Raw genomic sequence first — 106,139 nt, forward strand, 5'->3', positions numbered from 1 at the left:
TTGAACTAAAATTATAATTTTTTTTTGAGAAAGAACTAAAATTATAAGTTGATGAATAAAAAAAGTTGTGTTTAGTTCACACAGGTATGTTACACACAAGTATTTTATAAATTGAAATTGTAACTATTTTATAAATTAAAATTGTAACTTTAATTCACAATTTCAGTTTATAAAACATACGGTGTACCCAAAAAAAAAAAAAAAAAAAAATACTACTACCTTAAAAAGATTTAAATCATCCATCCGACATTTTATTTTAATATTGTGGGGCCCGGCCCAAAAATGATGGGCTATTCCAAGCTCAGACTCGTCCGAGGAGCGTCTTATCCAAAGAAAAGCCTCATATGAAGCACTATTCAACCCCAATAGCGCCAAGGAAACCTGTCCGAGGAGTAACTCCTCCTCGGACATCACGAAGCTCAGACGAGGAACTTGCCCCAGCCATTTCAGCTCGTCTTCCCAACATATAAAACGAATTAAATTCAAAATATCTCACGGAAGGCTACCACCACATTAATTGCGCCCCAACCACCCTCTTGGCCGCATTAATGAGGAAAAGACTCCTGAACAGTACCGCCTTGGCCTCTGCAACTCACAAAGGGTCTGATGAGGGTGTCTGATGGGACAGGTGCTCAAGTGGATGCTTGGATGATTAACAAGTGTAAGGCTAAGATGAAAAGAAGAAGAATATATAATGTAGTGAAGTCCCTCAAAGAAGGGGACGGCAGAACTGTATCAGGAACAAAAAAAGAAATAAAATCAGACTTGAGAAAGATCCATTCTGGTGTTTTCTATTTTCTTTTTGCAAACCATACTGCCCATGCATAAGACCGAACAAGTTCACTGAGGCCAAGTTCTTTGACCCATCCTCTACAAATAATTATTGTGGGTTGCGCTTTGGGCCAGGGCCTAATCAACACAAGTTGGGCCAGGAAAATCGTGCAACCACAATTGCCGCCGTCTGTGGGAAGAGCTAGGGCATCAGCTAGTGTAACAGTCGAGCATGGAAGAACTAGATCCACACCAGGAGGATCCTCACCAAGCTAACTCCCAACGAACACGACCTGCCGAGTCCTAGAGGCAAAATAACCCAACCAACCCAGGCGGCAGGGGGAATCGTGAGGGGAGTGTGCATACCACCCGGACGAGCCAGAGTCACACTCAGATAGGAAGTCACGTGTCTCAGAGGCGAAATAGTCACCAGGTCATGCAGCGAGAGATAGATGACCTAAAAAGGAAGTTAAGACGTGCGCAGCGAAGACAATCTCCCTCTGACTCAGGCGAGTCTTCTAGTCCGGATGACGTGAGTTACAGACAAAGGTCAAGGACCCCCCCCAAGCGAAACCTTTTCTTACGAAAAGGAACCACGCCTTGTACGGAAGTATGAGCGCCCGTCCAGCAAAGGTTCGGGGAGCGACGCCATGAAGAAGGCGTTGGATCAGGTCTCAAGATCACCCTTCACGAATAGAATCGAAGGGGCTAAGATGCCAAGACGCTTCAACCAACCGGCGTTCGCCATTTATCACGGCAAAGCAGACCCGGTGGAGCACGTGAGTCAGTTTAATCAAAAAATGGCAATTTACTCGCAAGACGAGGCCCTGATGTGCAAAATCTTCCCCTCTAGCTTGGGATCGATGGCAATGAGATGGTTCAACAACCTGAAGACAAACTCCGTAGGCTCCTACAAGCAGCTCACTCGAGCTTTTTGCTCCCGTTTCATTACAAACACCAGAGTCCCTCGACCTCTCAGTTCGCTACTGTCCTTATCCATGCACGAAGGAGAAACCCTGAAAGCGTACTCGGATAGGTATTGGGAGGTGTACAACGATTTAGATGACAACCATGATAACGTTGCTATCAGCACGTTCACAAGCGGCCTCCCCACCGGGCATGGCTTAAGGAAATCCCTCACCGGGAAACCGGTTACTGACGTCCAACAGCTGATGGATAGGATCGACAAGTACAAAAGAGTGGAGGAGGATCAGCTGCAAGGGAAGGGAAAGGAGAAGGTCATCCCCTTTAAAGCAAATAATTTCAGAATGGAACGTCACAATCCTGGTCAGCCGAGGAGAGATTTTCCGCGACAGGCTGGGCAGAGCAACCCGCAAACAGTGAATGCCGTATTCAGAGAGCCGGTACAACAAGTGCTGGAGAAAGTAAGGGATGAACCCTATTTCAGATAGCCGGGAAAGATGGCTGGAAACCCTGCCAATCGTAATCAGAACTTGTATTGCCAATATCATCAGGACCATGGGCATACTACTGAGGACTGCAGGAATTTGTGGAATCACCTGGATCAATTGGTCCGAGAAGGAAAGCTACGTCACCTGCTGCACCCATCGAGCGGCCATCCCGGCCAAGCGACACAAGAACCTCGAAGGGATGTGTCTTTAAGACCCCCCACCGGGACGATACATGTCATCCTCGCTGCACCAGGAAGAACTGGGCCACCCATCCCCAGGGTATTAGCCGTGGACCGCCTTCCCTCCGAGGGCAGACAAAGGGAGCCCAAAAGGATAAAAAAGGGAAGCTCTTTGATACTGGGATTCTCGGATGAGAATAAGAGAGGAACAATTCAACCTCACGATGACGCCTTGGTGGTCACCTTGCTGATTGGGGGTTTCGATGTGAAAAGGGTATTAGTAGACTCTGGGAGCGCGGTGGAGATAATGTACCCCGACCTATACAAGGGGCTGAATTTGAAGTCGGAAGACTTGACAGCTTATGACTCCCCTCTCCTCAGCTTCGAGGGGAAGCTTGTAACGCCAAAGGGGCAAATCCGACTGCCCGTACAGACTGGGGCGGAAGTGGTGGAGGTGAATTTCATCGTGGTCGACGCTTATTCACCCTACACCGCGATAGTTGCAAGGCCATGGATCCACAGCCTAGAGGCCGTGACCTCCACACTTCACCAGAAAGTGAAATACCCATCCAGAGGACGAGTGGAAGAGATCCGAGGAGATCAGGCCGTGGCCAGGAAGTGTGTGGTGGCCGCCATTTTACATCGACCCTTGGTCGAGACCTCGGCTCCAAAGAGCTTATAACAACCAGCCTCCTCGGCAAAGCAAGACGAGGGGCTGGCCGAGGAGATAAGGTGTGAAGGTTTAGATAGGGTTGCTGTCAGCAATGACCCGAAGAAGTTCTTTCAGGTCGGCTCTGAATTGCCCTCTCAGGAAAAGGAGGAACTGGTCAGATTTCTCAGAGAAAATGTCGACGTGTTCGCTTGGGACGCCTACGATGCCCCTGGAGTTGATCCCAGCCTCATCTGCCACCACCTGAACGTCAACCCCTCTTTCACTCCGAGGAAGCAACCACCCCGATGCCCTTCAAAGGAACACGCTAGTGCCGTAAGAGACGAGGTGGCCAAGTTGAAAAGAGCAGGGGCTATCAAAGAGGTCTTCTATCCTGAGTGGTTGGCGAACACAGTGGTGGTAAGGAAGAAGATGGGGAAGTGGAGGGTCTGCGTGGACTTCAAGGACCTGAACAAGGCGTGCCCCAAGGACCCGTTCCCTCTACCCAAAATCGATCGATTGGTGGATGCAACCGTGGGACACCCTCGAATGAGCTTCCTGGACGCCTTCCAGGGCTATCATCAGATACCCCTTGCGCTAGAGGACCAAGAGAAAACGGCTTTCATGACGCCCATCGGAAATTATCATTATAAGGTGATGCCATTCGGGCTAAAGAACGCGGGCTCAACCTACCAAAGGATGATGACTCGGATGTTCGAGCCACAACTGGGCAAGATCATTGAGGTGTATATAGACGATATGGTTGTGAAGAGTAAAAGGGTGTCCGAGCACGTGCAAGACCTTGGAACAGTCTTCGCTATCTTAAGGGAGCACCGGTTGCGGCTGAATGCCTCCAAATGTTCATTTGGGGTCGGGTCTGGGAAATTCCTAGGGTACATGGTCACCCATAGAGGAATAGAAGTAAGTCCTGACCAAATCAAAGCCATTAACAGTCTACAGACTCCTCGGAACCCGAAGGAGGTGCAGAAGCTCACTGGCATGATTGCGGCATTAAGCCGGTTCATATCACGATCGGCGGATCGATGTCGGCCTTTTTACCTCCTGATAAACAAGTGGAAAGAGTTTAAATGGTCGGAGGATTGCGTTCAGGCTTTCCAGCAGCTTAAGGACTACATGTCCCGACCACCCATCATGTCCAGTCCGGAGGCAGACGAGGTGCTGTTTGCCTACATCGCCGTAGCTCCCCACGCCGTAAGCCTGGTATTAATACGGGATGATAATGGGGTGCAGCGACTGGTGTACTATGTGAGCAAATCACTACATGAGGCCGAGGTGCGATACCTACCTTTGGAAAAGGCAATTTTGGCGATAGTGCATGCAACCCGGAAGCTTCCTCATTACTTCCAAGCGCATACGGTCATCGTTCTGACTCAGCTACCCCTTCGAGCCGTGCTTCGAAGCGCTGACTACACTGGAAGGATCGCCATGTGGAGTGCTCTTTTGGGGGCTTTTGATATTAAATATATGCCCCGACCCTCCGTCAAAGGACAGGTCCTCGCAGACTTGGTAGCGGAGTTTGCTGAGCCCTCTATAGAAACGATGACCGAGAAGAAAGAACGGGGTGGAAAACTGGTTGGCGCAGTTTCGGCCGGGGAGATTATGCATTGGAAGGTCTACGTGGATGGCGCGGCCAACCAGAGAGGATCAGGAGTTGGGATAGTTTTAATATCGCCGGACGGCGCCGTCATTGAAAAATCATTAAGACTCGGATTCTCGGCTACGAACAATGAAGCCGAATACGAAGCCTTGCTTCAAGGAATGGCAATGGTTCAAAGGTTGGGTGGAAGAGTAATAGAAGCCTTCTCGGACTCCAGATTAGTGGTCGGACAAGTGATGGGAGAGCTGGAAGTTCGAGATACTAGGATGCAAGAGTGTCTGGGACAAGTCAAATGGCTATAAGAGAGCTTTGAATCCTTCAGTCTAACGCACATCTCCAGGAGCGTAAACACTCATGCAGACTCGCTGGCCACTCTTGCCACGTCCTCGGCACGTAATTTGCCACGAGTGATCCTAGTCGAAGATCTAGTCAAGGCCAGTCCCATCAGTGGAAACCCGACCCAAGTCCATCAGATAAGACAGAGCCCTAGTTGGATGGACCCCCTAAGGAATTTCCTCCAAGATGAGATCCTACCGGAAGAAAAACTAGAAGCCGAGAAGATACGTAGAAATGCTCCTCGTTTTTGGCTATCAGAGGACCGCAAACTCTATCGGCGCTCCTACTCTGGACCGTACCTGCTCTGCGTACATCCAGAAGAGTCCGAATCTCTTCTTGAAGAGTTGCATGAGGGAGTATGTGGAAGTCACACCGGAGGAAGATCGCTGGCGCACAGGGCACTCACCCAAGGATACTGGTGGCCGAACATGCAGAGACAGGCCCAGGAGTACGCTAAGAAGTGCGATTAGTGCCAAAGATTCGCCCCAAATATCCACCAACCCGGAGGGGTTCTCAACCCATTCTCCAGTCCATGGCCGTTCGCGCAATGGGGTCTTGATATTGTCGGACCTTTCCCCAAGGCTGCGGGGAACAAGCGATACATAATAGTCGGAACCGATTACTTCACTAAATGGGTGGAGGCTGAACCTTTGGCCAACATCAGGGACATGGACGCCCAGAAATTCATCTGGAAGAACATTATCACCCGCTTCGGAACTCCAAGAACACTCATTTCCGACAATGGTCTTCAGTTTGACAGCAAAAATTTTAGGGAGTATTGCCGTGAGTTTGGGATCATTAATCGATATTCCACCCCCGCATACCCCCAAGGAAATGGGCAAGTCGAGTCATAGTGAACGGATTGAAGAAAAGATTGGATGAGTCAAAGGGGAGATGGGTAGAAGAACTACCGCACGTCTTATGGACCTATCGGACAACGCCACGGCGTTCAACCGGTGAAACCCCCTTCTCAATGACTTACGGGGCTGAAGCTGTGCTTCCGATCGAGAACAATTTCCCCACGTTGAGGTCTAGCTCGTTTACCCCAAGCGATAACGATGAGTTGCTAGGAAGAAGTCTGGACCTAGCCGAGGAAAGAAGGGAAAAGGCCACGATTCACATGGCCTATTATCACCAGAAGTTAAGACAAGGGTATGATGCTAACGTCAAATTGCGGCCTCTAGGTCCAGGTGATCTCGTGATGAGGAAGATTCTCGGCAGCGCAAAGAACCCCTCTTGGGGCAAGTTGGGGCCCAATTGGGAGGGACCATACCGTGTCACATTCGTGGCCGGAATAGGCGCCTACTACCTAGAAGATTTGGATGAAAAAGCTGCACCTCGACCATGGAATGTAAATAACCTCAGGAGGTATTATTATTAATAAGAATGGCTTAGCATACGTTTTCTTTTATGACTATTTGCCGCTTGCCAGTCTACATTACAATTATTTATAAGTTTTAAACAGAACCCAAGTCCTGCATGGCTCCTCGGACCACAGACTTGGGGGAAATTAATACTTAAGCCGATTGTTTATAAGTTTTAAACAGAACCTAAGTCCTGCATGGCTCCTCGGACTACAGACTTGGGGGAAATTATTATTTAAGCCAACTATTTATAAGTTTTAAACAAAACCAAAGTCCTACATGGATCCTCGGACCACAGACTTTTGGGGAAGTTATTACTCATGACAGCTCATAGTTTTAAACAGAACCTAAGTCCTGCATGGCTCCTCGGACCACAGACTTTAGGGGAAATTATTACTCATGACAATTCATAGTTTTAAGCAGAACCTAAGTCCTGCCTGGCTCCTCGGACCACAGACTTTTGGGGAGATTATTACTTGTGATAGATTGGGAGATTATTACTTAAAGGAAATCACTTTTAATACATGCGCACAGTCTAGCACCATCGCGACCCTCAAATGCGCAACCCAAAAACCCATTTTCATTTTGACCGTTTGCCTGTATCTACCTCGTTGCAAATGTTTAAAAAAAGAGCGCTATTGACATACATTCATAGTAAGCAAGACGAACATTTTATATTAATATTCCGAGTACATTAAAAAGAGAGGTCCTTACAAAAGAATGAAAAAACAAGACAACTCTCATTAAAAAAAAAAAAAAAGCCTAAAAGGCTAAGCCTTAGCGGGAGAATCTTCTTTCTGCTCGGGCTGAAGAGGAGGAACCTCAATGGTAGAGTCTGTGGCAGGATCCTTAGCCACATCAAACACAAGGACGACATCAGGCACCGCCAGGTCTTGCTCCGAAGCGACTTGGGCTTCATCAGGGTTAGCTCGGATCTCCGGAGGATAGAAGATGCTCTCGGGCAGTCTTAGGGCCGAATCCGCAGGAACTCCTGCAGCGTCGAGAGCATGAGCTCATGAAATGTCGCAGTACTCTCTGCATACCTCAGGAATCTCCTCAGACAGCCTGGCCTCCGTCTCTTCGGCCCCAAGCTGGCGAGCAACATTCTTCTCAGCCTCTGTGGCCTCTCGGATCAGCTGGGCCTCCTCCTTTACCAGCCTCAGCTCATCCTCTACCTTTTGCAGGGCAGTCCTGAGATCCCGCACTACCTGCCTCTCGGTGGTGAGGTCAAGCTGCGTCGTGTACAGCTCTTTGCGCTGGTCCTCCGCCTGGGTCTCAGCACTCTTTAAACCAGCCTCTGCACTTTTGTGCCGGTTCTCCGACACCTTAAAGTCGTCCGTGAGTTTAAGGTGCTCGTGCTTGAGAGACCCCAAGGCTTTCTCCATCTCTGCCCGAGCCTGGGTCTCAGCCTCAACCCGACTTCGGCTATCGCGGCAAAACTCATCAGCCACGAACACCTGTTAGGTAATCTGCGAACGAAACAAGAGTGTTACAGAAATCTAACAAGATAGGAAAATCAATAGAACAGTAAAAGGATTACTTACCAACGCGAGATCCCTTTTTAGGGATAGGAAGAGCTCGGACTGAGTGCATCGCCTATAGGCCTCCATGTCCCGAGGAAGGAGTAAGGGTTGCTCTAAGGCATCCGCCACGTACCCTGCCCGGCCTCGGTTATACTCTCGGACCGAAGCATTGTAGGAGATGACAACCCTATCCAGCTCCAGCTTGGGGTTCCATACACGAGGGGAGGCGCGAACATCAGCAAGGTTCTCCTCATCCCGGTTCTCCGAGGAGTTACCCCTTCTGCTCCTTGGCGCCCGCGTGGTCTTTTGCTGCTTGGTCGGCTGGGCAACCATCTCACCCTCCTCAGGAGTGTCAACCGGCCTCTTCTTCTTCAGGTCCGGATTAACCTTAAGGCCAGGGTCCGAGACGCCCTGGGGGACCACAGGGGGAAGGGTTTTGACCTTTGATGGACTTGGTCCCTTCGATGGCTGAACCTTTGATGACTGACCTTTCCCCTGAGAGGACATCAGCTCCTTTAGAGACTTTCCCTTTCCTGCCATGGGCTCTACCTCTTCGTCTGAAGTATCGTCCGAGCAGATAACGATTGAGGGAACACCAACCGCGGAATGTTGGTCCTGCTCTGCTTCGGGATTAGAAAGCTCCACCAAGGGGTTTTGCTGAATTTCCTCCTCGAAGTAAAACTTGTCTATTTCTTCCTCAAGGGAGAGACGAGAGGATTCAGCTCCTTCTTCAACCAAAACAGCAGCACCAGGCTCGTTTACCGGAGGTAGCTGCTCTGCCAAGTAAGGATTTCTGACACCTGGCAACACCACTGGTGGCAAATCGTGGTCAGCTAGGAATCCGTCCTGGGACACGTCAATTCTAGCCAGCCTCGGACTGCCAGCCCTTATAGCGTGACCGATTGCCTGGAAAGCGCTGCTCAGAGGTTGATAGCCCAAAACCAGATGGGCCGCACGCAACTGTCCGTCCTCGGTAGTGTAAATCTCCGACCTGAGAAGATAGTTTAGCGCTGGCACGTTCACAAGGCTTAGCCGAGGAGCAACGTGAATTTTGTCTGCAAATAAATCAAGAAAAGTGAGGTTAGATCATGAAATTTTCCAATTACAAAGAAAGCAAGAAAAGTAACCCCTCAACACTAAATCCTTTCCCAAAAAGGACCAATCCTAAAAGCGCCGCACCTGGGTTTCCTGCCCGAGTTGGACAATGAATACCGTCGAACCACTCCCCAGAAGCAATAAGGAAGTCATTCTTCACGGTCTTATTGGAAACTGGAAGACAAGAGATCAACCTAACGTCCTCGTTCCGGGATTTAAGATAATACCCGTCATCCCCGAGGCGGTGACACTCGTACAGATAAGCCACATCGTGCCAAGTAAGGCCTAGATTCATCCGCTCATCTAAGACATCTACACAGCCTAGTATCTTGAACATATTTGGGGCACACTGATACGGCGTCAACCTATGGTTGAACAGGTATTCCCTTGTGATCCTACGCATGGGAAGTGTCATCCCTCCCTCTATGAAAGCAATCATGGGGATAACGACTTCTCCCTCAACTCTATCGGTCAATATTCCTTCAAGAGGACAGTGCCGCAGCCCAACCCTCGGGGGAATGTGGTATTTCGCCCTAAAGGCTTCCATAGCGGCAGGAGTTTTTACTAATTTTTCGAATCTACCCATCTGAACTGAACTGGGGAAATGAAAGTAAAGACTGAAAAGAAAAGTAGAGTCCGAGGAGGGAATCGAAACGGAGAGAAAAGCGAAATGTACTGGTACCTTCACAAAACGCTCAAGGGGACGCCTGGAAATCTCTCTTGGACGAAACGCTTCACAAAAGCGGCTACGGTGGTGTAACGGACGCAAGTGTTCGTGTATCTCTGGGATTCGATGGAGTTCTCTGGAGTCTTTTGAGGTTTGTGAAATGCAGATGAAAGAAGGAACTGAACCCCTCTGACGTCTTATATAGCCAGGAGGAGAGAGAAAAAATCACCCCTACCTAAAAATACGGGAAGAAGCGATGGCCGTTCGATCCACGCCAAGCCGTTGGATGAAGGGAACATAACGCCTCCAGAAGTTAATGGCCACGCCTCGTAAATTGTAGCGCGTCAAAAGTAACGGCCCGCACGCGCGCCCCACTATCTCCTTATTTCCCTCCACTCACAAACATCAAAACCCCGCTTTTCCCCTCGAAGGGAGGTAAAAACCGGAGTTTTGAGGGGCTATTGTGGGGCCCGGCCCAAAAATGATGGGCTATTCCAAGCTCAGGCCCGTCCGAGGAGCGTCTTGTCCAAAGAAAAGCCTCATATGAAGCACTATTCAACCCCAATAGCGCTAAGGAAACCTGTCCGAGGAGTAACTCCTCCTCGGACATCACGAAACTCAGACGAGGAACTTGCCCCAGCCATTTCAGCTCGTCTTCCCAACATATAAAACGAATTAAATTCAAAATATCTCACGGAAGGCTACCACCACATTAATTGCGCCCCAACCACCCTCTTGGCCGCATTAATGAGGAAAAGACTCCTGAACAGTACCGCCTTGGCCTCTGCAACTCACAAAGGGTCTGATGAGGGTGTCTGATGGGACAGGTGCTCAAGTGGATGCTTGGTTGATTAACAGGTGTAAGGCTAAGATGAAAAGAAGAAGAATATATAATGTAGTGAAGTCCCTCAAAGAAGGGGACTGCAAAACTGTATCAGGAACAGAAAAAGAAATAAAATCAGACTTGAGAAAGATCCATTCTGGTGTTTTCTATTTTCTTTTTGCAAACCATACTGCCCATGCATAAGACCGAACAAGTTCACTGAGGCCAAGTTCACTGAGGCCAAGTTCTTTGACCCATCCTCTACAAATAATTATTGTGGGTTGCGCTTTGGGCCAGGGCCTAATCAACACAAGTTGGGCCAGGAAAATCATGCAACCACAAATATAATATTTAATTTTCAGTTATTTTTTTTACTATTTTAATATATGGTAAGAGGGAAAGAGAAAAGACAAAACAAATGAATAAAATATTTATATACGGTTTTTTTATGGGATATTTATTATTTACACTGTTATTATAATTTTTTAAATAAAATGATAGCAGTGATTTTTGGGATTGAATATCCAAAATTTACATAAAATTGAGCTTTATGCATTGACGGCAAAGAATTCTATTGACTTAAAAAAACCTATCACTGTTTATAAAAAAAAAAAAAAAAAAAAAAAAAAACAGTAACCTGTCACTGTCAGCATCGCACGTTTTGAAAACAAAACAGCATAAAGACTATAAAGAGCTTGTTCTTTTGGCTACTGCCCGTCTGATGAGTTGTTCCGGCGGCGCCGGCTTATTTTCCGCCGATTCGTCCATCTCCGACGATCTTACCAGAAAACGGCTGAAAAAATGGCCGGAGCCGACGAACAGAACTCACTTGAACGTGGTTCGATTCGTGAACGGTAACATACCGGAAAATCTCGGATGGCAAGGTTGCGTAAACCCGGGGTCTTGGGTCGGGTAGTGAGATCCGACGTGGAATAAAGAACACCGTTCTTGGAAATAATATTATTGCGAGAGAGTGGAGAGAAACGAAAACGAACATCTAGCTACGCTGGATAGATGGTTTCGGCATGCGGGTTAGTTACCGTCCTTGAGGAGAGGACGGGAACCGGAGGCCAGTTCGGTCCGATAAAAAGGCCTAAAACCGGTTAAAAATCGGTTAAAACCGGTATAAATCGGTCAAAACCGGTAAAAATCTGAAATCAAAGGCAAATCTGGTTTTGCTTCCGGTTTGCCTTCGGCCCTGTTTTTAAAACCGTGCTGGGATGCCCCGCATTTTCATTCCAAAAACGCGCGTGAAAACTCGCTTTCATTCCCATTCAAATGGAAAGAAAACGCTAATATGATAACGCTAATATGATGGCCATGCGGCGAGTTTGGGTCGGTAGACCTGAACTACGTACCCCTAGGACTGATATTGGGTCGGTTCGGGTTTACTGTGACCCGAAACCCGATCCAATATAAATCGGGTATTGTTATCTAAAACCCGACCCGACCCGAAAAAGAGCGAACCCACGATTCTCCGCCACCTCGTCCGCCTTGCTGCACCAAAAAATCTTTTTTAGACTGCGGAGAGCACCTCCTCCGCCTTGCTGCACCAAAAAAACCTTTTTAGACTGTGGAGAGCACCTCTACCTCCGGCGCATCCTCCGCCTTGCTGCACCAAAAAAACCTTTTTAGACTGTGGAGAGCACCTCTACCTCCGGCGCAGCCATCGTCCTCCACCGCCGGCGCCTCCTCCGCCTTGCTGCACCAAAAAAACCTTTTTAGACTGTGGAGAGCACCTCCACCGCCGGCGCCTCGTCCGCAAGTGAGCTACTTAAATCTCATCTCCCTTTGTACAGTGTACCACATAACATGTAACTCTCACCGGCCGTGTCATCTTAATCATGATCAGATCAGACAGCTTGCGTATCAAGTATCGAGCCCGCCATGGTTAGTATATATAGTAAAGAAGAAAACGAAGACAGTAGACTAACCTGTCATGATTTCTAAGAGCAGCATCACTTTCGGAAATGATAATTGTCTCCGAGTCCGATTCAGATGTTGGGAGTCGGGGCCGCGAGTGCGCCATCCTTGGTGTGTTACGTGGTTTGCTTTTTTTTTTTTTCTTATCTTTTTTCTTTTTTTTTTGCCCTGAATTACGTGATTTGCTTCTTAGCACTATGCACACTACATAAAGGAATAGCCGAATGCTAAAAATGCTAGTGTTTGCTTCTTCACAAAAAAAAAAAAAAATGCTAATGTCACAGGAAGTGGCACAGTTTATTTGCTAATGCGAGGAGTTGTGTCATGTGTGTGGCGTAAAGGTGATAGTTTGTACTTTGTATCGGGAACAATGCGGTGACCCTAGCATTTTTCATAGGATATCTTGTTTATCAAATTTTCCTGATCATGCCACGTTGGAATCAAAAAGAAAAAATTGCAAAACAATATATTAACTAGTGGAAATGACAATACTAGCTCAAGCAGTTTTTCTCACACATGGTTCTACCCCATAAAACCTTGTAATATATTTGAGGTTTTCGGTGTTGATACATAATTATATATTAGGAATTCTGTTTTCATTGCAGGGTGATGTAACGACAGGCCAGCAGTGCTTATATAATATGTGAACTTCCTCAAAATTGCCCAGAGTCAGAGTTTTCAAGTCTCACTCTTCATTTGCTTGCATATAGCATCTTCTAAAATGAGTTGTACTGGAGCTAATCCAGAATTTGTAACAAGATAAAGAGGTGTGGCCGTTCTTGTCAAATAATAGGTATCTTTGTCTCAATAAAGAATATAAATCTGTATCCCTTTTTCAATCTCGCAACTATTTCATTTGTACAGCAATACATGTTTCAATTTTAGCTTCACATACATTTTTCAATTAATTTGAATAATTAAATAATCCAGTGAGTCAATGCTCTTATAGCGTATAATGATGTGATAATTCACTTTTGTTGGACAAGAAGGTCTACATGTTCATGGAAATGAGTTTCTGTTTGTATATCAGTTTTATCTGCTATCAGCAAAATTACTCTTGTATTACCAGCGATATTATGGTCATACTTCATACAAAACTTCATTTCATCTTCTACAGTTTGAATGTGTGCTCAGAATCTGATCATCCATTTCAAAAGGAAAATTAATTTGAGAAATAAAAGAAATTGAATAAGCTGTTGATTTGAAGATACATATACAGTACAACCCAACATGTCAACAATAGAAGGTTAATCATAGGACCTTTGATAAAACTTGATTAGAGGATGCATTCCCGAAATGATAGTAGATGGAACAATTGAGATATATGGTTCTGTTCCAAATTTGTAAGTTGTCTAGATGCCTGTGGATTATTAGATACTAGAGAGCTGGTTGAAGATTTTTAAGCCCCTTGTGATGTTAGAGGGATTGAGAACTCATAAGAATTACTTTTCTTTAGCTTAGCTTTGTAAATCAATGTGTTGGGTTATAGGGACTGAGACCCATCAAGAATTAGTTTTCTTTAGCTGAGCTTTGGAGTCATTGTTTTGGACACAAAGTTACCGTGTAGTTATAGAGTTTTGTTAGGACATTTCTTGGTTATGGCCTTTAAAATGATTTTGAAACTTGTTACAGTGACTGACATAAGTTGCCACTACAACTTAAATTACTGCCTCAGAGAACTCTTTTGGTAACTACAAACTTAAATTCGATATGAAATATTCAATTCAAGTCAGTATTGATCACCTTAACAAGCTGAAGTCGTCTCTATATCAGCTAAGAAAACAAATATGTTGGAACCTGTTCAAGGCGACAAATATCGCCAATACAAATCCAACATGGCCTCAGTAAAAGTTATTGGCAACCATACTTATTAGTCCATTAATTACACAAAGTTTATATCAATTCAAATTGTGTCACATGGACAAATTGTGATTTGCCTCTATATCTATTGACAAAACAAAGCCTTTAAAAAGAAATGTTGTCTTATTAAGCGAAGCTAAAGTGATGTGCCAAAAAACATGTATAGATTAAGCTGCAATACATATTGCATAGCCATGTTCATATTGAATACTTGCTATTATTCTTATAAACATTGAAAGATAAAAGATAAAAAAACATCCTGAAAAGGGTATGTATTGTACAAAGCCTAGCTTTTTCAAGTTTCTTTCCTGCCATTGAGTCACACATATTATCATCAAAAGGACCTAAATTTTTTTGATCAAGTGCCATCCAAAGTCAATCTTTCTTCCCCTCTCCTTTCACCAACTTACCTACAAATTCATTAATGTTATTATCTGAGCTTCCACCTAAACTAACAGCTCTTATTACAAGCTTTCTCCAATTAGTTGCCTTCTTTATAATCTCTTCACTTCTTTCTCCTGCTGTAACTCCTTTTATACACATCTCTAGCTCATCCCTTGTCACGATCCCCTCCTTGTTCTTCTTAGCCTTTACTCCCACCTGCCACAACTCCTCCACAAACTTAGCATTAGTAGGCTGATCACTCCATTGTGGCATTGCTACCATTGGCACCCCTAGGCTCAAGGCCTCCAATGTTGAGTTCCAGCCACAATGTGTCACAAAGCAAGCCACAGCCTGATGTGCCAGCACCTGTAGTTGATTGCACCATGGTACAACCAACCCTCTTTCTTGTGCTGAATTAATAAATTCGATTGGAAACTTGTTTATGGAATCTTTTGCAACCAACAGAAAATGCATATTGCTTGCTATCAAACCACATGCAATTTCTTCAGCCTGTTTAACTGTTATGTCTGCCATGCTTCCAAATGATACATATATCACTGACTTTGGTGGTTTCATCTCTAGCCAGCTCAAGCACTGGTCACTACTAAGCTCCCAGAGACTGGCACCATAAGCTATGTCTCCACTGATCTGCTGATCTAGTTAGGCTGATGGCACCATTGGACCAACCATCACCAAGGGCCAGAGTCCTGACATGGCCTTCACTAGCTTTTCAACAATCAATGAACAAAATGAGAAAGATATACAATTATACAAATACAGGTCTTACTACTTGGCATATAAAACTATAATGTAGAATTTGATAGATTTGGCTCCTAATCTTTGATTCTCATAAAAAAATAAAAAAAAATAAAAAAAAATAAAAAAAAAAAAAAGAAAAAGAAGAAGAAGAACAAGACTCCTAATCTTTTTTTTGATAGGAGAGATTCCTAATTGTTGACCATTTCTAATTTCAATAAAGGCATAAATAAAACACATGATTTCCAAATTTAAAAAGTATAGTTATATATTTCATACTTATCCATTGTCCAAGATTATCCTGAGCATATATGGAGAAGCAGTAAATAAAAATCTATAGTTATATATTTCATATTTATTCATTGTCCAAGATTATCCTGAATATATTGAGAAGCTCTAAATTATTTGGAAATTCCTTGGTCTTCTGATCTCATCTCATCAAAAATTAAAAAATAGGAATTCACCTATTCCATCATCTACTTTTTTTCCCTCTTAACATCATTTGATTTCTCAATTCCCATGATTATCTTTCGGTTTCAATTTATTTCTGGCAGATTATTTAGTAATGCTATGACCCTGATTTATTTAACCATGTTCATATAAATCAATGTTTCCAAAATATGTTTCTTCCTGGCATCTATTCTTAACAATATAAAGTAATAGAACTACCTATGCGGGATAATAATAATAAAATAAAATAAAAAAAAATCATATTTAGTTAGTTAAAAGAAAGTTATCTCACTTTCCAACTCTTCAGAACTGTTACAGAATACCCAATCATTTTTATCCAAACAGCTAAATTTTTCCATGATCACTGCCAAATAAGCAGAATTACTTGAAGGCTGCGCGAGAAAACTAGGCAAGTCAGCAGGGCCAAGTGAAGGTAGTCCAGGCAACAACACAGGCTCAGTTGCTTGCTTCTCTGGCAAAGTCAGGCGACCATGATCGATATGCCAGTACATGGAGCACACAGAAGCTGAGTTTGTCAAGAATACTGCTGCATAAATGCCAAATTGCCTGGCCACATCAAGAGCCCATGGAAGCAAAGAGTCATACACAACACAGTTTACTGGTAAGGCTGAGTCTTTGAACTTTGATATGAGATCTGATAAAGTTCTTGAACCAACTGATTTGAATGACTCTAAGTAGGCTTCTGTACTAGGAGCTTGTTTATATCCACCTTCATCATAGCCATCTGAGATGGGCTCAACACCAACAGTGGTCGCATGAATGGACTTGACAGTGTAGGGGGTTGTGGCTAGAGTGGCCTTGAGACCTTTGGAAGCTAAACGTTTGGCAAACTGGAGGAGTGGGTTTATGTGGCCTTGGGCAGGATAAGTGAGCACAATAACATGACCTTTTTGGTTGCTCATTTTTTCTTGCTTTCAGGGATTGATCTTGATTTGATGAATAGAAGACATACTTATAGGCCTTACTTGAGGTGCCTTGAACTTATTTACCATGGAAAATTTTGGCTGAATATTAGAAAAGTTGTTCACCCTTTTACTTTAGTGGCCAAATTTGGTGAATAATTTTTTAAATTCTACAGATTAGGTATTGAATTTTTTGTATCAGCAAATATAAAAAGGTATTGAATTTTTCAAGTTATTGGTTTTAAAATAAAATGGATTTGGACCCACCACTCCATAGGTTTACATGATATATGTTTTTTTTAATAAATAATTTAATACTTATAATAGTGGAAGAAACGGAATTCAAATTGTAGTTCTCCTATTAATAAAGGAGAATATGCTACATAAATGAGCTTAAGGCTTTTACATTTTTGCATAATATATGTTATGTTTGTCAATTTAATCCAATCATAGAAACCAAGCATAAGATTTGGCCAGTGCTAATTTTTAGTTTCAATAAAGTCCACTAGATAATCTAACCAAGTTTGATTAATAGTATATATATTAGAATTATGGTACAATAATTAAATTCACAATTTTGTAATCTTTTGGAACAATAATAACTTAACATGATATCAAAGTAACAAATACTAACTTCAATAATTTATCAGTATATTAAAAAATTAACAGGTATTCTGATAACATTTGTTAATAAATTATTTCAAGAAAGTTTTAGTATCACTTTTATAAAAAATATTTATTAAAAAAACAGTAAAAAAAATTAACTACTTTTTTTCATAAAATTAAAAAAAAAAAAAATTATACCAATACTATAAAGCATCAAATTAACTTTTCCCTATTATACTTCCTCTGTGGAAAGATACATTGAATTATTGCAATCCCATGTGTCATAGAAATTCAAACTGTCGTGTTCCAAAAGTAAGTCTTGTACGAATAATTATTCTAGATGCTGACTAATGAAATTATGTATGGGGAAATTACACTTTACCACCCTAAACTATACCCCATGTTACACTTACCACCCTAAACTATGCAGATGCACATTTACCACCCTAAACTATTACCTATTGCACACTTTGCACCCACCGTTAACTTACCTGTTAACTTTGATGGAATTTAGGCTCATGTGCAAGTCATGTGAGAGCTGCAATTAGCAAAAGACCAAATTGCCACCTATTAACTGGTATCTTATAAACCTATATGGTCCTCACCGTTACTCATCTTCTTCCCCACACTCCAGTCTCTCTGTCTCTCGCTTCGCTCCCCTAGTCCAAGTCTCTTGCTTTCATCAACTACAGAGATGAACTTCTCATCATCCAAAAAAGGTAAGAATATTTACAAATAAAAAAAATGAATGAACACCTCAAGGATAAAGTCATTTAATACTACTTTCTTCACTGTACAATAACCATATCTCCTTCTAAGTTCCAACGACTCCAAATGCAAAGATTAATAAAAAACAAAAAGCCTAACTTCCATTTAATTTGTTGCAAACATCCACTTTCTCTAAATTTTAGCTCTCCTTTTTGAACTTTTTGTCTTCTGTGTCCAAGAAAAAATGAAAAACTTGAATAATTTTCCAGAGAACAAGGAAAATACCAAAGAATTCAAGACTGGGTTTTCTTGAGCATATTCTAAAAGCATTTTCTTTTCCTTTCCCTTTTAATTCTTAAAAACACAAATGCCTCTCCACACCATGAATTACTATTTTCTTCCTTAAACAGTCTAATTAAACCCAGTTTTTCATTGAAAGCGTTTCTGGGTATTTTCCCATAGAGGCAAATAGAGCTTTAACAAGCACTTATAACACCCAAGTACATAAATTAATTAAAACCCAGATAAATATCAATTTTGATTTTAAAAATCTAAGCCAATTAATTGTAAAAATTCAAGCTTTCAAACTCAGGAGCGATAAAAGCAAACACAAAAATTAAACTAGACGACATACAGGAGAAAGAAGAGGACAAGAAGAAAGACACTGAATGGAAGACTGGAATCTCTGTAGTTGATGAAAGCAATGGTGGGAGGAAAAAGAAGCTAGACACTGAATGGAAGTGACAAACTGTGTTTGAGAGGAGCTGAGAATATCACGTGAGGGACTTTTAATTGGATGTTTTAAGAGACTTGGGCAATTCTGTCTTTTAATTGGATGCAATGTACTCAAAAGTCATGTGACTTGCACATGAGCCTAATTTCCATCAAAGTTAACAGGTAAGTTAACGGTGGGTGCAAAGTGTGCAAGAGATAATAGTTTAGGGTGGTAAGTGTGCATCTGCATAGTTTAGGGTGGTAAGTGTAACATGAGGTATAGTTTAGGGTGGTAAAGTGTAATTTCCCCATTTTATTAAGAGCCTTATAACTGCTCAATTGCAGGAATTTTTCACATTTGCTTCACGTGTCGGTTTTGTGCCAAACTACAGCCCAAAGACCCCCAACCCTATTTCCATTTAAATCCCACATCAACCCTAATCAAAAGAAAAAAAACCATTGAAATGAGACTCAAAGAAAAAGGGGCACTGGAACCAAAAGAAAACCATGTTAATCTTATTTGTCTTCCAATCCTCTCTAAATTGATATACTATTGAGACGAGACTTTAGCCACCCAAAAACACTAGATAACCCGTTCGTGTTTATTGAAGTGTTATATTGAAATCACAAAGATGACAACAAATTTGCAAGTGGCCTTGAAGTAACTAAGAGATCAATTTGGCAATCGGCATCACGACTTGTGGCAACAAATCATTGTGAAGACAGAGGCTTGGTGAAGCATTTGTAGCAATAGCTGGAAGCTTAGGTATAAGTCAAGTTACATGTATTGGAGATCTTCTAAATTTTGATCATATCGCAATCTTTTTTCATACTGAATTCGACAAAAATTGGGCTAGACCCAAGAGTATTTGGAGAATTCCTTATCTCCTGTGTGGTTGTTCTTCTTGTGATTTATTTAGCAGTTTATCCATAATTTCATATTACTGAATCCGGTTAATTAATTACTTGGACCTGACTTGCAATTTAGTAATGTAATTTTATTTTGAACTAATGTATTATTTTTATTAAATGAATAAGAGGGTTTTTCATTAATTTTTTTTCTTCTTCTAGTTTTACTAATTGTGCAAGTTGCTCATAAGAACCGATTGGCAGTTGTAGAAGAGGACCATTCTCTTTATTGGCCTCTGCTAGGTGCTAAGAAAAGCAGGCTAGTGCTCTATGGCTAGTTTGTTAATAATCTTTTTACAATGTTTTTCCAATAAATTTTAAGTAGCAAATTGTTACGGGTTGTTATTGGTAGACAAAAAAATAATTTCAGTAGTATGTTCAAATTAAAACTAATAACAATTTATTACTTATGATTTGTTGTGAAAATGTTGTAAACGTACCATTTTTTTTTAATTGGTTTGCTTCTCACATAATCAGAGAAGCATTTACTGCTGTGTAAAGCTCTTGTACTCTTTTTGTTGGATTCACTTCCATATCTATTGCTCACAAAGTTTTGGCCGATGTAGATGGGGATTGGGGAATGATCCTGTTCCAATTGTGGGGGCTTTCTTTCAATAAAATCTACTTTACTAAGAAAATAGAAAAAAGAAATAACGTCATCCTCTAAAAGCAGCTTAACCTTATCATAAGATATTGGGAATCAACACTGATAAGTTTGATACATAATGGGAAAATTACACTTTACCACCCTAAACTATACCTCATTTTACACTTACCACCCTAAACTATGCAGATGCACACTTACCACCCTAAACTATTATCTCTTGCACACTTTGCACCCACCGTTAACTTACCTGTTAACTTTGATGGAAATTAGGCTCATGTGCAAGTCACATGACTTTTGAGTACATTGCATCCAATTAAAAGACAGAATTGCCCAAGTCTCTTAAAACATCCAATTAAAAGTCCCTCACGTGATATTCTCAGCTCCTTTCAAACACAGTTTGTCACTTCCATTCAGTGTCTAGCTTCTTTTTCCTCCCACCATTGCTTTCATCAACTACAGAGATTCCAGTCTTCCATTCAGTGTCTTTCTTCTTGTCCTCTTCTTTCTCCTGTATGTCGTCTAGTTTAATTTTTGTGTTTGCTTTTATCGCTTCTGAGTTTGAAAGCTTGAATTTTTACAATTAATTGGCTTAGATTTTTAAAATCAAAATTGATATTTATCTGGGTTTTAATTAATTTATGTACTTGGGTGTTATAAGTGCTTGTTAAAGCTCTGTTTGCCTCTATGGGAAAATACCCAGAAACGCTTTCAATGAAAAACTGGGTTTAATTAGACTGTTTAAGGAAGAAAATAGTAATTCATGGTGTGGAGAGGCATTTGTGTTTGTAAGAATTAAAAGGGAAAGGAAAAGAAAATGCTTTTAGAATATGCTCAAGAAAACCCAGTCTTGAATTCTTTGGTATTTTCCTTGTTCTCTGGAAAATTATTCAGGTTTTTCATTTTTTCTTGGACACAGAAGACAAAAAGTTCAAAAAGGAGAGCTAAAATTTAGAGAAAGTGGATGTTTGCAACAAATTAAATGGAAGTTAGGCTTTTTGTTTTTTATTAATCTTTGCATTTGGAGTCGTTGGAACTTAGAAGGAGATATGGTTATTGTACAGTGAAGAAAGTAGTATTAAATGACTTTATCCTTGAGGTGTTCATTCATTTTTTTTTATTTGTAAATATTCTTACCTTTTTTGGATGATGAGAAGTTCATCTCTGTAGTTGATGAAAGCAAGAGACTTGGACTAGGGGAGCGAAGCGAGAGACAGAGAGACTGGAGTGTGGGGAAGAAGATGAGTAACGGTGAGGACCATATAGGTTTATAAGATACCAGTTAATAGGTGGCAATTTGGTCTTTTGCTAATTGCAGCTCTCACATGACTTGCACATGAGCCTAAATTCCATCAAAGTTAACAGGTAAGTTAACGGTGGGTGCAAAGTGTGCAATAGGTAATAGTTTAGGGTGGTAAATGTGCATCTGCATAGTTTAGGGTGGTAAGTGTAACATGGGGTATAGTTTAGGGTGGTAAAGTGTAATTTCCCCTAATAAAAGAGACAAAAGTTATGTCACTAAATTACATGACACTCAGCATTATTATGAATTATGAATTAAGACATATAAATAACTTTTATTGAACAAACGATCTCATACAGAACTATAACCCAACATGAAAGCTACAGGATGTTAATGCACCCTGGTATTACTGCTTTACATATCTGAGCAAAAACTAATACCAGAAAGGCAGAAACTTGCTCTGATACTTACAAAAAAACATCTACATATATACAACTTGATTTACAGGAAGATAGTTCTATGATCTTTCACCAGAAGGCAAAGTACTTAACTACCATTGTATTTATGTCTACCAAGACCTCCAACTTATCTCACCAAAACAGCACGCAAAATCTTAGCGGCAGCACTCACCAACACTATATTTGCAAATGTCATCAAGCCATTTGTTTTCTCTTCACCTTTTTTTTTTCATAACCCACTCTTGTATCTTGGAATTTCTCGAACTAGGTTTCTTAAAGCCACACGTATTGAGAACCATTTTAGCACACTGAATAGCTTTGTCCATCTTGTCTGAGCTTACCCAATGGCATGTGCAGACATGAAATTGTCAACAGCACTCTGAAGATCAGTATCAAAAAAGTTCAGATGATCGTTATCAAATGAATGGTTCATGGACTCTGGGAAACTCAAAGCCTGTTCATATCTGAGACCCATACTGTCAATACCGTGCAGAGCAAAATCTTCCAAACCACTACTGCCCCCAACAGAATAGATGGATCTGGAGAAGAGGAACTTTGCTGTGCATAATTGAAACCAGCAATCTTGTGAGAAGCCAAAAACTTGCACCCGTTAGAACTCTCCGTCCTAGGCGAGCTTGAAGTGTAAAGAACATTGGTTAAGTGTGAAGAGCTGCCCACAATGGAGGCTTCATCATCAAAAGAAACGACTTCCCCCCAGTGTTCGAATGCAGAAATCACCAAGTTGTGGGCATCAGCCTAATGGAAAAGGTTGATCATAAGAAGTCAGACATAACTAAGGGAGAAAAAAAAAATAAAAGAAAGCAGATTTGAGGCAATAAGAGGAGTGCCTTCTCAGTTTCAGACAGCTTATCAATGGGAACATACTGGCATTCCAAAAGTAGTCCCATTACTTGTCCCACGACATTAAAGACCACACCAGTTTTTTGTTGAGAACTTGGAGGGCTATACAAGAACATCCTCTTCTCAAATACACGTGTCCGAGCATGCTCCATAGTGACTTCCCACATCTTAGCTGACATACCTATGCCGAGTATCTGCACATCCAAAGCAATTACTGTCATTACTCCATTCAAAGAGAGCTGAATTAAACCATATTTTTCTAGACTTGGAACACTTCATTTTGTTCACAGAAGATCACATAGGAGTTCAATGTATGGGCATATATGGGACATAAATTTTAGTAGTATGTGCAGATTGTGCTCAGAACACTGATTTGGACCCTAAGTTATAAGAAACAGAACATAACCCCAGCTCCAGACTACAATACTAAGGAAATAGACAAACAGATTCTGGTGTCTGACATGTTCAAGAGGGATTTATCAGTCTCAACAGAAATTGAATTGAGATATTTCTATAGCTAACCACCATGCCACAATCTCAAAGGAACCTGAAGATCAAACTAGAGCCATGTCAATACATGTTTAACAGAGACACACTGTGCCCGATTCAAGAACACAATCTAACATCAAAATGTCTGTATCCCACTGGTGCACCAGCAAAATTTTCCCTTGTGAATGCTTCCATCCAAAGAGAAAAACATTCAAGGGTATTGTCCTCAATAATGAGCAGACATCCTGATTAATCTAAACATAACGGCTGTTAAATCACTAGACTCTTCTCATTTTCAGATTGTTAACAAATGCTGACAAGTGTATGAATAAAAATACATCACTCTTTACATAGTACAAAAATTCAGAATTCTAGAGAAAAACTAGTAGGGAGTACTAAAAAGTAAAAGTAATTGAGGTAAGTGCAGTTTTATTTACATTTCGGAGCCTTGCAGGGTCTATGAAGAGTAATCCTTCAGAGTATTGATGCTTTCCCGATTCAAACGCTTATGGAAAGCTCCGTCTTTTCCAATCTTTTCTAATCTCCATACTTCATCAAGCAAAGGAGGAGGGTGATGCTTCTTGTACACTGCAAAAAGAATCAGTAATTAGAATGGTGTTTCATTTGATTTATTTCCCATTAGTTACTTTAGAAACCTAACATATGTAGCCTGGTAGGTACTTTTGTCAACTCAGTCCAAATGTATAGGCTTCAAGCTATGCAGAAAGTCATGACAGACAAGATAACAAGTTGTTCACATAATAAGAACACATTACATAGAAGCGTTGAACAAGCCAAATAGACTATATCCATAACAATATTGGGTAGCTATTTGATACAGGTACTCCATAGTAGTAACTAGGAGTGAGCACAAAAGTAAGAGATGGAAAAACAAAGATGAAAGGTTTGTAAAACTTGATGGTCAAGAGATACCACTGAGTAAATTTTTTTTTTTTTTTTTTGATATCTTCAATCAATAATTCACAAGGATAGAGATATTGAAGAGGATATGAAATATAGGATGAAATTAGGGTGTATGAAGTGGAGAAATGCATCAAGAATATTCTATGGTCATAAAATACATTAAAGGGAAAGTTTTACAATACTGCTATAAGACTAGCTATGCTTTTTAGTACTAAATGTTGGACTATTAAGAAACATGTTCATAAAATGAGCTGAAATGAAATTTACTAAGATGATTGACTGAAAATACAAGGAAAGATAGGATATGGAATGAAGACATTTTTTAAATAGAGGGATGGCTTCTAGTGATGAAAAAATGTGGGACAGTCACTTGACATGGTATGGCGATGTGCAAAGGATCCATTCATGCATCAGTGAAGAAAAGTGATTTGATTCAAATCGATAGAATGAAAAGAGGTAAAGAAAGGCCTAAAATTACACTGGTGGAAATAGTCAAAATGAATATATTAGTTAAGGAGGTGACAAAAAATATGATTTTGGATAGGATAGAGTGGTGGAGAAAAATACATGTGGTAGACCCTGGTTAGTCTAATGAAGACACACAGCCAACCCCAAAGTTTTGGGGCTAAAGCTTTGTTGTTTCTGTTTTTGTTGTAATCATGATAATCATATATAAAACCAAACACTAAAGAAACAAGCATTAGAATTTTAAACTTCGATCTTAAAAAATCAAATCAAAGGATATTAAAAATAAGTGCTCACATTCTCCGCGATGATCCCTGTCAATAAAGGATTTTGTCTTTGCTTCTCTTATGCTAGTTCCATCGATTTTATTTACAACTCTTGCCCCTAGCATGAACCTACGGCTTCTTGTCCAACTAGAATTATCTGTAAAGGAAATCTCACTCACAAAACCAGTGCCCTCTTTAAGATTTAAAAATGCATCACCTGTAAGTAGGGGCTTCTTTCCTTCCCTCTCTCTCACAATGTTGTTTTTAAACTCTTCAACTATCCAATTGTCATTCTCATCACCATCAAAATCACCCTCAAGAACAACAATTTCCACCTTGGTCGAGGACTCTGGCCCAGATATTACAGTATGCCTAGTAATAGCATCAATCAAAGCTACTTGTATGTTTGAACAATCTTCTCCTTCGAGCTCCAATAAATATGGGAAGAGAAAGGTTGTTTACAAACTTTAGCTGTAGGCTTCTTGACACAGAAGTATGTACCTCTTTCCCACAATTCCTGAACAGAAATGCACAAGATGCATCATCTATGTAATCTTATTACACAGGACAGTTAATATGATAACCTTATGAAAAATAATCTTTTCTGCAGCACCATGCCTTCGGGTACGTCCGGGATCTCCTGGTTGGTGCTTACTTGGACGGTGAACTGACGCTTCAAGCTGGCTTCGGAAGACTCAGCGAGGTCGAGCTGGTCGAACACTCTAAAGTCTTCCTCTAGATCAATTATCACCAGCTCCAGTAGGCTCCTATTGCACCTTGTACAAAGGTATAACTTCCTCTTCAGCCTAGATAATCTCGGCAACCTGCTGAGCAGTTAGAACAATGTCCTGAGTTTCCTTCGAAGGTGGACCAACAAGAAATCCAGGGACGGCTACATCAATCTTTGCCAACCTACGATCCTTGCTTTGATTTGATAACGTGCTTAGGAGATTGAAAGCTGGAGGAGATCGGAGTGTATCTGAGGATAATGTGGTCGGCACAAAGCTGGCCGTCCGTGTGGAGGAAGATCTCGAACTACAATATTCTGTTAAGATCCTCGCGATTCACCAAATTGAGATTGAGAGCAGTAAATTATTTATTTGCGGCAAAGTAAAGAACAGGGGGGAAGTCAAAGGTTAGCAAATGATTATGAAGAGAACAAAAGGAAAATAGAAAGAAGAATGCATGTTCATGTAGATTAAAATATATATATATATATATATATAATAAAACGAAGAAAATGATATTCTATGAGTTAAGGGTAAAAAGGGTTTGCTCAGGCCTATTAATATCCCACCTGGCTCCCCATCTCGTGTAGGGCAATATAAACCATCATGCCATTCACCCAAAACGATTAGAAAGCCCTTGCACATGCCCTTGTTGGATTTGGGAAGACAGGAGAACAGTCAGACCGAGGGTACCATAGTCTTAAAATAGTACCCCTGCTATTTTGACAGTTGCACACTCAGTTGACGTTATGATGGGTCAATTTAACTCCCATCTTACGGATTAACATATCTACGTTACCTAATATTCTAAATACGTTTGGGGAGCATTGGGTTGGGCAAGTCTATAATAAATAAAAAACTCCCTCGTCACTTTGCCCATGGGAATTTGCATCCCACCTTCTATGAAGGCAATCATGGGGATAACCACGGCACTGGAGGGCCTCTTAGTGTGCCATTCCCCTAGGTGACAATGTTCTATCTCTACCTTGGCAAGAATATTATATTTAACTTGGAAAGCCTCCCTCCCCTCAGGCATATCAACTAAGCTAGCAAATCTACCCATCCTTATAAAAAAAAAAGAGAGAAGATAAAAATAAAAAAAGAAAGAAAAAATAAAAAGAAGGGACTCTAAATTATGTGAAAGCTAAAACACTTATAGAAATGGGGAGTAGGGCACCTCGGATTGCTTCTCTGATGGTAAAGAAGGATTAGTAAAATGAGAAAAATAGTCCCTCATCCCCTTTATATAGGGGTGAAAAACAAGCGGTAAAATTCCCGCTCGAAATCACAGAAAAATTCACAGCCCTTGGATCTTCATCGTGCTGTCAAACGTGGGGGACACAACGCCGTACTTTGCATTTACTGCAGCGTTGCGAATGCTGAAGCATCAGGAACATGTGCAGAGCAAATGAAAAGATGCTCTCACGTGGGAACACTCCTAGAGCGTGTGAAACCATCAAGGTCCTATCAAAACCCTATTCTCCATGGTAGACGTAGGAACGGAATTTTGAGGGGCTATTGTGGGAGGGGAGGATCTAAACAGGACATAGAGCCCACGGGTCTAGTCCAAGGATGGAAAAGGGTCCATTCGCACACCAGTCCAAGCCAGACACGTGGATAAAATTCCGAGGAGAGAAAACGTAGAGACCCATCGTCCGAGGAGCCCGAAAAGCGAGTACTCCTCAGGAATTCTTCAGCTAGCTACTTGCACCAAAGGACAAGATATCGAGGAAGACAATAAAGACGTGTAAGTAAAGAAGAGAGGAAATATTTGGGTAAAATAGTTATCACCTCCGCATTCAATACACTGTACCAACTTAGCTGGTCACATTAATGAAGGAATAACTCCTGAACAGTAATCCCACAACTCATAGCACACTTTACCACCTCCAGTAGAGTCCTGATGGGACAAGCATCCAAATTAATACCTTCAAATTTACAGGTGGAGGGCTCAGATGCAATGGGAGGGACTATATAAGGAAAAAAAATCCCTCCAAGAAAGGGGGCAAATCATTAAGAAAGGATTAGAAGTGATAGAATATCATCTGGTATCAAACACTTAAGCACTTCTTTTATGAACATTGCCTCCTCGGCAAGACCCGAGGAAGTGTTTTATCCATATTTGGTACTTCTTTTTATCACTTTATAAGCCTTAACTCCACTTACTTCAAATTTGGATCATAGCAAAGCATTAAAGTTGACCTTGCAAGCCTATCCTTTAACAAATTAGTTGCACTTGGCTTGAAATATCTAACTCCATTTGGGCTCTTACAATATATATATATATATATAGTCAAATCCCACTATTGTCTCCAGCAGATAAGCAATTGGGATTGATATGCAATTGAGCAATTGTTATTTTGAGCTCCATAAATGATGTCCATAATTCAAAATGAAACTTAATTAGATGAAAATTGGACTAAATTGGATATGTCACACACGAAGACATGACTCAAAATGAAACTTAACTTTTCAAATGACAAATTTGCATTAGGAAAATTTCAAAAAGAAAAAAAAAATTCAATGACTCTTCAACTAAAAAAAGGAATCACAAGCATCATTGTCCTATCAAGTGGTAGTGTACAAACATCAGTTAGAAGGATCCATTACCGCATCTTGACAGACATAATCAATCTGGCTAATGTGGCACCATGACCGTATATACAAGTTTTTTGGTCTAAGCTTGGGCAACTATTTTGCCTATTTATATATTTTCCTATGGCTACAGTGGTTGGGTCAGATTTGGTGACCTAATAATCTGGCTTATGTCTTGTTGTATTTCCCTAACAGATGAATTTTTGACGACACCACAGAAAAAATAAATAAATAAAAATCTTGCTTTCTACATCCTTTAAACTAGGGGTGTCAATTCGAGTTAGTGTGTCGGGTTCGTATCATGTCGAAATAGGGGTATTCGACTAAATGGCTCAACCCTAACCTGACCCATTTAATAATCGTGTCAGGATCCTTCAACCCTAACCCGACCTATTAATAAGGCGGGTTGACCTGACCTAACCCATTTAACACGCTTAATAAACGAGTCGTGTTGGGTTGACACGAATGTAACATAACCTATTTCAACCTGCATAATATTAAATATAACATCCATCTAGATATAATTTTTTTTACATCCCAAAAAGCAGTGCATACACTTCAAGTCTTCAACCCACATTCAAAATAATATAGTTCAACAAAAATATAACATTCATCTAGAAATAAGTTATTTACACTCTAAAAGAAATGCATACACTTCAACCCAAATACAAAATAACAAAGTTTAACAAAAATAAAAATAACATAGTTCAACAAAAATATAATATTCTTGGAACTCGCCAAATGCTAAATATCAATATTGAAAGAATTTGAGCAAATAGTAGACTAATTCTGACTATGACCATTATTATTATCCATAGATTCTTTGTTGATGTCCAAATTCATAACATCTTCCACAAGCTCATCCAATTTCATTTGTGTAAGTTCTATGCCAAAAAAAAAAAAAAAAAAAAAAAGGTATTAGTAGTTCTAGAGTCTATAAAGTTTCAATTTCTAATTATATCCCTTGTAAATTTTTGCAATTACTTACTTTTCTTTTTAAATTAAAAATATATGTTAGATATAAAAGGTATTTAACAAATCTAAAATAAAATAAATATTTATTTGTTATACGAGTTAAACAGGTTGTGTTAAGTGGGTCATTTCGGGTTGACACAAATAAATTAGCGTGTCAAACGTGTCTATTGTGGGTTACGCGGATTGACCCGTTTCTTATCGTGTCGCTTTCGGATCGACCTGTTTATGACCCAAACCCATTAAGGCCCAACCCTAACCCGAAAAAATCCGTGTCGGGTTCGTGTCGTGTTCGCGGGTTGAGTTGAACATTGACAACCCTACATTGAGTTAAACTATAGAAATCTTGTTTTTGAAGTTTGAAAAATTACATTGCAAATTTTATTATCTGAGCAGTTGGATGTGAGATCTTTAGTAAAGTATAAAAACATATGCTGAATATAATATAATTAACCTTACTTTGAATAAGGTGTAAACAGATTCAAACTTCCACAAACAGAAAATTACAGAAGTGAAAATTTTGCTTGCTTAAATCTAGTACTACAACAGGCCACCTAATTTTGTATTGTTGCTGGTTCTCCATCTGTTTCAATAAGGATTCTTCATTTTTTTTTTTTTTTTTTTTAAAAGGCCACTTAAACAATTTCTACACCCAAATTATCTGTCTTCTCGTTCCCTAGAAGAGAATGCTTGAAATGCTTCTGATTGGAATATCTGACAGTCATATCGGATGAACTAATTGATAAATTTGTTCGTACAAACACAGTACCCCTACGATCAGGATTGAACATAAAATAACCATTGATAGCCAAAAGGGAGAAATGATTATGGAGGCAAGTAGCTCAATAGCAATGATTCCAAAAACTAGACGGATGAACCTGAATTTGGAAAGGTACTTGGCATCTTGAGGTTTTAGTTTTGTCAACACATATGCAATGCCGTAGACGATTATAGCCGCAATGAAAGTCAAGATGATAGCAAAATGTTTTTCAAGTGGAGAGATGCTCAAGGGTTGAAGGTGTAAACCAATTAAGGCAACCAGAAGCATGACGAGGAAGGCAAGAACAGTATGAAATGCTTCATAGAAACCGAGAGCTTCAGCATCATCACTAGAACATACAAAAACAAGAAATCCATCAGCTTTAATATTACTTTTTCTTCCAAACATAAGAAAATCAAAATCCCACAAAATCCACTTAAAAAAAAAAAAAAACCCTCAGCTTTTTATTAGGTTTCTCTTTCAAACCTACAAAAATGAGTGCAATACAACTTGAAGAGATGAACAAGCCACTAACAATAGTATTTCATTCACCCTTACTACAAGAAATAATATCTGAAAATTTGTCTTATCAAGAATTCTAAAAATTCACTCTTTATATGTGCGTGACTGCAATGCTGAGTTTGTAATAATTAAAGTCATTCAATAAGCTACAGGTCTAATATAAGACTTATTGTTCCTCATTCATGCAGAAGTATTGATGTTGAAATGCAAACAACTACAACAAGCAAGCCTTAGTCCCAAAACTTTCGAACTGGCTTGGGATCCTCAATAGACTAATGAAAGTTGGCCACATATTTCTTTCATTCTAACATATCCAAAATCATACTCTTTGGTCAATTCTATCTCAGAGTCATCTTGGGAGTTTAATGTAGCCAATGAAGGACTAAGTTCAAGCATAGTATTCATTACAGTTTTGCCTTTGAATACAAAATTGACCATAACATGCAAATTAAAACCCATATTGAAACCAGTTTCACCTAAGGACACATATAACTAAACCTTCAAAAACAAATTATTTTTACTTTAATTGAATTTCACACACAGATCCTTAGAAGAATTTTGAAGTAGTAACAAATTAAGCAATAATTAAGAAACTCAACTCACATAAAACAAATCCCAAATGAAAATGGACAGCCCAAAAAATCAATTATACAGCCATGAAACAGAGAATTAACAATAAACTTCCCCTCCAAATTCAACCAATAATTTTAACAATTACATATCAATAAATATAATAGACCTAAAATGCTTTATCTGACTCATCTAAATTATCCCAAATTATGCATATCCAGAAGCTAGCCTCTAGGTGATATACAAGAACATATTTATACAAGAACCCAAATCTGTTCACTAGGGTGATATAAAAGCTTTCAAAATTGAAACCTTCAATAAATTAACAACCAAATTGAAGTTGAAACCAGTAGAAAACAAAAGGCAGATAACAATCAAATTTGAAAAATTGAAAAACGAAGGAGAAACCAAACCTCAGTATGTAAGCAAGTGCTTTAGAAATAAGTTCCACCACTTTCGTTGCAGCCGCTTTAAAGCTGAAACTTTTAGAAAACAAAAGTGACAACTATTAAACAAAAGAAATCCATCAGCTTTAATATTACTTTTTCTTCCAAACATAAGAAAATCAAAATCCCACAAAATCCACTTTAAAAAAAAAAAAACCCTCAGCTTTTTATTAGGTTTCTCTTTCAAACCTACCAAAATGAGTGCAATACAACTTGAAGAAATGAACAATCCACTAACAATAGTATTTCATTCACCCTCACTACAAGAAATAATATCTGAAAATTTGTCTTATCAAGAATTCTAAAAATTCACTCTTTATATGTGCATGACTGAAATGCTGAGTTTGTAATAATTAAAGTCATTCAATAAGCTACAGGTCTGATATAAGACTTATTGTTCCTCATTCATGCAGAAGTATTGATGTTGAAATGCAAACAACTACAACAAGCAAGCCTTAGTCCCAAAACTTTTGAACTGCCTTGGGATCCTCAATAGACTAATGAAAGTTGGCCACATATTTCTGCCATTCTATCATATCCAAAATCATACTCTTTGGTCAATTCTATCTCAGAGTCATCTTGGGAGTTTAATGTAGCCAATGAAGGACTAAGTTCAAGCATGGTATTCATTACAGTTTTGCCTTTGAATACAAAATTGACCATAACATGCGAATTAAAACCCATACTGAAAACATTTTAACCTAAGGACACATATAACTAAACCTTCAAAAACAAATTATTTTTACTTTAATTGAATTTCACACACAGATCCTTAGAAGAATTTTGTAGTAACAAAGTAAGCAATAATTAAGAAACTCAACTCACATAAAACAAATCCCAAATGAAAATGGACAGCCCAAAAAACAAAAACAAAAAATCAATTATACAGCCATGAAACAGAGAATTAACAATAAACTTCCTCTCCAAATTCAGCCAATAATTTTAGCAATTACATATCAATAAATATAATAGACCTAATATGCTTTATCTGACTCATCTAAATTATAGCCTCCAGGTGATATACAAGAACATATTTATACAAGAACCAAAATCTGTTCACTAGGTGATATACAAGCTTTCAAAATTGAAACCTTCAATAAATTAACAACCGAATTGAAGTTAAAACTAGTAGAAAACAAAAGGCAGATAACAATCAAATTTGAAAATTTGAAAAACGAAGGAGAACCCAAACCTTAGTATGTAAGCAAGTGCTTTGGAAATAAGTTCCACCGCTTTCTTCGCAGCCGCTTTAAAGCTGAAACTTGCAGAAAACAAAAGTAACAACCATTAAACAAAAGAAAAAAGGTCCAAGTAACAATCAAATTTGTACAATTGCATATCAATAAATATAATAGACCTAATATGCTTTATCTGACTCATCTAAATTTGTAAATTGGATAACAAAAATAAAGAAAATCAGTATTAATGCGAGCTATTTATGCCCAAACACAGAGGTTTGGGTTAGGGTTAGGATCCAAGTCGAACCAGATCTGAAATCCACGTATCTTAACAGGCCATTATGACACCCTAGACCTTTAACGACAAAGTTCCATTGAAGCTCACTATGCTTCTGTCCGCCGCCGACCGATGCGTATGCCATACCCATCAATATTATTATTATTATTATTATTTGGTTGGAGTTTCTGAGAAAAACGATGGAGGAGGATGAGAGGAAAACCTTGAGATTTTGGGTTTGGTCTGAGCAAAAATCAAAAGAAATGAAGATGGCCGGAACAAGGGCTGCAGAGAGAGGATGGCCGGAGCTTGGGTTTGTGGAGGTGTGGTGAGTGTGGGGTTGTGGGTTTGTGGAGGATGGCCGGTGGTTGGTTGTGCGTTTGGGATTATGGAGGTGGGGTTGTGGGTTTGGGATTGTGGAGGTGAGGCTGTGCAGTGGGTTGGCTTGGTTTGCTTCAGACGAAAGAGAAGATCAGAGAGAAGAGATGAAAAGGAAGAAATTAAGAAATGAATAAATAAACTAAAAAAAAAATGAAAGGAAAAGAGAGAAATGAATAAAAAAATAAAGGTAATGCTAACGAGTGTCCTAAGGACACTTATTAATAATTTATTTTAGAAAAGTTTTGATACTATTTTTATGATAAATGAAAAAATTGTAAAAATATTAGTTATTTTTTTTTTATTTTTCATAAAAATTTTCTTTAAATAAATTATTAACCGGTACCCTAAGGACACCAATTACCATTTCTAAAAAATGAATACTATCTAGCTAATCTGAAAAATGGATGTTTTGCAGTTAGGTGAAACGAAAAGTTTGTTGTTAAAAGATAGGTAAAATAGTTTTTTAAGTTATTAAATATTAAAAATTTGAGTAGTATTTTGTACCTAATATTTTTTAAAAAAACTACCTGTTATCTCTCTCCAATTCCAACTCTGTGAGTCTTCCGGCCATTGTCGGATGTTTTCGAAACTAGAGAAAGATTGAAACTAACTTCAAGGTATGAGAGAGAAGACTTTAAGGTATGTTGTTTGTTTGAGAGAGAAGACTTGGTATGTTGTTTAAGAAACTAGAGAAAGATTTATATACACTGCGAATAGGGACTTTGATAGGGACTTTGGACCTGCGAACGAAGAAACGCGATGCACTGCGAATAGGGACTTTGGTTTTGAGCGAACGAAGAAACGCGATGCACTGCGAATAGGGACTTTGATAGGGACTTTGGTTTTGATTTACCTGACTTTGATAGGGACTTTGGTTCTTTGATAGGGACTTTGGTTTTGATTTACCTGACTTTGATAGGGACTTTGGTTCTTTGATAGGGACTTTGGTTTTGATTTACCTGCGATGCACTGCGAATAGGGACTTTGATAGGGACTTTGGTTTTGATTTCACTTTGATTATGCACTGCGATGCACATGGATTTTGGGACGGGACGTTGAATAGAGGGGTTACGTGGATTTGTAATTTTCTAATGTAAACGTTGTTACGTATGGTTATTACGTGGATTTTATTTATTTTTGATAATAAATAAATTTCATGTACAGATTAAAGGGAGATTATCTCTTATAAGCACATTTTTATATGTTTTTCTAAAGGATGTGGGACTATAAGATTGCTTTTCTCTTTGGTCCTTCACAAAATATTTTACTAATAATTGTAGCAATTGCTTGATCTAAAATGAATTGTTGAATTGTTTGATTTTATTATTTATATATATATATATATATATATAGCTCTTCTATAGTTAGAAGATATGATGCTATTGTCATTTTTTTAAGGCCTTGTTGATTGAAATTTCATCCAAAACCCTTGATCGAATTAATTATGTTGCAGCAATTATCAAGGTAGTCAATACCGTATAGGTACCGGCCGATATGTACCGTACTGGTATGTATACCTGTATCGAAACATTAACATTTCATACTAGTTTAAATACCGACTATACCGGCCAATTTCGGGCAATACCAACCAATTCCAGTCGTACCGGCCGGTATAGAAAAAAGTTTTTCTTTTTTAAGTTTTATAATTTTTGAATTTTTGTTAGAGCAGAATGGTAACTTATTTGCATTAATTTATTAGTATTATTTGTTTTCTTAGTATGCAATGGTAACTTTTAAGCTTTCTATTTTTTATATTGTGTTTTTTTTTTCTTTTTCTTTTAATTGATACTAAAGTCTAAAACCATAAATAATTAGTTCTAAATTGAGAAAATATTTTATGGTAAACTTTTATATTTATTATAATATATATACACACACATACATATATATATATATATATATATTTATAAATATAAAAAATAGCGATAAACCCGAAACAGTTCACCAGTATTAACCGGTATCCAAAATATATCGTACCGCTTGCCAAACTAGTATAGCCTCTGGTACGGTATTGACTCTCTTGATAGTTATACACCTTATTTGATCCAATCTGTGGGGCCTAGAAATTGGAACAACAGAACCAAACTCTTGAAAATGTTGATGTTTTTAACATAATTTAGTGTCGTACTTATTTTTGGTATCATGGTTGTTGCAACATCTTGTAAAATCATTAACTTGTCTTCTTATTTGCATTCTAATTGAAACTACAATTGTTTATAATTTGAATAAGAATGATATTCCCTTTGTCCATGTACCATTAATGAACCATTTCAAACATCATAAAAAATTAAAATAGTCCATTGTTTTGGAGTTTTAATTTTTAGAGTTCATAATGCAATTCATTCTTTCATACATTTGACCCATATGTAGATAGTTTTCCATTTGTAATTCTTAAGGCTACTACATGACTATTTTCACGAGATAATCTCATTTCAGTAAAATTATTTTTACCTATCAAAAAAATTTGTTTAGAGTTCATTTGGTTTTGTTTCCATCCTAACTTTCCAACATTTCTCTCTTATACAAGTGATAAATAAGAGTAATTTCAGGATAACAACAGATGATGAAATTGAGGTTACTCTTTCTACGACGTTGAGGAATTTAAGGTGTGAAACTATTTTAATGTGGTTATGTTCGGATTAGTGCCCTTAAATTCTATTGTATGATGCTATGTATGATATTATATATGACATTATGTATAACATAATATTGTGATTAATAAAGTTGTTTTATTATTATCTGAAATAATGGTAACATGAATATTCGGACATTGTAATATAGTCCATGAGATGTATAGTATGTGATTTATGTGAAAAATCACAGAAGATATAAATCACAAGTTCTTTGTAAACTCATAATTTTAGTTTGTAGTCGGTGATGAAATTGGGCGTTTCATCTACGAAGACTATAACATATCAACTAAGATGATTTGTCTTGATCATGGAAGTAGAAACTTCTAGTTGATACATTGATATGTTTTAAGAGTTAAGATATATTGAACTAGACCGCTGTGAGATTTATTATTCTCCTAACGACTATCAAATTAATAATAAATCTCACGACTTATATTTATATGAACTCTTAATCCTGAGAGAATAATGGACCTGATCATGAAATGTAGGTTACTTTAATATATCAGGAGTGAGATCCAAAGTCACAGTCAAAACCTTAGTATGTTGGGCAGTCATATTTAGTGTTGATGGAACATATATTCTCAAGATGGAATTCATAATCTTTTAACGGAGATATAAAATATTCACTTGAGATAAGTTTAATGGGTTCAGTTATTTAGAGTATTAAGTCTAACCACTTTAGTAAGGAGCATGGACGGAGCCATGGTTGGATGCCCCCCCCCCAAATTTTTTTTTTAAAAAAATATTATTATATATATGGGTACTAATTTTAGCAATTTTTTTTTAGAAAATTACACTTTTGATCCCTTGAGAGTATTGTTATAGTCACACATTTTTCTATAACATTTTTACAAATAGTTAAGGTAGCAAATTCTTATTAGTTTGCATTTGGGCTCACCACTTATATTATCAACAATTTGTAAAAAAGTTTGTAGTTCAAACATTTTCCACATTTTAAAAACCATTAAAAAATGTTTATAAGCCTAAAATCTAAAAAGCAAATATACAAGCCCAAAAAAATTAGTACAACAACAAAAATTTTCAATAGTAAACTAAAAAAATAAAAAAAAATTAAGCCTAGTCAACCAATTTTACTTAAAACAAACAATTTGACCCTTTAAAAAATTTTAAACAATTAGCAGCTAAGTGACTAAGTAGCAACAAAGTTGAAGGCCGAAATCACTGCACATAACCAACAACAAAGCTGCCCCCTCTAACTCTAAGTTCTGGCTCCATCCCTAGTAAGGAGTTACTAAAGCATATATTTATGAAATTCAATTTCATAAATATATGATGAATAACTTAAAGGGTTAGGGTACTCAAGGATTAAGATGTAGTAATTTTCAAAGCGGCAATCTATATTCATGACTTTGTATTACTACGAATATTTTATGAAGGGTTGCATATACAATAAAGTCTTGGGATATAGTTTATTAATAAGACCTAAAGTACAATTATATTTATATAATGATATTAAATATAATTAATGATAACTTTGGACTTGTCAAGAGTTGACAGAAAAGCCAAGGCCCATTAGAACTAGTGTCTTATTTGTTCCATTTTAGTCCCACTCCAAGCCACATACTAAAGCACAATTGGAAGGGCTCAAAACGATAGTTTAATTAGATAATCAGTTATAAGAAGAGAAATATATAAAATTTAAGTAAGAACATGAAATAGTTTGTATGTGAGTGTTGGACACTCTCTAATTCTCCCTTGAACATATTCATATAAACTGATTGAGAGACCACACTTCTTGGGCACAAGTGGAATTGGAGTGAAGATTAAAAGTGTTCTCAAGAACTTCTAATCTTTGGTTTTGAATTTCACCGTACCAAAGGACACTCTCTTGTTCTTATATTCTGAAATTTACATAGTGCATGTTATCAATTGTGAATGAAGTAGATCCGTTAATTTTCTGCAGTTCCGCTGCGTATGTTTTGTATGAGATATAAACATGTATTTTTTTCCATCAGGTTATCCAAGCACCAATTACAAAACTTCATTTTAAAACATCATGCACAAAATAGTCAAGTATCTATAAATATGTTTATTTTGTGAGTTATTAAGGGTATTTTCATTTTTTTTTTCAATTTTATATTTTTTTGATTGAATGTAGATTAATAAAAAGATTTTGAAATTTTGTCATGGGAGTTGTCAAGTGCCTGTTTGAAAATTTTTTATTCTAATATGTTTTTACAATTTCGTTATTCTCTTTTTTTTTTTTAACAGTATCTATTGTTAAATGTCACACAACAATAGTTCCAGAGGAGTGTACTACAAACAAGTTTTGTTTGGAGATGATGGATTAAATGCTAACACTTGTTTGGTCATAAAATATTTTATGGATAAACTACATATTTGATCCTTATCCTATACACTATATTTCAATTTGATTTCGAATATTTCAATTGTGTCAATTTGGCCTCTGACTTTTTGTGAACGCAGTGGCTTCCTCCTTAGGAAAGGGTGTACGCCTCAGCCAAGTGGATTAGAGCAGAGAAAATATTAGAGTTGCCATCAAGATTAGGTCTAGGAACCATTTAATAGCGCCCTCATATGGAAGGACTGATCTTACTACCAAAGTATGGATTTGGAGTTTAGGTATAATTTTGGAAAGATGTTAGGCACCCAAAATTGCTTAACTCTTGAGTCGGTTTCCATTCATTGTTTCTTACATCTTAATCTCATTGAAGGCATGTTCAATATTGCATACTAGACTTACACACTAGCAAACATCTAAGCATACAATATGACATCAATCACCCTAAAACCCTAATCATACATCCATCATGGCATATCACCTCAAACCTAACATACATCTATCATGTATATCATCTCATATCATCCAAGGCAGCAAGCATGGCATAAATTACAAGGGTAGAAACACATCATGGTAGGATCAAACAAACATAATATTGCATCTCATTATTAAGGGAAAGATAGACAAGCAAACATCATCCATATTCATCATCCAAAGCAAAATTATATCCCAAACAATGCTTGTTCATGTGAATGCATGCCTTACCTTTACTTCCCTTATCGCATCTCAGTGCCTATTCATCAATGGATGGACATATAAATGCATGTTTACGGTATTAAAGCAAGAAATAATAATAATAATAAAAAGATTAAAAAAAAAAAAAAAGAAACCCTAATCTAGAATGTTAAAGGCAAACAAGTAATTAAACAAAGAAAGAGCAACTCAAGAACATAAAAACAAGACTAAACAAAGGCATATGATGTAAAAGAAACAAAGAAACAGAAGCAGAAAACTTAGATTATGGTTTTTGGGTAAGAGTATGTGTGCGCATGCATAGGCCTGCGTACGCATGCCAGTTTTATGCATATGCATACTACAAGTCTACATGCGCATACAGAATCATGCATACATAAACAAGCTTGATGAACCCAAAACCAAAAAACAAGAACATAGAACATGACAAAAACTTAAAATAACAAATCTAACAACCTAACATGCTTGTAAACATACAAACTACTAAACCCTAGGCTAAACAAACATATCTAAGCATAAATAAAGCTAGGAAACAAGATTAAAAACAAGATTAAAGCAGAAATGAAAGAAAAAAAGTTTAGAACTCAATACCTCAAAACAAAAGCTCCTAGGCTTGATTTTGACCATTTTCCTCAATCAAATCTATTCACAATCAAACAAGGAAGTGATTAGTAATCTTAAAACTCAAAGATCAAGGCAAGAAAGGCCTCAATCTAAAAATATTGACTTGAGGATGTTTTTTGAAAAACTCCTTCTTTGATTCACTATTTCTAGTGAATCTTATTTTTTCCCTTTGGATTTTACGTGTCTTTTTGAAATATACCATATAAAGCTCTATATAGTTAAAAAATGGGGGGCTTGGAAAAGCTTCCAGACGATATGGGATTCATTCCAAATCTCAGTCTTTAATGCAAAAAAAAAAATTCCTTTCATAGTTTCTAGAACCCTAGCTACGTACGAAGGCCGAGGGTTTTCTTGGCCTTTATTTTCCAAAAATAGATTTATTTGCTCATAAAATAATATTTTCCACTTTAACATTTCTTACGTCAATTTAGAATCTGATTAGTCCCTAAACCAACCTTGGTCTTGGATCTTAGAATTTCAGCATCATTTAGGAACGAGGGCCCGAGTCGTAAGGGGTACAAAATGCGATATCTACACCTTTCAGTACCATTTCAATTTAGCCCTTGTTGTTATCTTTTCGGTGAAAATTAATGATGAGTCTAATGACCAAAATAAAGAATTAGCTTATGTTAATGTGACAATAAAGTTAAATTTTATTTTGGCCATTTGCTATGTCAACAATTTTCATCTAAGATATAACGACATGGACTAAATTGACACAACATTGAAAGGTTATGGACCTAATTGATATAATTGAAAGGTTAGAGACTAAATTGAAATATGGTGTAAAAGTTAAGGACCAAATATGTAGTTTACCCATATTTTAATTGTGGTGTAGAGAATCATCTTCTTGTATTTTGAATTGTTTCAAGTTTTATTTCATATGAATGTATTTTGAATTAGAAAATTTCAAAAAGAATTGTGATACACTTTATTTCAGATTTTCTAATCTTATGATCTTCTTTTTGTATACTAAATTGTGACAGGTCTTATTTCATATTGATGTTTTTGAATTAGAAATTTTCAAAAAGAACTGTGACAATTTATATCTTGATATATATATATATATATATATATATGGGTTGGGTTCAAGTTACACCTGGAGTAACTTTAAACAATGTTACACCATCCAATAACTTGTTATTGAATTAATATTTTGAAAATTCAATCGTTGAATTATATGTTCTATATGTTCTTAACATGCATGCCAATTTTCATATTAATCGGATGTTATTTACCATTTGATCCATAAACTCATCTTTTATGTATTATTTGAAACTACAAAAACTTGAATTTTAACAATTGATTAATGACATGGCAATTAATCTTTGATTATCTTGAAATTTTGCAAGCATGAAGAATATACAAAGATAATGTAATCTAACGGTGGATTTGTCAATATTTGCATCCAATTAAAAAATATTGAGTGGTGTAACATTGCTTAAAGTTATACCATGCGTAACTTGAACCTAACTCATATATATATATATATATATATATATATATAATAGGTGAAGGTGGGAGAAAATCTAATTAGATTTCAATTAGATTTTCAATTTTGCACCATGTGTCTTTTTTTTTTTTTTAGAGTCAAGTGAGTTACTGTACAATTAAAAGTTTTCTTGATTTTGCTACCAAATTGTGAAGACCAAAGAGACTACAATTTTTATACCGATGAAAGGGGTGGACTCCTCTCCCGTTTATTATTCTTCAGTTCTCTCCCATTTTAATTGGATTCTCAATTTTGCATCATGTATTCCATCTAAAATTTTAAAAATTTTGTGCCAAAATAAATAATACATTAACGCCTAATAAAAAAATCAAGAAGACCACAAAAATAACCTAAACAAGAATATTTCACCTGGACACTTCTATGTAGACTCTCAAGCTCCTCTCTCTCTCTCTTAAATGTTTCTCTAAATATAATCTCAACCCCTAACCACTTGCTACCATCGGCAAACAACTCTTAACAACACACCAGAAACCCCCCATTTCACAACAAACAGATTTATAAGTAAGCTTGCAGCCCCTTTTCTATTCATATTCATTAACTTATGAAACATTGTCAATTCCTTTTCTCACTTTTTTTTTTTTTTTTTTTTTTTTTTTTTTTTTTTTTTTTTCAGTTAACAACTCTTTTGCTTCATAACTAACCATTGAATTTAACAATATCAATATTCAAATGTATAAATGAAACATAAATCTCATATGAGAATTAAAATAAGCAACCATACAAATTTGAAAAATATGGCCTTTGGAAACAATACTTCATTATAATGCTATTTGGAGATTTTATTTATTATTAATTTTGTTGTTGTCGTATGCCTTTTTTGTTTCGAGTTGCATTTCAGCAATAAACAAAGCCAGTAATCCAATTATTTGTGGTAAGAATATAAGGGAATGATTGGACAAGACTAGTAGTTCTTTTTCTTCCAAGTCCAATGTACATGACTTATTTTTTAGAGATACTAAGTTGAAAGTGGTATTACTGGAAATTTTTCATATTGCATGAGATAAGATCTATAATGAAAAAAAAAAAAAACAATGACCAAACTTTAATACAAGTCTTTTATATAGTTAGGTAGATGAGATTTATCGATTACAAATTTAAAATATATTTAGTTTCTCAATAGGTAACTATAGAGAGATAGTATTTACTTAGATTCAATATGAGGGATGACACTCAAAACGGGTAAATATTCATCAATAGCTGAGTGTTGTTACTTATCTTTGAAAAGATCATATCCAAAAACAAAAAAATAGCAAAATTATAAATTCAACCCATTATCAGAGAAATTTGTTTAGTTTACGAGCTTTTATAATAGTTTTTTTTTTTTTTTTTTTTCATAGTTTGTAATACTCTTCAAAGTATATACTTAGTTATGTGTGACTTTTAATAAAGCTAATCATTGCTAGAAACAATGGTATCATATAGCAGAAAATATAGTAGAACAAATGAAAGATCTCAATGAAAGCTATTTATTTGTTTTAATTCGTGAGCGAATTTTGGTTTGGAAGATTCACATATGAATGAATCTGGAAATATTTCATATGAGAATCATATAGCATAATATAATAGTGGGCGAATGCCATGGTTGAGAGAGAAGATACTTTAAAGTTTGATTTGTGAGCTAGAGGATAATAGTGGGTGCATGTCATGTGATAATTGTATCTTTGACCTTAAGTTTCGCAAATCAAATGTACATAACTTAACCTTGACTCTTGAAGCATTGTCATTGTCCATAGTTCAAGCCAAGCTCTAAGTTTTACTTTTTTTTAAGACAAAACTTTTTCTCTTGAATGTTGTCATTCATGGTCATTTTATGTTATGTTGAACTTGATATCAGAATCATGTATGAAGCATAGCTCCTACATGCACCCATGGAATGTGGCTTATAGTGTAGCTTATTCACCTTCTTAAAAAAAGTGAATACTATGGTCCATATTCAAGTGGAAGCCAAAGCTTTTTTGTGGGCAATGGAATTAGCAGGTCAAAAGTAGCTTTAGAATGTGGTAATTGAGGGTAATTCCAAAAATTGAGTTGAGGTAGTGACTAATAGATCCAAATTAGTGCACTAGAGAACTGTTAATTTTATTGTTGAAGTCAAATTGCTATATGCAAGATTTGACTGGCTGGAGTTTCATTGGGTGTATAGGAAAGCTAACAAAGCTACACATCTTAGCAAGATGGTCTTTGTCAAACTCTTTTCCAAGTTATTTGGGTGAAGGGATTGGTCCCTTAGAAATGTTGTCTTGGCATGACTAGTTCTATTTTTACGTTTATCGTTCTAAATGTTAATTTTAATTTGTTTTTTAATTCATAATCAATAAGGAAACAATTTATATATATATATATATATATAATTGTGATTTTTTTTTTGGAGAATACTAAATATTTTTAACACACACACGGGGAGAGAGGAGAAAGTCTTAAAGAAACTTACAGTAGTGTATATTCAAAAGGGCCTAACTCTTGAATATACAATACAGGCTTTAAACCTCTTTAACTCACACTTATTTTTCAATGTGGGATTTACCCACTGTTTTTTCTTTTGAGAATACTAAATATTTTTAACATACACACACGGAGAGAGGGAAGAAGGTCTTAAAGAAACTTATAGTGGTGTATATTCAAAAGGGCCTAACTCTTGAATATACAGCACAGACTTTAAATCTCTTTAACTCACACTCATTTTCCAATGTAGGATTTACCCATTGTTTTTTCTTTTGAGAATACTAAATATTTTTAACACACATACACACGGGGAGAGGAAAGAAGGTTTTAAAGAAACTTATAGTGGTGTATATTCAAAAGGGCCTAACCCTTAAATATACAGCATAGACTTTAAACCTCTTTAACTCACACTCATTTTCCAATGTGGGATTTACTCAGCGTTTTTTCTTTTAAGAATATTAAATATTTTTTTAAATGTATCGAACATATGTACGGGGTTACACACTAGTCAATATATCATATACTATATATAATAGCATAAGTTGAGAGAAAGTTGATTCCTACAATCAATGAGGTGCTGCCATATAAGAAAAGTGACTCTCTAAAATTCAGTCACGTTTAAGTTAAAAAGCGACACATTATATTGTTTCACAGCCTCAACACCTTTTGATAGTGTTTGTGTATATATTTTAAAAAAAACTGTTAAAGTAAAATAAATAATAAATAAAAAAATGTTGCAACTAAGAAGAAACCTAGCAATACTGCGATACAAAGAAAGGGAAGGAGAAAAAAAAAGTTTGCAACACAGTGGAGATTTGTTTGGCTTGCCATTGCCATCGCCATCACCTGCCAGACTTAGGCCTCGTTTGAGAGAAGAGAATGGAATGGAATGGAAATGAATAAAAAGAATAAATTTAGAATATTTTTCTCTTCCCTTGTTTGGGAGTTTTAATGGAGGAAATAGAAAACTCATTCCCTTATTTGGGAGTTTAAGTGGGAGGGACCGGAATGAGTAGGAGGGAACACTCATTCCTCTCTATTCTCTTAAAACCTCAAATTTTCATTCTTCTGAAATTAGGAGGAATGGGAGGGAATGAAATTAGATTTAATGATTTTTTTACTAAAACTTCCAAAATACCCCTATATATTCAATCATTTATTTTAAAATAGGGATCTAATAGTAATATTGTCATAAAATGATTCAATTCCATTCCCTCCATGTTGTTTCTAAATAAGATTACTTACATTCCATTCATTTTCATTCTTTTCCATTCCTTTATTTTAAAACATCCAATCAAGATTACTTACTCCGCTTGGGAGAAGGGAATAGAATGGAATGAAAATGAATAAAAAGAATAATTTTAGAATATTCTTTCATTCTCTTGTTTGAGAGTTTTAATGAAGGGAATGGAAAGTACATTCCCTTGTTTGGGAGTGGAAGTGAGAGGGAATGAAATGGGTAGGAGGGAACACTTATTCATCTCTATTTCCTTAAGACCTCAAATTTTCATTCCCCCCAAAATTGGGAGGAATAAGAAGGAATGAAATTAGATTTAATGATTTTTTACTAAAACTCCCAAAATACCCCTATATATTCAACTCTTTATTTTAAAATAGAGGTCTAACAGTAATATTGTCATAAAATGATTCAATTCCATTCTCTCCATGTTGCTCCTAAACATGATTACTTACATTCCATTCATTTTCATTCATTTCCATTTCTTTATTTTAAAACATCCAATCAAGGTTACTTAATTCCATTCCACTCCATTCTTTTCCATTCCTTTCCCCTACTTAGATCTATTCCATTCCTTTCCATTCCCTTATGACCATCTCATTCCATTATGAACTTCCAAGCGGAGCCTTAGGTTTCTGAGAAGAGAAAGGAGTTACAGGTTTTAATTTTAGTTTTTAGAGGAGAATTGGGTTTTGTTTTGCGCTAAATGGTGTTTTGACGGGTGCCGGTTGCGGTTGTGTAAGCACCGTTTGGGAGTTTATAATGGAATGGAATGGAATAATCATAAGAAAATGGAAAGAAAAAGAATGGAATGGAATGTATTTAAGTAAGGGAAAAGAATGGAATGTAATGGAATTAAAAATCAAAACCATCTCCTTCCCCCAAAATCAAAATCCAAAAATTAGATGAGAAAGAAGTAAGCGATCAGAGGTGCCATCCTCACGCAATCTCCGATTCTCTCACACAATGGCCACTGATTCATCAGACCAACTTAACCTCAACCCTACTACTACTATAGAAGAAAACCCTAAACAAACCCTGGACGATGACACTACTACTATTGTTGTCACGCCCACCAGATTGCCTTGAAGAAGAAGAAGAGGAAGAACCAACTGGTAAGGCTTCCGATCAGCCTTCTATAACCACCGTCAATTCCAATGCGAAGTACGGCAAGGATTCAAAGAGCACTGTAGCAGCTGCCTGTAGCAGGGGATGTTGTTGATGTAGATCCGGCTTCCAATATTCAAAAGAAGATCCACCGTGCCGAGCGCTCCGACATTTCTTTGCAACTGACCAAGGAGGAGAAGTGTAATTCACGAAAAGAGAGGTCTTTTTTCTATTTGTGTTTTCTTTTTAATTATTGAATTGGTGTTTAGTTTCTGTTTGTTTGCGAAGAAATTACTTGATGTGAATTATTATTTGAGTTGCAATATAGGTGAAGTAGGGTTTGTTCGTGGTTGATAGGTGTTTGATGTTGGGTCTCAGTTAGTAAATCCTACCAGCGAGTGTGAGAGAGAGACAAATTTGCCAAGTTACCATCCTTCCTAGAATCTTCTCCATGTTGTTTTTCTCTCCAACAAAAGATTCAATGTTTGCTTTCTACTTTGCCTAGATTTGATCCTTTAAACTTTAGCAAAGGGATTGCTAAATAGCAGTTTGTGTGTATAACAGTGACATTCTGGATGATTCTCTATAGAGACAACATCTTTTATAACTATTGATATACCCTGTTGTGAATTGTTGTGAAAGATCGAAGTTGTAAAGATTAAAGAATTTAGCTTTAGTCATATCTAACTCTATGATCATTGTTACATAAAATTTCTTTGATTTAAGTCATGGGTTACAATCAAATACAAAATATGTGTCTACTTTCCTGATTTCTTTAAAGTTGCTGCTATAGAGGGAAAAGTCCAAGGGATTGCTTTTTCAACTTTAACTAATGTTTCTTCAATTTTGGTATGGATTATTTTGAAGTTTTTTTCTTCAATTCTGTCAATGTTCAAATGTAGTGTGGTTAATTTAGGTGAATTTTTTGGTTGTATTCATGCTGTAAAACATTCTTTTCATTCCCATTCCCATTTAGAATATGTGCTCCACGTGTCTGACAAAAAATCTCACTCAAAATTGAAACTTACTACTTAAAATTGAAACCTACCAAATAACACCATTTGAAATCCCAGACCTATTACTTGACTCCTCTTATAAGTATTATGCGAACCTTTAGGCATTCAAATTTCAGATGCTCCCTGTCTTCTTAAAACCAAAAACCACTATGTCAAACCATAACCCCACCTTCAGCCTAGCCTCCACCTATATACTGTCGGAACCACTGCAGTGCAGGTATTTTTAGACATGAAAAATTTGTGTTAAATATGATTTAAGTTTGTTATTTTGGGTTGCGTGTTAGGTTTTGGGTTATTGGATTGATGGTCTTTAATTTAGGCATTTGGGTTATTGGTTTTGATTAAGGTTGAATGATGAGAAAAATGAAAAGAAGCCAAGAATGGGTTTTTTTAGTATTGGTTTCCTTTGAATTGTATGTGTTGGATAATTTTGTGATTTTGAAATTTATGCTGATATTGGGGGTATTCCTGTGTCTACTTTGTATTCTAGATTTGATTGAATTTTAGTTTAGATGAGTCTTTGGTTTTGGAATAGTTCTTGCTTATCACATAATCAAGCTTTGTCACTTCAAGCATCATGGAAGGTTAATCAATAGTAGATGCATTAAGCTCAATTTTAACATCATGTATACCCTCTGATTTGTTGCTCTCTGAGTTGATCTTTCTCATAAACCAGTGGGAAGTCTTACTTCTCAGTAGTAAACAACATATCTGATTCTTCATCAGGTTAACTATTAGATTTGAAGTTTGAACTGTGTGTAGCACAAAAAGAGTAATTATTTTACATCAATTTGGTTTGTATTACGTGATGGATACAATCAGGCTGAGACAGACAGGTTTTGTTGTTGATAGCTTAGGTGACATGGGGGAGGCATTGCTTACTTGAGTGGCAGTGCTTCTGCTCTGTCCTTGTGTAGATACTATTTCATGTGATGGAGATCAATAATGATTATTCTAATGAAGCCACAAATGTCATTGCAGAAACTTTTATTAATTTTGAGCGAACATACTCAGCAAATATCTTCTTAACTAAATCAAAATCATTAGGAAACAAGCATGACGGGACATATTCCTGGATTGGCATATGGAGCTCATACATAACCCATTTTGGTCCTTAATTGTATCTTATTGTGAAGGAAAATCACTCACTTTGGACTTGCATTGTCCATGCTTTGACTTTGAATTCATGAACTAGAAAAAGGAGAATTGTATGAGGCTAAGATGCTGCTCACTTGAGTCACTTTTTTTCTTTGCATAAAATATAGATTAAAGCTTCTCAGATTGTGGAAGAATCTATTACAGAGAGATAATTAGAGTCAAAGCAATTATGATGTTGCTGCAATTCTTATAATTCTTTCGAATAAGAGTATGAAATTGAAACTTTGAAATATTTTTTGCCTGTTTGTTGTTGGTGCTTCTAACTACTGGAAAAATTAATTTATTGTTGTTTTGGTTATCATCAGTTGTCTCATGAAAGAAAAACTTAATGAATTTGAATTTGTTTAGTGGAAACTGAGCTCTGTGTTTGAATTCTTTTTTTTTTTTTGATAGGATGTTTGAATTCTTTATGATTAATATGTTAGAAATTGAGATTAGTATTGATGTTGAGATAGGTTTATATAGTAGAAAGGAGATTAATTGAATCATAATGGTCTTTGAGACTATCAATTTAAAAGTTTAAGGGATATTGATAGTAGGTCTGATTTTTTAATGATTAGAGTTTTGAACATTATGGTCTCTTCTATTAATGTTTCTTGAATGTTGGCTGAAAATTGGATTCTTATTGTTAGATTGCTTGAAATTCATACAGACTATCAGATTGATCGTTACTCATTCTCTCTCAATCGCACACTATAGTCCACCCCCTCAATCTTTGCCTTTTATCAATGCCACCACCAAGATTTGCTACTTTCCTCTAATTTTTTTTTTCTTTCTAGCCTACTTATGTATAAAATATATGATAGTTGGCCATCACAAAACCTTCTTGAAGGATGTCTAAAAAGGGTTTCACTATTCAGTCTATGAATCTCTGTCAAAACTATTGAAAAAGATGAAAAATTTCAATCAAATATTATTGGCCTTCTCTTTACATATTGTTGCAACATAGGACCGAGTGCACATGCTGCTGATACAATCAACTACCAAGGAATGATTTACAATTTATTGGTGAATTTGTCAAATATCTGTGAAATTTTCACAATCACTAAATCAGTTCTGCTTCTGACCATTATGTATAACATTTTATCCTTCAAAAACATGGATGGATTTTTTTCAATATTATTGTCACTAAGGTTCATATCTCTTTCATTTTCTCATTTAGTTTTCGTTCCCTTATTTGAAATAGTGATGGGTTTGTGTCAATTAATGATCTTTGCAACTTCAATGCTTTAGTTTAATTTTTATTGACGTAATATAATATTTGTGTGTGGGATTTGGTACTGCAGTGGTAAAAGGGTGGTCGGTGACTCAAATTATTGGTGTCATAATATTGAAACTACCAAAAATAGGGGACACTTGAGTCACTGAGATATTAGCGTGTGTTTTGAATTGGATTAATTGATGGACTATCCATTTTATTCCTATTCATAAAATTTTAATGGAATTGTTTTGGATAACTAGAATGCTAAGTAGAGTGGAGGATTGCATCACAAATCTATTTTATTTCATGTGAGTTTCAGAGCATTTTAGAACAATAAAACATCATAATATCATAACAATAATCATTAATTGCGGCATTAGCAACAAAAAAGAAGTTTCAATTGGATTTGTCATGTGGTTTCAGATTCAATTGTTCTTCTTCCATGTTGATGATACCGAAAACAATACCACCAATGAGTCACACGCTCCTCGTTTGATCGCAAATGGCACCTGCACAACGAAAAGGAGTAACCTAACAGAGAGCACCGGTGTGGTACCGGCCAAATACCCTCCGAAGGTCAAGTTAGAACTATTCTCACTGCTCTAGAGTGATAGAGAGGGTAAAATTATGCGTACCTCGGGTAACGAGAGTGCTAAGGTTTTTATAGTAGCAAGGGTCATCCCTCTTTTCCTTGGAGTAGAAGTCTTTTCCTTATAGGAGTCCTTTTAGGCGTATTTTCCGGGATCCTTTCCTTATAGGAGTCCCTTTGAATATTCTCTTGCATGGGAAACAAGTCAACTCTTGACTTATGACGTGGGAAGCAAGTCGACTTTACGATTGGTCCGTCGGCCTCAATGCATCTCCTTCAGCTTTTTGGGCGTCACTTGGTGAAACCGTCAGTCTTGGAGGATATCAAATACAACCGTCAGCTATTGCTCCGTCTATTTATTTATTGAAGACAGCATAACACCGTCAGTCTGAGGCTCTCTCCTTTTTATCCTCATCAGTTGCCCCCTACTCTATATGCTTGACGTTTAGAACCGTCAGCATGTGGAGTTATTTCTAAAGAAGAATTACGAATGATTCCTCGGGCCGCGAGCTATTTAATGCAAGGTCACGTGGCGCGCGGTAGTTGGTCTCGTTTCTGGCACAGGCGTCGCCTCGCGTTTCGTGCGTTTTCCCCCTATATAAATATCACGCCTCACAGCCTTATTTCGCTATTTCAACCTCGAAGATCTTTCAAGAGAGAAACCGTCGCTCTTACAAACGATTCGTCCCGTCAACTTTTACCAGTACCGTCATCCTTCAAGTTGTTTCACTTATTCAAGATCCATTTCACCTGTAAGTTCCTCTTCCCTTCTCTTTGTTTCTCTTTTTATTTTTACTTTTGCCCAAAGAATTTTTTATTAAGAACGTCAGTCTAGGGACTTAGGGTGTATCCGTCACTTATAGGTAGTCAGATGTCAAGTGACGCGTCGAGTGATCAGTCGTCAGTCCGCGATGGAGCGGGCTACGACGAAGTTTTTGGCTCAGGTCAAGAGTCCGACGGCTTTTCTGAGTCGTCAGGAAAAGAAACGTCAGCCCAATCCCTTAGTATTGACGTAGAAGACCGTGTCGAGGGAGTTAGGGAAAAAATGTTAAGTGAGGTTGAGGTCCAAGGGATCGATGAGGAAGTTGTTGATGACGGTAACTGGGAGGAAGGTGACGAGGAGATCGATAGCGACGGAGGTAGAGGTGGTAGTGACGGTAGTGAGGATGAGGGTGACGAAGAATCCAGTGAGGGAACTTCGGGGAGTTCTGGAGGTAATCGTCCCTTCATCCTTCCAGAGGAGTGGGCCGTCAATAAATTTCTCCCAAAGATGAGCAACAGAGTTTTTTCTGAGTTGCGTATTCGTTTCCAAATCCCGGATCACATTCCTCTCCGTCTCCCTAAAAAGAATGAGAAGTGTTATACAGGGAGGACGGCTGATGTGGGGATGTACGATGCCATGTTCGCAGCTGGCCTTAGACTTCCACTGACGGCTTTACACCGTCGGCTGGCGGATTTCTTAGGATTGTCCGTCAGCCAGATATCTCCGAATGCCTGGAGGATCTTTATTGGTGCTGAAGTCCTCTGGGGTCGCCTGAATGGGGGGAACCGTCAACTTTCGCTTGACGAGTTCTTTTACTGTTACAGACCTCAACATAAAGTATCCGCCAAGGGGACATATCATTTTGCACCCCGTGAAAAGAGCTTAAGATTAGTGTTTGATATGCCGGATTCGAATAGGAACTGGAAGAACAGATTTTTCTTTGTTAAGGGGACGGACTGGGTGTGCCGCCCGGATGAATGGGACACGTTGCCTGGGGGTTATTTTGATAACACATGGGCTTATATTAGGGAGTCAGGTTGCCCCCGTCTCTTTCTTTTTACCGTCGCTTTTCATTTTCACCGTCTCTTTTAACACCGTCTGTTTCCTTTTGTTTCAGCCGTCACTCGACCGGAGGTGTCTGACGAACAAAGGGATTTCATCCGCCGGATACTCACCATCTCACTTGAGCAACGTAGGTGTAGGGATTTGATAACCCTAGACACTCTACATTTGTATTGTGGTGGTCCTGAGCCGACGGTCGAAGCACGGAAGTTGGAAGAATTTTCAAGAAAACGTAAGTAAATGCGTTATTTAATCCGTCTGCTACTACTCATCCGTCAGATTACTTATCCGTTAGCTTTCTTTGTGCAGAGATGGAGGCTGCGAAGCAAAGGGTGAGGGCCGCTGCCGCCCGTAAGAAGGAAGAAGATAAAGCTAAGGGAAAGGATGGAGCGTCAACTCCTCATTCCTCCTTGAAGGGCTCAATCAAGAGGAAATCTGACGGAAAGGATGATCCTCCTTCTAAGAAGGTGGCCGTCACTCCTACGGACGTGCCCTCCCAGAAGTCATCCCCCAAGCCTAGTCACGGTGCTGGGAAAGGAGTGATGACTTCCTCTGGTCCCGACATTGAGGGGCCCCGTTGCTTGCTGACTCACAAGGATTATGCTGTCGAGAGTCTGGAATCTCTTATCAAACAGACGGATCTGGATCCTTGTGCTCAGCTTGGGACGGATGACCTGGGGGCGTCAGCCTTCTTTGATATTGCACGGGTACGCTTCCTTACTTTGATTAATCTGATTTTTACCTTGCTCAATAGCTGACGGTTGTGTTTCCTTCAGGCCTTGGTTCGTGTTAAAGCACTTCAAGACCGATGCATGGCCAAAGAAGGCGTCGTCTCTCGGGTGAGGAGGCACAATTCCACCCTGATGGATCAGCAGGCGCAATACAAGGAGGCCGTCCGTCTCTTAAACACAGATCTGAAGGACGTGAAGGAGAAGTTAGGAGAAGCAGAGGGTGAGCAGAAGAAACTTGAGGAGGAGGTTTCATCTTTGCGTACGCAAGTGGTGACGGCTGGGACTGACGCAGTTGAAAAATTTAAGACAACTCAGTCCTTCATCGACTCCTGTGCTGATTACTATGGCGCAGGTTTCGATGATTGTCTGAAGCAAGTGTCGTTAGCTCATCCGGAGCTGGATCTGTCTGGAATCACCATGGATACTTCCGTTCCGATGACTCTTGCCGCTGATAGAGATGACGAACCCCTCAGCTTGGATTCTTTGCTTAATGATGCTGGGGTTGTTTTGGCCCAGCCTGCTGTCGCTACCCCTGCTGGACCTTCAGATCAGATTGTGAAGGATAAACCTGACGGGGTCTCCAAGGACGCTCCTGCCGCTTAATCCTTTATTAATTGTAATTTTTGAACAATGTCTTCAAGTGCCCGTATGTTTGTTGGGCTTTTTGCTTGTAATTCTATCTACCCCCTGTTGTCCGTTACTTTGAACATATACACTGACTTTTATTGTTTGACTAATTTTAATGAGATCACCTATTATTTTTATATTTAGCCTTTTTTGATTAGCTCGTCATCTTTACAGGCTTGTTGGTTGGAGAAACTTATTTGTAAGTAGTCTCATTTTTTGGTAAGACCGTCAATAATTTGACCGTCTACCATATAAATTTTTCATCCATTGGACCGTCAGTTTATTGGACCGTCAGCTTTTAGCTTTAGCCTTTTCGGTTCGTTATTTTGATGGCCATTAGCCTCGATGTCTTTTGACATCTCCGTTGGTCCGTCGGTTTTGAAGGCTCGATCCATATGATAACTCTATCTATTGGACCGTCAGCTTTTAGCTTTAGCCTTCTCGGACCGTTATCTTTGTGGCCATTAGCCTCGATGTCTTTTGACATCTCCGTTGGTCCGTCGGTTTTGAAGGCTCGATCCATATGATAACTCTATCTATTGGACCGTCAGCTTTTAGCTTTAGCCTTTTCGGACCGTTATCTTTATGGCCATTAGCCTCGATGTCTTTTGACATCTCCGTTGGTCCGTCGGTTTTGAAGGCTCGATCCATATGATAACTCTATCTATTGGACCGTCAGCTTTTAGCTTTAGCCTTCTCGAACCATTGTTTTCTTTGGCTTTTTTAGCCTTGATGCCTTGACATCTTTCATTAGTCCGTCAGATTTTTCCTTTGTCCGTGAGTTATGGACTTAGTCGTTTTTGGGTCGTAAACTTAGTGGACCGTCGGAGGAAAAATATACTTCAGCGATTTCTGAATAAAACTCCTCTTATTGCCATGCATTTAAATAAAAGTAATTAAAACCAAATCCTGCCCCTTGGGCTAAAAAAAAGTATTGTTGCGAAAAAACTAAAGTAAACGATAAATCTGAGGAGTTAAACTATAATTTGCTGAAAAATAAAAGAAGTTGGTCTTCATGCTGCTGCTTCTATTGGTAGTACTTCCGTAGGTGCTCGGTGTTCCATGGATGTGGTAGTTTCTGTCCCTCCAATGTTTCAAGGTGGTAAGTACCTTTTCTCTGCCACGACGAGACTCGGTAAGGACCTTCCCAATTGGGGCCGAGTTTCCCTTGGGTAGGGTCCCTAGCGGGGCCCATGACCTTCCTAAGAACAAGGTCTCCGACTTGGAAGTCTCTGTGTCGGACCCGAGAGTTGTAGTATTTGGCCATGCGATCCTGGTACCTAGCGAGCCTTTGTTCTGCTGCTGCCCTGATCTCATCCACTAGGTCGAGCTGTAGTCGCATAGCTTCATCGTTTTTGTCCTCATCATGGTTATGTACCCTATAGCTTGCGAGTCCGACTTCTGCCGGGATGACTGCTTCGGCTCCGTACGCCAGGCGGAACGGTGTCTCTCCTGTGGGTGTTCTTGTCGTCGTCCTGTATGCCCATAGTATACTCGGCAATTCTTCAGGCCATATACCCTTCGCCCCCTCGAGCCGAGTCTTGATGATCTTGAGCAAGGATCGGTTTGTGACTTCGACCTGTCCATTAGCTTGAGGGTGGGCGGGGGAGGAGTAGTGATTCTTTATTCCTAACTGGGAGCAAAAATCCCGGAAATGGTCATTGTCGAACTGCCTCCCGTTGTCCGAGACAAGGACCCTAGGAATGCCAAACCTGCATATGATGCATCTCCAGACGAAGCTCCTTACGTTCTTCTCTGTGATTGTGGCCAAAGCTTCAGCTTCCACCCATTTCGTGAAATAGTCGATACCTACTACCAGGAATTTCAGCTGTCGTACGGCTGTAGGGAATGGTCCCATAATGTCTAATCCCCACTGTGCGAACGGCCACAGGGCCGTTATTGGGGTCAGCTCTTCGGTCGGTTATCTAATAATGTTGCCGAACCTTTGGCATTTGTCACAGGCCCTAACGTAGGTTTCGGCGTCCTTCTGCATGGTGGGCCAATAGTAACCTGCTCGCACAAGCTTGTGTACCAATGATCTGGATCCTGAGTGGTTTCCGCAGATTCCTTCATGCACTTCTCTCATAATGTAGTCCGCCTCTTCCGTACCCAAGCATCTTAGATATGGTCGGGAGAAACCTCTCTTATACAGGACGCCTTTTATCAGGACGAACCTCGCCGCCTGGACTTTAAGTTTCCTTGCGGCTTCCTTCTCGTCTGGCAAGATGCCGTCTTTTAGGTACGAGACTAACGGCGCTGTCCAGCTGCTGTCGGAGCATATTTCCTGCATGTCACTGATATCTGTCAGCGGGGAAAGCTGTACAAAGGAGAGTACATTACCAGGGACGACCATTCGTTCTGCTGAGGCGGCCTTCGCGAGACGGTCTGCTCGCTCGTTTTCCCCTCTGGGAATCTGGATGATTTTCGCTTCTAGGTCGCCCACTCTTGCCCTTACTTCATCAAGGTACTTCTTCATCTTTTCGCTCTTGCACTCGTAGTCTCCATTTATCCGGTTGGTGACGACCTGTGAATCGCAGTAGACGACTACCCTTGCAGCTCCTGCTGCTTTGGCGAGGTCGAGTCCTGCTATCAGAGCCTCATATTCTGATTCATTGTTGGTGGCGGGAAAGTTTAGACGGACCATACATTCAATGGTGTCTCCTTCAGGCGATAGCAATACAATGCCGGCCCCTGCGGCTTGCCTGTTGGATGATCCGTCCGTATGTATGCTCCATTGAGGGGACTCTGCTGCTCCCTGGTCCTCGTCGTGGGTGAATTCAGCTATAAAGTCGGCAACAGCCTGTCCCTTGATGGCGGTCCGCGGACGATACTGAATGTCAAATTCGCTCAGCTCGATTGCCCATAATGCCAGTCGTCCAGCGGCCTCGGGGCTGCTCATTGCTCGCCGTAAAGGCTTGTCAGTCAGGACGTTTACCGTATGAGCTTGGAAGTACGGTTTGAGCTTACGGGCTGCCGTGACCAATGCAAAGGCAAGTTTTTCCATCGGCGGGTATCTTTCCTCGGCACCGCGAAGCGCTCGGCTTGCGTAGTATACGGGTTTTTGCACTCTTTCTTCTTCTCTCATCAAGGCTGCGCTAACAGCTGCGGGGGAGACGGCCAGATAGAGAAAAAGCTCTTCTCCCGGCTGCGACGGGCTCAACAATGGTGGAGAGGAGAGGTAAATCTTCAATTCTTCGAACGCTTGCTGGCATTCGTTGGTCCATTCAAAGGATTTTTTCAATGTTCGGAAGAAGGGCAAACACTTGTCCGTTGCTCTCGACACGAACCTGTTAAGTGCCGCTATTTTTCCATTTAGGCTCTGTACCTCCTTTACACTTCTTGGCGGTGTCATTTCCATAATGGCTCGGATCTTATCCGGGTTCGCCTCGATTCCCCTTTGAGACACCATGAATCCCAAGAATTTTCCTGCCGTTACTCCAAAGGCGCACTTCCCTGGGTTGAGCTTCATATTGTAGGAGCGGAGTGTATCAAACGTTTCTTTGAGATCTTCTAGATGCTCTTCCTCCCTCCGGCTCTTGACTAGCATGTCGTCCACGTAGACCTGGACATTCCTCCCAATCTGTTGCGCGAACATTTTGTTCATAAGCCTTTGGTACGTTGCGCCTGCGTTCTTCAGGCCGAAGGGCATGACCTTGTAACAGAATAGGCCTTGGCTGGTTACGAACGACGTTTTCTCCTGGTCAGCTTCGTGCATTCGGATTTGGTTGTATCCCGAGAAAGCGTCCATGAAGCTCAGCAACTGGTGTCGGGCCGTGGAGTCTACTAGGACATCGACCCTCAGTAGGGGGTAGCTATCCTTGGGGCAGGCTTTGTTAAGGTCGGTGAAGTCCACACACATCCACCATTTCCCGCTCGCTTTCTTCACCATTACTACATTTGCTAACCAGTCGGGATAGTACACTTCCCTGATGAAGCTTGCCTCCCGTAGCTTTCTGACTTCTTCTGCTATGGCCCGGTCTCGCTCCGGGGCAAACACCCTCTTTTTCTGTCTGACGGGTGAAAAGGCGGGAGACACATTCAGCTTATGCACCATGATTGAAGGATCTATTCCTGGCATATCTTCATGACCCCATGCGAATACGTCTCTATTGCGTCTGAGGAAGGTTATGAGCTCTTGACGGATTGTGGGGTTAGCGAGCGTCCCAATTTTGGCCGTTCGGCCAGGATCGGAACTGTCAAAGGATATTTCTTCTAGCTTCTCGACCGGCTCCGTTATCGTCCGGTGCTCTTCTATACTTAAAGTCTGAACTTGGTCCTCCATTTCCACCATGGCTATGTAACATTCGCGCGCGGCCATCTGGCTCCCGCGCAGCTCCCCTACTCCGTAGTCAGTTGGGAACTTAATCATCAGGTGGTAGGTGGAGGTTACTACCTTCCATGAGTTGAGCGTGGGTCGCCCGAGGATAGCGTTGTAGGCTGATGAACAATCAACAACCAAGAATGTCACGTCCCTGGCTATCTGTTGGGGGTAATCACCCACAATTACGGATAAGGTGACCGCGCCTAGTGGGAATACTCGGCTCCCGCCGAAGCCGACAAGCGGGGCATTTGTTGGGATCAGTCGCCCCCTGTCGATCCTCATCTGCTGGAACGCGGGGTAGTATAAGATATCTGCTGAGCTGCCATTATCGACGAGCACCCGGTGCATATTGTAATCCCCTATACGCAAGCTGACGACTAGTGCGTCGTCATGTGGATGGTGAAGGCGTCGTGCGTCTTCTTCCGAGAATCCGATTACGGGACCTTCTCTTTTTGTTATCTTCGGCACGGCTCCTGTGAGTTGAACACTTTGTATCATCCGAAGATAGGTCTTGCGGGCCTTCTTGGATGACCCGACGGCGGTCATTCCCCCTATGATCATCCTTATATCCCCAATTGGGGGCCTCGGTCGCTCATTATCCCGTCGGGGGTGTTGGTCTTGCGCGGGGGGATCCGCTCTATCCTTGCTGACGAATCTTTGCAGCTTTCCTTGTCTGATAAGGGTTTCAATCTGCTGCTTGAGGTCATAGCAATCAGCTGTGTCGTGACCGTGGTCGCGGTGGAACCGGCAGTACTTATCTCGGGAGCGTTTGTTGGGGTCACTCTTCAGCTTTCCTGGGAATGTCAGCGACTCCTCGTCCTTGATCTGCATAAGGACTTGATCTATCGGGGCTGTTAGCGGGGTGAAGCTTGTGAACCTTCCTCCCAGGGGCTTAAGGCGTCTTTCGTCTCTTCGGTCTGCGGTTCTTGCCTTCTTTCGGCTTTGGTCCTGCCGGTTGTCTTCCTGCCGCTCTCTCTTCTTAGGCCTCTCTTCTCGAGCTAATAGTGCATCTTCAGCATTCATATACTTTGTGGCGCGATAAAGTACTTCTGACATGGTTTTTGGGTCGTTTTTGTATAGGGAAAACAAAAACTTGCCCTTCTTCAAGCCATTTGTAAATGCCGCTACAAGTATCTTGTCGTCAGCTTCGTCGATCGAGAGCGCCTCTTTGTTGAAGCGGGAGATGTAGGCTCTTAACGTTTCGTCTTCTCGCTGCTTCATACTCATCAAGCAAGCCGTAGACCTCTTGTAGCGATGGCCCCCAATGAAGTGTGCGGTAAACTGAGCGCTGAGTTCTTTGAAGGTGCTGACGGAGTTTGGCGCCAGTCGACTGAACCAAATTCTTGCTGCGCCCTTCAGCGTTGTAGGGAAGGCCCTACACATGATGGCGTCCGCTACCCCTTGCAAGTGCATTAGGGTTTTGAAGGTCTCCAGGTGGTCCAGTGGGTCCTTGACCCCGTCATAACTGTCTATTTGTGGCATGCGGAATTTACTTGGTAAAGGGTAGGAGTTGACGGTGGCGGTGAACGGTGAGTCAGTTCGGTTGACAAGGTCGTCAAGGTCGCTTGATACTCGTCCCTTGAGAGCATTCATCATAACCTCCATTTGTTCCTTCATGGCTTGCATCTCCGCGAGGACAAGTGGCGGAGTGGTTTCCGCGAGGGAGGGAATGCTCGTGTTCTGTCGTTCTGGTTTGCTCGGGGCGTTGCTGGCCTGGGGTCCTTCCTGGTTTCTCCTATCGGCGCTGGTTCCTTCTTGATCTGCTCCTTGGTTGTTGGGAGCTGCATCTTTCTGTCTCAGCTGCTCTTCTAGGTCGTGGTTTTGTTTTGTGAGGCGCTCCACGGCGGCGGCGAGCGTCCTCACCTGTCTTTCAAGCGCAGTTGTCGGGGTTTCTTCTTGTTGAACGTCGTTGGTGGTCGCCATTGCGCGAGTGAGTACCATGTAACTCTTTGTCTTGGAAGCGAGAACGTGCTAAAGCGTTTCCCACAGACGGCGCCAACTGATGATACCGAAAACAATACCACCAATGAGTCACACGCTCCTCGTTTGATCGCAAATGGCACCTGCACAACGAAAAGGAGTAACCTAACAGAGAGCACCGGTGTGGTACCGGCCAAATACCCTCCGAAGGTCAAGTTAGAACTATTCTCACTGCTCTAGAGTGCTAGAGAGGGTAAAATTATGCGTACCTCGGGTAACGAGAGTGCTAAGGTTTTTATAGTAGCAAGGGTCATCCCTCTTTTCCTTGGAGTAGAAGTCTTTTCCTTATAGGAGTCCTTTTGGGCGTATTTTCCGGGATCCTTTCCTTATAGGAGTCCCTTTGAATATTCTCTTGCGTGGGAAACAAGTCAACTCTTGACTTATGACGTGGGAAGCAAGTCGACTTTACGATTGGTCCGTCGGCCTCAATGCATCTCCTTCAGCTTTTTGGGCGTCACTTGGTGAAACCGTCAGTCTTGGAGGCCATCAAATACAACCGTCAGCTATTGCTCCGTCTATTTATTTATTGAAGACAGCATAACACCGTCAGTCTGAGGCTCTCTCCTTTTTATCCTCATCACATGTGTTCACAAAAAATTAACTAAAGGTATCTGTGGTTGAATTGTTAACTAACAGCTCCTACCCATGTATAAGAATTTTGTTATGAAGCCTATTTGAATGCAAAATATCTAATAAAATGTCTGATAGGAAGTGCAGTACATGTTTCTAATGCATCTTCTAGCCAGTTGAAGTGTCACTCAGGATGAATCTTCTAAATCTAGCCACGTGATATATAGCTTATGCGCAATTGTTTAATTCATTATATGTGAATAGTTTGTCTCTATTCAATTTAATAGAAAATTGTTATCCAAAATTTTAATCAAAGTTAAAGGTTTGTATTAATTTGTCATCAACAGAATGTCCTCTCCTCTGTTCTTGATTTCATAAATGCCATAGTTAAAAGCATATGAAACTTGATATATGCGTTTTGTAATTTCAGAGAGGCAAGTGGTGTTGTGGACCTCTTTAAGTATGATACAATCAATTTCTTTGACTTTGGCCCCAATGCTCTGAAGGTGAAATTTTCATAACTATGTGGGGTTACTTCAATTTGTTTGTGATTGTAAACAAATTTTTTGTTGAAGATTCATGGAGTTAATATTTTTAGCCACTGTAACACATACGGGTTCAAATAAAAAATCATGTCAAAATCCTAGACTAGATTTTGATTTATATAATATCTGTTTCAATCTCTCTCTCTCAAGAAAACCTTGACACTATTTTTTGTTTGTTTTTTGTTGTTTTTTATTTATTATTTTTTAAATCTTTCATATTGAGGGCAAGTTGTACATTTAGGTGATTATACTGAGGTGTGAAAATTTCCATATTGAAGTTGATGAGGATATAGAGATAAATGTAAAAAGACGAAGATGTGTTATAATGAAATCACTCTGTCAACATTTTTTCCAAGAATTTTTGAAGTTGATAAGGACATAGAGATAATTGATAAAATTCTGTAGTGTTTTTATTTTTCCCTTTTTATCAATATTGTTCAAATGTTTTTGTGCGTATGCACGGGTTACATGCTAGTCTATATCTATATATATATATATATATATATATATATCTAATCTAATCTAATCTAATACTATATATAAGAGCAGAAGTCTCTAAGAAGGTGCTGCCACGTTTGGAAAAATGACCCCTTAAAATGCTGCCACGTTTACAATTTTTTCTTTAAAAAACCGTACATTGCGTCCTGCAAGTTACACCTGTTCAACCCGAAACAATCATAATAAAAGCCACTAATTGGCCCACATGTTACACCTGTTCAACCAAAACAAACATAATAAAAGCCATCCATTTCTCACACCAATAGGGTTTTAAAGTTACAGAGACGGTTTGCTAAAAGAGGAAAAACACAAAAGAAGTAAAGAACAGAGAGACAGATTTCATAAACTGCAGAAGAACAGAGATTGAAAGAGAGATTGAAAGCGCCTTCAGTCGAGATAATGAACCTGTTAAAACAAATGTAGAACAGAGATCGACAAAGAGATAAATTTCAGGGCAGCCACCACTGTCATGCAATCGGAACCGTTACCGGTAAGGTTTTCTTTATTCTTTTTAAAGAGATAACTATGATTTATATTTGAGTGTTTCGATTTAGGCATTTGGGTTAGATTTGGTTTTGTTCAAGGTTATAGGATTAAATTTGGTTTATGGGTAGGGTATATGTGTTGCTTTGGATTTATTTAACTCTCTCTTGGATTCAATTGTAGATTTCATTTGTAAATGATTGATTTCAATTTCAAATCTATGTAATAAAAAATTAAAGGGTTTTTCTTTAACTTTTCTTTTTCTGGGTTTGTAGGTGGATAGGCAAATCCTTGGAAGCCATCCAAGGATTTCAGATTTTGATGTTGTTTGTTTGGTTCTTTCCTTCTTGCCCTAACTCACTTTTTCTCTCTTGCTTTCCATCTCTGTTTCTTTCCCTAGAAAGTTGTGATTATATATGCTTTGTTATTTGTTATTTTTCTTTAAAGAGTATATAACTCAAGGGATTATTCAGTTTGCGTAATTAGAAACACTATGGTTTTTGATTGGTTGTTGAGAAAATGGAGGATTAAGTGAGGGAATGATGAGGGAAATTGGAATTTGTTTGTTGTTCATTTGGGGACTGATTGAATGAGCAAAGTTTGAGTTTTTGGTTTTGTTAGAAACTAAACAGTAAAAAAAAATGTGTGAAAGGTTATTAATTTGATGCTTCATTTGTTGCTGGAATTGTACTAGAAAAAAAAATAAATGTGAACAATATTGAGGCTTTTACTATTGTTCTTATTTAAAATTTTATGCTTGGTATTTGATGCGACCTTTTTTTTTTTTTTATATATATATTATTATAATTCAAATACTTATCTTAGGAATGTTTTCATCAAAAAAAAAAGAAGAAAAAGAATGCTAATCTTAGCAATTAAAGAAAGTTTACTTTTTTTTCACACATATATAAAAATTATAATCTTCACTGTTGCCTATGACATTCACATCAAATGGTATTTCCTTACCCACCTATCATCCGCTTCTTTCATCTATATCTCCAGTCATGCTTCACTGCTCCTCTAATTTTCTCTTTTTTTTTTTTTTTTTTTGGCAAATCAAGCATAGATTGTTTCATTAGCTTTCAACCCAGTAATTCAATATGCAAGGTAATTGATGAGGATAGTTTCTTTGTTTCATGGACTTAGAAACTCGGATATTTTTCTCTCATCTATATCTCCTCTACTCCTCTCTCAAACTCTAAAACACACAAAGGCTGAAACTAATCATGTATCAGAGGGCTTTAATTTCTTCTTTCCTTTTTTTTTTTCCAATATTCAGACAAGGTATTTGATTAGGATAATTCAAGCGTGAGAGAAAATTCCAACGATAGGCAGATGAGAAAGAAGGAAGCAATCAAAAGTAGAGAGAAATATGTTCAGTCCATACACTCCGTGAAAGAGAATTACCTCCACAGCTGCTTCGCTCATACTGGAGAGATATAACTCTGTAAATTTTCTGTGCCGTCGTCTTTGTCTTTGGATTCGTGATTGTCGTCTTTAGCGAACCCTAAGAAGCCCACTATTTTCCCCAACAACCCCACCGGGAATTTGAGAAGAAAAAAGGCGCTAATTGTTTGGTAGTTTTTGTCCAGTATTGTATGGTTGTGAGAGAAAAATAAAAGATGATATAAATAATTAAATAAGAAAGATCTTTGAAGAGAGAAAGAGAGAGAAGTGGTGGGAAGAAATGGAAAGTATATAGTGGGTGGCCATGGTCTTTTTCGAGGTTTCTTATTGCTGGCTTAGCTCACTCAACAGCTTTTCTTTTTGTCTGCCTTTTTGTTTGCTTGCACCCAAAATTTTGGTGCAGCTTTTGGGTAATACTGTAGCTAAGGGTCTCATCATTCTTCGGGTTTTCAACTTTTTTTTAATGGAGATCAAATTGACACTCTACTCTTGAAGTATTTCCCTCTAATATTTCCAATAAACTCTACTTCCTCAGTTATTACTTCAACTCTCTATTAATTCTGTTCAAGTGTCCTACGTATTATATACTATTCATCCACTCACAAGACTTCTCATCTCCTTATCAAAACACAAAATGGTTAACAATTCTCCCTTTATATACTTTCCCATTAAATCACATTCATCATTTTGGCCCTCCTTTAACTCGGGCTCTTCCTATCCTTATCAAAACCTTCAAAGCCTGCCCCATTGGAATTAAAACCCATTCATTTGTTATTTATTTATTTATTTATATATAAATTTCCAATTCTCTCTCCACCCCTGCAGAAGTCACCAAAGTACAAGCAGAGTTGAAAAGTCCCTTTGAGGTGGGTTTTGCCTTTCTGTTTTCCCCTCCATCTTCATTGGTTTGTTTGGTACAAATTGCATTTCCGCCCATTATGCAGAAGATTAAATGTTTGATTTTAACGTTATAAAAAAACTTTAATTGCTCACTTCTAGACAAAGGAAAGTGTTGCGGTCATACAGAGGATGCAAGTGTAAAGCGTTTGTAGGTGGCTTTTTGTGTAATGGGTCTTTCAAAAATATATTATTATTGTTTTACAAGGCTCACGGCATGATATATTATTGTTTAATTCCTGATTCATTTGGAATATTAAAAAATTTGATAAAAATAACATAGATAGATAAAATAGGAAAGCAACTAGACCATGTTGATTTATTTTATAAAATGTCAATGTTTTGCATATTTCTTTTGTGTCTCTCTTTATATTCAATTATATAAACATTTTAAATGTTCTAAAAAACTCTTTAAATTGATTAGAATGGAGAAGGTTAATACATGAAGCTCAAGAAGTGTTGCCAAGATAATAGGGACGATCTTTAGTTTTAGCAGATCAGTCAATATGGTATTACTCTTGGGGTATGACTCAGAAAAATGGTATATGCATATAACTCTTTTTTTTTTTTTTTTTTTTTTTGGGTAGGAATTTTGATGTGAAGTAAGGAATAAGTTTTTCATGGCCATACTTGGATGTTTTCCGATGACTCTTTGTAATGTACACATTTTGATTACTTAAAATTATTCTTATAGATGTTGAATTGGATCTGTAGTTAACTTTTTTGTTTAGGCTTGGTGCATCACAAAGAGGTCCCCTCTTCTTAACAATGTCCAACTCTCTATTCACAATCAATGTAACCATTTTCCTTTTATGTAGTAAAAGACGTGTTTGTCTTTAGCTTGCTAAGTTGCTAGGTTCTTTTTCTATGATCACAGGTTTAAATGTTGTGCTTTGGGTGAAAGCCGAATACCTTGAAGAGGTAGGCGGTTCCAAAGCTACTAAATGAATCTTCAGAGAACAATAGTAAGGTTGCTTTGGAAGAACCATGATTTTCTTAAAATCAATCAATGTCCATGTAACTAAATTTCAATAAGCAATGAGTAAAATGTATAAATTTTTTTGCTCATGGGTGTTTCATATTTTTCCCTCTGACTTCTTTGTGAGATGGGAATTTGGCATATAGTTACAAATTTTCCAGGAAAATCAGCCCACTAAGAGTTGTCATTTCCATATTGCACATGTATGATATTCCAATTATGTGATTTTTTAGAAATTAAGATGATAATCCAATCAGTACCTCAGCATAATGAAGTGATTCTTCATTATTCCATGGTATCACAAAAACAAACGTTGGTGTCAAACCAGATTTAGCATATAAGCATTGAGCATATGCATGATCTAGATATTTAGATAATTTACATAACTTTTTTACAAAAGCATAGATTGTATGATAAATTGCAAACTAAATCAGGTTCAAATGTACACATCTAAATGTTACTTTGACCATGGTGTCATTTCTCTTTCCTAGAACAATTCAGGTTAAAAAAATGGACATTTATAAACAATTTTGTCTTGAACAAGTTTGCATTTTATAAAAGTAAACTGTTTATAAATGGAGTTTATAAAAGCAAATTGTTTATTATGCAGGTTAACAATTATTAACTGCTTAGCATACAAAATATATATTACATTATACCAATTATAAATAATGCTAGAGATACAAATTATTTTATAAATTTTTTTACAAATTGCTAATATGGTGAGTGATTATTGGTAAATGAAAAAGTGATATTAATGATGGGTCTAGATAAAAATCAATAAAAGATTGGCCACATCAACATTTTGTAAAAATGTTGTAAAATAGTTTGTGGATGTAGCATTACTCATAAATTATACTCCATTAGAAAAATAATTATATAATTTTGAGTTTAAGACAAATACTTACAAGTTCCATGTACTTATTTCTTCTTTCACTTATCAATAAATAATAAATAAATAAAAACGTCAAAATTGCGCGGGTTTACAGCTAGTATATATAAAAGCAGAGACCTTATGCAAGAGAGCATAAGATTCTACCATGTGGTACACTTTATGAAGAGAATTGAAATACTCTTAAAAGACATTAGAGATAAAGAACAAATTTTAAAATATGGACTCTTTATTTTCTTTGGTTCAATATTTCAAGACTACTTTTTGTTACATTTTTTATTCAATGTTTTGAGACTACTATTTGTTTCATTTGGTTTATTGTTTTAAACCTTTTCCTTTTTCTCACACACAAAAAAATATTTGCATTTCCATTCAACCTTTTAATTTCTACTCCTTTATATACATATGCCCACAACCCTTCATGCCACTCCATCTCAAATATGCACTTAGGCTTCGTTTAGGAGTTCATAGGGGAATAAAAAATAATGGAATGTATTTAAGTAAGAGAAATGAATGGAAAAAAGTGATATAGAATGGGATTAAGTAATCTTAATTGGATGTTTTAAAATAAAAGAATGAAAATGAACGAAATGTAAATAATCTTGTAATAATTAATTATCAAAACGTTTGACTTTTTGTTGATCACTCCCTGTTACGTCACGTAACCACGTTTACATTTAAAAAAAATGAAAAATTTTGACTTTCCATTTAGTTTTTAAGAATTACCTATAAATTACACTACAAATGCCTAATCAGGCAATCACATTCAATTTATTAAAAAGAAAAAGAAAAAAGAAACAGAGAAAACCCATTAACCGTGAAACGCAGAAAGAGAGGAATTAATCTGACGATGGCTGACTCCTTACCGGGAAGCTTTACTCTTTGCTTTTCGGCTTGTGTTTCACCAATTGGCCTACTTCCTCCCAATGTATAGCGTCCTGCTACCATTGCTTTGGAACCGCTACTGTATAGTTCGACGTCAGGAACCAAAAAAAGGTCTCCTCGGCCCATAAACAACGCCTCCGATGGGGTACGGTAAATTAGATCTATTATACGCTTTCAAATTTTACAATCACATTTGGGTTTGGATCCAGATTTAAATTCAGAAATTAGGGCTTAGAAAACAGGATTCTGATATCACTATTTTTATTAAATATTTTCATTAATAGTTTTTTTTTTTTTTTGAATTCGTCTCGTTTAGATTTAAATCATTCAATTTCTCTGTAGAGATGAAGTGAAATTGTGGGATTTTGAATATTTGCTCAAAGATTTTCTGTTTTTTGTTTTGTTTGCCCAACTCTATACTTTATGACTCAATGAAAGACACTGTTTCACCGTATAGCAATTATGTGCTGTGATTGATATATGTGATATATTCATTGAAGTTTCGGATACTGTGGCTTGGCATATATATAATTTTATATGGGTACGAACTTGATTCGTAAAAGCTATGGTTACAATTGCACCACCGTCAATGAAATTTCTAGGTTTATTGAGATATGATATGACTGCTTTGTTTTATCATATAATAGTTGAAGCACTATAATCTTTGTTATGATTCTGATATATCTATGGAATTATGTGCTTGACATCATTCATATGCTTTTATATCCTTAGGTTAAATGAATATATATAGATTCATGTGCGGATATATAAACTATTGTTTCCTAACTATTGGTTTTTCGATATTAGTTCATGATCATATGGGTTAGATTTTGTTTGAACTAAGGTCTTTGGGTTAGAATTGATTTTGTTTAGGATTATTGTTTTTTGGTAAAAGAGATTGAAACAGTGTTGCCTCGCAGCAAACTGTTCATCTTCTACTATGCAGAAATCTCCCTCTGAAGATACTTGCAGCCAATCACAGGTTCTTTATGAATACAATTTCTTTGTTTTCAGTAAACTAAAATATTTGAATGGCTGAAATAGATAGGAATAGGTCCAGTGACTAAGGGTGGAGCAGCATCCGTTGATCAACTCCAGTCTCTGGAAGGGAATTCATGAGAGGCAAGCATTAAGAAGGGATTCAATCAGAGGTTATTCTGAAAGGAATTTTTTATCCGGTTCGGACTGGGTATTAATTCAAGGTTTAAGTAGTTTTTAATAAATACTGCATAAATGGCAAGTGTAGCAATTTAAAAATGAATATTTGATGTGAGATTCAATTTTGATGTATATTTGTGTTGTTAGTGAATTGCTCTCTTGCTGCATTTAATATTAGCGTCTTTCTATGATTTCACTTCTACTTGAGTTGATTGTCAAAATTCATTGGTTGCAATGGCATAAGTTTGTAGTAGCTTATTGTTGTGTGACATATGAAGCTTTTTTTTTAAATGATGATCTATGATTACTTAGTACCTAACTTTAGGGTGAAAATTTCTTAAGATTTTTAAATTGTAATTGTGAAATATAAACTGCACTTTGAAAGTGGTCATTATGCGTGTTTACTTTTGGTTTTATGGTTAAAATTTTAAATTGTAATTGTAAAATGTAAACTACACTTTGAAAGGGGTCATTATGTGTGTTTAATTTTGGTTTTATGGTTATGTAATGGACTGTGTATTGAGATTTACTTTTGTTATTGTTTGCTCTGTTATGGTTTGTACTGAGATTTAATTTTGTTGATTTTGGTTCTATAAATCAAACTCAGAAGACTTTGGTTTTGTGCCTCTTGATTTGCAAGCATTGTTGGAGTTTTGATCTCATGTTGGGTTAAAGTTATATGATAAACTTATTGGATACTCGGTGTTCCTAAAAAGTTCAAGGATATATTAAAAAAGAACACTATAATTGGGATAAACAAAGTAAATTTGCCCATGGGTGGAACCGAAGTTACCCTTTTGGCACATGGTTAAATCCTCTTGGGCTATTAGATTTTTTACCAATTACATTCAAATTTCAATATGAATAATCTTAGGCATCTACATCCCATTGTGGATTTCCATAGCATGCATGTAAGTGATTCTGCTGCTAACTTTAAGCCTTAATATTTTGGACTTCAATGGAACCAGTAGATGGAATGTGATATAAATTTTCATTTTTTTTATGTTTTGAGGTGTAAGGAGTACTTTTAGAAACATGATCATGTGCTTTAATTTATTGTCTATATGAAGAGGTACTTTATCCAATTCAATTTCTTAATGCTTTGGAAATTTTAACTTACACCCAATTACTTTTGAGATATTTAAGTAATCTTAATGTTCATAATTACTTTTCAATTTTTTTTTTCTTTTTTAATGGGGATCAAATTGGCACTCTACTCCCATAAAATTGGATCAAGACCCCTTCTGGATGCATCTATTTTGCCATAAGAAAATGTTTCTACCATCCCCTATTTCATAACAAAGAAACTTCCAAACCATGCCTCTAATCTTAAGCAATTTTTGGGGTTTTATGAATGTTATTTGCATTTTAGGCTTTAGCAAATGAGAATAGTAACTCTTTGCAGAGAGGGTGATGCTATTTTTAAAATTGATTATCAGTGGCTATATGTTATTTGTATTAATGTCTGTTCTGTGAAAGTCCTTTATTGTTGTTTAGATTATTTTTTGTTTCTTTTCGTGCCAACATGGTCTATGCTGTGACCGATGGAATTGAGAGTATTTAGTTGAATTCAAGGCGACAACCCTCCTAAAAGCTATTAGACAAGAAGAGATTAGTTTTTTATGGAGTAATATTTGCTGCCTCTTATTGCTTAAGCCATAGCTTAAATACAACTATGACAAATTTATTTAAAATTGAATACAATTTCAAATTGTATTTTTGGGTGCAGCACATCACACTTAGAAATCCTAATTTACTTAGGTTTAGAAACCCTTAATTTTTTGGTAATTTGTTGGCTTATAAATTCTATCCAGTTCTTATGTGTTTCTATACAATTTTGTAGGCTCTATTTAGTACTATTAGTGGAAGCAATTGGACTTGCTCGTGGAGGAGCTTACAGGTATTGATATAAATTATTATTATTTAAAAAATTTCATCAATTATTAATACACAATGAATCACTGAATGCTATCAAAAGAGAATTGGATGTCAAATTGTAGAATAAATTTCATGGGTCTGGTTGTGCTGAGGGTGTGGGGTTAAGTTTGAAATATAACAACAAATAGAACCCAACTATAATTAACTGACATTAGGGTGATTAGTATTTGTTTGTCTTCATTGGGATAAGTATTTGTTTCTCTTTCAAAAATTGAGACTGCTAAGTTTTTAATAATGAAAGCACTGATTAGCTTAATGCCTAAGATAATAATCAATATATAGCGTATGTTGTCTCATTTTAGTGATTTTAAGCATTCTTTGTTAGAAAGGTTGTTTTAGATGGAGGCAAATAAACCCGAGTTTGAAAGAATTCAAACTGGAAGTCTTTTCCGGATTTGTTATTGGCTTCACACAAGAGTTTGATAGAATTTCTAAATAGTGTTCATATGGCATGATTTGTTTTCCCACATAAATTAGTTCCTAAATCCATACTAGAGCTTTCTATCTCTAGTTCCCTAAACTTTTAAATTCTAAGTTTGGAAAGATTCTTCCCCTTGCTAATTTTTTCAGGTTATTTTCTCAAGTCTTCTGGTATTGAAATTTATAATATAATTAAGCCTTTTAATCTCATCTCTTGAGACTATGTACCAAGATATGCTTTTTAGACCGTTATAAGCCATCATGAATTTATTTATCTTTTGAGACTGTATAAGCAATCATGAATATTATTTCTTTTCAACTATGCTTTGGTAATCCAAAGAAGTAAATAAGTTCATTACGTGAGACCTGAATAACTTTTTTCCTTCAAGCAATGGTGTGACTTTAAATTTTAAGATATTTCATACTTAATTCCATCTGCCTTGATACTATAAATAAATTACCACTTATCTAAAAATCGTAAATTGTTAGAAACTAATAAATTTAATCATCCAATCACAATTCTTAATTGCTCTTTCTAAAATCCTATTGCAAGGAAAGGGGAGAATATTGTCCAAAGAATGACAGAAAACCAGCAGTTTATTCACGTGATTTCAAATCAATATCTAATCTAATGCTATATATGTAAAAGCAGAAGCTAAGAGAAAGTAAGGCCCTACAATTAAGGATGTTGGGACATGTAGGACAAAACCCCACTTAAAAATCTACCACATTTCCAAAAAAGAATGCAAAAAAAAAAGGTGAAAGATTGTGACTTCAAAATACTAAGCGTTTCAATTTCATTCGCTGAATTCGATTGCATTTTTCTGATTTTTTCAATCCTTATATGATGGTTGCTGTTGAAAGGTAGAGATAGAGTTATTTTCTGTTTTTTGCTCCCATGCCTTGCTATTTGCTTTGTTGTATTTGTTCTTGCTGTTGGTTGTGTAGGGTGAATGTGAAAAGGAGCTGCCATTGTTGGGTTTCTTGGTTCAATAAGAAAAAGGAGGAAGCTTTATATGTTTTTGGTCATGCTTTCTTTGGGTTTCTTTGAGAGGTTGGTCTGACTGCTGTGGAGAGTTGTTGCTATGCACTTTGCTATTGCATTAATTTCTAGATAGCTTCTAAACTCTATAGACTTGGTCCTTCAATGTGCATGGCAGAAAGTAGAAAATAAAATTCAGTAGTAGGGTGGTAGCTATGGATCTTAGTACAAATTTTATAATTTCGTCATTGAAAGTGTCAAAGTTTATCATTTTAGTACAAATTTTGTAGTTTGTTATTGGAAGAGGAGGAAGAAGAAAAAAATGTAATCTAAATGATTCTGTAATGTTTTCCATTAAAAAAATGTAATCTGAATGATTCTGTAATGTTTTCCATTTACTCAATATTACATTAGTTGCTTATAAACACAAAATTTGGTTGTTTTTAATCTAGACCTCTGAATTTTATGAGTTTTAATAAGAATTATTTGCTGGAAATTAATATTTTAAGCATCAATAACTAAATATAGAGAAGAAACAAAAGAAAGTAAGAACGAAGTGGGGAAATGTTATCGGGTCATCTCTGCTTCTCTCTTTTCTTTTCTTTGCCTTGCTTTTTGTCCATATACCCTTTTTTACTTTTGCTCCCATGTCTTGCTGCTTGCTTTGTTGTATATGTTCTTGCTGTTGGTTGTTTTGTTGGTTGTCGAGGGTGAATGGGAAAAGGAGCTGCCTTTGTTGGGTTTCTTAATTCAATAAGAAAAAGGAGAAAGCTTTATATGTTTTTGGTCATGCTTTCTTTGGGTTTTTTTTGAGAGGTTGGTCTGACTGCTGTGGGGAGTTGTTAGTGGTCTCGGCTCTCGCAAGTTTGTGGGAAAGGAGAGAACTTTTTTTATTTTGGGCTAGGAAATGGTTCTGTTTATGGAGTTTTGGAGGGAGGGAACAGTGGTACTTTTTGTATTTGTTATTTTACTTTTTTTCTTTTCTATCTCATTTGTCTATATTGAATTGTGCTTAAGAACAACCAATGCTATTGCCCATTGTAACTAGATAGATAAATCACTTTGTTGTATATTGCAGAATATGACCAGCAAGATAGAGTTACAAAAAATTGCCCCATTTTGTAAAATATGTTACTATCTAATTTTATAAAGAACATTTTTCTACCATTGAGTTGGCTTATTAGACTTGGAATATATTTAGTTTGTTTTAAATCTAACCTCCATATGTAAAGGGGTTATGATGTTTCCTTTCTTAGAGGTATGTAGTATGGGTATGTACACTTTACATGAAACTATAATATGTGTATACACAAATTTTACTATTAATAGAAAATTTTCTACTGCGATTGTTTAAATATGAGTTAAGAAAACAAGTTTGAGTAAAAAGTGAAGAAGAGGGTTAATTTTTTTTTAATAATTTGATAATTCAAGAAGAGGGTGTTTGAACCTAACCAATATAGTTATAATGTTATATAGATTTTGTAAATATTCTTTGTGCTTTTCCAAGCATCGCACGGATTAGTGACTAATTTATATATATATATATATATATATAAAGCTAAGAGAAAGTCCAATTAGATTTCAAATTGAAATTCAATTAGAATCTAATTTTGTGCCACGTGTTCCATTTAATCTAAGTTTTTAAATTTTTGTGTGAAGTGAGTTAATTCAATGTAAAAATTAGATTTTAATTAGAGTTTAATTTTTCTACATGTGTCCCATCTAATATAAATTTTTTAATTTTTATGTTAAATGAGTTAATTTAGTGTAAAAAATGAGGAGTCCAATATAAGTAAACTATAAAAAACATAATTTTTTAATGATTTTATATTTATGAGCATTTTTTTTTTTTGTAAAACTAAAAGCAATTCAAGTTTATAAGTCATATATATATATATGTGTGTGTGTGTGTGTGTGTGTGTGTGTGTAAAACTGAGAAAAAATCCAATTAGATTTAAAATTGAAATTCAATTAGAGTTTAATTTTACGTCATATGCCCTAGCTAATCAAAAATTTTAAAATTTTGTGCCAGGTTAGTTAATTCAGTATAAAAATTGGATTTCAATTAGAGTTTGATTTTACGGCATGTGTCCCATCTAATCGAAATTTTTTAATTTTTGTGCCAAATGAATTAATTTAGTATAGAAAACGAGAATTCTAATATAAATAAATCATAAAAAAGTAATCATGTATTTAACACTATATATAAAATTAGAAGAAGAGAGAGTTTGAATGATTTTATATTTATGAGCCTTTTTTTTGTATAACTAAAAACAATTCAAATAATAATAATAATAATTGTAGAAGGTACTGTTCACTTTGGGTGAAAGACCCTCATGGATTTGTCCCACATTGGGGAACTACGCCTCCCACCTTTGACTTATAAGCGTTGCGCCTAAGTGAAGGTGTACCATCGTGTGCGTGATCACCCCTCTATAATAATAATAATAATAATAATAATTGTAGGGATGACAAGCCTAGAAATGTATATTGGGCCATGGATCCTGTTCGAAGACATTTAGTAGTTTGAGGATAGATAAATGGTAGCGTGGAAGTGCAAATTAGTGAACAGTGATGAAGTATAAGAGAAATATATATTCAAGAACTACTTTCCTTGGACTTTGCCGAGGAAGAATTTCTTTGTATAAACTTGTTTTTCTTTGCTTTCTTACCATCTCTAATCCATTGTGAGCGTTGTTCAATACATTGAAGCCTAGTTTTCGGTCCACTCTATACAAATTTTTTGTATTGGGCTATTTGGGCCTTAATTCTTTTACCTTTTAGGCTTAGGATCCAAAACCTACCCTTACAATAATAATAGTAATAATAGGTGAAACTGAGAGAAACTCAAATTAAAATTCCAAATTAGAGTTCCAATTTTGCGCTATGTATCTTAAATTATTTATTGTTAAAGAGTTTTATTTCTTAATTTTAGAATCAAATGTAGGACCACATCATAAATATTCATCCAAATGAGTTATTAAGTACAAAAACCAAAGAATCTAGAATAAATGAATCATATAAAAAAAAAAGTGTTTCACAATAATAAATAAATAAATAAACATGGACAATTTACATTTTATACCTAATAATATCCTTACAAAATTTTTTAAAGAGTTAACAAAATATAAAAATGACTATCAATGGTATTTAAATTATATATATAGGAATTATATTATGCATATGTATATCTTTAAGTGTATCCATGCATATGCATGGGGTCAAAACTTAGAAAAAATCCAATTAGAATCCAAATTGGATTTCAAATGAAATCTAATTTTATTCCAAGTGTCCAATTGAAGGTGAACCACAATAATGACACTGCTTCAATTTCAATACAATATTTATTACTCAATTGTTTTTGAGATTTATAAAAACAAAATTTATTTCTTAATAAAAAAAATTTATGGTTTGTCTAGCCCACTACTAACATGTCACTTTTATTTTTATTTTTTTAACTAACATAACTTTTTTACTTACTGATAATCATTCATCACATCAACTCATCAAAAATTTGTAATAAAAATAAATAAATAAATAAATAATAATAAAACTTTAGCATTTTCCATAGTCAAATTGTTAATAAATAGTTAAATACCACATGATAATATATATATATATATATATATATTTTTTTTTTTTTTTTTGAGAAACAAACACACACACACAAAAGGGAGAGGGAGGGGTTCTAACACAAAAACACACCACAACTTCACTCAAAAGCCATGGTAACTTTTAAGGGAGGGTGGGGCAAATTATACTACACACAACACATTCTCTTAAGTAATGGTAAGCTTTTCTTTAATACATTCACACCAAGGGGTTGGTTTAGTGGTTCAGACCTCATGATATCCATGAGATCTTGGGTTTGAAACATCTTGGAGCCACTCCAACACAATGTTCAGGAACAAAATTTAAAAAAAAAAAAAAAAAAAAAAGACTACACAGATTAAATTTATTAAATGAATTTTGGCTAACCACTTCTCTCCGAGGACTAACAAATTTTTTGAATTTTGGCTAAACACTTGTCTCTAAGGACTAATAAATGTTTTAAATTTTCTGATTAAGACCGTTTCCCTCAATATGTTGTTCTCTTGTTTAATCAAAGATGTAGAGATATTGTCCACTTTGACCTATGCCTCTCACAATTTTGTTCTTCCTCCCACAATAGTGGAGAAAAAGGCCTTTACACGTTAAAAAAAGATCACTCTAGAGATGTTTCCCCAGGCAATGTAGGACTCTAGGATTACTTCTCCTTTTAGTCCTTCACACAATGCTTTATTAATAATGGTCTCAATTGCTAGATCTTGAATGGATTGTTGAATTGTTTAATTGTGCGCAATTCCTAATCTAAATTAGGGAAAGGAAAGGAAAGTAAAATGTTTAATATGTATTTCTTCTACAGTTTGAGGATAAAATGCTATTGTAGTTTGTCTAAGGCCTCGTTGATTGAAATTTCATCCATTTATAGAACCCTTGATTGGATTAATTATGTTGCAGCAATTATACACTTTATTTGATCCAATCAATGGGGCCTAGAAATTGGAGCAACATAACCTATCTCCAAGAAAAAAAAATTGATGTTTTCAAATAGAATTTTGTGTCATTCTTATTTCTAGTATCATGGTTGCTACAACTTCTTGTAAAATCCTTAAGGTGTCTTCTTATTTGCACTCTGTTTGAAACTACTATTGTTTATAATTTGAATAAGAATGATATTCCCTTTATCTATGTACTATTAATGAATCTTTTCAAACATCATAAAAAATTAAAATAGTCTATTTGTTTGGAGTTTTAATTTCTGAGAACATTTAGATTTGGTTAAACTCCCCAACTACAAATTCTAGGTTTGGGGAAGAAGAACAATGAATGGTGTTGAGCAAAAAATATTTGGTAAAGTAAATGATGAGGTCAACATTTTGTTTGGTTAGTAATTGCAGATTTTGGGTTTGGGGGAAGAACATTGTGTTAAAATAAAATGAAATTGTCTTTCGTTAAAGAAATTGTATGAAAAATAAAAGAAAAAACATCGTTAAACAAATTGTATGAAAAATAAAAGAAAAAACATAGAAAGGAAAAAAATTGGTAAAGAAAATATAAAAATTAAATTAACGAAGGTTTTGTGTGTGTGTGTGTGTGTGTGTGCGCGCGTGCTGATGTGGTCACTAAATTCAGATACATCAGCATTTTATTTAATATTAGATGTGCCAACAATGCAAATCGTTCGCCACGTGAGTATTTTTTGTTAGTGAACTAACAATAGGAACCAAATTAATTGCAAATTGAAAATAACACGGACTAAATTGATTACTACCAAAATGTTGAGATCAAATTGACCATGACCCTAAAATGTAAGGACCAAAATGATATTTTAGCCTATTATTTATTATTAGGGGAAATTGTAATAAACCTACCTGTGGTTTGGTCCGAAATTACTTTGCTTACATCTGGTTTGAAAAATGTCAATTTACCTACCCGAGGTAAGTTCTGTTTGTCTCCTATTACTGACCTCTGTTAAAAATATGGACAAATTTGTATTTTTGATACCCTTTTATATCTCTATCTTCCAAAAAAACAAAAAAAAAAAAATTCAAGAAAAAAAAAATCTAAGAACATTCATATCAAAAATGCTAAAAAAATATAACTTTTAACAACTCAAAAAACTACTTTATTATATCTGCCATGCTTCTAAATTATACATATATCACATACTTTGGTGGCTTCGTCTCTAGCCAGCTCAAGCACTGGTTACTACTAAGCTCCCAGAGACTGGTGCCATAAGCTATATGTCTCCACTGATCTGCTGATCTAGGTAGGCTGATGACACCATTGGACCAACCATCACCAAGGGCCAGAGTCCTGACATGGCTTTCACTAGCTTTTCAACAATCAATGAACAAAATGAGAAAGATATACAATTATACAAATACAGGTCTTACTACTCGGCATATAAAACTATAATGTGGAATTTGATAGATTAGGCTCCTACTCTTTGATTCTAAAAAAAAAAAAAAAAAAAAACTCCTAATCTCTCTCTTTTTTTCCCTTTCTTTTTAAGAGAGACTGTTTCTTCCTGGCATCTATTCTTAACAATAGAACTACCTACGCCAAAAAAAAAAAACACACACACACACACACACCTATCATAGTTAGTTAAAAGAAAGTTACCTCACTTTTCAACTCTTCAGAACTGTTACAGAATACCCAGTCATTATTATCCAAACAGCTAAATTTTTCCATGATCACTGCCAAATAAGCAGAATTACTTGAAGGCTGCGCAAGAAAACTGGGTAAGTCAGCAGGGCCAAGTGAAGGTAGTCCAGGACAGGCTCAGTTGCTTGCTTCTCTGGCAAAGTCAGGCGACCATGATCGATATGCCAGTACATGGAGCACACAGAGGCTGAGTTTGTCAAGAATACTGCTGCATAAATGCCACATTGCCTAGCCACATCAAGAACCCATGGAAGCAAAGAGTCATACACAACACAGTTTACTGATGAGGCTGAGTCTTTGAACTTAGATATGAGCTCTGATAAAGTTCTTGAACCAACTGATTTAAAGGACTCTAAGTAGGCTTCTGTACTAGGAGCTTGCTTATATCCACCTTCATCATAGCCATCTGAGATGGGCTCGACACCAACAGTGGTTGCATGAATGGACTTGACAGTGTAATGGGTTGTGGCTAGAGTGGCCTTGAGCCCTTTGGAGGCTAAACGTTTGGCAAACTGGAGAAGTGGGTTTATGTGGCCTTGGGCAGGATAAGTGAGCACAACAACATGACCTTTTTGGTTGCTCATTTTTTCTTGCTTTCAGGGATTGACCTTGATTTGATGAATAGAAGACATACTTATAGGCCTTACTTGAGTTGCCTTGAACTTATTTACCATGGGAAATTTTGGTTGAATATTAGAAAAGTTGTTCACCCTTTTTACTTTAGTGGCCAAATTTGGTGAATAATTTTTTAAATACTGCAGATTAGGTATTGATTTTTTTATATCAGCAAATATAAAAACGTATTGAAATTGTCAAGTTATTGGTTATAAAATAAATTGGATTTGGACCCAACACTCCATAGGTTTACATGATATATGTTTTTTTTAATAAATAATTTAATACTTATAATGGTGGAAGAAACAGAATTCAAATTGTAGTTCTCTTATTAATAAAGGAGAATATGCTATATAAATGACCTTAAGGCTTTTAGATTTTTGCATAATATATGTTATGCTTATGTTAGTCAATTTAATCCAATCATAGAAACCAAGCATACCCGATTTAAAACACAATCATTATTCTCGTAAGTATACTATTTACTCAAAAAAATAGGGATGTTTATCCCACATTGGTTGTGTATGTCTAGTGTTCGTTGTTTATAATCTCAATCTACAACTACAAAGGTTAGGCCCTTTTGTAGTTGTACTCTAGTTATATAATATATTATAAACCCGGTTTAAAACACTTGCTAATTTTTAGTTTCAATAAAGTCCACTAGATAATCTAACCAAGTTGGATTAATAGTATATATTAGAATTATGGTTCAATAGTTAAATTCACAATTTTTTAATCTTTTGGAACAATAATAACTTATCAGGATATCAAAGTAACATATACTAACTTCAATAATTTATAAGTATATTAAAAAATTAACAGGTACTCTTAGAAAATTTATTAATAAATCATTTTAAGAAAGTTTTAGTATCACTTTCATGAAAAATATTTATAAAAAAAAAAACTGTAACAAAAAAAAAAATCAACTACTTTTTTTTTTTTATATAAAAATTTTTAAAAATATATTTTTTAAACCAATACTATAAGCATCAAATTAACTTTTCCCTATTATACTTCCCCTGTGGAAAGATACATTGAATTATTGCAATCCCATATGTCATAGAAATTCAAACTGTCGTGTTACAAAAGTAAGTCTTGTACGAATATTTTTTAATTATTCTAGATGCTGACTGATGAAATTATGTATCAAACTTATCAAGATGTTGATTCCCATTTCCCAATATCTTCTGATAAGGTTAAGGTGCTTTTAGGTGATGACGTTATTTCATTTTTCTATTGTCTTAGTAAAGAAGATTTTATTGAAAGAAAGCCCCACAATTGCAACAGGATCACTCCCCAATCCCCATCTACATCAGCCAAAACTTTGTGAGCAATAGATATGGAAATGAATCCAACAAAAAGAGTAGAAGATCTTTACACAGCAGTAAATGCTTCTCTGATAATGTGAGCAGCAAACTAATTAGAAAAAAGAAGTGGTACCATCTACAACATTTTTACAACAAATCATAAGTAATAAATAGTTATTAGTTTTAATTTAAACATACCACTGAAATTATCTTTTTATTCGCCAATAACAACTCTTAATAATCTGCTACTTAAAATTTATTGTGAAAATATTGTAAAAATATTATTAACAAACTAGCTAAAGAGCACTGACCTGCTTTTCTTAGCACCCGGTAGAGGCCAATAAAGAGAATGGTCCTCTTCTACAACTACCAATCGGTTCTTATAAGCAACTTGCACAATTAATAAAACTAAAAGTCAAAAGTCTTGTAATTGAATTGATACTTCCCCATGTACAAAGTGCTTGGGGGTTTAGGGGGAAAATAGTTCGAGCTGTAAGATTAGCAGCATGTTGTAATTATCTCTCAAAAAAAGTAAAACTAGAAGAAGAAAAAAAAAATTATTGAAAAACCCTCTTATTCATTTAATAAAAATAATACATTAGTTCAAAATGAAATTACATTACTAAATTGCAAGTCAGGTCCAAGTAATTAATTAACCAGATTGAGTAATATGGAATTATGGATAAACTGCAAAATAAATCACAAGAAGAACAACCACACAAGAGATAAGGAATTGTCCAAATACTCTTGGTTCTAGCCCAATTTTTGTCAAATTCAGTATGAAAATAGATTGCGATATGATCAAAATTTAGAAGATCTCCAATACATGTAACTTGACTTATACCTAAGCTCCTAGCTATTGCTACAAATGCTTCACCAAGCCTCTGTCTTCACAATGATTTGTTGCCGCAACTCATGACGCCAATTGCCAATGATTTGGTAATATTATTCTAGTAACGTTGTTTGTATTTTTTGGAAATACGTGTAGGTGAAAAAGCGTGTGAAAATACGTGTAATGTTGTTTAAATACTAAAAAACTGTTGTTTAAAATACACTACCAAACAGCCCCTAGTTACTTCAAGACCACTTGAAAATTTGTAGTCTTTGTGGTTTCAATATAACACTCCAATAAACACGAATGGGTTATCTAGTGTTTTTGGGTGGCTAAAGTCTGATCTCAATAGTTTATCAATTTAGAGAGGATTGGAAGACAAATAAGATTAACATGGTTTTCTTTTGGTTTTGGTGCCCCTTTTTCTTCAAGTCTCATTACAATGGTTTTTTTTTTTCTTTTGATTAGGGTTGATGTGGGATTTAAATGGAAATAGGGTTTGGGGTCTTTGGGCTGTAATTTGGCACAAAACTTACTCGTGAAGCAAATCTGAAAATTTCCTGTAATTGAGTAGTTATAACTTATAAGGCTCTTAATAAAAGAGACAAGGGTTATGTCACTAAATTACAAGATACTTGGCATTATGATAATCCAAGCAGGAATTTCTGTGAAAGCAACAGGAAGAATTGCTCAGATACCCGTAAGTGAGGCTTATTTAGGTCCTTTTATAAATGCCATAGCGAAACCCATTGATGGTCGAGCTTCTAAATCTAGGTTAGGCAATCCACATTGATGTAATGAAAGATAGGAACCCACAACAATGATAGATCAACCCGAATAATCCACCCATTTGCCAAGCAGAGTCGAATTATGAATTAAGACATAAAAATAACTTTTATTGAACAAACAGTCTCATACAGAACTATAACCCAACATGAAAGCTTCAGGATGTTAGCACCCTGGTATTACTGCTTTACATATTTGAGCAAAAACCAATACCAGAAAGGCAGAAACTTGCCCTGATACTGTCAAAAAAAATCTACATATTTACAACTTGATGTAAGCAGGAAGATAGTTCTATGATCTTTCACCAGAAGGCGAAGTACTTAACTACTGTTGTATTTACGTCTACCAAGACCTCCAACTTGTCTCACCAAAACAGCACGCAAAATCTAACCGGCAGCACTCACTAACACTAATTTGCAAATGTTATCAAACCATTTGTTTTCTCTTCACCCATTTTTTTTTTTTTTCATAACCCACTCTTGTATCTTGGAATTTCTCGACCTCGTTTTCTTACAGCCACACATATTGAAAACCATTTTAGCACACTGAATAGCTTTGTCCATCTTGTCTGAGCTTTACCAATGGCAGCACGTGCAGAAATGAAAGTGTCAACAGCACTCTGAAGATCTGATTGCGATTCTAAATTGACACTCTGAGTTAGAAGATCAGTATCGAAAAAGTTCAGATGATCGTCATCAAATGAATGGTTCATGGACTCTGGGAAACTCAAAGCCTGTTCATATCTGAGACCCATACTGTCAATACCGTGCAGGGCAAAATCTTCCAAACCACTACTGCCCCCAACAGAATAGATGGATGAAATGATATCTGGAGAAGAGGCACTTTGCTGTGCATAATCGAAACCAGCAATCTTGTGAGAAGCCAAAAACTTGCACCCGTTAGAACTCTCCGTCCTAGGTGAGCTTGAAGTGTAAAGAATGTTGGTTAAGTGTGAAGAGCTGCCCACAATAGAGGCTTCATCATCAAAAGAAACAACTTCCCCCCAGTGTTCGAATGCAGAAATCACCAAGTTGTGGGCATCAGCCTAATGGAAAAGGTTGATCATAAGAAGTCAGACATGACTAAGGGAGAAAAAAAAAAATGAAAAGAAAGCAGATTTGAGGTAATAAGAGGAGTGCCTTCTCAGTTTCAGACAGCTTATCAATAGGAACATACTGGCATTCCAAAAGTAGTCCCATCACTTGTCCCACGACATTAAAGACCACACCAGTTTTTTGTTGAGAACTTGGAGGGCTATACAAGAACATCCTCTTCTCAAATACACATGTCCGAGCATGCTCCACAGTGACTTCCCACATCTTAGCTGACATACCTGTGCCGAGTATCTGCACATCCAAAGCAATTACTGTTATTACTCCATTCAAAGAAAGCTGAATTAAACCATATTTTTCTAGACTTGGAACACTTCATTTTGTTCACAGAAGATCACATAGGAGTTCAATGTAAGGGCATATATGGGACATAAATTTTAGTAGTATGTGCAGATTGTGCTCAGAACACTGATTTGGACCCTAAATTATAAGAAACAGAACATAACCCTAGCTCTGGACTACAATACTAAGGAAATAGACAAACAGATTCTGGTGTCTGACATGGTCAAGAGGGATTTATCAGTCTCAACAGAAGTTGAATTGAGATATTTCTATAGCTAACCACCATACCACAATCTCAAAGGAACCTGAAGATCTAACTAGAGCCATGTCAATACATGTTTAACAGAGACACGCTGTGCCCGATTCAAGAACACAATCTAACATCAAAATGTCTGTATCCCACTGGTGCAGCAGCAAAATTTTCCCTTGTGAATGCTTCTATCCAAAGAGAAAAACACCCAAGGGTATTGTCCTCAATAATTAGCAGACATCCTGATTAATCTAAACATAACGGCTGTTAAATCACTAGAATCTTCTCATTTTCAGATTTTTAACAAATGCTGACAAGTGTATGAATACAACAATACATCACTCTTTAAAGAGTAGTACTTCAAATTCAGAATTCTAGAGAAAAATTATTAGGGAGTACTAAAAAGTAAAAGTAATTGAGGTAAGTGCAGTTTTATTTACATTTCGGAGCCTTGTAGGGTCTATGAAGAGTAGGATCAAAAAATCCTTCACAGTATTGATGCTTTCCCGACTCAAGCGCTTATGGAAAGCTCCATCTTTGCCAATCTTTTCTAATCTCCATACTTCATCATGCAAAGAAGGAGGGTGATGCTTCTTGTACACTGCAAAAAGAATCAGTAATTAGAATGGCGTTTCATTTGATTTATTTCCCATTAGTTACGTTAGAAACCTAACATATGTAGCCTGGTAGGTACTTTTGTCAACTCAGTCCAAATGTATAGGTTTCAAGCTATGCAGAAAGTCATGACAGACAAGATAACAAATTGTTCGCATAATAAGAACACATTGCATAGAAGTGTTGAACAAGCCAAATAGACTATATCCATAACAATATTGGGTAGCTATTTGATACAAGTACTCCATAGTAGTAACAAGGAGTGAGCACAAAGTAAGAGACGGAAAAACAAAGATGAAGGGTTTGTAAAACTTGATGGTCAAGAGATACCACTGAGTAAATTTTTTTTTTTTTTGATATCTTCAATCAATAATTCACAAGGATAGAAATATTGAAGAGGATATGAAATATAGGATGAGATTAGGGTGTATGAAGTGGAAAAATGCATCAAGAATATTCTATGATCATAAAATACATTAAAGGGAAAGTTTTACAATACTGCTATAAGACTAGCTATGCTTTTTAGCACTAAATGTTGGGCTATTAAGAAACATCTTCATAAAATGAGCTGAAATGAAATTTACTAAGATGGATGACTGAAAATACAAGGAAAGATAGTATGTGGAATGAAGAAATTTTTTAAATATAGGGATGCCTCCTATTGATGAAAAAAATGAGGGAGAGTCACTTGACATAGCATGGTCATGTGCAAAGGATCCATTCATGCATCAGTGAAGAAAAGTGATTTGATTCAAGTTGATAGAATGAAAAGAGGTAAAGAAAGGCCTAAAATTACATTGGTGGAAATAGTTAAAATGAATATATTAGTTAAGGAGGTGACAAAAAATACGATTTTGAATAGGATAGAATGGTGGAGAAAAATACATGTGGTAGACCCTGGTTAGTCTAACAAAGACACACAGCCAACCCCAAAGTTTTGGGGCTAAAACTTTGTTGTTGCTATTTTGGTTGTAATCATGATAACCATATATAAAACCAAACACTTAAGAAACAAGCATTAGAATTTTAAACTTCAATCTTAAAAAATCAAATCAAAGGATATTAAAAATAAGTGCTCACATTCTCCACGATGATCCCTGACAATAAAGGATTCTGTCTTTGCTTCTCTAATGCTAGTTCCATCAATTTTATCCACAACTCTTGCCCCTAGCCTGAACCTACGGCTTCTTGTCCAGCTAGAATTATCTGTAAAGGAAATCTCACTCACAAAACCAGTGCCCTCTTTAAGATTTACAAATGCATCTCCTGTAAGCAGGGGCTTCTTTCCTTCCCTCTCTCTCACAATGTTGTTTTTAAACTCTTCGACTGTCCAATTGTCATTCTCATCACCATCAAAATCACCCTCAAGAACAACAATTTCCACCTTGGCCGAGGACTCTGGCCCAGATATTACAGTTTGCCCAGTAATAGCATCAATCAAAGCTACTTGTATGTTTGAACAATCTTCTCCTTCAATTCGAGCTCCAGTAAATACTGGAAGAGAAAGGTTGTTTACAAACTTTAGCTGTAGGCTTCTTGACACAGAAGTATGTACCTCTTTCCCACAATTCCTGAACAGAAATGCACAAGATGCATCATCTATGTAATCTTATTCCACAGGACAGTTAAAATGAAAAACTTATGAAAAATAATCTTAATGACCACAGTATCATTTCTTACTGTTTCATGCTGTTCAAATGCTTTTTTAAGGCCAATTCAACTTCCTCTTTGACCTGTAAATATATAACATTAATCCATATCAAGCAATTATACAACAATCAATTAGAACTGTGACATATATTTACAGAATAAAAACAACTGCAAGATGGAACTAACAGCTGCTAAAAGTGACAAATTAGTGTTTTAATTCACAGACACTAATTTCCAGTCACATCTATAGCCCATAACTTAGGAAGGATATACCATTGGCAAATTGCAACTATTTCAAAACCACTACAGGTATAAAGAAGAATATAAACACAATTCTGCAGCAGTTAGTTACAATCTCTTTAACACATACAACCCCATATTTCCTTAGGGCCACTATTGGTCGAGTCAGTAAATAACATTCCCATGCTAAAAATATCCTCAACCTTTCGCAAAAATGAACTCCAGGAATTGACTCGTTAGAATTTAGAAGTCCAATCACTGAGGAAAATAGACTCTCTGCGCAGTTTACTTTGACATGTTCAGATATCCTAAGTAGTTAACGAAGTTTCAAGTTAGGTGCATTTGGATTAATGGGTTAATAGTATTATCATAAGCTTCACCAGTCTTTAGGGGGAAAATCCACTTTTAAATTTGTTAGTACATGAAGTTCATGCCTACTCTTATAAGAGAATATATATGTTAGAATCCCAAAAATTTATGCAATACATTGATCCTAGAGCCTCTAGCAAAGTAAGTTTGAGTTATGCACATATATGGTGTTTTATGATGTACTATATGCCCATCACCAGAAAGTGGCAACTTTGACAAGGAGGACGTGGACCAATGTGCAACAGTGACATGGTTAAAATCCTTACTCAAGGAGGGCGTAGTCATCATGCAGTGGAAGGATACTAGGTGTCAGGCCATAGTACATGCCACAATAGAGTGGACTGGATGCTTGTTATCTGCAGCTTGCAAGGCTATGGTAGTACATTAGAATCCCAAAAATTTATGCACTCACTGGTCCTAGATCTTCTACCAAATTAATTGTGAGTTACACACTTATAACGTCCTACAATATATCGTAAGTCCATCACTAAAAAGTGCCAACTTTGACTAGGAGAACATGTACCAATGAGCAACCATTATATGGTTTCAATCTTTACTCACAAAGTCAGCCATCATGCAGTGGAAGGATACCAGGTGTCAGGCCATAGTACGTTGCATAATAGAGCGGGCTGGTATGAACGTTATCTGCAGCTTGCAAGGCCATGGTAATATCTGACATCTCCAATTCTTAAAAAAAGTCTATATTGATGACATATATCAATATTAAATTATTGATGTGTTTATCAAGTTCATAAATACAAAAAAAAAAAAAAAAAAAAAAAAAAACTCACTAATATGTGAGTATTATATTTCAACGAATTAGCAATAGACAGAACAAATAATTATTTATAATAAATAATCTTTAAGTCTAACATATAAATGTCAAACTGATTATCACAAGTAAGTTTATCCAATAATATAAACTTACCACTCTACGAATCAAGGGCTCTAGAATTGGCTCCAGCAAATGATGGACTGATTGCATTTTCATAACCTCTGACACCACACTGAACATAGTTAACAAAATCATTAGAAATCAATATTTTTTGTCGGTGATGTCATCCAACATGGTCCAATATACATCATTAAATTCACAATGTTACAAGAAAAGTTTCTTTATATCAAAAGTACACCCACATATTCATCCATAGTATGCATAAACTTCTCCCTCATTTCTCTGTTACTGCTCGTCAAAAAATGGTCCAAGAACCCATTGTCTACCTATAAACAACAATTCTAAAATCATTTTTTCATGACATTGAGCCAAGTGCACTCACGTTTACAAGGAAAAGCACAGTCCTCAACTCTAAGAATGTTACTTCTGTGGGTATTGCATTGATCTTTGATAGGGTAGTATATCCATATAAGGAATAGATTCATGGAGATATAGAACAGCATATAAGTTATCATGCTTGCACATCCACCATTTGAGTCTCCAACAATTACTCCAATAATTACATAACCAACTTGACCTATGAATGAATACATACACAAGCATATGTTTCATGTTTATTTGAGTAATAGCAGTAAGAAATATACTTTTTTTTATTAGTGTTTATTAAGATAATAGAGAGCTTCATGCACCCAACAATAAACACAAAGTAGCCTAGAAGATGATCAACACAAGAATATACATTCAATGTGAATGAAACTATGCCTAAACTTGAGCCTTAACATATGTAATCACATCAAATATAGCATCAATCAAGGGGCTACCTAACGCTCCCCCGCAAATTCAACTGTCTAGGGAGGACAAGTTTGTAGTCCAAAGTTCATATCGATTGCTTGTGAAGCCCCTTAGTAAAGAGATCTGCAGTCTGATTAGTGAAAGGAACAAACTATATACAATGGCTAACTGATAGGACAAACTCACGAATGAAGTGATGATCAAAATTATTGTACTTAGTGCAAGCATGGAAGACCAAGTTGGAAGCTAAGCTCAAATAATGTGATAATTACCCCTAAAACCAAAAGCTTAAATTTGTTAGGTAATAATGAGTTTAATCATTGAACCATTGTTCTAACACTTTCCCTCTTGTGTGGGTACATAGTCCTTAATAAATTGAGCCCAACACATGGGGTTTTTAACTTTTTAAAATCAGAGGAATGGTGACATAGTTCGAACTTAAGACTGCATGCTTTGATACCATGTAAAAATGTGAATTTTGTGTGTATTTCATTGATCTTTGATTGGGTATAAATACACAATACATTGATCTTTTTTTCCTTTTTGTTGATAATTCGGTAGTTACAACTGGGGGAGAGGAGATTTGAACTCAGGACGTCTCCATTGAAAACACGAGAAGGTGCTAGTTGGGCTACAAGACTCTTGACTGCATATAGTGATTTATATAAGGAATATGCCTTCAATGTAAATAAAAATATGCCTAAACTTAAGCCTAAATATATGTAACAGTATCAAGGAAAAAATATTGTTTATATCTTTAAAGTTTTTATGATGTTCGTTTTTCGAACCTAAACTATTGAAATGTGACAATTGTCCTTCCATCAATCCTTGTTAACTTTTATCTTACGTATCTAGCTACTAAGTAGGTGGCACTATTTTTAGCATTAGAGAGAGTTCATCATGTCTGACATGGACAATTGCAATTTCTTTTTTTTTCTTTTTAAAGGACACACATGAGGTAAACAAGTGACATGAAGCTATTGCTATAAGGAGGGGGGAGGGGGGGCATTTCTCAAAATTTCAAACTTCAAAGACCCAAAAAATATCTTTTTAAAGTTCAAGGACAAAGTATAACGTTTCAATAATTTAGGGATGAGAAACTTTTTAAATTTTAGGGACAAAAAAATATTTATAGCCTAGAATCAATGAACCCTTAATACAGCATCAACCAAGGGGCTGGTTAACATCAACAATTTGCAATAAGCATACCCAAAAAGGCTATTCTTCAATCAGACACCATTTTCTAACATCTCTTTTCCTAAAGTTTACAACACCCATTTCCCTCTCTAGAAAATAAAAAACAACATCAATTCTCCAACTCACATACTAATAGAGGATTGGAACCATGACCTCATAGCCACCCTTTGTTTTAGAGAGATGGAAATTTCATTTGGTCCATAGACCACTGGCATCAATTGTGCACAATATCAAGCCACCAGCAATCAAATTCCACAAGGACCACACACATTTGAGGAAATTTCCACTCAAAAAAGTAAACACAATTCAGCTATTAATCTTCTTCTCCCTTGAACCTAAAAAAATCTCAACCAAATTTCACACGGGCAAAGCACAATCACCAACAATTTTCACTAAACAACCAAAACTCAGTTCAGTTAGCTCAATATAGTCCACAATAATACATAACATTCATCAACAATTTTCACTAAATAACCAAAACCCAGTTCAGTTTGCTCAAAATATCCCACAACAATACATAACATTTAACAACAATTTCCACCAAACAAGCAGTACCCACTTACTTTCTCAACTCAATAATTCACTCAGCATCAACAAAATCCCCACTAAAACATAACATTTGCAACAACAAACATAAATAAATAAACAAAATAAATTAAATGGTTCAAAAAGTCAGTCAGTGAGTCAGTCATACTTCCTGAAAGTAGGCATCCTCCTACGCTTATCCTCAGGACTAGTCCCTTCTGGACGAGCCTTCACATCCTCCTGCTGTCTCTTCTGCGACATCATCGAATTCCAGCAACACCCCAACAACACAACACTACTACTATTTGCTGTGTAATATTATTGGAACCAAACATGAACAACAACTATAACTAACAACAACAACAGCAATAACCAAACATGCGGCGCAATAATAAATATGAGAGCAATGAAAAATAGCAATATATATAGAGATAGAGAGATAGAGATATAAGTCAGAAAACACAAGAATAATAAATGACAATAAAGAAGTAAAGTCCAAAATCTTTATAGTACTTTTCTGTCATCTTTCTATCCAATTGTCTGAAATTTGGCTCTGTCTGCGATGCTTCTCGGCTCTGAGGTTCTCTACTTGCATCTTTCTTTTTTGCCACTTCGTTCAAAACCCCACAAAAAAACGCAAATAGTGTGAAGCTTTTTTTGCTTTTGGTATTAGGCAGAACAGAAGAACAGAGATAAAAACTCTCTCTTTCTCTCTCATCAGAGAGAAGAGAAGATGATGTGTTTTTGTGGGGTCCATAGAAAGCGCGTTATGAACTATGTAGAAATTGAAACTGTGGGGTCCACTTTCAAAAAACGCGGAGTTCGTTGAGTACAGACGTAGTTATCTATCTTCCATTTGCCGTGTAAACATGACTAAATGCTTTAGTCATCAAAAAAAAAAAAAAAAAACATTGTATAGTCAATTGAAGAGTCTAAGGTAAGTTTCACATTGGATTCCCGTTAGGTATTAGGTACGGTTTGTAATGGGAAGTTAGTACTTCTATAGAGTTTTTAGTAACTCCGTTTGTGTTAAATTTTTGAGGGGAATATATACACCTAACTTGCCTAAAACGATAATGACCAAACCCCCGTATAAGGTCTTGACTCTTTTGAGTGTAACACCAACTTTTGTCCAAGGATGGAACAAGATTTTACCTTGGGGGGACCAAAACATGAATAAGCCACTTCGAAATAACCTCACTAAACAAAAAGGCTTTTTCGAGGAGGAACTTTCTTATTAGAAGATTCCTCGTTGATATTTAATCACTCTCAATCAAACAAGGGTGCGCCGGTGGATACAATGATTCAATTGTTGAATTGAAACTTATCAAGGCTCCGACATGGTTTTACCTATTACCGTTACTATATATTTAAAATTAAACATAATTTTATCATAGAAATATAAATAATTAGTCAAATTACTTTTTTTTTTATAAATAGTATATAACACATGTGTACATATGAAAACATTAAAAATTAAACGCAATTTTTATCATAAAAATATAAATAATTAGTCAAATTTTTTTTAAGTAAACGTAATCAGTCACATATTAAAATTCTTAAGTAAATTTAATATTATTTATGATAATTTTTTATAATTTTTAATAAAATAAAATGTGAGGTGATCTTTGTTACGTGATTGGTTTTTTTTTTTTTTAATAGTTCATTAATATTAGATTTTTAGTATTTTACACTCATTAATTTACTTGGCACAAAAACTAAAAAACTTAAGTGGATATATGGCAGAAACTTAAGTGGATAATTATGGTGTAGTCTTCACCTAAATTTAGACACATGACGTAGAATTGGATTTTAATTTCAAATTCTAATTGAACTTTTTCTAAGCTTTGCCTATTAATATATACTTAAAAGATACACATTAAGATGCATAGTATAATTTTTATATATATAATTTAAGTATTATTGATAGTCATTCTTATATATATTTTTTAACTCTTTAAAAAGTCTTGTAAGAATTTTATTAGGTAGAAAATGTAAATTGTCAATTTTTTAAACGTTTTTATGTTCATTAATTCTCGACTCTTTGGTTTTTATACACAATAACTTACTTGAATAGATATTTATGATATGATCTCACATTTGATTCCAAAATTAAGAAATAAATCCCTCTTTAAAAATAAATAATTTAGGACACATGACGCAAAATTAGACTTCAATTGTAGAATCTAATTGAATTTTCTCTAAACTTTACCTATTAATATATATATATATATGACTTATAAATTTGAATTGTTTTAAGTTATACAAAAAAAAAAGGCTCATAAATATAAAATCATTCAAACTCTCTCTTCCTCTAATTTTATATTGTGTTAAATATATGATTATGTTTTTTTTTATGATTTACTTATATTGGACTCCTCGTTTTTTACACTAAACTAATTCATTTGACACAAAAATTTAAAAACTTAGATTAAATGGGACACATATCGCAAAATTAAACTCTAATTGAAATCCAAATTTTACATTGAATTAACTCACTTGACATAAAAATTTAGAAACTTAAATTAGATGGGACACGTGGCGCAAAATTAGATTCTAATTGAATTTCCACTTGAAATCTAATTGGATTTTCTCTCAGTATTACCTATTATTATTATTATATAGATGTGGCGTGAAGTCGATAAGTCCACATCGAAAACCTCATTTTTTTACTTATCAAAATATTTTTTTTTATTGAATTGAGAATTTAGTGCAACATAGAAAATACTTCATCAATAATGATATAGAACTACAAAGTCATCTTGTTAATGGTGAAAAAAGAAAAAATAGACACCTTAACAACTCTTTAAGTGAATCTAGACAACATGACGGCACTTAAATCCAAAATTTCTCCACTTTAATTATGGAACGTAAACAAATAGTCAAAATACATAAATCATCTTCTTTTTTTAAGGGATTTGTTTTAGTTTTATTAGCAATATTGGGTTTTTTTTTTTTTTTTTAAGGGGGACCACCAATCACAAATATGGTCCTTACTTTAAGTTTTGTGTTTTTCTAGACCAACTTTCAAATTTAGGGCTGGTTTTCAAATTTCGAAGGGGGCCATTCGTAAATATTTTTGAAAATAAATTTTATTTTTCATAAAAGAGATATTGACTATTTTAAATATTTTTTAAATTCTAGGGGGCTCCCCAGCTTAGTAGTGGTTTTGTCTTCGCTTTCATTTTATATTTCATGTATTAATCAGTAATTAGATCAAACTTAAACCCCTTTTATAATATTGTTTTATATAAAAATGCAACTCTAAATACAGACTTGTGTCATCACACGAGTGACTACCATTTATTTTAATGGATGTTTGACAGTATAATATACATATTACAAATTGTTAAGTGTTAAGTGTTACATTTAAAACAACTTAGTGATTTAGAAAGAAAACATAGTGGGATTTCGTGTACTTTCCCGTTAATGTGAATAACATTCAAATAGATATTACAATAATATTAACTAATATATATTTAAATATAAATAATTTATATAAATATAAATAAAAATAGATGAACTTAATGAATTTCTACATTTTGGGTATGTCAAATGCATATTAGAAAGTTTTGAGGGGTTTTTTACATTTTAAGCTAATATTATTTGGTCGAGTAAATTATGACTATTTGAACATTTAAAATGTATTCAAATATTTTTTTTTTTTTTAAATGATTTGTGGTTCCAAAATAAAATAGATGACAACTTAGGGTTTGTTTGGTCGGAAGATTTTTGTTTTTGTTTTCAAAACAGTATGAAAACAATTTTCAAAAAATTAAAATTAAAACTAGTTTTCAGATAATTATATGTGTTTAGCTCTCACTTTTAAAAACAATTTTCAAAATACTAAAAAAAAAAATTGTTTGTGATACCATTTTGAGATTTAAAAAAAAAAAAAATTCAAAAAGTAATTTGTAGGTAGATTTTTTTTATTTTTTATTTTTTTATAATGATAAGGGAATAAAGCTCATGTACCTTTTTTTTTTCTTCCTCATAATGATAAGTTTCGAATTTGAAGTGTGAGATTTTTTTTTTTGATAAAGATAAACTCCTTAATTTAAAAGATAAAAAAATTTCGACAAATCTATAAGGTCTACTGTTTTTAATTTATTTACAATTATACCATTAAAAACATTTTTAGTATCTTGAAAATATCCTCTCAGCTATTTTCAAAATCATGTATTGAATAATAAAAATAGGATACAATTTTTTGAAAATTGCATTTAAAGAACATCAGTCAAACAATATATTCACATGTGAGACCCACCATTTTATGGTTTGCAAATCAAAAAACTATATTCAAATACTCTTACCAAACAAACCCTTAGTTTACTAAGAGTTTTGTAATTTAATTGCTTAAATTTAACATGCATGCATGCATACATACATACATACATATATATATATATATATATATAACAAAATTGATTTTAGAAAGAGGTGGTTGGGGCCTTGGGGGAAGGGGGGAATAAGCTGGAAAAAGGATGAAAAGATGACTATAAAAAGGATTGTGAAAATATAAAATAGGGTAAATGATAAATTACATCTCTAAAATTTAGGATTGTTTGGATTTTACGTCCTAAAATTTCTAAACTTTGATTTTATACCCTAAAATTTGATTCTATTAGCAATTCATTCCTCATAGTTAATTTCTGTTGTTAAGTGATAAATATGCACGCTGTTTTATTTTTATTCAAATCAGCGTTGTTTCAATGAAAAATAAAACCTTCCCTAGCATTTTCCAAACAGTACCGTTTTGCCCAAGTTAAAACACAAATAAATATTAATATAATGAGTTTTGTGATCACTCATGAAAACGAATGTTCAGGAATCAAGGGTCATCTGCAATAATAACTTTTGCCATCTTAGTATCTTACAATGAAAAGCAAAACAATTTTCTTGTATTGGTTTTCCTGAAGTGAAAAATATCATAAGAAAACAAGTAAATCACGATCTCTGGAATCAGCAGCTGGTTGAGTTGATTGAGATCTGTGCTTGCTCTTGTGATGACGATCTAATGGAGAAGTAGACCGCCCATGTCTTTTATTTTTTATTTTTTTTTATTGCTATTATCTCTACGACTCTACCTGACCTCTCTTTTCTATCGCCCTTAGTTTCCCTATCAAAACCCCTTTTATTGGAATGACTGGAAAGTTTTTAGATTTCAGTTTTATTTTTTATTTTTTTTGTCTTACCTTTTATTAAATAATAAATAAGCAATAAAATAATCTAATATCCATGTCAGTTTAAAACATGTTGGTGTGGGTTTCAAAAAAAATAAAAATAAAAAACATGTTGGTGTGGACTGTGTGGTACCTTTTAAATTGCCCATAGAATCAATATCTTATACCAATTCAACGACAACTAAGACAATTTATTTCTGTTGTGCGATTATTATCACGTTGAACTAATTCTCGTCGTTGCGTATTAAAAATGATTTCATTTCAATCACAATATGTTGACCATATATCGACCTCATCGATTATGTAACATCAATTTAAACGACTTAAATTTTTTAACAAGTGACAAATGACTAATAAAAACTAAATACTTTTTGCGTGTGAAAAGTATCAAAGTGAGTTCATCCTATCGTAAAATGATATGAATATACATAATTTCCTTTCATTACACATTGAACATCGTAAATAAATAATTTTATAAAGGCTCGCGCTTAAATTGTTTTAGGTTAGGATATAATAGAGGAATAAAGTTTCTCTCTAAACTTGTTTAGACTTTGGAGAGAAATTCTTTAACCTTCTTATATTGGGATGTAAAATTTGAAAATCTAACCGTTGAATTTCATGTTCCTTATGTTTTTAACATGTATATCAAATTTCATACAAATCGGATGTTATTTATTATTTGATCAATAAACTTATTTTTCACATACAATTTTAGATCACAAAAATTTAAAATTTTAACATTTGTTTGATGATATAGCAATTGATTTTTTTATTTTTATGAAATTTTTGCAAACATGAATGATATAATACAAACATGCAAACCAATGATTAGATTTTAAAAATTTACCCTCAATATAAAGATATATGAGGAATTTAAAGAATTTTTCTCCAAACTAGTTTGAGGAGAAACTTTGTTCTAATAGAAGTGTATGAAGGTTTATTATTTGTTCATTTAATTCAATTTTGAAAACAAATCAAGTTTAAGTTATTCCATCGAGCTAGAGTGCATGTTCATGTTTAATGGTTTTTCTTTTTCCTTTCTTGAATAAGTATTCCAATACAATATCATATGTCAATATTATTGTATTTTTCCTCTCCCATGGCAATAGGTCTCACAAATTAAATTTGTAATAAGACTTCATGTGAAAGAAGAAAGTACAGCATTATTGTTCTCCTGAAATATTGTATAATTATTCATTAACTCATCATTCAAAGTAAATACCAAAAGTGAGATTCACATGTCTCTTAATGTATCTACTCACCAAAAGTAAGATTCACATGTCTCTTGATATATCTACACAATTCAAAGTAAACGCCAAAAGTAAGATTAACATGTCTCTTGATGTATCTACCCAAGTGATTAATAACTATTATAATTGATTTTTTTTTTTAATTAAACTATAATGTGCTGGTTATAAAATTTTGATTCAACAAGTTTGTTTTATTGGATATTATATATAACTTTTACTATGAAATGGTCTATCCATCATAGCTCATATATTATTCATTTTCATTTATTTACAAACTCAAGCAATCCAATCCACACAATTTGATGTATCACAGCAGTCGTGCATATTTTGGGTTCATTTGAACTTTATGAACATCTACAAGGATTTTTAATTGTGACTAAGCTAGTCTTGGGGTATAATACATATATATGTGATTAGCATTTTTTATTGAGTCATAACAGTAGGTGGACTTGATTGTTGTTGAGTGTTTGATTTGTTCTTTTTTCTTTTTTATTTTATTTCTAATTATTTCAGATTTTATTTTGTATTTAAAATAATTTTAGAAGTTTTTCATTAAAAAAATTAAATGAAATTTTATTCATTTTTCTTTATTAAAAAATATTTTATCAATAGGTAACAAAGTAATTGGATGGAATGATCAATGTTGACAACAAACATAAACTTTTAAGGACTAAATTGACAAAAACATAACTAAAGGGACCAAAATGACAATTTACAAAGAGACAGCCCACAACAAGAAAATTTATTCGAGGGCCTAGCCAAGAAAACCAATATGCCATGAAGATAGTTGTGATTCAAAATAAATTTTACATCCTCTAGTCCTATGTAGACGTTATATTGTATTCAAGCTCTCTACTCTTGCCAGTAACATGTTGTACCAGCCGCTTCTCTTCAATAGTTTCAGGTTCCACAAGTTGAGACTCCAACCGCCAATTCAATCTCTTAGATCCTTCAAAGCGACCTGAAGGTTTGAGATTGGCTTAGTGGTTTTCAGCACCATTAATCCAATACACACAAGGAAATCAAGAATGTTTGGTTGGGTTCTCCTCTCAACGGTATGTCAATTTGAAAAGGGTAAATGTATGAATGCGACCGTGATTTTCTCTCTAAAGAGAATTTGAAAGTTTCAGCCTTCTTTATGATTTTTAGGGTTAAATTTCGTAATAAATATATATATGTCACATTTGAGACTTGATGGGTTATAGGAAATTAGGAACAACAAAGACGACTGGAATTTTTGTCTCTAGTGAAAACTTGCTCAAGTCAATTTCATGCCACGTTCAAGCGAATGTTTATGTGTAACACTTTTTAAATCTGTTGAACTCATCATCTAACAACTCGCCTAACATTGAGATTCTTGCTCGAGCAAAAATCCTACGTTATCATATTGTACACTTTCATTTTTATTTGATCGACACAATGCAATTACAAATGAATTAAATTTCAAATTTATGGAAATAACACAATTACAAATAAAATTTTGACACCGAATTTAGCCAACACTAAATATTCTAACAATAACGATTGGCCAAAATTTAACCTCTTTGTTTTGTTTTTGTTTTTTTTTTTTCCTCCGCTCTTTCTAAGCGAGTGGCCCAAATTTAACTTGAAAGAGAAATTACTTGAACAGACCGCTCAAGTTTATACCAGAATCAAACTTTTACAATTAAGTTTCGGAAAGTAATTTGCTAATGTGTTTTCACTGTTTTGTAGTTCAAATTGTGTTCCTTTCAAGGTTAGTTTACGTAACAAAAGCTAATTTGTTTTTTTTATAGAGTAGAGATTGTGTTTTGAGTTGACTCTTTTGAGAAATATATTACTACAGAAGACTTAATTTGAAAACCAATTGTTTTTGGAACTTTAAGCAAAAAATAAAGGAGAAAACATCACAGATTCTTTGGTCTGTTCGAGGAAAATTTAAGAATGATCGACTAATGAGAAGCAAATAATTTAAATAGTATTATAGTACTAGTATTAGGTTACTTTAATGCTTATTATTAAGGTAAATTCAACGGTAGTTGAAGACGTGAATCTTTATTCATATTATACAGATTCCTTAATTGAATTTCATATAAAATTGCCTATAGACATTTTTATTTATTGTTGTTTTGGTTAGAAAAAATTAGTCCATTAGATTATTTCCTTCAGGTTGACCTAACACATGTTATAAACATATTTTTTGAAAGAGTGATTTTAAATATACTACGGATTTTATGTTTTGAAAATTGATGTTTAAAAAAAATGATGTTATTAATACGACAAATTTTACCGTATAAACCTAAAAAAACTGATGTATCTTTACCGTATAAACCTAAAAAATTGATGTATCTTTATAATACATGATAATAAAAAAAACATTTATTACGATTATTGATATGGCACTAATGAGATTCATTGCCACAAGTAATTTAATATTTTTCAAAAAAAAATAATAATAATAGGATTACATTATTGGATGTGAACTTTGACAAATCCATGACTGAATTACATTTTCTTCTTATATCCTCAATACTTGCGAAATTTTCAAAAGATCAACAGGCATGTCACCAATCAATTGTTTAAATTGCAAGTTTTTAAAGTTTAAAATTATGCATAAGAAAATAAATCTATAAATCATGTAGTAAATAATATCTGATTGACACAAAATTTGACATGTATATTAATAATATAAAAAACATGTAACCAAACGATTAAATTTTCAAAATATGTAACAATATTAATTTTTTTTTTTAAATACAATTATATTTGTAGTCAAATTTTGTCCCTTATTTATTATGTTGTTAACATGACACTAATCACATTTCATCGTCAACTTGTAAATTTGTTGAAGTAAAACAGGCAAAAGCTTTTGCATTTCTAAATAAACAAAATAGGCAGTAGTTTCTTCTTTAATTCCTTCAGGCCAAGCATGTAATAAGTTTCAAGAATTATCCTGCATCAAATGAGATAAAAATGGTGGGTTCCAGTTAACTCAATTGGTAAAATCTCTGAATGTTAAATAAGATATCCGAAGTTCAATTTTTGTCTACACCAAAAACTGATTAGTGTCTTAATCTGATGATAAATAGCTATCATCAAGAATGAATGCTATAAATTAAAACTCTCTAAAAAATAAATAAATAAATAAAATTGAATCACTATGTATTCTCCTCATCTTCATTTTATTCATGTACTAAACGAGTTTAACAACCTTGAGTGACTCCTAAGCAGCCGCTATAAATGGATTTTCTTTTCTACCTTGCCATAAATTTCTACCCTAGGATTTGGCAACATCCAACACTTAAGTCAAAATTATATGTGACATTTCAAGAAAATTGGACATAGTTTGTCCAAAAACTAAAAACGAAAAAAACAATAGAACAGGCAAAGTGAAAGAGCATTGTCATGGAAGAAAAACTATAAATCATCTCCTTATCAACACGACTCTTAAGATTCTAAATTGGAATTATTAGAAATATGAGCCATCACCATCATTGTCATGTCACTATTTCATTAAATACTCTCACATTCACATTATCAAGAAATAGTTCAATTTTTTTTTTTTTTTTTTTTATAGTTAAAAAAAAAACAATAATTTAGAATGTCATTTTCCAAAATGTTAGAATTAAAAAATGGCTGGGTCATAGATCATAAAGATACACATGAAACTCGTCCCACTTCCAGGAATCTTCCTTAGTACATCAATCTTACCTTCCCCAAAAATAAAAGATATGCAACATTTCAAGCTCGTTACCAAAAGAATATCATGCTAATCCAAAGTACAATTTGTCTTGTTACCAAAAGCTAAAAGAGAAAAATAATTAAGATTTTAAAAAACCAATTTTGTCCACCATCAAGTCACACGCAAATTAAATTTGTAGGGACAATAATGCGATTGCCCAATTAACATTTTTCACGTTGGCAATAAAAACAACAACCTGAAAAAAGCATATACGTCAAAGATTTTGTAAATCTCTAGAAACATACACTACGTACTAAAAAATCGCAAAATAATTTACTGAAACAGTAAATTACTCGTGAGGCTAAAAATTGATGGTTACTTCGTCGTGATCTTGATCCACAAGTTACGTTAGATACCGGACCCATTGCCTTTTCTCCTGTCAATCTAGAGGGCCTTAAGTCTATGCTGACTGATAGCCATGTCGGAAAGAATCCTCTTCCATTTTTTGGTTAAATATGCGGCACGTATTATTCATCTGATTTTTAAATGACACACGTAATTGGCACGTTGATTGATACTTGATAGCCATTATGGAACGAATTCTCATTCTTTTTTTTGGTGATGAATGTGTGACACATAATATTCATATGATTTTTAAATGTCATACTTATTCTTATTTAAGTTTTTTTTAAGAGAGTTTTAATCTATAGTGTCCGATTTTGATAATAACTATTTATTATCAGACTAAAACACTAATAAGTTTTTGATGTAAACGAAAATTGAACCTCAAACCTTTTATAAAATTATTAAAAACTTTACCAATTAAACTAATTAAACCCACTATAGTCTATTCTTATCTAAGTAAAAACTAAAAATAAATGGGAATTCAATCATTCGATGCGAGAGAATCTTATCCAACACATTATCCGTATGCTTACAAGATCAAAAACGCGCTTGCCCCCATCAAAAAAAATAAAAATAAAAAACGCGCTTTGCCACTTGTACACTTGGTGGGTGGCCCATGATTTGCTAGCCAGTCGAGTGGTGTACAATAAAATGACTACAACTGATAGGACCTAGATATGACCAATCAAGACCAGCCAAATGTCTAAAGTTTGGTTAGATTGTCGAAAGGTTTATTCTTACATAAGCAACTACATAAAATAGTTGTATTACTTGTTTTGTCGGCGGTTTAATAGATCATTAGATTGAATTTTAAAAATAAATAAAGAGTTATAGGTTTACCTGATGTGATTTGGTTTGAATCAACGTCCCAAATTCAAATCCTTAAAAAATTGAAATTGATTTTCAAGACTTCCACTAGATGATCAACCCAAAAGGAGCTCCAACAATCCCTTATATAGGACCTTTATGTATTTAAAGATCGGCTCTTTACTGAGTAGGTACTATTATGATCGTGTCCAAATATAATTTCTCACAAATTGGTCATCTCCTGCACTTTTTATTTTTTTAATTAACGAACAAAGGAAAATTTATAATTTACCACTTATGGTTTGGCCTTATCATAATAATTATAAGTGAAATATAAGTAACATTGCTAAGTATGTATAAACATAAGTAAAGTACATATACGAAGCAATAAGAGAATTTGCAAAAATAGAAATTTTCAAAAAGAATGTCTAATCTCACATCTACGCACCCAAAAATATCTCTAACTCTTAGATACCCAATTTAGTATTTTTTTTTTAATGAGTAACTACTAAGCTTCTTAAATTAAACTTAAAATAAATTTAGCTAGCCATAACTGAACATGCCCTAAGTCGACTAGGACCTTCCTTTCCATATAATAATTACTATTAAGTTTAGAGAATCAAGCTTCTAGATATATAATACCTTCTCAAAAATAAAGCTTAGATATATAAAAACCTCAATTTAAGAGAGAGCCTCTTTAATTACTAATCAAAAATTTAATTAATCCATAATCCTTTGATTACCTCACCAAATTAAAAATTCAAACATGCACTTCGAGTACCTTAATTTTATATAAGAACCCATACTTTGAGACTAAAGTATTCAGATCATCAAAACCCTCAAAATTGGACTAAGCCAAAAACTTAACGATTTCAATTTTGTGACTACACTTCAATCTATAATAATTTATCTCAACTAAAGTTATAAAACCCTAATTAGATGTTCCAAATTGCATGTTATTCCACCAAATTTGATCAAAACATTACTAAATTGAAAAGTTTTTACTTAACGTAATAAATACTATAATATCAAAAGACCTACTTTTTCTAGATCACATTAATCAAGAGATAATCTGATATACTTTGGAGATTTAAACTTTAATTAGATCTTCTATTTTTTTTTTCCATTCTAAAGCATTCAATTTCATGGATCAAAGTCCATAACACACACACACACACACACAAAAACCCCTCAATTTGGTTATAAAACCCTAAACCTAAATTATAATTATTCCATATGCCCTTCATGTATAATTCTCTCACCAAGTTGAACATGTGGTCTTAATTACATGTTTTTATGATTAATTTTTGAAATTTATAATTGGAATATAAAATCCCCTAAATTAAGCCTAAAACCTAACCCTAACATTAAAATTTCTCACATTCCTACCAAAATCATTATAATTAAGTAAGATCAAGATTAAATATTGAAAGAATAAGCTATATTACATCTTGAGCATGGTTCAAGACAATCTAAAAGCACAAAAACTCAAAATGTGTCGTGAACAAGCAAAAATATCAATATTTTTTTGGCAAGATTTGGATGGTTTTAGGCTACAACACATTGTCCTAAGGTTGGGTTGCAACTAGCTATCTTGGGTAGAGGAGGCCCAAAACTCACTATTTGCCTCATATCTTGTTTTCAATGAGTTCTTTGCCATTTTTCAGTGATTCACTGTGATGATGAGACTTGGTTTGGTTTGGCTAGGGTTTCTAGAGTTTTAGGATGGTTTAGATAAGTGGCCATATATATCAATAGAGGTCAAAGACTTTCTTCAAATCGGTTTGGAAGAATCTCCTTTAATCTATTACGCGAATAATTCATAAAATCATTTATATGTATTATTTAAATTAGTCACATAACTCATTAATAAGTCATTTGACTAAAAGTATATGACAATGATTTTATTAATTACCATATAGTGGGTTGGAGCAATTTTCTTCCAAATTGGTTTAGAGGTAAATTTTTTTCTTTTAAGTAAATAAAACTCTCTTCTTTTTTATTTACTTATTGTTTGTTTAATTATTTTATTGGCCATTACAATGATAATCTCTCTCTCTCTCTCTCTCTCTCTCTCTCTCTCTCTCTCTCTCTCATACTTTTTACATTCTCCCCAAAATGCCTCATACCAAAGGACTGTTAATATTTGATGTAATATTTAGAATTAGTTATTTAAATCCATGTCTTTTGCATCTTTATTAACATAAACATGTTCGATATACATAGAGGGCATTCCTACTATATTATTGAAATCATTTTAGGCATATCTAATAAGAATATAAAAATGTTGTTCCATTATCTTAAGCTGTCAATAGAGTAGGTAATCAAGTAGCAAAATATAGAGTAGGTAATCCACCTTTTTACCCTAATGTGGAGCTCGACATGTTCCACGAGTTTTTTTTTAGGGGGGTGGGGTTCCACGAGTATTTTTGAGACACTGAAATTGAAAACTAATTATAAAGTTATTACAACCTTTCATTTTTATGATTATAGAATTAACTTTTAGACCCCATGATAAAGACAAAATGTGGCAACGTGTTACGTAAGGATATGCAAAGTTGACACTTCCGCCTTAACAAACGCAATCCGCCGCTAAAACCGACCTCTGATATTTTATTTTTTATTTATTTTTTACGGAGACAACCGATAATTTTATGTTCATGAATCATGCCTTCAAACCTTTCATTCTTTAATCTTTCTAAATTGATCTATGACATATGCAATTGCTAGCATATTGGGTTCAAAAGTTAAAGGCTCAAACAATAAATTTGTAGAGAATGGACTAAAAGACTAGGCCTTGGTTATCGGACAGTAGTTAGTCATGATGTTCAAGATGATCGTACATAGGTGAATTGTGTTTGCCCAAGAAGACTTTCTCCTCGGCACGGCCTGGGTGGCTCTGGTTCTTGGCCCTGGTCCTAGCCCCCTTTCTGGACTGCTTCCTTCTCCTTTTATACTAGCTTTTCCCCTCCCTTCAATGTCCACGTGTAGGTTCAGCTTTCTAGGGCTGATACTTGTCCTATCAGCCCATACCCAAAGTGGTTGGGGTGGTTGTAAAAGCTGAAAAACATGGCTCTATCAGGCGCAGAGTACTTAATTGCAGTAATGACAGTCTTTCCCTTGTCCTTTGTCGCCACATTGTTCAGTGGTCCTTTCTAGGACGTTTGTTGGCACATTCAATGCGGAGGTGTTAGTTTTTCCTTGAACCGCTCCTATACTGTATTCGCCCTTTCTTCTGAGAGCGCTTTGGAGACTACCTTTAATGGCGTGCCGTTCCTTCCTTCTAGGTTTTGGGATGCTGAAGACAGGATCGTCCTTGGCTATATCTCTAGGCCATTTGGACTTTCGTTGCATGTTCTCGGCAACGCCTCTCCTCGACGCGGGCCTTGGGCCCTAATGTAAAGTGGGCCGAGATCACAAATTCTCTAGCCCCACAGAAAACATATGACAGACTTTTTTTTTTTTGAGAAGAAAAACATATGATAAACCTAAGGGGTAAGTTTAATGATTCCTAAATATATATGAGATTCTGGGTTTGAAATCTTTAACTAGCATCTTAAAATCACCTTCAACTCTAAGGAATTTTTCTATGAACAAAATTTCTCTCCAAATTCAAACTCTTCATATATTTTTATGTTGAGTGTGAATTTTGAATTTTTTTTTAATCTAATTTTGAAAATCTAACCATTAGATTACATGTTCTTATTATATTTTTTATACTTGCAAAATTTCGAGAATATCAAAAATCAATTGCTATGTCACTAAACAAATGTTAAAATTTCAAATTTTTATGATTTAAAATTGTATATAAAAAATAAATTTATTGATCAAATAATAAATAATATCCGATTTGAACGAAATTTGATATGCATATTAAAAATATAAAGAACATAAAATTCAATGATTAAAATTTTAATATATATATATATATTCTCTCTCACACACACCAACAACAAGATAATTCATAAAAATACAAATAAAAATAAAATCAAAGTTTCTCTCAAATTCCTTTAGAGAGAAACTTAGATTTTATTTTTATTTTTATGAATTATCTTGTTGTTGGTGTGTGTGTTTTATTGTTATGAATTATCTTGTTGTTGGTGGGTGTGTGTGTATATATATACACACACACCAACAACAAGATAATTCATAAAAATAACACTACACACACCAACAACAAGATAATTCATAACAATAAAACACACACACCAATAACAAGATAATTCATAAAAATAAAAATAAAATCTAAGTTTCTCTCAAATGAGAGAAGAAGACTGCAAAGTGCAAGAGGAATATGGACTAAAATCTATAAACAACGAACAAAAGAGAACGAATTTTGTCATTGATGTCATACTGACAATTCTGCAACGTGTATAAGCAGCAAGACTGAAACAATGTTGAGAGAAACTTTGATTTATTTATTTTTTTTTTTATGAATTATCTTGTTGTTGGTGTGTGTGAGAGAGAAGAAGACTGCAAAGTGCAAGAGGACTATGGACTAAAATCTATAAACAAGGAACAAAAGGGAACGAATTTAGTCAATGATGTGATACTGACAACAGTACTGCAACGTGTATAAGCAGCAAGACTAAAACAATAATTCAACATAACACGTGGTTATACCCTCTGAATCTAGGCATAAAACGGTGAGACAACTGTTGAAACTTGAATAAAAGGGGCCATTCTACCAAACTATCTTTTTTTTTTGATGAACCATTCCACCAAACTATCATTAACTGAGAAAGGAACTTAGTACATATGATTACAGTATATGCGATCTCTCTTTTCACACTACACAATATATCTCTTCCTTTTAAAATCTATACTGTTAAGGTCCAAAGGTTAAAAAATTCAGAGTTTCTGACTGCCATTCAACATAGAGAAACATCAAAATGTTGGTTCTAATAATTAAGTTCCAAGTCTAACTGCCATTCCAAGTAGTTGTAGAACGTGTTTATAGAAAATAAGTAAACAATAAAGAAAGAGTGCTTCTAAAAATTAAATTAGTCTTGCATAATTCACGCGTTATAAGATATACTAATATGATTTGATTAACGAGTCTTTAGAGTATATATTAGTAAATTATTTTTAAAAAAAAAAATCTATGAGAAAATGAAAGAGTGACTAATGTTTTTTGAACAACTTTTTCAATTTTTCATAAATTTTTTTTCTAAAATGGATAATTAATATGTGCTCTTGCACGATAACCACACCCATAACAATAAAGAGTCCGTAACACACTTTCAATGACTATATATATATTTTCTCAAAAGAAAAGACTACATATATATATATATATATATATATACACACACATCAGCCATTACTTGCTGACTATTTATTAATATTAATATATTTTTGCTTAAGAGGATGAATGTTTGATAAAATAATAAATGTGCTTGGCGCAACATGTGGCCAAGCTCTCTGAAACTCCGAGTTCATATAAAAAACTTGTTGTCAGAAGGTTAGAAGCAAGCATTTGTGGTTGGTAGGAATACAAAATTAGATTTGAATACATAATTGGGTTTGCTTAGTGGGTGGCTATGGCTTTCCTTGCACCAGTTCTGAAAGTTTAAGTTTTGATCAGTGCATAACCTTGTTTATGTAGGTGAATAAATAGGATATATGTTGTATTTGCACTGCATACAAGAGAAGTATCCCTGATTATTGTAAAGATTCATATATTTTTTGGCAGGTAATAAAAACTTAATGGGGATTATGTACGTTTGAGACTGATTTATAAGCTAGTTTTGTGTTTTTTTTTTTTTTTTTTTAAATTTTAACTACAGTTTATTAAAATTAAACTTCTTTATTTTTTTTTTCTTCACTTTTTAAAAATACAAATATACTTTCGACAAAAAGTTTTTAACAAAAAGTTAAATAAATTATTTCTAAACAAAAATAATTTTCATTTTATTTTATTTTTAGTTTATAACGTTTGCGTGCATGTCCATTATTCTCATGATTCATTGTATGAAAGATTCTTGATTATTTATATATATATATATATATATAATATATATATTTATATCATTTGCATACGATGAAGCTCTACTCCAGACTTAGGTGA

At 35.6% G+C, this 106,139-nt stretch overlaps 3 protein-coding genes, 1 long non-coding RNA gene and 1 pseudogene across 27 annotated transcripts; 1 reads left to right on the forward strand and 4 right to left on the reverse strand.

Annotated features, from left to right (window-relative positions):
* Window positions 1-14,367: 14,367 nt before the first annotated feature.
* Window positions 14,368-16,862, reverse strand: LOC126703661 (UDP-glycosyltransferase 74B1-like; annotated as a pseudogene).
* A 4,969-nt stretch (window positions 16,863-21,831) lies between these two features.
* Window positions 21,832-89,490, reverse strand: LOC126703657 (calmodulin-binding protein 60 A). 9 transcript variants are annotated; one of them, XM_050402688.1, is made up of 8 exons: window positions 88,933-89,264; window positions 86,283-86,361; window positions 84,776-84,828; window positions 84,176-84,666; window positions 82,921-83,081; window positions 81,976-82,182; window positions 81,338-81,881; window positions 21,832-22,239 (listed from the first exon to the last, which is right to left on the reverse strand). In XM_050402688.1, the coding sequence occupies exons 1-8, from the start codon at window positions 89,025-89,027 to the stop codon at window positions 22,205-22,207; spliced, it is 1,665 nt and encodes a 554-aa protein (XP_050258645.1). In that variant the 5' UTR covers window positions 89,028-89,264; the 3' UTR covers window positions 21,832-22,204. The 9 variants fall into 9 exon arrangements, with proteins under 9 accessions (XP_050258645.1, XP_050258651.1, XP_050258650.1 ...); XM_050402686.1 differs by lacking the exon at window positions 21,832-22,239 and adding an exon at window positions 89,277-89,490 and having other exon boundaries at window positions 80,926-81,881; window positions 88,933-89,071; XM_050402687.1 differs by lacking the exon at window positions 21,832-22,239 and adding an exon at window positions 89,277-89,490 and having other exon boundaries at window positions 80,926-81,881; window positions 88,933-89,113.
* On the reverse strand, window positions 23,794-34,081 carry LOC126703659 (uncharacterized). 15 transcript variants are annotated; one of them, XR_007648145.1, is made up of 6 exons: window positions 33,937-34,081; window positions 32,766-32,834; window positions 31,541-31,609; window positions 30,302-30,384; window positions 25,636-26,025; window positions 25,295-25,497 (listed from the first exon to the last, which is right to left on the reverse strand). XR_007648145.1 is itself a non-coding variant. In XM_050402702.1 (5 exons), exons 1-5 carry the CDS (start codon window positions 33,978-33,980, stop codon window positions 25,787-25,789), a joined length of 504 nt encoding a protein of 167 aa, XP_050258659.1. In that variant the 5' UTR covers window positions 33,981-34,081; the 3' UTR covers window positions 25,599-25,786. The 15 variants fall into 15 exon arrangements, 8 of the variants coding, with proteins under 8 accessions (XP_050258659.1, XP_050258661.1, XP_050258656.1 ...); XR_007648150.1 differs by lacking the exons at window positions 30,302-30,384; window positions 33,937-34,081 and adding an exon at window positions 33,059-33,620 and having other exon boundaries at window positions 32,766-32,828; XM_050402702.1 differs by lacking the exon at window positions 25,295-25,497 and having other exon boundaries at window positions 25,599-26,025.
* On the forward strand, window positions 66,475-72,250 carry LOC126703662 (uncharacterized). 2 transcript variants are annotated; one of them, XR_007648153.1, is made up of 3 exons: window positions 66,475-67,787; window positions 69,587-69,643; window positions 71,050-72,250. It is a non-coding gene; the product is annotated as an uncharacterized LOC126703662 (long non-coding RNA). The 2 variants fall into 2 exon arrangements; XR_007648152.1 differs by having other exon boundaries at window positions 66,475-69,643.
* LOC126703660 (UDP-glycosyltransferase 74B1-like) lies at window positions 76,729-78,061 on the reverse strand. The gene has a single exon (XM_050402705.1). It carries the CDS (start codon window positions 77,878-77,880, stop codon window positions 77,326-77,328), a length of 555 nt encoding a protein of 184 aa, XP_050258662.1. The 5' UTR covers window positions 77,881-78,061; the 3' UTR covers window positions 76,729-77,325.
* Window positions 89,491-106,139: the final 16,649 nt, after the last annotated feature.

The sequence above is a fragment of the Quercus robur genome, chromosome 10 (genome assembly GCF_932294415.1).
Source record: "Quercus robur chromosome 10, dhQueRobu3.1, whole genome shotgun sequence".
In the NCBI taxonomy this organism is placed as follows: Eukaryota; Viridiplantae; Streptophyta; class Magnoliopsida; order Fagales; family Fagaceae; genus Quercus; species Quercus robur.

Bases quoted from the DNA above. Each gene is read 5' to 3' on its own strand.
- LOC126703659 (XM_050402695.1), bottom strand. From the start codon at position 33,980: ATGGCCGGAAGACTCACAGAGTTGGAATTGGAGAGAGATAACAG. The intron at 31,610-32,765 runs GTTTGGGTTCTC...GTTTTCTAAAAG, and splicing joins GCACTTGCTTACATACTAAG to TTTCAGCTTTAAAGCGGCTG. The intron at 30,385-31,540 runs GTTTGGTTTCTC...TGTATGTTCTAG, and splicing joins GCACTTGCTTACATACTGAG to TGATGATGCTGAAGCTCTCG.
- LOC126703660 (XM_050402705.1), bottom strand. From the start codon at position 77,880: ATGAGCAACCAAAAAGGTCATGTTGTTGTGCTCACTTATCCTGCCCAA.
- LOC126703657 (XM_050402688.1), bottom strand. From the start codon at position 89,027: ATGATGTCGCAGAAGAGACAGCAGGAGGATGTGAAGGCTCGTCCAGAA. The intron at 84,667-84,775 runs GTAAGAAATGAT...ATTTCTGTTCAG, and splicing joins CATTTGAACAGCATGAAACA to GAATTGTGGGAAAGAGGTAC. The intron at 82,183-82,920 runs GTAAATAAAACT...TTGGATGTGCAG, and splicing joins ACCCTACAAGGCTCCGAAAT to ATACTCGGCACAGGTATGTC.